This window comes from Lithobates pipiens, unplaced genomic scaffold (assembly GCF_037356315.1).
Source record: "Lithobates pipiens isolate NorthernLeopardFrog02 unplaced genomic scaffold, aLitPip1_a1.2 Scaffold_1, whole genome shotgun sequence".
Lineage (NCBI taxonomy): Eukaryota > Metazoa > Chordata > Amphibia > Anura > Ranidae > Lithobates > Lithobates pipiens.
This window is the reverse complement of record NW_027507685.1, coordinates 202,886,160-203,030,338: the sequence shown is the minus strand read 5'-3', so window position 1 is coordinate 203,030,338 and position 144,179 is coordinate 202,886,160. Positions and strand designations below refer to the sequence as shown.

General features: G+C 43.0%; 4 protein-coding genes and 1 non-coding gene across 9 annotated transcripts in view; 4 read left to right on the top strand and 1 right to left on the bottom strand.

Annotated features, from left to right (window-relative positions):
• The window catches only part of TSPAN15 (tetraspanin 15), a 62,444-nt gene extending 52,090 nt beyond the window's left edge, over positions 1-10,354 (top strand). Inside the window, exon 8 of the mRNA XM_077480625.1 lies at positions 3,707-10,354. Within this exon, the coding sequence (XP_077336751.1) occupies positions 3,707-3,865 (159 nt within the window). The 3' untranslated portion in view covers positions 3,866-10,354. The remainder of the gene's footprint in view (positions 1-3,706) is intronic.
• A 6,195-nt stretch (positions 10,355-16,549) lies between these two features.
• EIF3K (eukaryotic translation initiation factor 3 subunit K) lies at positions 16,550-32,666 on the top strand. The gene is made up of 8 exons (XM_077480468.1): positions 16,550-16,687; positions 19,307-19,405; positions 21,651-21,771; positions 23,518-23,592; positions 26,701-26,767; positions 28,101-28,178; positions 28,848-28,973; positions 32,236-32,666. The coding sequence occupies exons 1-8, from the start codon at positions 16,629-16,631 to the stop codon at positions 32,265-32,267; spliced, it is 657 nt and encodes a 218-aa protein (XP_077336594.1). The 5' UTR covers positions 16,550-16,628; the 3' UTR covers positions 32,268-32,666.
• A 17,080-nt stretch (positions 32,667-49,746) lies between these two features.
• On the top strand, positions 49,747-118,563 carry CLIP3 (CAP-Gly domain containing linker protein 3). Of its 3 annotated transcripts, none has more exons than XR_013274403.1 (14): positions 49,747-50,000; positions 74,079-74,227; positions 75,047-75,186; positions 80,163-80,256; positions 90,651-90,812; positions 94,997-95,115; positions 97,340-97,576; positions 98,408-98,543; positions 107,378-107,506; positions 107,631-107,765; positions 107,868-107,991; positions 109,217-109,285; positions 111,255-111,327; positions 114,231-118,563. XR_013274403.1 is itself a non-coding variant. In XM_077480451.1 (14 exons), the coding sequence occupies exons 2-14, from the start codon at positions 74,092-74,094 to the stop codon at positions 114,283-114,285; spliced, it is 1,605 nt and encodes a 534-aa protein (XP_077336577.1). In that variant the 5' UTR covers positions 49,747-49,954; positions 74,079-74,091; the 3' UTR covers positions 114,286-118,563. The 3 variants fall into 3 exon arrangements, 2 of the variants coding, with proteins under 2 accessions (XP_077336577.1, XP_077336568.1); XM_077480451.1 differs by having other exon boundaries at positions 49,747-49,954; positions 109,217-109,281; XM_077480442.1 differs by having other exon boundaries at positions 49,748-50,000; positions 109,217-109,281.
• On the bottom strand, positions 61,810-61,911 carry LOC143989635 (U6 spliceosomal RNA). Its single transcript, XR_013277053.1, has one exon. It is a non-coding gene; the product is annotated as a U6 spliceosomal RNA (small nuclear RNA).
• A 3,871-nt stretch (positions 118,564-122,434) lies between the features above and the next one.
• The window catches only part of ALKBH6 (alkB homolog 6), a 39,658-nt gene continuing 17,913 nt past the window's right edge, over positions 122,435-144,179 (top strand). Inside the window, exons 1-2 of one of the 3 annotated variants that reach the window (XM_077480421.1) lie at positions 122,435-122,538; positions 133,010-133,066. In XM_077480421.1, coding sequence (XP_077336547.1) covers positions 122,527-122,538; positions 133,010-133,066 — 69 coding nt within the window. In that variant the 5' untranslated portion in view covers positions 122,435-122,526. Of the gene's footprint in view, positions 122,539-122,578; positions 122,921-124,543; positions 124,662-133,009; positions 133,067-144,179 lie in introns of those variants that run through there. The other 2 variants (XM_077480412.1, XM_077480430.1) reach the window with 2 other exon arrangements.

Sequence of the window (144,179 nt, the reverse complement as noted above, 5' to 3'; positions counted from 1 at the left end):
GTGTCGGGGAAATAGTGGGGCCTGTCTGGCAGAAAAGCCTATCTGGTTCACATAAGGTCATTACCAATGTGCCTCGTCTTGTCATTGCATTCTTAACCTTATTTTTTTCTCCTTAATACAGCAAGTGTTTACTTTCACGTGAGAATGGTGCCCCGGTCCTGGTGCTTGGGGCGCAGGATCTCTGTGCATACGCTACCTGTTGGTGCATGTCATGCACGTGGAGTCCTTTCGCCCCGGGGATCCCTTCCGGTGCATCAACACTGTGCAGCTACAGAAGCTAAACCTCATTATTTGCTGCATAAGCACCAGTTGTTAATAAGAGCTGTTCATATATGGCCGTTAAGTTGGTCCTAATGTTATCTTTTACATGGTTCTCACTGCCCTTATCTCCTAACATAATGATTCTTGTGTTTCCATTAACCTGTTATACCGTTGCTTGGTTTATAGCAACCTTTACCCCAATTAGAGCGCCCCCCGCTAGGGCACCACCAGTGCTAATCAGGGGTCCATAGAGTAATTGCATTTGAAGACTAATCCCCCTTCCCCCTTTTATATATTTTGTTTTTAATTTTCTCTCCTTCTCCTATTCTTCTATCCCTCCCATTGTCCCTTTCTCTTTCCAGTGGTGTTGCCACCTCAACAGGGTGAGGTTCCTGGCCAGAGACCACTACTTTCTTAATTTTAATAACAGTGGTCGCCACCACGCTAAATGGCATTATGGGTCTCCTGAAGGTCACCTTCCTCAATGTACGTGGCTCCAATATACCAGAAAAGCGCTTGCAGTTCCTAGCTGACTTGCGCGAAGGCAGAACTCAAATGGCCTTTTTACAGGAAATGCACTTCCATGGTGAGCGTATTCCTAAATTGACCAATGGGGCATTCCCGGTGGCATACCACAGCACATCGCCCAACTCCAAGTTCAAGGGGGTCAGCATCCTTCTGGCAAAGTTGGTAATGTGGACATTTGATGCTCAGCGGGTGGATCCACAGGGACGCTTCCTTCTCCTGAGGGTGTTTGCCGTTCAGGTCACCTTTGCTAATGTATACTTCCCCAGCGTGGATCACCTGCAATTCTTGCGGAAGCTGCTACCTCAGCTGCTGGAGTTCTCAGAGGGGATGCTCATTTTCGGGGGGGGGGGGGGCCTCAATTTTAGGATGGATCCATCATTGAACGCCTCACGCGGCTCCTCCCATCTCTCATCTGTGCATCTTAAGTGGATGAAAGCAGATCTCCACACTCTGCGTCTGATAGACCCTTGGCGACTGCTACATTCCCAGGATCGGGACTATTAATTTTTCTCCCAAGTCCATCACTCCTATACGAGATTTGACTATTTGTTGCTGTCACATAAAGACTTCTAGGGTGGTGTCCACCTCCATCGACGCCATCTCTTTCCCGGACCATGCACCGATGCACCTGACACTTCAGTTGGGCCTGGTGACCCAGACTCCTCCTTCGTGGAAACTAAATGAGGCTCTGCTGCAATCAGAAGAGACCCGCTCAGAGGTACTAGCCATGTTGCAGGAGTATTTCTCCATCAACAAAGCCTCAGTTGCCAACCCCCTGACTGTATGGGAGGTCCACAAGATGGTTGTAAGAGGCACCCAAATTAAAATAGGTGTCCAAGGCACACAGCGGTCACAGCCCCCCCCCCCCCTCCTCAGATGCACGCACGTGGGAGGATGTTACTCTTTGGCATTTGGGTGAAAACTGATGATGCATGCGCATGGGTGTTGCATTGTATTTGGTACCCCGCTCTATAATTTATTTGCAAAAAAAAAAATTTGAAAAGTGTGGAGTGCATTTGTATTCAGCCCCCCTGAGTAAATACTTTTCTAGAACCACCTTTCACTGAAATTACAGCTACAAGTCTTTCAAGTCTTGCCACAGATCCTCAATCGGCTTTAGGTCTGGACTTTGACTGGACCATTCTAACACATGAATATGCTTTAATCTAAACCATTCCACTGTAGCTCTGACTGTATGTTTAGGGTCGTTGTCCTCCTGGAAGGTGAACCTCCACTCCAATCTCGAGTCTTTTGCAGACTCTAATGCCCCATACACATGGTCAGACATTCCGACCACAAAATCCGTCAGATTTTTTTCGACGGATTTTGGTCAAAACTTGTGTTGCATACACACGGTCGCACAAAGTTGTCGGAAAATCCGATCATTCAGAACGAGGTGATGTACAAAACGTACAATGGGACAACGTAGAGGCCAGTAGCCAATAGCTTTCATCTCCAAATTTTTTCTGAGCATGCGTGCCACTTTGTGCACCGGAATTCTCTACACACAATTGGGGAAAAAAGTCAGATCGGATTTTGTTGTCGGAAAATTTTAGATCCAGCTCTCAAACTTTTTCGGTTGGAAATTCCGACGGAAAAAGTTAGATTGGAGCCCACACACGATCGGATTTTCCGACAACATAATCCGATCTGGCTTTTTTAGTTGGAATGTCCGGCCGTGTGTATGGGGCATTATAGGTTTTCTTCTAAGTTTGCCCTTTATTTGACTCCATCCATCCATCCCCATCAACTCTGAACAGCTTCCCTGGCCACCACCATGTTTCACAGTGGGGATAGTGTTTTTCAGGGTGATGTGCAGTGTTCGTTTTCTGCTTAGCGCTTTTGCCAAAAAGTAAAATTTTGGTCTTCTCTGACCAGAGTGCCTTCTTCCACATGTTTGCTGTGTCCCCCACATAACTTCTCGCAAACTGCAAATGGGACTTCTTATGGCTTTCTTTCAACAATGGATTCCTTTCTTCCATAAAGGACAGATTTGTGGAGAGCATGACTAATAGTTGTCCTGTGGACAGATTCTACCACCTGAGCTGTGGATCTCTGCAGCTCCTCCAGAGTAACCATGGGCCTCTTGGCTGCTTCTCTGATTAATGCTCTCCTTTCCCAGCGTGTCAGTTTAGGTGGCTGGCCATGTCTTGGTAGGTTTGCAGCTCTGCCATACTCTTTCCTGTTTCGGATGATGGATTGAACAGTGCTCTGTGAGATGTTCAAAGCTTGGGATATATTTTTATAACCTAACCCTGCTTTAACTTCGCCACAACTTTTATCCCTGACCTGTCTGGTGTGTTCCTTGGCCTTCACGGTGCTGTTTGTCCACTAAGGTTCTCTAACAAATCTCTGAGGGCTTTGCAGAACAGCTGTATTTATGCTGCAATTAAATTACACACAGGTGAACTCTATTTACTAATTGGGTGACTTCTGAAGACAATTGGTTCAACTAGATTTTAGTTGGGGGTTATCAGAGTAAATTTGAACGCCATTTATTTTCCATTTTTGTGTCGGTCTATCACCTAAAAGTCCAGTAAAATACATTTACATTTTTGGTTGTAACATGACAAAATGTGGAAAACTTGAAAGGGTATGAATACTTTTTCAAGGCACTGTATAACTGGGTAATGTGGATGCTAATTGTGCCTGCGTTAACCTAACCAGAGTTTGCTCCCCATAAAGCATTTTTATATATGAATAGGATGATTTTCTTTTTAATTGAATACATAGTTGGGTTTTTAAGAGTGTCTTGTAGCGCTGCTCTGGAGAACGCTATTGTCTTCCCTAAAAGATGCCCCAGTGTTGGCCAATAACCTCAACTGCTGGTGCGATCCACTCGGACATCTGTAAATAACAGTGCACGCTTTGTGCTCTTATCCACACTCATTGCGTTGTTCTCTTCCTTTTTTGGCAGTTCCTTGGAGTCCTTCTCTCCCTCCTCTACATCAGCCGTGTAGAAGACGTTATCAGTGAATGGAACAGTTCAGCTGATGTTCTTCTGGACAGACCCGAGATTGCGTTTGCCTCTAAAGGCTGTTGCAGGTGTTATCCAGGAATAGAGTCTGATGTCTGAGTCTGCCTGTATGCATCCACCCACTAACAACCACTAAATATTAACTCTTAACTTTGTCAACCAGAAGAAGATGAAGTTGAATTTGATTGGTTCATGAACTGTAAAAATATACATTTCTGTCGGTCTTCAGGAGGTCCGAGGTGACAACCAGAGAACTGTTTGGTGCCTGATGACTGCTATAGTGGATCGTCACTGTATTGGTTCTCGGACCGTAAATATCTGTAGCTGAAATGATAGACTTATTTTTGTATTCTGTAAATGCACTCCAAAGAGATTTCTACTCATTTCTACAGGGAATAGATATATAAAAGGTCTTGGCAACGTCTAGGCAACAGTACAAAATAATCCGGTGGTAATGTCAACATCTACTCCAGTGAAATCCTCTTTTAGAAGATCTCTGAATAAAACCGGACATGTTGCAGACTTAAAGCAAAGTTCAAAGGGCACTGACAAAACAGAGGTTTACTTTATTACTGTATAATAAAACCAAGCAGTTAGGACTTGGAATAAGAAGTCATGCATACCCCCTAGAGGTAGAAGAAAATTAATATCAGACAAATGTAATTCTAATACTAGGCTGGTTAATTTTAGGTTTGTGTATTACAGGGGTCAATAATCAAAGTTGTACTATGGTAATGCAGAAGTCTTGGTGGTGTTTCTACACTATATTACCAAAATATTTCAGTTGACCACCACATCTATATGAGCGTAATTCTATATTCGTGGGCATAAATATGAAGTTTCCCCCCTTTGGACTATAACAGCCTCCACTCTTGGATGACCTCAAGTGTTGTGGATTTGTGCCCGTTCGGCCAAAACTGCATTTGTGAGGTCAAGTACTGATGTTAAACCTAAAAAATCTGTCTTTTACTTGGTCAACGTTCCAATTCATCCCAAGTAGAGATGAGCTCAAGTCTCTGTGTAAACCCACTTGGATTTCTCCACACTGAACCATAGATTCCAGTCTTTATGGAGTTGGTTTGTGCACAGAAGCATGGTCATGCTGGGCCTACTCCAAGCTGTTGCCACAAGATTGGAAAATCATAATTGTCCAAAATGTCTGTGTATGCTCTAGCATTTACAGTACCCTTCACTGGAAATAATTTTAGCTGGGGGTCCACATATAGCTAGGTGTTCTGGTCTGCGGTCCACAAGTTTTTGGCTACATGGTGTGTGTTCTATAGGGGAAATGTAATATTACTGTCGTAGACTGAGGAGGTGCATATTTTTAGATGACCAGTCCACCTAAAACTCATGTTTTTTTTTTTTTTTTTTTCTAGAAGCTGGTATATTGCATTATTGCATCTCTTGGTGTTGGACGTAGTTTCCAGCTCTGAACATCGACACCAGCCATTACAAGGAGTTTTTGTCCTCATTTATGAGCTTTAATTTTAACTTTCTAGAACTCCAAAAAAGAGGTTGGTACTGCTAGCATTCCAAGATGTGCAAGAACAGATCTGGGGAACATGGAGGGGGAGATATGAGACCAGAGGGTGACTGATTATATCAGGCATCACTCAAAAGTCTTAAGCAGGCTATAGATCAGTGTTTCTCAACTCCAGTCCTCAAGGTGCCCCAACAGGTCGTGTTTTCAGGATTTCCCTCAGATGAAACTGCTGTGGTAATTACTATGCAGTGAAACCTGTGCAAAATAATGGAGAGCCTGAAAACATGACCTGTTGGGGCGCCTTGAGGACTTGAGTTAGGAAACACTGCTATAGATGATACAATGTTCTTTCCTTCCACAACGGGGAGGAAAGGAAAAAAATTAGTTGATTGTATTTTGCCAGTGGGGGTCATAGAGGGCCTTTCTAGCCAGCAGGATACAATGATTACTAGTACTAGCTATAGCTGCTAGCAGTAATCGTATGTAAAAAAAAAAAGAAAAACCCAACAGGCTGGTTATATCAGTTGATCGATTTAATCAATTTTGGTACAACCAGCCTGCCCATACGTGGATCGAAATTTAGCAGATTCAGCAGCATTTCGATCCATTTATAGCTGGCTTTACTGCATTATAGCACACACTGACCCTTTTTAAGGCTTCATATACACTACAGCGCCTAAACCTGAGTTTAGGGGCTTTTTAGTGTGTTTTTTTTTTTTTTTTTTTTTTTCAAAGCCCCTAAACTTGACTCCATAAAAGCCTATGTGTCCATGTACACATAGGCTTTTAGGATTGTTTAGGAGCTGCTGCGGTTAGGGGAGGTTCAACAGAAGAATCGTGTACAGGATAGGAACGTTTTGACTGTCGGCCGCAAAATAGATTTTTCCGAGCTTTGCGTTTTCCTGTGGCCAGCAGTCATAATAGGCTATGTGTACATGAAGCCTTACATTCACTCAGCATTCACTGCATTTTAAATGAGCCTCATGCATGTTGCCAAAAAAATTATTTAGATGTTTCCCTCATCAGCCAATTGGCTCCTTTCTTGAAAGGGAAATTTAAAATTGGGATCCTATTGACTGCAGATGAAGTTCATCCAGAAATGGTCTTACCTGAAGCTTCATAAAGAAATATAAAAATAAATGTACAATGGTCTTCTTTATATTTACAGGCATGATTATTGTATGAGAATTCTGACATGATCCTTGAACTATAGAAGCATGAATTTTAATATAAAGAAACTTTTATATTTTTCCCCTCCCAAGGAGTGATCTAAACAAACCTACCACTAAGCATTCAAGTACCTCAGATTTATATTTATATGTAAATGTCTTGTTGCTAGAATAACTAATCTATACTCAGGTGTATTGTGCCAATAAGTCTTTAAAAATTGTCTGTCATCGCTCAGTAAAGACAGCCATTTTGTGTCAGGATGATGTCATTGGTTTGGAGACCACCAATAGGCTGCTTTCTCATGAGTGTTTGATTATCCAAATAAATGGCTGAGAAAGGGAGTAACTGATTCCCAGTAAAAGAATTGATGGTTATGAAGATGATGGGTTTTCTTAAAGGGGTTGTAAAGGTTCGTTTTTTATTTTCTAAATAGGTTCCTTTAAACTTGGTGCATTGTTGGTTCATGTACCTTTTTTTTTTTTTTTTTTTTCCTTCGATTTCCCTTCTAAATGTCTTTTTTTTTCCTTTGTCTTAATTTATCACTTCCTGTTCCTCCTCAGTAAGCTGTTCTGGCTGACTAAACACCGCTCAGATGATGGTGTGAAGTTTACTGAGGAGAAACAAGAAGAGAGAAGTTAGGACAAAGATATAAAATATATTTAGAAGGGAAATCAAAGGAAAAGGTAAGTGAACCAACAATACACTAGCTTAAAAGGAACCTATTTAGAAAATAAAAAAGAAGCTTTACAACTCCTGTAATAACCTGAAGAGGGGGTGCAATTTTCTGTTAGTTTTACCTACATGGAACAAAAATAGTCACCTGAAATATACTTTAATATATGTTAAATGTGTTCCCATTCACACAGCATATTTAATGATAATTAACCAAATGTTACCTTTTTTTGTTGACTCTTTGGAGAAGGTTCATACATAGGACCCTATAGGCAGTGTCAATTGTTTTAAATAGTCTGCAGTGTTGGGGGGGGAGCATCAATCTACATACACATTGTACCTCCCAAGCCTTGAGATCTTTAACCCTTTTTTATGTGAACGATAGGGCTGGGAAGTTAACAATGTTTTCAGCAAGTAAAAATGTAAAAAAATGTTAGCAGCATATATTAATATAAAATATTTATTATATAAATATTTTCAACCCTAAACAAAAAATGCAATAAATTGCAGCTTATTAATCCTTACATGTGGCTGCATTCCTTTTTCTTCCTTTTTTTTTTTTTTAAACCTGGTGATCTGGCCAGTAACTCACCTCCTGTATTAGTGCCTCCACTCTAGATGAAGGCACACAGGGGCACCTCTAGGCAGCAGCATTGTAAGTTTGAGGAGAGGGAGTGTTAGATGTACCAGCAGATTTAGATATATCAACAAATTATAGCCTCCAGCTTACACTTTATAAACAGTTACAGCAAATGGTTTTATCCTTTTCAGATGAAAGTTTTACAGAAATAAAAGCTGGTCATTGTAAACACCCCTGTCAGTGTTAAATGGTTTGTCTTATCTATGTAACTGATGTATCTGGATGAGAGCTTATTTTTAAAAACGGACTTACTGGCCAGATCGCCCGATATTAAAAAGTAAAAAAAAAAAAAACCTATTGCAGCCATAACATCGAAGCATTGGTAAGCTAAAATGTTTGATTTTGGGTTTAATATAACTTTAGGTTATGATAGCTAGATGGGAACATGTAGCTAAAATAAATTGGGTGTTATCACAACTTGGCTACAAAAGTTGAAATAACGCTTTAATCTGTGAATAAGCATGAAGGGGAGATATTTAGTGCCTTGTATGTTTGCATAATCATTTTTTATTTTTTTTCACTTTCTCCAAAAAAAGAATAACTTTTATCATATTGCCTTTTTAGCTCTTGAAAATATTTACCATTTAAAAGAATAAAAGGTAAAACTTGACTGGTTATAACAGGCAAACACAAGATTTACCCCCATTCCTACCACTAATATACAAATCCCACAAGTTTCTGTGAACTGGTTCAGCTGCCTCTAGTCCAAACTGCGGGTTTTCAACTGTTTCCAAGCTGCAAGTTCCATGAGGCATTGCAAGACTGACAGGTACAAGCATGACTCCCAAAGGCATGGTGGGCTTGTAGTTCTGCAACAGCTGGAGGACCACAGTTTGACACCCCTGCTCTAGACCAACCGTTCTCAACTAGAGTTCCTTCAGAAGTTGCTAGAAGGTCCCTCAAGCTGTGGCTGATTGACCTTCCATCTGATGGTGCCTGCATCATTCTCTGTCCTATGCCAATTGGCAGAGCCAGCAGCATGATGCCATTGTTTGTTTTTGTTTTTTTTGTTTTTTTTATGTCTGTAAGGGTAGCATTCTGAACATTTCTGCAATGGGGGCATACGTCCCACTGGCCACCAAGGTAAGGGGGTATTCTCTCCTGAAATGTATTTATTTTTTTCAAGGGTTCCTCTGGGGTAAAATGATTGAGAGGGAGGTTGTTCTGGTCCAATATAAGCAGAACACAGAAGTGTTCATTCTGTAAATTTGTATCTAAATCCACATACAAAAACTTGATATGTAGGGCCTAAGGCAGTGATTCATTAAGTGCTTGCCTTAAAGTCCTGTAGTTGGCCCAGGCCAACTAAAAATTTCACTTGTGTGACTAGGCCTAAAGGACTGGACTTCATAAATTGCAGATTAAAGCAAGAAACACTTGGTGTCTTCTATCGTAATTCATAAATAATACTAATTCATTAATTTCAACATTTATACAACATTGGCCTACAGTGCTTCTGCAAAAGAAGACTCATTGTGCTTACCTCTCTATGGGGCAGTGGGTCCTTGCTTTGGTCTGTTGATTAGCTACAGCCACTGGCAGAATCTTCCACATACAACACTCCTAGGTGTTTTGGATGCCTACGTCTTCCGCTGTGCCCTGTGGTATCTCCTAACAACCCCTACTTCATTACAGGACAGGATGGAGACCTAGTGGTCAGCGAGAGGATTGATAGTGCATGGCAGAGGACCAAGGCAGCGGACACATCTGGAAGTGTGTCTGACATGAAAATTTTGTCAGAGGCTGTAGTTGGGTCACCTAACAAAGTACTTAAATGATTTCCTTCAAGCAATGGAATTGCACAGGCTTTTAACGCAGAAGCATCTGCGTTACTCTAGGTAACATTCTGCATAGCCGAAAATGCTCTTGTGTTTTGGGGGACCCATTGGTGGAAGTTAATTGACTGACCTGGTCTTTCGTGGATGCAGCGTTTGGGTCTGTGGCAATGAAAAGCCAAGCATACTGGCTTTTTCCATATACCTTTTTATATCCTGTGTAGGGTGAGCAGTTGGGAACCTGTGCTGAGAGTTCCCATTCAAGTTTTTTCTGAACCAGGACTCAACGAAAGAAACAAACCATTCTTTTAACTTGCTGTCCCCAAAGCAACTTACAATCTAATGTCCCTTCACACACAATAGGGTTCATTTTCAGTGGACACCAATTAACCTATCACTGCAGGATTGACACAGACTAGAAGTATTAAGTATCTTCTATATGACGGTGTTATTTTGCACCAATAAGAAATACTGGCATTTTACTTATGTTTTCTGTAGTCACGTTTACACACCGGAAAAGCAATAGACGAATGCACAGCATAACTATTATCTGTGTGAAAACCTTACGTTACCTCTAAAGGATTATAACCGGGAGTGTACTGTACGCTCCTTGAGAATATTTATTGTAGTACGGGGAGGAGGATGCTGTACATTGCTGTACATCTGAGCTCACCTCCATCTGTACTTGCACTAAAATAGGCCAATTTGCCTTTAACTGGAAGTTTTTTTATTTTACTTTTTTTTGTAATCTTGTTTGGTTTAATGAGCTTTAACAGAGTTGTATGTGTTTTGTAAGCAGAATTGTTTGAATTGTGATTCGTATTAATAAAAAAATATATATCTGATTGTTTTGAAGCCTTTTTTTTATTTTTGTTTTTATAGTTTTGTGAGTAAGTAAGAGATAAAAAAAAAAACTGGAGCGGTGCTAAATAAAACAATGACCAAATAAAACGATAAAAAAAACTATAGCATATAGTAAAGTGAAAAGATAGAGGCATAAAGTAATATTTCAAGGAAAATATGCACAATAAATGCTCTTGCAAGAGTCCCGTACAAACAAGTGAAAAAAAAACAATATTTAAAGTTCATTGGTGAAATGTATAATAATGCTTCCCAAAAACGATAAAGGTGAACATTCCAGTGCTCAATCCAAGACAAACGCCACCACCATGTGCACTGGCCGCTCATTTCAATCAAGAGTTACTGTTAATACTACACCATGAGGATTATTATTCTTATTACATGTGTAAGCCGATTTATTGATTGTTACCAACTATTGAGTCACATCTACTATATGGAGATCGAGTTTGCAGTTTTTGCGTGTTACCTTTTGATTAAAGGTGAGCGGCCATGGTGGAGTTTGTCTTGCATTGAGCACTGGAATATGTGATTGCTCATATTTCACCTGGATGGTTATTGGGAAGCACTATTATACATTTCACCAGTGAACTCAAAGTATTGTGTTTATTCACTTGTTTGCACAGCACTCTTGCAACATCCGTTATTGTGGATATTTTCCTTAACATGTTACTTTATGTTGGTATGTTTTCACTTTACTATATGATATGTTTTTTGCTGTTTAATTTGGTTATTGTTTTATTTAGCACCACTCCATTCCATATATTATTATACTTTTAAAGTGGTTGTAAACCCTTACAGACCACTTTGACCATGAAATATCTCCTACACGGTTTAGGAGAAATTTGCAAAAAAGACAATCACCGCGGTCTACAGCGCAGGCGCACTGAGCATGCCGCTGCTGACGGCGATATGCCATTAGTGGCGGCTCCCCTGCACATGTGCGGAAGTGACGTCATCGCTGCTCTGGCCACTCACATCGCTGGAGCAGCGATACCCGGAAGAAGATGGACGCTTTGTGCTACAGGTGACAGCGGTGACATCGCTTGCTCCTGTGTCAGGTAAGTGACACATAATGGGCTCATTATGCTTTACCTTTGCAGGGATTACTTCCTCTTTAATATCTGGTAACACTACAGGAGTTGGCAGCTTTATACATTTTCACTGCACACATTTTGGTCATATTTTTGTATATCATTCACATTATTAATCATACACTGCATAGCGCATAAGTTCACCCCCCCCCCCCCCTTTTCTTAAATAAAATTTATGTTAATCAAAATATATGATAAGCAGTTGCCTGTGTCCATCTAGGGAAGTATTTCCCTCCCTTCCTGTTCAAATAATAGTTGTCTTCAAGGCAGGAAATTTCTTCAACAGGAACACAAGCACATCAATAAAAACATAATTTTATGTCTGTCTGGGCTTTTCCGGCAAGGATACAGATGGCAATAAAACGTGTTTAAAAGCGAAGTCCAACGTTCTGACCACATTTTATTATAGACCAATATTTAGGCCTCACTCGTGCAGGCGTACAACAGTGTATGCCTGCGTGAGGGCCATGTTTGCTTGCACAGAGATGCAAAGGTGTCCCGTACATTCCCATGCAGGCAGTCCTATTCATGTCAATTGGGATGCAGTGGCTGTGCTGGCATGGATACAGCTGCTGCTCCCAATTTGAAATCTGTGCACTGAGTTCTGAGTGCAGACCACGGCAGCTGTGTCCATGCAGCTGCTGTGGCCCAATTGATGTGAATGGGACAGCCTGCAGCCAGGATGCACTGAACACCTGTGCATCCCTAAGTGCTCAGTTCACAACTGTCCCTGATTTGGAGCAATGTCCCTCTGTCTACATAATTTTAGTCTGATCTATATAGTTGTGTATAAAATACACTTTTTATCTTTCAAAAAGTGTTTCCAGTGCTAACTCTTTCATCTAAATTGCTGCATTTATAAACTGTAAAAGCCAATATAAAGGAAAAGCAGTGTTAAAGCACTTGTGGATTTAGTTTACCTTTTTTCTTGGTTAATTTTGCCTTTAAGGGGGTGTGGCAGGGGCCGTGTCCTATGCCTACCTACATTTGCTAGCAAGTGTCCCCCATCTCAAAATATTGGGAGGTATGCCTGAGTGGGCAAACGCAGTGCTTACATGAGTGGTGTACACTGTAGCGAGCCTGTGTGCATGAGACTTTAGAGTGCTACATGAAACATGGTCCTCAGTCCCCACTCTCACTTACTGAGTTTGGGGGTTAATCTTGCAAGCTCCTATTGTGTTTGAATTTGGTGCGGCTGTGCAGGGCTCCATCTTCACAACTGTGTCATCCATTCACAAGGATCTGTCGATTTAAAAAAAAAAAAAAAATGACACTATGGCAGAGGCTGATAGTTTGGTGGCACAAGTGGGATGATGTCCTTGCACTTGTAGCCCTGTAAAAATAAATTGAGAACTAGATATGGACTTAAAAGGTACCCAAGGATGATAACACATTTAAAATAGAATAATTTATCGATTTGAAAATTGTAGACAAATTTTAAAATAGATGTTCTGTCATTAATTTGGAAGGGAGGGCTGCCTGTATAGATTGTGTACATAGTTGACCTTATAACACGGATACCAATATTATACTAGATTAGGGAGCTCCACCATCCTTCCTTTTGCCTCTGCGTGTTTTGTTATCATGTCAGGAGGGACATGAGGGTTATCCACAGGGCCATTTTTAATATTGACTGGACCTGGGGCAAACCTTTTCTTGGACCCCCCCACTTCCATGCAATTTTGCTCTCCGCATGCTTTGAGACATACAATAAATAGCAGCTAGACTCAAAATCAGGTTACTGAATCAGATCAGTGCAATGATATCGATTGGTTGTCAGAGGTTAGTGTATCATTACTGCTCACTGACTGGCTGCTAGAGATTACGGCACACATTATGGCTCACTGTTATTTTCTAGAGGTTACAGCACATGACTTCTGCTTGTTGATTGGTTGCTAGAGATTACTGTACATCTATACCACTCACTAATTGGTTGTTAGAGGTTGCTGCACATCATTACTGCTCACTAATTGGTTGCAAGAGGTTAGAGCATAGCATTACTGCTCGCTGATTGGTTGCTAAAGGTTACAGCACATCATCTCCTCACTGCCTGCATATTAACATGCACCAAAATTCAGGGTGCTGTGGCACCATGTTATTTTGAAGAATCCATCTCCAATTTGCTTACTTTTGCAAAACATGATGTTAAGCTTAATGACCACAATTGTAGGCAGGACTTTCAAGCATGCTCCTTTACCTCCCCAGTGGTCAGCATTCAACAGAAGTGATGGTGGATGTGACCTCAAGGGGACATGACAGGCATATGAATGCTGCCTCTATTTAAATATCAATGACACAGTACATTTACATATAAATGCCACCACTATTTACATATCAATGCAGGTTATTTACATTTAAACACAGGGTCTGCAGGTGAATCATCTGTATGTGGCAATAGGGCAGAGCTGGGCATCATCAGAAGTTTACACTGAGATATCGGGACACAGCACGGGACTAAAACTTCAAGGGATAAGGGAATTTAAACTGGGATAGTTAGCAAGTATTAGGCAGCTGCTTTGGGCCCCACTCCAGAGCAACTCTGTGCTGAACTTCCTGCTGGAATTGAAAAACCTGGCCAGTTCTCTGAGCTTCCCTTTCCCGGGCAGGACACAAGCTTCAGGGGACCTCTTAACCCATTACCTGTATCTAGCTGCTCTGGTCTGGGTGGTGGACGGTCTGTTATATAAGAGTTGTCAACTGCTGGCGAGGGTTCATGCAGCTTCTTTGGCTACCATAGCTGAACCTGGCACATCTCCTCCCTCGGACTGACCCTCCAGGACCTGGGAACCTCCTGTCTCCGGATCCTCCTCCGAGCTGCTGTTGTGGGATGACCACTCCACTAACTCCTCTGGGGACCCAAACTCAGCTTGCAGTCTGGGGGAACACCAATCCATGGCTCTGCCCTTGCAGCCCCCTCCTGGCTCACCTGAAGGCACAATCCTCCAGCACTGGCTCCTTCCAGATACGGATAGCAATGGACATTCATTTGATTGGGTCTCCCCTATGATAACCCAAAAGCAATTGTATGACATCACTTTCGGTTTCCCCTGATATCAACTGTGCCAATTTAAAAAAAATCAAAAGTATTCAAAAATGCTGATCTTGGTGTTTTGAATGCTTTAAAGTGCAGGAGCGGGATTTGGGATCACTCCATAAAGAGTCCCTGGCTATAACAAGGATGTTTACATTCCTTATGATAGCAATAAAAGTGATAAAAAAAAGCAACAGTATAAAAATAAAATAAATTAATAATAATAAAAAAAAAGTTAAGTGCCCCTCCCCCCATGCTAGCGCACAAAGGCAAACGCACATGACGGTCCCGCACGCAAACCGTGATTGTGCCACACATGTGAAGTATCGCTGCAAACGTCAGATCATGGGCACTTGGGCAGTAATTCTAGCACCAGACCTCTTCTGTAAATCTAAAGTGGTAACCTGTGTAAAGGCTTTAAAAGAGTCGCCTATGGATGGTAAAATTTACATAGTTTGTTCACATCGCGGAATTTAAAAGCATGACATGTTTGGTATTTATTTGTTCATGGTAACATCATCTTTTATATTTAATAAAAAAAATTGGGTTAGGTATCGTGTATTTTTGCATTAAAATTTAAAAAGAAAGGGTATTTTTTCCTGAAAATTGAGTTTGAAAGAACGCTGAGCAAATACCATGTGACATAAAAAAAAATAGCAAAACCCACCATTTTATTCCCTCTAGGGCCTCTGATTTAAAAATGTATATATAATATTAGGGGGATCAAAGTAATTCTCTATCCAAAAAATAAAAATAACTTATTTTTACATATAAACAAAAAGTGCCAGAAAAGGCCTGGTCTTCAAGTGGTTATTGTGGTTGCTATGGGCAACATCAATTGTTACTCTTATTTTTTTTACACATTAATAGTTGAAACACAAAATATGGTTTGCAGTAGAAGCTTAGCCAGGTGTTTCGTCAAATTTGGCAACCCGTCAGATTTTGTATCTGGAGTGATGTTCTGTCGCCGCCATCTTGCTACACCCCGCACTCGTCCACAGTAAAGATACACTGAGAAGGGGGCAAGCGGACATCTTGTTACACCCACTGGAGTTTTGCATTTCACACTTATTTTTAACAATAAACGGAGAATATATGGGGAAATGCAGTATTTAGAAATCCATCAGGCTGTTCACATGTAGAATTTTAAAAGCAGCGGTGTTCTGTCAGATTAGCCAACCTGTGAGATCTAAACAGTCCGTCGGATTTCAAAATACTGTATTTTACGTTATAAGCTCTGTTTATTGTTAGAAATAACCGTGAAACTCCGGTAGGTGTAACATGATGTCCGCTTGCCCCCTTCTCAGTGTATCCTTACTGTGGAGGAGTGTGGGGTGTAGCAATATGGCGGCAACAGAACGTCACTTCCGTTACAAATTCTGACGGACCGCCTAATCTGACGCAACACAAGTGTTGTAAAAAATTCTGCGACCTATGCAGAACCTTGACCCGCGTCACTTCCTGTGCGGCTACGTCACAACACAGCTGATCGCGGGCTCCACTGTGACAGTGGCGGCTGGTGCTCAAAAAATTTGGGGGGTGCAAACTGAAACATAATGAAACCACCACCCCCCCCCCCCCCCAAATCATTTGTACCCTCACTGTACCTGTCAAATGCAGACGCAGTGCCCATCATATGCAGCCATTTGTACCCATTATATGCAGCCACTGTGTCCACCATTTGCAGTCACTGTGCCCATCACATGCAGCCACTATGCCCACCATATCCAGCCACTTGACAGGCACCCTCACTGTGCCCACCATATTCAGCCACTTGTGCCTGTTGTACGCAGCCACTTGTGCCCATCATATGCAGCCACTGTACCCACCATATGCAGCCATTTGTGCCCATCAAATGCAGCCACTAAGCCCATCATATGCAGGCTTCCCACTGGCTCTCTGATGAAAATTAAGTCTCTAAAGCCAGGAAGAACTGCCATCTTTGCACTGTGTAAAAAGCGAATCCCGTCGCCATCTTTGTACTCTCATTCCTGCCCTCAGGGCGTGTTATGGCGTCAGGCGCAGCACGTAAACCAAGTATGGGCGGAAGAGGCGCCAGCTACTGGCGCTGCGTGCGGAGACAGGAAGTGTGCCCCCGGTTCCGCTTCCGGTCTCTTTCTCCCATCTTCAGGCAACATGGCTTCGTTTGAACAGATGAGAGCGAATGTGGGGAAACTAATGCGGGGTATAGACAGGTAAGTGTAGGGCCCGTGGGCGGCCATTCTCTATAGCAGCACGGTGTGTACATGGCTTCCCTTATATTACATAAAGAGACTGAGGACAGCCAGTGTTCTCAAAGACACAATGTGATCAATGAGCTGTACATTGAATTGCACTCTTCCCAAGGAAGAAATCTAGTTGTTGATATAAATATTGGTCACCCCACCCCCCCTCCTGTGAGATCTGGTGGCATCAGATTATGAAACAAAGGCTGGTATTGGATGACAGTTAGGTTGCTATCATAAATAATTGCCTGTATAAGTGTTTCCCCCTTTTTCCTGTCTTTTGCTGCTTCTCTGCTGGTTTCCTGCAGTCTGTTTTAAGCCACTTCCGGTCTGCATGCACCCCCAGGCCATGGCTCCATGGAATTTTTCCCTGTGGGTTTCCCCAAAGCTGACGGCAGCAGATTATGTTCAAACAATCACTTGTAGTCTCCATCAGAAGTCCCTCTGGAGTGACAACACAGGAGCTCAGTTGGGAGACAAGGACAGAGTGTTGTCACCCCTTAAAGGATAAGTTCACCTTTTAAAAACTAATAGTTGCAGATAACAAAAAAAGTGCATTTATTATTTATATTTGAGGCCGCAAAGAATTGCACACATGATCAGCTGATCGCAGGTGCGAGCTTCTGAAGAATCTAAGGATGGGTGTCTGCTCATACCTCCCGTACGGGAAAACAGTTACTAGTGGACAGTAGGGCTGCAACTAACGATTATTTTCATAAATGATTAGTTGGCCGATTATTGTTTTGATTAATCGGTTAACCTTAAAAAAAAGAAAAAAGTTGGTCAAATTGACGTTCGTTTTCAACCACAGTGACGGGAAAATTTGGAAATAGAAAACTTCTCGGTCAAAGGAATTTTCAGACAGTGTATGTGGTTTTTGTTCAGAAATGAAGTGAAAATTTCAAACAAAATTCTTTCAGCGAATGTCCAAAGATTTTTCATCTGAATATTCTCACCAGACAATTGATCCGTGAGGCCAGCATAAGTCTCGGTACACACCTATGCAGTTTTCTTTTGATCTGTTTCTGCAGTGCTTTTTGCTGTGTGTTTTGCGCACGTGATTTTACTGCAATTTGCGTTTTTTGTATTTTTTTTTTTTTTTGAGGCAGATTAAAAAACACAAATTGCTGCAAAAACGCATTACATTTTTTTTCTGCAGCTTCTGCATTGAAGTATACAGAACCAAAAAGCACCGTTTTGCGTTTAAAAAAGTCCCCAACCGTTTCCAAATATGCAGCGGCTGAAAAAAAAGCACAGATGTGAACGTGTCCCATAGGAAACTATGTAAATGAACTGTAGTGCGTTTCTGCAATAAGCACCAATAAACATATAGATGTGAACCAGGTCTAAGATTAATAGTACATAATGGGGTTAAAAAGACTAAAATGAGCCCTTTATAGTACAAAAAAAGCAGATAATCACTACTGGAAGGGGTTAATTTTTTTACTGTAGAACAGTGAAAGTAATATTTACAGTAGTGATTATATTTTTGTACTATAAAGGGCTCATTTTAGTGTGTTTTTTTTGGGGTTTTTTTTTTCCCCATTATGTTATTGGCCGATTAATCGATTATGAAAATAGTAATCGATTAATTTCATAATCTATTAGTTGTCGATTCGTTTCACCGCTAGTGGACAGGAAGACAGGAACTATGACAGCGCTCCCAGAGCCCTTGCAGTTCACTGAGCACCACAAACCATCTGCTGCAGTGGAAGACTGTAGTTGTAGTTCATTCACGGATCGCTGTGAGTGAATGACGTGGCCGGGTGGAGTTCGGCCACGTCATTCACAGCTTTAATACCCTCGAATTAAAGCTGAAAGTCTGTAGTTAAAGCACATCTTGTTTGTTTCACTTCAAATCCATTGTGGTGGTATATAGAGCCAAAAAGATTAGAATTATCGCTGTCCCATTATTTATGGACCTGACTGTACAACCCACATCAATCTGCATGAACGTGCTGCAATTTGCATGCGGTGCGGAAGCTGCAGTGCACAAGTGTGAACCGGGGAAGATTGAACAAGCTGGAGTTAGAAGCTGATTGGTTACAATGCGGAGCTGCACCAGTTTTAGTAAATCCCCTCTTTATGTAGTTACAATATGAATACAGACCAGCCATATTAAAATATTCATTGCCTGCTGTGCAAATGGGAACTTTGCAACCCAAGGTTAAGTGTGAGACCCACAGAGACGCACGCCTTTCTCAGATTGTCTGAAAGGTTAAGTATTGAATTCCCAATGTTGTGTCAATTCCAAAATATGCTATTCCGATAGCTACTCCTTCACCAAGTTGTATCAAGAAAGTTAGACCTGTTATTGTCAGGGCTATAAATCCTATTGGGTTGTTGGGAGTTTTGAGGGATTATTGCAGAAATGTGATGTTTGATTTCTCCTGTGTTGCAGCTCATTCAAACTTATTAAGATATATTGTGATGTGTGTGTTACAAAACACAGGCTGATGTGAATGGGCTCTAAGACCGTTGGCATATATGTATGTAAACATGCATTTCGCTTTTTGCCTGACATTCTACTGATATTAAATAGCCGGTGGGCCTCCTTAATACATTTTATTGGTTGTGTTTGTTCTACAGGTACAATCCAGAAAATCTGGCTACACTAGAACGCTATGTGGAGACCCAGGCTAAGGAGAATGCGTATGACCTGGAAGCCAACCTAGCTGTGCTAAAACTGTATGTATTCTCAAAATGCTAAAAACTCCATTAATTGCATGTTTGTGTTTTTGTTGCAAGTGCTCTCTTTTGACTTGTGTTGCTACATTCAGGAAGCGGTAAAGACAAGAATAAATTGCTAGTCAATCTTTAGCAGGTCTTTCAGGGTTGAGCTAGATGGGTTGTATTATTTAAAGTATATGTTCACTTTTACAAAAAATAAATAAATGCACAATTTTTTTTTTGCAGGTAAAAAAAATGCACAAAAATGGGTGTAATGCCACAATCCTGCAGACTGTTTGTGTAGCTGTCTGCCTGTACCTTCAATATGGGCAGGCAGGAACTCTGACAAGAAGCTCCATGAGAGCTCCACCCCAGATGATTTGGAACTACATTTCCCATGATGCTCATGCATTCTGCAGTGTAGTTGAGCATCATGGGAAATGTAGTTCCAAGGTTCACCATCACTGACCTAGAGCGATCAACAGCACCCTGTGATTCGTTGAGAACTACAATCTGACAGCCGCAAACATTGTTGGGACTGTAGTTTTTACAGACCACTGTAAATGACGCGGACAGAGACATTTTTTTTTTTTCTTTGTGACAGCGAGCGGGGGAAGACGATTCCCCGCTCACTGTCAAAACAGTGGCTTGGGGGCCAGTGCATTTTTTACATGTTACACTCTGAACATGGGTGTAACAAAACACAAACTTATGTTTAAATCTCTTGCAACAGAATGATTTAGACAGGCTTCACACCAGTGTATCCCCATAATGTGCAACATTTTGAGCAATGCTTTGCAGTGTAGTTCCTTTAAAAAAAAAATAAAAGTGCTAGGACCAGTTTTTCACTGCAATGAATCAGAAAGGTATGAAGGTGCCCCTAATGTTTTGACAACCTCAGCTGTAGCATGCTGAAATAAATGTGGTATAAATTGGGTAACTAATGGTGCAGGCTGATTACCCAGCTGCCTGGCTTAATTTAATTCTTAAAAGTTTTTTTGTGTGTTTTGGGACCAGCGTCGGATCCTACTGGCGTCCGGACGTTGTGTATGTTTTATGTAAACACAAGTTTGTCTGTGTGTTTGTCCCCCCTAGGTCAGTGCCTGCCAGGATCGGAAATTGCTCCTGAATCCTGGCAGTTAAACTTTATAAAGGTTTTTTTCAAAGGTGGTTCTTCCACATATTATGTCCCATGTGTTTTAGTGATATATTTATGAATTTTCATAATCAATGTTGGATAGTAAAGTATTTCTTATGAATTACATTTTTGGAAATAGTTATGTACTAGTGGTTATTGTCCCTCAGTGATCCTCACTTTTTTTCTTGGGTTACCCATCTGTGGGGACCCACACAATCTTTTTATTTATCTTGCGTACACTGGCATGTTGTCCCTGGCCTCTTCTGTGTTCCAGCCTTTCATTAATAGCCTGCACAGGATGACATAAATCCAGGACTGTGTCAGTGATGTAACCTGAGCTGTGCATGCACAGCTCAGTATTCATGCCGCAGAAGTGACATATCCTGGCTTTGTAATGTTCCCTTTAGTTATGCTGTAAATGTAAATTTGCCCTGTAAGTGGATTTTACAGGATTTTTGGATAAAATGCACTTTGTTCCTTATGCATATACAAACCACACACACCTACACCTTACAGCTGTAAGGTAAGAGGTCACCTTACATCATAGTTTGTCGCACAGAAGAGGACAAGTCACTTTGCACTTTTTATTTATTTGCATAACTTCCTTGCACAGAAGACAAAAAGTCACTTAGCACATTGAGTTTATTTGCACAGAAGAGGATAAGTCACCGTATATATTATACTGCGGAGAGATTCCAGCATTTGGTTTCACTATCCCTCCATATAAACTTTCTAGACTATTGTTTGTGAATTGCATCTTGTGCACATTGTCACTTTTAGCACTCAGCACTTTATGAATTATTTAGCTTTATGAATTATGTAGCAGATAGTCACTTTTGTATTTACTCATTTATCACTTATTGATTATATAATAGTGTAGCCATTATTATTATTATTAGGTATATAATATTATCTATCAATTATTTACTAGTTAGCCAATATATATAACAGCGCAGCACTCCTTATTGTATATCTATTCCCTTTTGTGGTTATGGAGTGCCCCTCCCTGTGCTTTGCAGCAGTTAGAAAGTCATTCTGTCGAGTAGCGCGGGAATACGTATTGTTTTTTTTGTTTTGTTTTGTTTTTTTCTTTGGATAAGAGCTCTGAGTTTTTCTCTCTTGCAGCTATCAGTTCAATCCAGCTTTCTTCCAGACGACAGTCACCGCACAGATCCTCCTCAAAGCTCTGACCAACCTTCCACACACAGACTTCACGCTCTGCAAGTGTATGATCGACCAGGCTCATGTATCCTTCTAGTCTGACCGCATGAGAAATGCAAAACGAAAATCATGAATTCATAAATGTCTCTTGAGTTTTGAGTTAGTAACTATGGGGCCTTGAGGGTGTAGAAGAAGAAACTCCTCTAAGATTCTGATTCCTCTAGCAAAACATGAGATTCTACAATGCTGCGTTGGAAGGATAACTGTTGCTCTCATTGGTCACTGTATGAAAACAGGCACACCAAAACTTTATTTTTATTTGTTATAGGTTTTGCATAGAATGGGAAAAAGTTGACAACCTTTATCGGTTTATTGTGTTATCCTTTTTCTCCTTGTACAGACTTCCCTTATTTTCATATCCTATTTCTAACTGTCCCTGGACAGGGAGTGAGATTAAACCTACCCAGAATCCTGACAGTTTCTAACCTTTCCCACGCTACTAAATATATCATGTAAAGTTCTACCAATCAAATCAGTGCAGGGAAATGAAGTACAATCTGCACATGGTGAAATATGAAGCTATTTTTCAGCTTTTCAATCTGTGCAGTCATGTGTTAAACCTAAAACTGAAAAGAAAAATGGCATTCAGGAATGCTTTGTATTGCCCAAGGGACATGGCTTGTCTTTTCTGCAATAAATGTTTTACCCTTCTGCTTACAAACTTCTTTAGTGTGCACTCTTGGCCTGGTATATGCCAGGATGAATTGACTTTGATGTGCAGGAGTTACGGCATTCTGGGTTAGCCAGTCAAGATGACCTAATATGGCGAACCCGGAAGAAGAGCAGGAGAAGATGCTGGCACCAGCAAGGGAGCTCACAGACATCACATTGCTGAAGCGTGTCCATTGCCAATCCTTAAAGCAAGACTTCAGCCTTTTGCATACTTTCCCTAATATTAATTTTCCTCACCTTTTCACACAGTCACAAGGGAGCACCCCTCCCTTCCAGGTTCTTTATAGCTAGGTGAGGATGATGTACTCCAGCAGACTCCTGGGATACTTGCGTATCCTGGGCGCATGCGCCATGGCACGTCATCGGCACCATCTGTCTTTCTGGTTCTAGAAGCCAACCCCACAATGACGTGCCTGCAAGAACCAGGAAGAGACTGCCGAATACTGATCAAGTCAGAGATAAAGATGGTGGTTTGGGACCTGGTGGGCTGTAGCAGGGCAGCGGATTACTACAGAATGCTGCTGGATTTGCCGAGTGTGTTAATTGAGCACTACACTGAAAACCAGGTGAAAGGGAGTGAAGTTCCACTTTATGGTATTCTTTAACAGACCCCCCTCAGTACAGGCACTCCCCACCTCAGTGCAGAAACCCCCCTTACATACCTCATAACAGTGCTGACAGTCTCCACCTACACACAGCGTGTGTCCCTCAAGGCTCGATCGCAGGCTGCTCCTCCTGTGGATGTAAACGGAGAGGAGGGGAGGCGGCTTCGGTCCACGCCGCTGTGTCCCTCAGCCTGCGCTCGAGCACAAAAGAAGGCACAGCGAGTGGTGTTAGTGGTGCGGCTGCCGCTACCCAAGGTTGTCACCCCAGAGCGGCCCGCACCCACCTAGCCACGCCACTCACCGGCCCTAGATCGGCTGTGTGCCCCATAGCGCCGCGTGGGTCACTATGGCGGAAGTTCCGCCACTGGCCACCTCCCTGCACAGGTACTGTTAAATGAGATTGCAATTATAATGGCAAAAGTCACTTTAAATTGTGAGAATCATTAGAACTGGGTGGATATTTTTTTTTTAAACCTTAACTTGTCAACATCCAGCAAGAAGAACGTCCAATCAGACAGATCCTGTATTTGGGAGACCTCCTGGAAACTTGTCACTTTCAGTCTTTTTGGGTAAGTGTTCTTTCCATATAAAATTCTGGATTGCCAGATTTGGTTTAGATTGTAAGCTCCACAAGCAGAGATTCTATATTGAAGTGGGTTGTAATTGTACTGTTTCCCTTTGTATGGTAAAGCACTGAGCAAACTGTTGGCACTATAGAACTCCTGTATAATAATAATTTGGTTTACAAAGCAATTTGTATGGAAGTTAGTACAAACAACTGGAAGGACGTGTCATGTTTCCTTGTAAGGTTACCTTTTCCAAGCATCACAAGTGTGTAGAACTTTATGGCATATCACCGAAAACATTCTAATTGGTAGCTATGGAGTAACAGACAATGGGTTTTTTTTTTTTTGGTTTTTTTTTTTTATCTCGCACATCTTACAAATGAGGATGCAGTTTTGACATCCAGTAAAAGAAAATAGATGTGTGTTGTTTTTTTTTTTTATTTATTTATTTATTTTTTCTGGTCATGGCAATGTGGGCTGATATTTACAGACATATTCAGTAAAGTATTACAATATATCAATAAGTGCAATAATCTCCCGTACTGCAGCAAACCTATTCCCTATTATGTTATCAGCCCACTCACACTGTTAAATTTTAAGACCTGGCTTACAGTGATGCGGTGCTAGAAAAGCAGTGATTCCTGTGTGTTTTCCTCACCAAATAGCAATCGCACTGTGTTCATGTGATTTGCTGTGGGTGTCAAAAGTTAATACCGCTAAAGCAGTGCGTTTGCCTAAACCAGATCGCTTAGGTGTAACCACCCATGCTATCCGATTCCAATACAAACAAAAAAAGCTGCCTGCACATTTTTCACGTGGTAGTTTTGCGATTTCAGCCATTTAAAATGAATGGCTGAAATCCTACCACACAGAATCACATGTAATTTGCACAGACGTGGTGTGATTCCTGTGTGAATTGCATGTGGTGTGCAGTGTGAACGAGGGCTAAATAAAGTGTAATGCTGTTGGATGAATATAATGACTTACCAGTCTGCCAATTTTTTTTATATAATAACCATATACATTTGCCATCATCTACACTACATTGTCAAAAGTATTGGGGCGCCAGTCTTATTCCGTAGGGTTCAATACTGAGTTGGCCTGCCCTTTGCAGCTATAACAGCTTCAACTCTTCTGGGAAGGCTATCCACAAGGTTTAGGAGTGTGTTTGAACATTCTTCTAGAAGCCCATTTGTGAGGTCAGGCATTGATGTTGGACAAGAAATCCTGGCTTGCCGTTTTAGCTCTAATTCATCCCAAAGGTGTTCTATCGGGTTGGGGTCAGGACTCTGTGCAGGCCAGTCAAATTGCTCCACCCCATACTCTCTCATCCATGTCTTTATGGTAAGGGTGGGCCAACTCAATATTGGATCCTACGGAAACTAATCAGATTTTAGTTTCTTTTAATGAAGCCAGTGAAATGCTGGGTGCAGTTTAGAGGCTTTAGTGCTATGTCTCACTGTAAATAGGTGTTTTTAAACTTTCCTAGCATAAATTCTTGTCATGATAGTGTAAGGTTCAGTTTTAGGTATCAAATTCATGCTAAGGGCTGTGTGTATGGGGTATGAGATGAGCTTAGGGCAGGGCTCAAAATTTCAAGTCCTGAGCTACTAGCCAGGCCTCAAGGGTTACTTGCCACCAGTTGCCCCGCCCCTAGTTCAGCCCCTAACCACACCCTCATAAATTATCTTATGAAATGACACTTAAATGTTTTATGCAGAATTAAGCTACAAAATAAATATTAACAACTTTATCAGTTCCCCTGAGCACAGCCTCACTTATGCCCATCATTGCAGCGTGACCTGTGCCCATCATTGCAGCCTCACCATGCCCAACATTGCAGCCTCGCCGGGGCAGAGAAAGAGGGGGTGGCCAGATCATGACTGGAGGAAGAGGAAAGCCACGGGGGTCATCGAGCGATATAGCACGCTGTTATCGCTTATATTGAAATTGCCTCGGCTCTGCTCTCCATCACACACAGCCTCCTCTTAACCCCACGCCTGTGATGGACAGAAAACATCTCAGTATTGGACCCACATTCAGGAGGCGGTACTGTGTGTGAAGGCGAGCAGAGCGGAGGCAATTTCAATGTAAGCTGTAACAGTGGGCTATACTGCTCAGTGACTCTGTGGCTCTCCTGTTCCTACATGCTCTCTTCCACCGGGGCGATCACTGGAAGAACGGCTCCCGATCAATCTCACCCATGGACGGTGCTCGTCCCCCTACTCTAGGCAGCCCAGCTCGCAAGCCACTATTTTACACTCACAAAATGCGAGTGGAAAATTTGAGGGCTGGCTTAGGGGATACATTAAAGTTAAATGAAGCCTGTGCTCTAAGATGCATACAAGCTGTTATTGCTGGCAGGAAAATTATAGTTGGGTTGCAAAATTAGTTATGTGGCTGTCTCTTGCTTTAATCACTGACATGGAAAAAGCATGCTGAAAGTGATTTTGAAAGAAGCATTACCACAATTTACCCCCCCCCCCCCCCCCCAATTGAACCAGGTTTTGTCCTGTTCAGATCCGTAGCTGCATTTTGCATAATAGTACTTTTTTTTTTTTTTTTTTTTTTCTGTTTGTTCTGTGCTATAGCTCCACCCCAGGCTGAAGCCCAATTTATCCCCTCCCTGTGTGGTGTGAAAAGCCTCCAAGTAAATAATGCAGCATTGTTCTTCTGTCTCACAGAATGGCCACATTAAACAGAGGTTCCCTAATGCTAGCTTGTGACATGCATGTGTTTGCAAATGTATGCAGACAGACCGCTGATACCTAAAATTTAGGAAATGAACCCCTAAAGGAGGTTACCAATGTATTTGAATGTAGGAATGGGCTCAGGCGTGTTCGGATCGTAGTCCCATCCCACCTGAGCAATCCCGTCCAGAAGCCCTCACTGCACAGCACCAATCATAGGCAGTGAGGCATTTCTCGGCTCGCAGCTGCCGGCAAAACACACACTGCCTATGATTGACGGTGTGCAGTGATGGCTTCCTGGTGGGATTGCTCAGTTGTGTTGGGACTACAAACAACCAAACACGCCTGAGCCCATCCCTATTTGAATGCTCTGTGCACATTTTATTTAATTCTAACTAAATTGTGCATTTTGTCTCCCCAGCAAGCATTGGATGAGAATCTTGATCTCCTTGATGGTATCGCTGGCTTTGAGGACTCTGTGAGAAAATGTAAGTAAACCATATGGAGTAATATGGTATATGCATTGGTATTCGCTTTAGCACATCTGCGGTGCTCAGATGCTACAGTTCCAAAACTCTAGAAAATCTTTGTTTTTGTTTTTTTAACCTTGCACTACTTTGGACTGGTTGACAAATATCCCAGCAATGCCATGGATCTGCCACCTCTTAATTTTTCTGAGAAATCTGGCTATCTGTTACTGCTAGGAGTCGGTCTCATACTATGTAGCCTAATGTACACCTGATAACACTTTAACTCTTGTATTTTCTAATGAAACTGTGGGATAGAAAGACAGGAGAATTGTGAAAAAAGACAAGAGCTGCCACTTTTTACAGGTGGTGGCTTCAGGGTTGTCATCTTGACCACTATCTGGTGAGTCGCTGTCCTTAGAGCGGTTGTAAGCCACAGAGTGCCTTTTTTTTTTATTTATTTATTTATTTTTTTGACCTGCAACGTAAACTCATAATTTGCTAGTATGCATCACATACTAGCACATTATGTGAAACTTACCTGAAACTAAGCCTTCCAGGGATGCACTGTCATCGCTAGAGGCCACTTCCGTCTTCACTCGTCTTCCTTCTGGGTCCGCGGACACCGGCTGGGTGACTGGCCGGAGCTGTGATAACATCTTCTCCCACGTATGCGTGGGGGAGCTGCCTTTTACGGCACAGGATTCTGAAGGAACGGCCTATTGTACATTCATATCAGTCTCTTCCTTCAAGGAGCTTAAAATGTAAGGTCTCTAACTCGCATTCATACATACACATTCTTGGTCCAATTTAGGCAGGAGTCATTTAACCTATCAGCATATCTTTGGAGTGTGAGAGAAAATCAGCGTACCGGAGGAAACCCGCGCAGGTGCCCGGTAGTGCTGTGGTTGGGATTCAATCCAACAACCCTAGTGCTGCTAGGCTGAATTGCTAACTACTTAGCCACTGTGCTCCCAGTTCAAACTTTTCACAATTTACTAGCTGCATGATTTGTCCAGGTCACCAACTCACTAGATAGTACAGCCAGAGTTATAACAAAGGCCTCAGGGCCTTTATCTTTAAAAACTGCTCAGTTGCAGAAGCATATATATATATATATATATATATATATATATATATATATATATATATATATATATATATATATATATATATATATATATATATATATATTAATAATAATAATTTTTTTTATCCTAACATTTTCCTTTTATGAATGGAACCCTAAGTTGAAGGAGTTTGTTCAGGAAGAATGACTGAGCATGCTGGGCAGTGAATCTGCCATTATAGGTTGTCCTATTATCCTAATTATTTTCTTCTGTATTTATTGTAGTCATCTGCCATGTTGTGGGGATCACATACCAGCATATAGACCGGTGGCTTTTGGCTGAGATGCTTGGAGATCTGTCAGGTATGTTATTCAAATCTTGTATCAAATATATATATATATGTATTTGTAAACCTGAGTTGTCAGAGTAAAGCAGAAATAATGCATGAATGTTCCAAGTCTGAAGCTTCTTGCGTGTCCTCCAGCCTTCTTGGAGGACTAAAGCCAACCATAGATGGTGCAATTTTCTTTCCTGCAACCATGGGTTGCAAGAAAGTGAAAATCGTTTGATTTTACCCCATCAACGCAGTCATTGTTGATGGGGGGTGGGGGGGGGGGGGGTATCCATACCCTGGAGCTATTGTGTTCTGGTGGGGTGGGGGAGGGGGGTTACAGGGAGCCATCCCTGCTGGGAAAACAGTGATTATTGCTAGCGGCTATAGCCACTGGCAATAATCGCATGAAAAACTTTGACAGGCTAGTTGTACTCAAGTTGTTCGATTGAATCGGCCAAGATTCGTAACATCTATGGCCAGCTTTAGGATAAGTATTATAACAGTGATGAGGCATCCTGTATGCAGCCTAATCAAATTCTATCCCAAGTGCCTGCAGAATGTTAAGTTGACGACACTGTACATTGTAATAATCTGATTAGTTTACTGGCATTAGATTTACCCCTCCAGACCACATAGTGGACAAAAGGTGTTTTCCCTGTGGCAATCTGCTTTAATTCCTGTGCCTTCTTTTTGTCAGAGCCCCAGCTTAGAGTATGGATGAGCAAATACGGCTGGACAGAAGCAGAAAATGGCAAGATCTTCATCTGTAACCAGGAGGAGAACATCAAACCCAAAAACATTGTGGAAAAGATTGACTTTGATAGTAGGTTTGCTTGATGTTATACTGCACCTTACCCAACACTCTTTAGAGTGAGAACATACAGAGGCTTCAGCATGTAAGGAAGGCATGTACAAAGGTTTTCCTTTGTACCTGTTTGGAGAAGTACTATATAAAGGAAAAGGTAGGGCCAAAGCCAGCAGCAGCCTGCCCATATGGGGCACAGGGATGCTGCCCCCATATTCCATGCGCCTGGCCCCTAATTTATATGCAGGGCACCGGATGCATGGCTTCCAATGGGGTGTGTGTTTTTTTTTTTTTTTTTTTTTGGCGGTTTTCGTTAAGCTCGGGATTTATTTTTAGAGCCTGAGGCTCTAATTTGCTTCACTAAAGCAAGTGAGTAAAAACCTTGTGAGCTGCCAAACTACTCCCCTAAATTTAAAATCTAAAATAAAAGTAAAAATAAATCAAACTGAACTGCTGCCAACACTTCCCACACTTCCCCACATGTGACAATGCAAACTTGTATATCAAATGTGCAGCACTTAAAGAGCTATACAACTAATATACATGTGTAATACAAGAAATAACCAGAAAATATATCCTGAGATGCAAGGGTAATTAATGTCCAAAAAATAATATAATAAAGTGCTCGTGCTCCGTGTATTGCACAAAAATCCCTACTAATGTAGTATCCTGTGATACAAAGGTAAAGTGTCCAAAAATAAATAAAATGCACATGCTCCGTGTATTGCACAAGAAAATCCTTAATGATGATATTTCAAAAATCCATTGTGAAAACATAACGTGATGATGTTGATATCTTCATGCAGTGTGCACACACCCTCTACCAGAAGTACCCTCACCTTAAAGGCTTTATATAAAAGCCTGTGATAAATATTATCGGCTTGAAAACATCCTCCTGTGTTTCCTCTTTCCTCTGGTAGATAATTCTGGCTTAAAGCGGTCCTCCACCCTGAAGTGGAAGTTCCGCTCATCTGATCCCTCCCCCCCCCCCCCCTCCGGTGCCACAATCGGCACCTTTCAGGGGGGAGGGGGTGCAGTTACCTGGATAATCCAGGTATCTGCACCCACTTCTTGGACAGACCGCCGCAGATGCTTCCCGCCGCCCCCCCCCCCCCCCCGTTGTGTTCTGGGAAACGCACAGTTCCCAGGACACATCGGGGACCAGCAGAGACGTGCAGCGTGACTCGCGCATGCGCAGTAGGGAACTGGGCAGTGAAGCCGCATCTCTTCACTTCCCGATTCCCTGACCGAGGATGGCGGCGGGGGCAGCAGAGAGATGAGCGATTGCTCGTCATCTGCCGCCGACATCGTTGGACCCTGGGACAGGTAAGTGTCAATTTATTAAAAGTCAGCAGCTGCAATATTTGTAGCTGCCGGCTTTTAATATATTTTTTTTTTTTTAAAGGTGCAGAACCACTTTAAATGCTGGTACAAGGATCACTCCTGATTAAACTGCAGATCAAAAGCTGCTGCTGCTGCTCCTCCTGGCTATCAGCAGTCTCCTCATAAATAACATGTGGAAAATAGAAGCTTGCAATTGTGTGATAATGTTTAAAACTGGTTTATTGGAACTTAAAATCCACATAAATTTAACTCGCATTTTGCATAATAAAAACACGCCTTGGTATGCTTATAGGCAAAGGGGCCATAACATCACCTGGAGACTGAATCTGCAGCCCCAGATCCTGGTGTTCACCCCATCCTAAACCTGTGCTGCAAGAGACTCCTTGCTTACTCCCTCGTCAGCTGACCAAGCTCCTCCTACCGGTTTTGTCACAATCTTGTGACTTCCTCTGGGAAGTTGTGTGTCAATAGCGAATTAATATCCGATATTGTCCTCTCGGCCAACTCTGGCTCAGGAAGTAGGTACTGAGACCCAGTTGGGCAAGAGGAGAAGCGATCCTATTGGCCGCCGAGGAGGGAGCAGACGCAGGGGGAAGTCCACCACCCGGAGGAAGCCTGCGACCTAGATTGGTCAAGTGCGTACCAGCCACCACTTTGGTGGTTAGTTCTCCTCTAGATTACAGGAGTGCGCTCCTGTGACCTATTTTCAGATGACAGCAGGCTAAAGTCTGCTGTCAGCGATGTCAATCAGCTGGACCAGGCTCTGGATCGATCCTGACTTTGTTGGAATCCACCCAGATGTCTGGCAGCTGGCTCAGCCACTACACCCCCTTCACAGTCCAGCGCTCCAGTGAGCGCTGGAGACTGACAGACTCACTGAAGACTTAGAACTGATCAGCAGTCTTTGATTGCACAGTTCTCAGGCTAAGAGGTTGACGGGACAGATGCAACATCAGGCCAATGATGCATCCCACCTAGGTGAATATAATTGTTTTATTAAATTCTCGCAGTTTTCTTTTAAGGTAATGGAGATTATGGCCAGGGTTGTTCAAAATGCATCAGTGTGGATTATGATCGTTTTCTACCTGTTGTGATAATAAAGGAAGAACTAATTCTCTACTATACAAGCAGAGATTATGCTTAATCTCAAATTGGGCAGAAGTAGAGATCTCATTTACAACTTTGTCCTATGGTCCAAGGATCTTAACAGGGATAAATGCTTTAAATCAAATCAACTTTAGTATTAAAGCGTTTCTAAAGGCAAAACATTATAATATGTTATACTCTCCTGCTCTGTGCAATGTTATTGCACAGAGCAGCCCTGAACCTCTTCTTCTCGGGTCCCCCACCAGCAAACTTGGCTGCTCCTCTTCTGTGTTTGCCCCTATAGTAAGCGGCTTGCTATGGTGACAGACATGGGGGGGGGGCTCGCTCCTGAGCCAAGCTGTGTGTTTCCATAGATTGCCAGGAGCCAATTGCTCTCTCTGATCTGAAAGTAGTGTAGTGAGAGCAGGGAGACGGGAAAGATAACTGTCAGCCAAGCACAGCACTGGATTGATTTAGGAGGTAAGTGTTTGGTGTGTGGGGGGAGAAGGTAGGTCACAGCAAGTGGCAAATAGTTTTTTACCTTTAATACAGGGAATTAATATAAAAAAAGATTTAGAACCACTTTAACCTAAAGAACTGACTAAAGACTCGTTCATGTTTACTTCTTGCTGATGACCACAAGAGATAAAAGGGAAACGACTAGAGGAATAAGAATGGAAAGGATTAATGTTGTATTTTACTGTATGGCCTCAGGATATGTTAATGCACATGTAAATACAGAAATAAAAGGCCAAGTTACATTAAGTGCTTTGCCAGCTTGTTCAAAATCTTCATTTACTAAAGTCATGTTTCTTTCTTTTTCTTTTTTAATTTTTTTTGCTCCTTGCAGGTGTGTCTGGAATTATGGCATCCTCTCAATGATGATCTTTCCTAAGAAAATACAACTTATTTTATGTACAGACAGAGCATTTGCCACATCAAATAATAAAATGTTGAATTGGTCCTTTCTTGTCTAATGCTTTCCCAACTTTATTGATATCCTAGAACATTGACGCTCAACCTGTGGCCCTCCCAGCTGTTGCGGAACTACAAGTCCCATGAAGCATTGCAAGGCTGACAGTTCCAAGCATGATTTCCAAAGGACAGGGTCATGTTTCGCAACAGCTGGAGGGCCCCAGGTGGCACCAATGTCCTAAACTTTACTTTGATGGTAAGCTGTCCATTTAAACAATTATAATTTTGTACGTTGGAACTATATCCAACACAAGTCAAGGGTGAATGATGCGCATGGTTTATAATAAAGTACCAAATGCAAATTTACACATCTGCCTACGTTCCACCTTAGTACTTGTGACGTATTTATTTCAGAGTAAACAAAGATCGAATTCTTTTATGCAAGGAAGGATTATGCTAAAAAGTGGAACTTTACCAATAGCCACGTGATAAAAAATGTTCTTTAGCAAAGAACATTCCACATTAATAATTTATCCTACCAAAATTAATATGTCCAGCATTGCTCCTGTTTCTTGCTGGAGGCTGCCATTTTTCTGAAGCCCAGAAAATAGTAAAACAGAACTAAACTGATTTTAACAGTTTAAAAAAAAAAGTTACATTCCTGGAATGCCAACTGTCACATTTGCTTGTTTCCTAAACCAAACTGTCCAGCCATCAAATGGCTGTTGTCATAACTGATCACAGGTGCCGCACCATGGCCATTGCAGATCAAACAGAAGCAGCTTCCTTCGCTGTAAAGGGATAAGGAGGGTTTAACTTCACTTTTAAAGTGGTTGTTGCCTTACAAAACCCTTTCACTGGCAGCCCCTCTACTTTATCTGGCGATTAACTCACAGTATAAGTGTGTGTTTAAATCTATGCCTCAAAATACCGTTTTTTTCAGGTATCTTCAGGCTGGTCAGGTGACTCCTGGCTGCTCCCCTACTGCGATCCAGGGCTACAGCGGGAGGGGACCAGATCTCTGTCTAACATCAGTGGGAAGTCATGTGACCATTGAGCTGGCTGCTCAGCCCCTCCCTCTGTAGCCCTGGGTTATAGTAGGAGAGTGGATGGTAGTCATGTGACCGGCCTGAAAATACCTGGGGAAAAAAGGTATTTAGAGGCAAAGATTTAAACAAACACTTATACTGTGAGTTATCGCCAGATAAAGAAGAGGGGCTGCCGATTGCATTTCGTCAATTTTTATGTACTAAGAATAGCGGGAGGGAGGGGGGCCGAGGGTTAACAGACACAGGAGCTGACAGGTGGGGCGATGAAAGGTGTCAGGGCTCAGCAGCCATGATAAACCGTGGTCAGGGGGAGGGCAGGTTTAGGATTAGCCAGGTTTTTTATTTAACGTTTAGAGAGGGGCAGATTAGACCACAAGTGCTGTGCTGTTTAATCTGCTATAAGAGAACAGGAGATCCATTTTTTTTATTTTATTTTTTTGGGTTACAAACTAGGGCTGTGAAAATTAAAGATTAATTCCTCGATTAATCGTTAATTTTTTTGATCGATCAAATTTTTTTTGACCGGTACTCACCTCTCCGCCGACTTCCCGGTCTTCAGGGAGTTCCGCCGGAGATCCGGTGACGTTGAAGTTTCTGATTGAACGTACTGTGTACGGGGGAGGAGCTACGCATGCCACCCGCTGCTGCCCTACGGAACTAACACGATTGTCGGCTTTACATGCTGTGTTTTTATCATCTTTATGTGAGTAGTTTGTGTTTGAACACAAAAATTAAATCGTATACTTAAGCAGTGAGCACTTTGATCTTTTCTTTCTACCCATGACCTGAGATTGTGAGAGAAGTTTATGGTGCGTGTTAACCCTTTTGATACCCACATGCATGACCACCTGTTTGCACAGGGGTCCATGCCATAAGGTGAGAGTGATTAGTTACCCTGGAGGTGGAGGGATTGTCACGCTACTGTGGAAAAAAAAATTACTTACGTCAGTGCTACAGTTTCAATTTAAAACGTTTGTGTGAACTGTGAAGTTAAGTCATGGATTGTGGAAACTAGTGTCAGGTTACTGTATATAGTGTATACCACATTTACCACTTACTAATGCAGAGTTGCAATGCAAGGAGAGCAGATAAAAGTAGTTGGATCTGTATGTGCGATATCATTGAAATTAGTCGATTAATCGATTAAACATACAATCGATTAATCAAACCCAAAATTTTTAATCAGTAACAGCCCTATTACAAACACTTATAAGCTGTTAGCGGATCAGCCTCTACAAACGCAACAAAAAATGGAGAGCAACTGAGCATGTGCAGAGCAGGGTAAGACAGCATATTACTGGATTTTAAGCAGTATAGATTTATTTCTAATGTTTTACATAGCTATACCTGCAAAGGGGGCCAGCCTGAAGTGATCTAGCAGGACATAATTTTCTGACTAAAGTTCCACTTTAAGTAAACAAGTTACAGACAGAGCATTTGATGAAATATGCCTATGCAAAGGTTTCTCTAAAAATCTGCTTGTCTAGTGGCTAAGTGTCTGGCACTTCTACCTAGCAGGGTTGTTGGTTCGAATCCCAACCTTGGCACATCCTACCCGAAGTTGGAATGTGTCCCCTGTGCCTGCGTGGGTTTCCTCCCACACTCCAAGGACATTAAATTGGCCCTAGTATGTTTATGTATGAATGTGAGATGGGCATCTTAGATTAACCACTTAAGGACCGCCGCATGTAAATATACGTTGGCAGAATGGCAGGTACGGGCACAAGCACGTACCCGTACGTGCTTGCCTTCCAGCGGGTGGGGGGTCCGATCGAACCCCCCTCCCGCTGGCTGCGGCGGTCCGTTTCGCTTCAGGAGCGATCCGGGATGAGGGGATGGCCGTTGGTTTCTGGCCACCCCCTCTCGATCGCTCCTGGCGAATGAGAAGCTTCCCCCGCCTGTGTAGTGTAAACACAGGCAGGGAGGAAGTGATGTCGCTCTCCTTGGGGTGGTCTTTTTGACTAGACGGCGAGGAGAGAAGACATAGTAAGTGCACCAACACTACACTGACATGTAAGTACACATAGGCACACAAATCGCCCCCCTCCCAGTCAGTGTGACTGATTGCAGTGATCATTTATTTACTGATCACTGCATTTAGTGTCAGTTGTGACCCCCCCCAATAAAAGTTTAACCCCCTGATTGCCCCTAGAGTTAACCCTTTCACCCCCTTTTGCCAGTGTCACTAAGCAATCGTTTTTCTGATCGCTGCATTAGTGTCACTAGTGTCGTTAGGTAGCTAGTTATTTTTTTAGGTTCACTGCCAGGTTTTTATAGTGTTAGGTACCCCCATCTACTACCCAATAAAGGTTTTAACCCCCTGATTGCCCCTAGAGTTAACCCTTTCACCAGCGATCACCGTATAAGTGTCACTGGTGACGCTGGTTAGCCAGTTAGTTATTTAGGTTCCCCGTCAGGTTTTTATATAGCGTCAGGGACCCCCATATACTACCTAATAAAGGTTTTAACCCCCTGATTGCCCCTAGTTAACCCTTTCACCAGTGATCACAGTATAAGTGTTACGGGTGACTCTGGTTAGTTTGCTTTTTATAGCATCAGGGCACCCACCATTTATTACCCAATAAAGGTTTAACCCCCGATCACCCGGCGGGTGATATCAATTAGGTTTTAGGGTCTGCGTCGCCCCAGGCAGCGCTAGGTTAGTGCCAGTACCGCTGACACCCACGCGCAAAGCATACACCTCCCGTAGTGGTATGGTATCTGAACAGATCAATATCTGATCAGATCTATACTAGTGTTCCCAGCAGTTTAGGGTTCCAAAAAAACGCATTGTTAGCGGGATCAGCCCAGATACCTGCTAGCACCTACGTTTTGCCCCTCCGCCCAGCCCACCCAAGTGCAGTATCGATCGATCACTGTCACTTACAAAACACATAACTGCAGCGTTCAGAGTCAGGCCTGATCCCTGCGATCGCTAACAGTTTTTTTTGGTAGCGTTTTATATTTAAATCCTGAAGACGGTGATTGGTTTTCGGTGTCCCGTACGCGGCTAGGCTCCCAAAAAGTCCCACACATGTGGTATCCCCGTACTCAGGAGAAGCAGCAGAATTTATTTTGGGGTGTAATTTCACTTATGCCCATAGCATGTGTGAGCAATATATCATTTGGTGACAACTTTGTGCATAAAAAAAAAAAGTTTGTAATATTCCTGCAACTTGTGGCAAAATATAAAATAAAATATTCCATGGACTCAACGAGCGAGGAGTGAAATCAAAAATTTTCACCCTTTGAAAACCAATCACTGCCTTCTAAGGATTTCTGGGTGCCGTACGCGGCTAGACTCCCAAAACGTCCCACACATGTGGTATCCCCGTACTCGGGAGAAGCAGCAGAATTTACTTTGGGGTGTAATTCCACTTATGCCCATAGCATGTGTGAGCAATATATCATTTAGTGACAACTTTTAGTAAACTTTTTATTTTTTTGGTCATCATTCAATCACTTGGGACAAAAAAAAATATTCAATGGGCTCAACATGCCCCTCAGCAATTTGCTTGGGGTGTCTACTTTCCAAAATTGGGTCATTTGGGGGGGGGGGGGGGGGGGTTTGTACTGCCCTGCCATTTTAGCACCTCAAGAAATGAGATAGGCAGTCATAAATTAAAAGCTGTGTAAATTCTAGAAAATGTACTCTAGTTTGTAGACGCTATAACTTTTGCGCAAACCAATAAATATACGCTTATTGACTTTTTTTTTTTACTAAAGACATGTGGCTGAATACATTTCGGCCTAAATGTATGACTAAAATTGAGTTTATTCAATTTTTCTTATAACAAAAAGTAGAAAATATCTTTTATTTATTTATTTTTTTCAAAATTTTCAGTCTTTTTCTTTTTTTATCGTAAAAAATAAAAATCACAGAGGCAATCAAATACCATCAAAAGAAAGCTCTATTTGTGGGAAGAAAAGGACGCAAATTTTGTTTGGGTACAACATTGCATGACCGCGCAATTACCAGTTAAAGCAATGCAGTGCGAAATTGTAAAAAGACCTCTGGTCCTTAGGCTGACAATTGGTCCAGGGCTTAAGTGGTTAAGCTCCTTGAGGGCAGGGACTGATGTGAATGTACAATATATATGTAAAGAGCTGTATAAATTGACAGCACTTCAGAAGTACTTAATAGGCAGCTGAATCTGTTTTTAAATCTTGTCCTTTTTCCAGGAATTTTTTTTTAGCTGAGTTCCAAAACAACCTATCATATTAAAGCACCAGTGGAAGGAGGCAGGATGTGAAGGGGCCAAGTTGTTGCTTTTTTACAATAAAAGTAGAAATTAGCATTTGTATATTCTACCTATATCTGTGGAATAATCCTTTCGTAACCCAAGGTCATTATTGCTTTGTTGTCTAAACCATAAAGCAAAGCATTGCAACTGCAATCGGTGAATCGTGGGTGCAATGCCAGGTTCCTGCAGACTTTTCATGTAGTAGTGTTTTACAGCAAGCTTAGTCGTTTAGTTTTTAACCACTTGCTTACCGCGCACTTAAACCCCCCTCCTGCCCAGACCAATTTCCAAGTCTCCAATTAGCCAAGTCTTGTAGACTTGCTGATCAAAGAGCACGCCGCACATGCACTGCAGGGGGACGCAAAGGCTGCTCGGGCACGGGAGGACGTCAAGACGTACTCTCTGCAAAGTAGGTCCATGCTGTAGCCATCATTTGGCTATAGCCCGAATCTGAAGCAGTTAAAGAAACTTCAGTTCCACTATAGGGCATTTTAAACCCTCTCATCTTAAAGTGATTGTGCAGTTTAACAAATGTCCCCCAGAAAGTAAATGACAAAATGTGCTAATATGAACTGTATGCTAGCACATTGACACATGGGTGTAAAAGTATCCCTCCAGCGGTGCTCTGTCATCCCTGACAGGGCTTCCATCTTCACCTGGTCTTCCTTCCAAGTTCTTTGGCTCCAGCAGGTTGAATGGCTGAGCTGCGATGATGTCACAAATCGCAGCACAGCTCTCACTTCAGAGTGCAGTACACAAGCTCTGGTGACCTGATCATCTGAAGAAATTGTAAATGTCTCCTAAACTGTTTATATTTAGGAGATATTCATTATACCTACAGCTTTATAAGCTTACCTATAGGTACAAGTGACCAAGCCATATAATATGAGGTCAAACCTTAAGGGGAGGGCCACCCTGAAAAACAAAAAAATGTTAAAAATTACAAAAAATCTAAAAAAAAAAAATGAAAAAAATTTTTTTTTTTTACTTACCAGAAATGGCTGTTGCTAGGCACTTTATCCTAATCTTCCTCTTCCTCCTCCGCGGAGATCTTCTGTCTTCTCTCTTCGTCGCGGCGTCTTCTGGGTAATGAGTCGCGCTGTGTTCTGGGAACTGTGTGTTCCAGAACACAGCGCGTGCCATTCAGAAAGCGATGCGGGACTCGCGCATGCGCAGTAGGAAACGGGCAGTGAAGCCGTAAGGCTCCGCTGCCTGTTTCCCTTACAAGGGATGGCGGCGCCGAGGGACGGGTCGGCCTCGGGCGGCCGACATCGCGGGCGCCCTGGACAGGTGAGTGTGTTTATTAAGTCAGCAGCTGCAGTGTTTGCAGCTGCTGACTTTTTTTTTTTTTATAACCGGCCCTCCGCTTTAGGAGTTTCAATTTGTATGCAGTCAGGCAGGCCCTTGCACTACATGGTTTTGGTAAATCTGAAGACAAAAATCAGCAGAAACTGATGGTGTATATGGGGCTTAAAGCATACTGACTGCTTGTTTAAATTGACAGCATGTCCAGATGTTTAACCTCCCTATACTTGGGCCTTTTATACAAAGTATGTGGACAAGATCTGGTTAGGCCTTCTGATGTGAGTCAATCACAGCATGCCTTTAGGGAACAATGGCTTGCATTTTAGATTGGTTTACCATCTGTGCGTGTTTAAATCTTGATAAATTGTGTAGACTAATGCAGGCAATGCACAGCAAAACCTATAATAAATGCCATTAACTGCACCTGCGCTGAGGGTAAAAACTTGTCAATTTTTAATGATGGGTTCAATTTGTGTTGCTAACATACTGTACCCCTACAGGCACACATGTTGACCATTGAACAATGGTAAAAAAAAAAAAAAAGATTCTATTGCCTTTGGAAATGTGCAAAACCATGCAGCATTCTTAGGCCTCATGCACACGAGACGCAGTTAAACGCGCGTTCAGATGCAGTTGGACAGTTTTTTTCAACTGCCCCTGAACTCATTCAATGTTATCCTATGTGTCCATGCACACAGTCTCGTTTTTTTCCGTTTTTATGCAGTTGCGTTTAATCTCGTTTTTCCAGAAGCAAAAAAATGCGTTCAGAAGCAAAAATTTCCACGTTTCAGACGCAAAACGCGGCACCCGCGTTTAGCCGCGTTTGCGTTTATATGCGTTTTTAAAGGTGACCTTTTTTTTTTACATTAAAAATCTCAAAAATGATTGCAAATGATGAAAAACCATTAGAAAAATATTTTAAACAATTGCAATTGCAAGTGGACAATCCACAACTTGTGGCAAGTGACATGGCACGTGGCAAGTGGACAATCCACAACTTGTGGGAAGTGACATGGCAGGTGGCAAGTGATGTGGCAAGTGGACAATCCACAACTTGTGACAGGTGACGTGGCAGGTGATGTGGCAAGTCACGTGGCAAGTGGAAATCCACAACTTGTGGCAGGTGATGTGGCAAGTGGACAATCCACAAATTGTGGCAGGTGGCATAGCAAGTGATGTGACAAGTGGACAATCCACATCTTGTGGCAAGTGACGTGGCAAGTGGACAATCCAAAACGTGTGGCAGGTGACGGGGCAAGTGGACAATCCACAACTTGTGACAGGTGACGTGGCAAGTGATGTGGCAGGTGATGTGGCAAGTCACGTGGCAAGTGGAAATCCACAACTTGTGGCAGGTGATGTGGCTGGTGACGTGGCAAGTGGACAATCCACAACTTGTGGCAAGTGGACAATACAAAACTTGTGGCAGGTGACGTGGCAGGTGATGTGGCAAGTGGACAATCCACAACTTGTGGCAGGTGCCGTGGCAAGTGACACGCTAAATACAAGTACACTGCAGCTCTCACAGCTGCTGCTACTCACTCTGGTCTCACAAAATTGCTGAAATAGTTAATAATACTGTTTTTTTGAGCTGGGGAGGGTCTATGATGTTAGCTTAACTAAACGCTTCTAGACGCAAACGCGGTAAAACGCCGCTAAATCGCGGTAAAAATCGCGGCAAAACGCGCGTTTCTAAACGCCGGTTTCAACATGTGTCCAGCAGCGTTTGCATCTGCGTCTCGTGTGCATGAAGCCTTAAGTTTACAATTTTGTTTGTTTAAAATGTAGTGGTTGAAAACATGGCGTAGATTTATTTTTATTTTTTTATTTTTTTACACCAAGTCTTTGCATAAAAGCAGGGCTTTTCTTCAGTGCGGGGAACGCACCTTCAGGACTGTATATGTAATGGCAAGAGGTGAACTTCAGGTTCTATTGAAGCTCACTGCTGGGGGATCTATCCTTGCTGGAGATCTATTTTTGCAGGGGGTGTCTATTGATGCTGGGAGAGATCTACTGTTGAGGGAAGGGTCTATTGTTGCTGGCTGTGTGGAGATCTGTTGCTGCCAGGGGTCTGTTGGTGCTGGGGATCCACTGCTGTTAGGGGATCTATTGTTACTGGCTGCAGGGGGCAGAGAAAAGAGGGGGTTCCTGCACCTATTCTCTGAGGGGGGAAAAAGCCCTGGATAAAAGCCATCTTCTACACAATTGTTTTAAATGACCCTCAAATATAAAATACAAGAGCAAGACATCTGTTATTTTCACGGTTTAAAACAGCAGCGTACCTGTTTATATGTATTGATGTGTGGTAAACACATGGGAGTGGATGGGCTCTAACACAACCTCCAAGGCGATTTTAATTCCTTCATCCACTTACTGAAATTAGCCAAGATCTACAGAAGAGGCTTTTAGTAGCTCAATTGTGCTACCAGTTTTGGAAATGTATTGCTAGTAATAATTGCACCCTATCGTGCAGTAAATCTTTTATAGTAGCCAATTGTACATTTTGGGGCATTCATATAGTATATCTATGACACTGCTATTTTGTTGCATTTCCAGATGATAAATGGTGTTTCCCCAAAATTCAACTACCTGTTGGAAACAAGTATATGAATTCGGGGCAAGAACTGCCATTTGTCTTCCTGTATGGACACAGAGGTTGCACAGTCCATACAGACATTCCAAACCAGCCTTTCTCAACCTTTTCAACATAGAGGAACCCTTGAAATAGTTCTTTGGTCTCAGGGAACCCCTTCTAAAAATTCGAAATCTACAACTCATGATACATTAATGTGATGGTCAGTGGGAATAATGGTCCTTACACTTGTGGTCATTGTGAAGAATTTCCGCCTTACAATTAGATAAAAAGATCAGTGGCGTGAGTGGCAACTTATCTGAGAGGCAGAAATTGCCCAATGCTGAAGGAACCCCTAGAAACCTCTGGAGGAACCCTAGGGTTCAACGGAACCCTGGTTGAGAATCACTGCTCCAAACTCTGTGCAGCTGAGCTCCTTTCCTGTTGCTGCAGCCATCCTGAATATAGCGCAGTGGTCCAGAAGTTTTGTAGCTGGGTGAGTGGTGCCTGATGGGCATTTAGAGACACTAGTTCCCCATCAGGTCCACTCCTTATGGATTTCATAGCTAATAAATGGGCTGATGTTGGTTATGGAATCGGCACACTGTTGTCAATCAGAAGGAAAGATTAAATGTGATGGGGGCGCCAGTCCCTCAACTTCCCTCCAGGCTCCGCCCACTGTCTGCACCTGTGAAGCGGACAGCATTCACGACAGCCAGTGATGGGAATGGTGGAGCTAGCATTGTCAGTGTGAGGAGAGAAAAAAAAATTACAGAGCTGACCACCTGGTAAGGGGCAGGGATCAACCCCTTACTCTGATCTGTGATCATAGCGCGTGCCAAGTCAGGCCAAAGCTCTTTTGTGTACTTAGTTCTGCACTCCTGTGACCCGTATATCAAAAAAAAATTGATCACACCTGATGTACAGGTGGCCTTTCTCATTTCTTGCGACCCGAACAAGCCAGGAAAGTACAAATACCCCCCAAATGACCCATTTTTTTGAAAGTAGACTTTTCAAGGTATTTAGTAAGAGGAATGGTGAGCTTTGTAATGTAATTTTTTCCCACAATTCTTTGCAAAATGAAGGTATTTTATTTTTATTTTTTCCACAAAATTGTCATTGTAATAGGTTATTTCTCTCACATGGCATGTGTATACCACAAAAAATGCCCCAAAATTAATTCTGCTACTCCTCCTGAGTATTACAATACCACATGTGTGGGACTTTTCCACAGCCTGGCCACTTAGAGAGGCCCAACATGCAGGGAGCGCCATCACGTGTTCTAGGAGCATAAATTACACATCTAACTTGTTGACTATCTATTACACTTTTGATGGCCCTGGAGCACCAGGACAATGACACGTGACACCGACGTAGCACTGATGACACGTGGCACTGATGACAGATGGCACTAATATGTGGCACTAATGTGTGGCATTGATGACACGTGACACTGACAGGTGGCACTGATATGTGCCACTGATGACAGATGTCACTAATATGTGGCACTGATGACACGTGGCACTGATATGGCACTGATGACATATGGCACCATGTGGCACTGATGACAGATGGCACTATGTGGCACTAGGGACAGATGGCACTGATGACAGGTGGCACTGGGGGCAGATGGGCACTTTATTTTCATTTTTTAAATTTATTTATTTATTTATTTATTTCACTAACCGCTGCATCTCTCAGTGCCCATTCACACAGGGGCGACGCGACTTGCAGCGCGACTCACAGACGCGACCTGCACACGACTTCAGCGGCGACTTGCAAAATGACTTCTGTATAGAAGTCAATGCAAGTCGCCTGAAGTCGCCCCGAAAATACTACAGGAACCTTTTTCTAAGTCGGAGCGACTTGAGTCGCTCCTATTAGAACGGTTCCATAGTACAGAACGGAGCGCGACTTGTCAGGTGGCTAAGTCGCCTGACAAGTCGCGGTAGTGTGAACGGGCACTCAGTGGTTCATCTCTCCCTCCTCACAAGCTGTCTCTGTGTGAGGAGGAAGAGCCGGCGATGATAGATAATCTTATATGTTTACATATGACAGGGATATGCAATTAGCGGACCTCCAGCTGTTGCAAAACTACAAGTCCCATCATGCCTCTGCCTCTGGGAGTCATGTTTGTGGCTGTCAGAGTCTTGCTATGCCTCATGGAACTTGTAGTTCTGCAACAGCTGGAGGTCCACTAATTGCATATCCCTGACATATGAGATCATCTCTCATTGGACACGCCGATCGCGCTGTAAACGGCTGCTGTGATTGGCCATTTAAAGCGATCTGTGACTGGCTGTGTCCAAGGCCGCGTACACACGATCAAACAATCGGGTGGAAAAGTCCGGCAAACTGAAGTCCGCTGGACAATCCCCCCGTGTGTAGCCTCCGGCATACTTTTTTGACCCGAAAGTACGGCGGACTTAGAAAGTAGTTTTGCACTCCAATCTTCCCGCAGGACTCGCATTTCGGCCGACAATCCGGCCGTGTGTGTGCCAGTCCGCCGTACTTTTGAAATGAACAGACTTTTCCTGCCCGGAAAAAAGTCCGCTCATTCGAGCCGGTCTCCAGGTAGACGTCGCTGGCCCCGCCACCTGGTATGGACTTAAAGGGGAAACCCAACGCCGAAAAAAAAACGCTTGGGGGTCCCCCAGGTCCACATCAGACCCTTGTCCGAGCACGCTACCCGGCTACCCAGGAAAGGGGGGGTGCGTGAGCGAGCGCCCCCCCCTCCTGAGCCGTACCAGGCCGCGTGCCCTCAACATGGGGGGTGCCTTGGGGAAGGGGGGGCCGCGTGGCCCCCCCACCCCAAAGCACCTTGTCCCCATGTTGATGAGGACAAGGGCCTCTTCCCGACAACCCTGGCCGTTGGTTGTCGGGGTCTGCGGGCGGGGGGCTTATCGGAATCCGGGAGCCCCCTTTAATAAGGGGCCCCCGGATACCGGCCCCCCACCCTATGTGAATGAGTATGGGGTACAATGTACCCCTACCCATTCACCTGTAAAATAAAGTACAAAAAAAAACACAACACACAAGATAAAATAGTTTATTGCACAGCTCCGGGGGTCTTCCGTCTTCGGGGGTCTTCTCACCGGACTCCTCCGCTATCTTCTTCTAGCTCTTTTACCAGCGGAGGAGCCCGGCTTTCTTCCTCATCGCGGCCTCTTCTTCCGACTTCGGGGGTCTTGTCCCCCTCTTCGGTTCTTCTGCCGGGCCACCGCGCCGCCTTCTAGCTCTTTTACAGGCGGTGGCCCGGTCTTCTGTCGCCGCCGTCTTCCGTTCTTCTTCTTCTTCTCCTGGAGATGTTGACTCAACGCTCTCTCCGGCCGCAATGCCAGGAACGCGCTGCGCGGCGACTTATATAGGGACAAGGGGCGGGGTCATCGGTTGATGTCACATGGCGACAGTCCCAGCATCCTCCGGGACTGTGACATCGTAAGGGGTGGGGTCACCATGTGACATCAACCCATGTGACATCAACCGATGACCCCGCCCCTTGTCCCTATATAAGTCGCCGCGCAGCGAGTCCCTGGCATTGCGGACGGAGACAGCGTCGAGTCAACATCTCCAGGAGAAGAAGAAGAAGAACGGAAGGCGGCGGCGGCGGCGACAGAAGACCGGCTGTAAAAGAGCTAGAAGAAGGCGCGGTGGCCCGGCAGAAGTGTGTGTTGTTTTTTTTTGTACTTTATTTTACAGGTGAATGGGTAGGGGTACATTGTACCCCATACTCATTCACATAGGGTGGGGGGGATTCTGATAAGCCCCTCGCCCGCAGACCCCGACAACCAACGGCCAGGGTTGTCGGGAAGAGGCCCTTGTCCTCATCAACATGGGGACAAGGTGCTTTGGGGTGGGGGGGCCGCGCGGCCCCCCCTTCCCCAAGGCACCCCCCATGTTGAGGGCACGCGGCCTGGTACGGCTCAGGAGGGGGGGCACTCGCTCGCCGCCCCCCTTTCCTGGCCGGCCGGGTAGCGTGCTCAGACAAGGGTCTGATGTGGACCTGGGGGGACCACGCCGTTTTTTTTCGGCGTTGGGGTTCCCCTTTAAGTCCATACCAGGTGGCGGGGCCAGCGACGTCTCCTTCGTGGGCCCCGCCTACCTGGAGACGCGCTCGAAATGAGCGGACTCTCCTCTGCGTGTGTGGGCGAGTCCGTTCATTTCAAAAGTAGGGCGGATAGTACGGCGGACTTAGTACGCCGTATTAGTCCGCTGAAAAAGTGCCGTGTGTGGGCAAGTAGCCCGTTCGGAAAGTCCGACGGACAGTCTGGCGGGAAGTCCGCCAGACTAAGTCCGTCGGATAGTCCGCTACGTGTGTACGCCGCACAAGGGACACGGGCAGCACAGAACTTTCCCGATGCGTGACCGCAGAGGGGAAGTAAACAGTAGGACATCCAGGGACGCCCTCCTGGCAGTTAGCGCCCGCACTGTAGCCGTCTTTTGGCTATAGCACGGGCGCAAAATGGTTAATATTAATGGTTCAAAGAATGTCAGGCAAAATGGTCAGCCCTCAGGCATGTTTACTTCATCAAATCTGGCCCTCTTTGAAAAAAAATTTGGACATCCCTGATGTAAAACATCCCATTCTGAATAAAATAGAAACAAAAGGCAAAATATTTGTGTGCATATATAAAAATATATATACTTTTTTTTTTTTCTAAGTGATCACATAATCCCTGTTCTGAGCTGCATAAGGGGCAACACTTTGGGGTGGAGATTACAGCTGAGTATGTCAACAGAAGGCTAATAAACGGCAGTACAATGATCTTCTCAGTGATTGTTGGGTGGGGTGCTCGGGGACTGTCAGCACAAGTCTTGGCCATTGGAGGACAGGCAGGCTGTGCTCCCAGCGCAGCCTGAAAACTGACCATGCTAGGATGCATGTGCTCTTATGCCTAGCGTAGTCAGTTTGATAAAGCAAAGCAGGGTTACTGGCAGGATCACCAGGTATTTCACACAAAGGAAAAAATACAAAGAAAACAGGATACTCTAAACACCAGTACATGGTACAACATACACAAATCAGGAATATAAAATGTTGGGGTACCATACACTTTAAGGTGACCACATAAAAAAAAAATCCACATGCCAAACAGTCTTCTCAACTAGCAAGTGCCATACAAGCATGCATGTTGGACTACTGAGTTTGGTAATGCCAAGTGGACTATAATAGTGCTCACTGCTCAGTAGGCATCCCTGGCGCTGGGTTTTGCAAGGGAAGATAATAGCAATCGGCCCAAGAAAATCCATCATTACTAATCAGTTGTGTCCTCAAGAAAGCTTGGTCAGCATTACAGACATATAACTGTTCCCCTTTATGCCATTAATGCTTACTTTGGTTTGTAGGAATCAAAGTATGCGTATTTTCCTTGTTTATGCTCTTTTCATGCAGGTCTCCTGTGTTAACCTTATCCTTATGTCGGCACATTGCCATTTCTTTCCTCATTGTATTGCTTATTGTCTCTCTCGCTCCAGCTTATTAAAGAAGACAGCGCTTAGTGCAATGATGGTAAGAAAAGCACTTTAGCTTATGGCAGCCATACTTCACCTTCAGTGAGGACAATGCAAAACCAGTGCTAATTGACTGCTATGTGTTACTGCATTTTACACATTGCTCTTTACCTTCTTAAAGTAACACTAAACTCTGTTTTAAAATAAGATCTATTCAAATACTGTATGTAGTCTTTAAAAAAAAAAAAACATCTATTGCTCTTATTCTTCTCCAAATCTCTAAACTCTTTTAATGGTATCCCAGTCTTAGTCCGTAGGGTTCAGTATTGAGTTGGCCCACCAGTGGCGGCTGGTGCTCAATTTTTTTGGGTGGGTGTCTGTGAGGGGGCCAGGTTTGTTTACCACCCCACCCTTCCACACCCCCAAAAATTGAGCACCAGCTGCCACTGGTGGGCAAACTCAACCCGCCCCCCCCCCCCCCCCGTGGCTCAATCAATCGATAGCCCGCCAGCCCCGCACTTACCCCATCCAGTTCAAAGCTTCAGTGGCTTCCCTTCCCCCTGCCTCTCCTCCCGAGTCTCAGCTGTTGCTTCTCCTCCAAGCCAATCGGGTCTTAGAACTCCCGGCCAATCGGTTCTCAGGAAGACATTAGCGAATGTTATTATCACCCCTATTGAAATCCATGTGCCTGACGCTCTGCATGGAAATGAGTGGCCTGGGTGCATGGATTAGTAGGGTGATGTCCCTGCACCCCTTATGGGTGGCTGCCACTGTGGTCCACCCTTTGCAGCTATAACAGCTTCAACTCTTCTGGGAAGGCTGTCTACAAGGTTTGGGAGTGTGTCTATGGGAATGTTTGGCTATTCTTCCAGAAGCGCATTTGTGAGGTCAGGCACTGATGATGGTTGAGAAGGCCTGTCCACATCAAACTCGCTCATCCATGTCTTTATGGACCTTGCTTTGTGCACTGGTCCAAATTGTTTGGTGGAGGGGGGATTATGGTGTGGGGTTATTTTTCAGGGGTTGGGCTTGGCCCTTTAGTTCCAGTAAAGGGAACTCTTAAGGCATGAGCCTACCAAGACATTTTGGACAATTTCATGCTCCCAACTTTGTGGGAACACTTTGGGGATGGCCTCTTCCTGTTCCAACACTGCACACCAGTGCACAAAGCAAGGTCCATAAAGACATGGATGAGTGAGTTTGGGGTGAAGGAACTTGACTGGCCTGCACAGAGTCCTGACCTCAACCCGACAGAACACTTTTGGGATGAATTAGAGTGGAGACTGTGAGCCAGGCCTTCTTATCCAACATCAGTGCCTGACCTCACGAATGCGCTTCTGGAAGAATGGTCAAACATTCCCATAGACACACTCCTAAACCTTGTGGACAGCCTTCCCAGAAGAGTTGAAGCTGTTATAGCTGCAAAGGGTGGGCCAACCCAATATTCAACCCTACAGACTAAGGCTGGGTTCACACTGCTGCGGTGTATGAGATCGGATGTGCAGTGCAAATCACATGCGATCTCTGTGCGATGCGATTTCAGCCATACAGATAGTATGGCTGAATTCGCATCGCATCCGGCCCAAACTCGTACAGGACCCTTTTTTTGGTCCACAGCAGAATTGGATCGCATAGGTGTTCACACCATGCGATCCGATTCCTGTCCGAGTTTGCAGATCTCACTGCGATATGTGAACTGATCTGGGGGTGTCATTAACTTTTCACTGACACTCCCAGCAGTTCGCATAGGGCAGTGTGAACTGCCGCCGGGAGGCATGCGATGCGGGAGATTCGCAGCGTTCCCACATCGCAGCAGTGTGAACCCAGCCTAAGACTGGGATGCCATTAAAGTTGATGTGTGTGTAAAGGCAGGCGTCCCAATACTTTAACCCTGGGTTCACACTAGCGCGATGCGGGAACCAGCACAATTTCAGCACCGGTTCCCGCAGCGCTTCTCTCCCGCAGGCAGTTCACACTGCCTTGTGTGAACTGCTGTGGGTGTCATTAACAAAGTTAATAACACCCCCAGTTTAGTTCACAGATCGCAGTGCGAACTGTGAACTCGCACAGGAATCACATAGATGAGAACACGTATGCGATTCGATTCAAGTGCGCGAAAAAACAAGTCCCTGCACTATTTTCTGTGCGAATCCAATGCAAGTTCAGCCATACAACTGTGGCTGAACTCGCATTGCTCAGAGATCTCATGCTATTGGCAGCAGCAGTGTATATGTGGTGCGAATTTGATCTGGTTCAAAAAAAGGGTCCTGCGCGAGTTTAGCGAGGTGCGGATTCCAGCTCCATAGACTTCTATGGGACTGGGTTGAAATCGCAATCAGTGTCATCATTGCATATTTTTTTTTTTTTGCCTACATTTTATAGAAAATAAAATTGTAGATGTGACCATCCGTCCCGTCACAAATTCACATTGAAATCACATATGGCAAACAGAAATCGCAATGCAAGATTGAACTGTGTACCGCTTTAAATTCGCAGCGCATAAGTGTGAACCGAGGATAAGAAAAAATGTAATGAAGAATAGATTCCGGGGCCATTGAGTAGTGGATGTGAAAGGTTTCATTTTTGGAGAATAAGGATATTGCTTATTGTCACTTCAGTTAACATGGTTTCTCTACAAATGTCACATTGCCGTCCTTATGTATGTCTTTGTTTTTGCAATAGTCTCTTGCTGTCTGGTTATACTTCCACGTAGGTCTCTTGCTGTCTCGTGACACCCTCACAATGTATTTTTGTCTCTCTAGAACCTCCACCCCTCCTCTGGCGTCTGCTCTCCCTGCCTCCTCTGCTGTGGCTCTCCCCTCCTCCCATCTCTCCTCCCTCTCATTATCCGCACAGTTCCCCAGCAATCCCAGTGACGCAGGAATGAAAGAAGCAGCACCAGGATAACAGGACCAGCATCAGGACCAGCACCAGGACCATCATCAGGACCATCATCTGGCTGATAGCAGGATACAGCATCAGGACCGCCATCCACCTGATCAGGAGGAGAGGAGGACCAGGGCTCAGCATCAGGTGAATCAGGACCAAGGACAGCAGCCTGTGATAGAGCAAGGCCTGGGTGAGTCTGCCTCCATACCTCCCGGAGGAGAGGATGGCATCCAGAAGATGTATAGGGAATAGAACCAATATATTCATTTCATCTTGACCAACATATACATAACAGAACGTAGCCAATATGTATCACAGTATATAAAATATGTAACATGCCATAAAAAAAAAAAAAATACAAATAGCTGCATATGCTGTTAGATGAAGAAGAAAAGGCCTAGTAGTGAAATTTATAGAGAAGAAGGTAAAATGAATGGGAAACTGATAGGTAGGTGTACAGTGCAAAGAGAACAGCACAGTGATAAGTGGGTAGGTGCACAAAGGTAGATATACAGTCTCAGTATACCAAGAGATACACAGGTGTGTAAATATTGTAAAAAACATTTTTAAAAAAAGTGAGGAGGCATACACAAAGAGGGTGAGGCATAGGTAGGTAGGTAGGCATGGAGAGAGGCATTGTATCAATAGGATAAAGAAGGTATGCAGATTGCAGAGCGATCGATGTGTAAGTATATAGAGAACTAGGTATACAGAGAGGCAGATACAGATTTGTATGTAGATAGAAATAAAAAGAAAGATATGTGAATATGTATGTAGGGAGATAAGTGCTCACATGCATCTAGCAAGGTAGGTATTTAAAAGAATACATGGATAAGTATGTAATGAGGTAGGTACATGGAGGTATATCTAAAAAGGTATACAGTAAGGTAGGTAAACGGACAGATATACAAATAGATACAAAGAGAGTTAGGTATATAGAAGGGTACAAGACAAAGTATATAGAGTGGTAGGTATCCAGGGTGATAGGCAAACACGGGTACCTAGATAGGTAAGTGCACAAAAGCATTGATAGACAGGAGGAGCAAAAAAGGTATAGGGAAGGATACACAGATAAGTATATAGAGAGGTAAGTATACAGAGACATATACAAATAGTTATGTAGGGTAGTGGGTAAAAAGAGGAAATTAAGGGAAGCTATGTAGAAAGCTAGGTACCTGAAGGGATGTACAGATAGATATAGAGGGATCAATCGACAGGTATAGTAAGGCAGGAATACAGAGGGATATAGAGAGAGGTAGGTAGATGGGTATATACAGATAGATATGTAGAGATGGAGGTATAGAGGGACAGGGAACAATGGATAGGTATGGTAAGGTGGGTATATGCAGATAGATATGTAGAGAAAAAGGAATGCAGGGTATATACAGATAGATAAGTAGAAGGGATACAGGGTATATATACAGATAGGTATGTAGAGAGGTAGGTATACAGGGTATGTGCAGATAGATATGAAGAGTAGTAGGTGTAGAGAGGTAGATATAGAGGGATCAATGGATAGATATAGTAAGGTAGACATACAGAGGGGTATACAGAGAGGTAAGTATTGAGGGTATATACAGACAGATATGTATAGAGGTAGGTATACAGGGAATATACAGATATATATGTAGAAAGTTAGGTATAAAGGGTCTATACAGATAGGTATACAGCAATACAGGTTATATACAGATAGAAAGCTAGGTATGCATGGTATGTGCAGATAGATATGAAGAGTAGTAGTAGATGTAGAGGAATCAATGGAAGGTAGACATACTGATGGATATAGAGAGAAGGGTATGGAGAGTATATACAGACAGATATGCACAGAGGTAGGCATATAATGCATGTCCATATACAGACAGATATGTAAAGAGGTAGGTATACAGGATATGCACAGAAAGATAAATAGAGAGATTGATATGGAGGGTATACATAGGAATAAAGTGAGGTAGGTATAGAAAGTCATAAAATGTGTATATAGAGAGGTGAATATACAGGCTTTGAATGTAGATAGGTTAGGTATGCAGACGCTTAAACAGAGAGCTGTGTAGGGAGGAAAGTATACAAAAGCATATACGCATATGAATGTTTAAAAGTAAGTACAGAGAATAATATAGAGAGAGGAATGGTATATAAAAGGATACAAAAGGTGGTTATATAGAAGGTAGCATAGCTATAAATAAAACACTTCTAGATATAGAAAGGTGGACTGCAGTGAGTTAATATACAGAAGCCGGTATGAATATATAAATGTGAATATTTCAGTGTCATGTAGGAGAGATGAAGATACAGAGGGAATATAGGAGAGAATAGAGCCATCTGTATACAGTATGTATGTAAATGAACACCAGTCAGTGAAGGTGTAATATACTCCAGTGATTAACTGACTCCTCAAGACTCCATGATTAACATTATTACCATCCGATATAATGACTTCCATCTTCCAGGCCTCTTCCAGAATCCTCCCATACCCCTCCTCCCTCTCCTCTAATTCTCACATCTTTAGCTCTGTTCTTCTATCTTCTTGTGCTTTTTTTGCCTTAATCTTTGTGTTTTTTTATCTCTGTCCTGTACACCAGTTTTCTTTCTGTCAATCTGTCTCTTGTGTCCTGTGCATGACTCTTCATTCCCTCCCTGTCCTCCCCCCCTGTCTCTCCTCCTTTCTCCCTATCATTCTCTCTACCTCTCCCACTATCCTCCTGTGCCTCCACTACCTCTCTCTCCCTCTCTGTCCTTTTTCTCTCTTTCTTTCTTTCTCTTCTTACTATACCGTGTCTCTTTGCCTCCTGTCTTTCTATCTCCCTCTCTCCTTTCTTCTTATTATAATATCTCTCTATGCCTTGTCTCCCCCTTTTCCCCGTTCCTTTTTCTTATACTGTACTGTCTCATTGCCCAATCTCCTTTTTCTTTTCTCTTCTTACTATACTGTGTCTCTGCCTTCTCTCCTCTTTTTACTACACTATCTCTGTGACTTCTTCTCTTTTCTCCCTTTCTCTTTCTTCTTTATATATTGTTTATGTATGTCACCTCTCTTTCTTTCTTTCTTTCTTTCTTTCTTTCTTTCTTTCTTTCTCTTCTTTTACTACACTTTGTCCCTGTGCCTTCCTTCCTCCTCCCCCCCCTCTTACTATGCTGTGTCTGTACTATCTCTCCTTATCTCTCCCTTTTATATTTTTACTATACATCCTTTCTGCCCCTTCTCCTTCTTTCTTTTACTCTCTCTCTCTCTTCTTTCTATATTGTGCCTCTGCCTGTTCTCCTCCTTTCTCATTATCCCCCTTCCCTCTATAATCTATATTGTCTCCTGGGCCCTTCTTTTAATTCTATACGGTATCTCTGTGTCTCCTCTCCACCTTTTTCCTTCTCTCACTTCTTTGACTATATTGTGTCCCTGTGCCTTCTCTCCTCCTTTCTCTTGTTCTCTTTCTTTCTTCCATGCTGTGCAATCCCCCCCCCATACACACACTTTGTTTTATAGTGTGTCTGCCCGCTCTCATTCTTTCTTCTTCTCTCTCTTCCCCCAATACTTTTTCTCTGCACCCCCCCCCCCCTTTTTTTAATTTATTTTTATGTTTCTATACCGTGTCTCTCCTCCTTTCCTTCTCTCACATTTTTTCTTTATATACTGTCTGTGCCTTCTTTCTTTCTTTCTTTTCCCTATAATTTTGTTACTATTCTGTGTCTCCTCTCATCTCTTCGTCCTCTTTTATTATACTGTGTCTGTACAATCTCTTCTCCTTTCCTCCTCTCTCTCTGTTTTCTGTACAGTGTCTCTGCTGGCTCTCCTTCTTTCTCCCTCTTTCTCTCCCCTCTCCCACTCATTGTCCTGCTTTCACCCTTACTTATCTCTGTCATTATTTCCTCTGTCCCTTTCCTTTCCTCTTCCCTTTCCTTCCTTTCTCCCTTCCTTTCCTCCCCCCCCCCCTCTTTTCTTCCCTCTCTCTGTTTTCTGTACAGTGTCTCTGCTGTCTCTCCCCCTTCTATCCCTCTTTTCCTCCCCTTACTATCATGTGCCCTCTCCCCTGTCCCTCTGGTTGTCCTGCTTTCACCCTTTATTATCTCTGTCCCTTTACTTCCCTCTGTACCTTTCCTTCCCTCTGTCCCTTTCCTTCCCTCTGTCCCTTTCCTTCCTTCCTTCCTTCCTTCCTTCCTTCCTTCCTTCCTTCCTTCCTTCCTTCCCTTCCTTCCTTTCCTTCCTTCCTTTCCTTCCTTCCCTTCCCTTCCTTCCCTTCCCTTCCCTTCCCTTCCCTTCCTTTCCTTCCTTCCTTTCCTTCCTTTCCTTCCTTCCCTTCCCTTCCCTTCCCTTCCCTTCCCTTCCTTCCTTTCTTTTTTCCTTCCTTCCCAATTTCTATCCCTATCCTCTCTCTGTTCTCTACCCCGTCACCCTAATGTATAATTTGGTCTGTTCCAAAATACATGTTACTCTATTCTCAGATACCAGTGTCAGATTCCCTTCAGTAATGTGATTGTATATAGATCATGTCACTCAGATATTTTCATTTCTCCCTTTTTCTATTCCATTGCTCATCTTGTTTTTAACCCCTTATCTTCACCCTTAGGTATCCTCTCTTATCTTACTTTTTTTATTTTTTCCACGTTATTTAATGCCCTGGCTCTACGTTTTTCTTTTTCCAACAAGAGAAAAGAGTCCCCATTTCTCGTCCACCCCACACACATCTCCTTGCATCTAAATCTCCTCTTTTCTCTGCCCCGCTAGCCCTGGCTCTATGCCTGGGGACATTTCCAGACACCGCCATCCATGGAATAATCTAGCAGCCTGAGAAGAGTCGGTGACGGGCCCTGGCTGGCTCTGTCCCACCTCTCTGACTGTGGAGAGAAGCTTTGTCTGTCTCCTACAATCACCATCTTGTGTTCACATTGATTGCATTGCAAGCTGCAGAGTTCTGTGTGCTGGCTGCAGACTGAATGTGGGTGAATGGCCATCACATCGGGATTATTCCATGGAGGGGAATGTCAGTGAAAGACAAGGGGCTTTGTATTGTGGGAAATAATCTTCACAGTATTGTCACTATGAGAAACACAAGTCCCTACTCTTTTATGTTCATAGAATACTGGTAACGCAACAATATAACGCCTCTGAAGGGTCTTATAGTACTGATTCTGGACTGGGATGTAAATACTTATCCTCAATGTGTCCAATTCTAATCATACTGGTCTGTATAGAGAGGTCCTATTCTAATCATACTGGTCTGTATAGAAAGGTCATATTCTAATCATACTGGTCTGTATAGAAAGGTCCTATTCTAATCATACTGGTCTGTATAGAAAGGTCATATTCTAATCATACTGGTCTGTATAGAAAGGTCATATTCTAATCATATTGGTCTATACAGAGAGGTCTTATTCTAATTCTACTGGTCCATAAAGACAGGTTCTATTCTAATCATACTGGTCTGTATAGAGAGGTCCTATTCTGATCATACTGGTCTATATAGAGAGGTCCTATTCTAATTCTACTGGTCCATACAGAGATTTCCTACTCGAATCATACTGGTCCATACAGAGAGGTCCTATTCTAATCATACTGGTCTGTATAGAGATATCCTATTCTAATTATACTGGTCTGCACAGAGAGGTCCTATTCTAATTTGTACAGAGATATCCTATTCTAATTTTACTGGTCTGTACAGGGAGCTCCCATTCTAATCATACTGGTCTGTACAGAGATATCCTATTCTAATTATACTGGTCTATACAGAGAGGTCCTATTCTAATCATACCGGCCTGTACAAAGAGGTCCTATTCTAATCATACTGGTCTGTACAGAGATATCCTATTCTAATAATACTGGTCTGTACAGAGAGGTCCTATTCTAAACATACTGGTCTGTACAGAGATATCCTATTCTAATAATACTGGTCTGTACAGAGAGGTCCTATTCTAATCATATCGGTCTGTACAAAGAGGTCCTATTCTAATCATACTGATTTCTACAGAAAGGTCCTATTCCAATCATACTGGTCTGCACAGAGAGGTCCAATTCTAATTATTCTGGTCCATACAGAGATGCTACAAATGGCGTCAGTAAACTGGCCTTTTGTTTGGAGACCCCTGGTCTATGGGCTGCCTTAGATTAGTTAGAAATAGACTTGTCTGGGAGGGTACTTTATTCTACCCCGTCTAGTGGTGACTGTTGCTAAAAAAAAATTGGTCATTGCTCGGTTGATCGGTGAACAAACCTCCCCCACCCATCGCTCCCCCATCCTCTTGCCCATCAGCCCTGCACTTACCCCATCCAGGCAGGCAGCTTTGTCGGCTTCCCCTGCATCTCGTCCTCGGTGCCTCCCCCTGCTCCCAGACAATACGGTGGCTTCTCCTCTCGGCCAATTGGGTTTTAAGACAAGCTTCCTTATTGGCCAGTGTGGGCTAAGGGCACAGTGCCAATTAGAGCCCCAGACTCTAATCACGTAAAAAACAAACAAAAAAAAAACAATTTAGACACGCACAAAGCAGCTGAATAACACTTGTGTGTGTATATACTGAACAATGTAAAAGGGGAGAATGGTAACCATCAATTTAAAACTATCATGGGAAATGCAAATTTGGTGGTGTGGTTAGGGGTAGTATACCAAGTGCCAAATACAAATCCCCCCACTGAACCCTACTAGGCAGATAAGGGGACCTGTCAAATTTGGTTTTAATTTTAAACAAAAGCAGTGCTGTCATTGAATACATTTGCAATTATTTATGTTGGGTCAAGGTCCCACTGGGAAAGATATATAATTAAATAAATAAAAAAACAACTTTAAAATACAGATCAGCAGGGTTTTCAAAGAATAGGTGCAGGAACTCCCCCTTTCTGAGTCACCCCATTTCTCTGCCCCTACCCAACTTTGAGGACCATTCCTTGGTTCCACCCCCTGCCCCCCTCCCCCCCTCCCATTACTCTATAAAGAATACAGAACCAAGTATCATTTTATGGTGCCAATTTATATTGAACTTGTTAAAGGTAACAAGGAAAACAGTAAAAAAGATCCCCTGCAGCCAGTAACAATATAACCTTCAGCAACAATATAACCCCCCAACGACAATGGACCACCTGCAGCAAAATATCCCCCAGCAACATTAGACCTCTGGCAGGAACAACAGATCTCCCTACAGCTGGTAACAATAGACCATTACCTTAACCATAGATCTCTCCCAGGAACAACTGACCCCCTAGCAACATAAGACCCAACCTCAGCGACAATAGGTGCCCCACCAGTAACAATTGACTTTTACAGCAACAATAGACACCCTGTGCAAAAATAGATCCCCTCTAGTTACAATAGATTCCCAAGCAAGTGGCACCAGTAGACCCCTGAGCACACCCCAGCACCCCTTGCATACATTCAGTGCTGGAGGTGCTGGAACTGCGGTCTCCCCACGTTACTGCTAAAAAAAAAAAAAAGCCCTGCAGGTCAGAATAAAGCTACTGAAATATGGAACTGGTAGCCATACACCTCTGATCAATGAGCCACAGAAAGCCTAATATTGTAATAGTGTTTGTTTGTACTGGGATTGTGTGACTGGTCTGCAGCTTGCTTTATTTTCATTATACTGGTCTGTACTGGGATTGTGTGACTGGTCTGCAGCTTGCTTTATTTTCATTATACTGGTCTGTACTGGGATTGTGTGACTGATCCACAGAGTGCCTTATTGTAATGATACTACTCTGTTCTGGGATTGTGTAACTGATCCATAGAGTTCCTTATATTTTGATGTGTTTGCGAACAGAATTTTTATCAATCTTGGATGCCCAGACCAAGGTTAGCAGCATCACCATGCGTCAGTAAACTTCACAATAACTCCATGACTCATTTTTCTGTTTGACGTGAAATTCTCAGGCTGACAACTAGGAACACACACAGTTCTACTTTCCAAATTCTCTGCTGCAAGGTTACGTAAAGTTCTCATGGCAAGGGGAAGTTTTTTTTATGGAAGCATATTGCATTCACAAAGGGGTTAATAATACCAGCAGTCTCTACTGAAATGGTGCTTCTGATTCATAAGTGCCTTATGGTAATAATACTGGTATGCACTGGGATGGTTTTACTAATTCATAGAGTGCCTTATGGTAATAATACTGGTCTGTACTGGGATGGTTTTACTGATTCATAGAGTGCCTTATTATAATAATACTTATCTGTACTGGGATGGTGCTTCTGATCCGCAGAGTGCATTATTGTGTAATAATACCGGTCTCTGCTGAAATGGTGCTTCTGATCCACAGAGTGCATTATTGTGTAATAATACCGGTCTCTGCTGAAATGGTGCTTCTGATCCACAGTGTGCCTTATTATAATAATACTGGCCTGTACTGGGAAGGTGTGACTGAACCATAGAGTGCCTTATTGTGTAATAATACTAGTCTGTACTGGGATGTTTTAACTGATGTTTTAACTGATTCATAGAGTGCCTTATTGAAATGATACTGATCCCTATTGGGATGGTGTGACTGATCCACAGAGTGCCTTGTTGCAATGATACTGGTCATTGGTGTGCGCAGCCTATTGCATTATTGTGTACAATAATAATGTATTGTGAACCCCAGAGCACAAACACGCATGTATATGAGCAGAGCAGTGGACGGTGTCAGTAGGTGTCAGTAGGTGTCAGTAGGGCAGTGGACAGTGTCAGTAGTTTTATTATTTTTTACAATATTATTTTGTATTATTTTCATTTTAGGAGGCCTGTTATGGGGCTTTGGTGAAATTTCAAGGGTCTAAACAGACCCCTAGTGTCTCACTTTTGAGACAGAGAAGTTTACTATGCTTCAGTTAAGAATGAAGACCAGAGCGATCGGTACAGATTACTCACTGTGTTCATTCAGAAAATGAAGGCTGGCTAATTACATTTTTACCAGTCCCTTCCCTGCTCCTGAGAGGAGAGGACGGAAGCTGGCAACACTGCATGGGGGGGGGGGGGGGGTGCAGGGGGAATCAGCACAACCACAATTCAGGCACAACTGGCACATTCTGTGCGCACGCCTATGATACTTGTCGTTATTGGGGTGGTGTGACTGATTATAATAATACTGGTCTCTACTTGGATGATGTGCCTGATCCATAGAGTCCTTTATTGTAATAAAATGGGTCTATACTGGTATTATGTGACTGATCCACAAATCGTCTTAATTGTAATAATACTGGTTTGTAATAATTCTGGTCTTTACAGGGATGGTTTAACTGATCCACAAAGGGCCATACTGTAGTAATACTAGGGTTGCCACTTTTTCTTCACGTCAAACCCGAACACTTTAGCGGTACACAGCTATTTAAAAAATTTTTATAGTATAAACTTTACATATATTTTGCTGTAAGTGAGAACTCTGGGGACTCTAACATAAGGGATGCTCTGGGAACCCTGAGAACTCTGATGTATGGAGAGGATTCTGATGTAAGGGGAAATACTGTGGCCTCTGGTCTAAAGGGGAACTCTGATGTAAGGGGTACTCTGAGAACCCTGAATTACCTTAGTGTACTCACTCAGAGGCAGGAGAGAGAAGGAGGGAGACTTCAGTCACAGACAGGGATGGATGGTGAGCTCACTCACCCCTTGGCGGTCAGCACCTCTCATCCAGATGCATCTGGAAGCCATAGTCCGGTCTGGTCTGAATAATGTGTCCGGGTTTCTGTCAGTCTGAGACCTGGACGCATGATTCCAAACCCGAACTGTCCGGGTGAATCCTGGACAGGTGGCAACCCTAAGTAATACTGGTCTGTACTGTGATTTTGTGCCTAATCCACAGAGTGCCTTTTGGTAATAATACTGGTCTGTACTGGGTTTGTGTGAGTGATCCACAGAGTGCCTTATTGTGATAACTGGTCTGTATTGGGATTATGACTGATCGACAGAGTGCCTTTTTGCAATGATACTGGTTTGTACTGGGTTGGTGTGTCTGATCCATAGAGGGCCTTACTGTAATAATACTGGTATGTACTGGGATAGTGTGACTGATTCATGGAGCACCTTATTGTAATGATAATGGTATATACTGGGATGGTGTGACAGAGCCATAGAATACCTTATTGTGATGATACTGATCTGTACTGGGATGGTGTGTCTGATCGATAGAATGCCTTATTGTAATAATAATGGACTGTACTGGGATGGTGTGACTGATTCATAGAGTGCCTTATTGTAATGATAATGGTATGTACTGGGATGGTGTGTCTGATCCATAGAGTGCCTTATTATAATACTGGTCTGTACTGGGATGGTGTGACTGATCCATAGAGTGCCTTATTATAATACTGGTCTGTACTGGGATGGTGTGACTGATCCATAGAGTGCCTTATGGTAATAATACTGGACTGTACTGGGATGGTGTAACTGATCCATGGGATCCCTTACTGTAGTAACACTTACGTGTACTGGGGTTGTGTTAATGAACTAGATAACTGGTCTGTATTGGGATTGTGACTAATACACAGAGTGCCTTACTGTAACAAAACTGGTCTGTATTGGGATAGTGTGACTGATCCACAGAGTGCCTTATAGTAATAATTCTGGTCTGTACTGGGATATGGTGTAACTAATTTACAGAAGACCTTACTGTAGATATACTGGTCTGTACTGGGATTGTGTGAATTATTGTAATAATAATCGTCTGTATTGGAATTGTGTGAATGATCCATTGAGTGCCTTATGGTAATAATACTGGTCTGTACTGGGATTGTGTCATTGGAATATTTTGTGTTGCATAAAAAGCAATGTATCCATATGCAGACTAATTTAATATGAAAGTACCAAGCTCAGTAATCTATAGCAGCCAATCACATATGAGGTTATTGTTGTCAAATGACAAAAAAAGACAGATGTTGATTGGTTCCTACACTTTACACATTTTCATTTCAATTTGAGCCATTATACATAATAAATCTGAAAGTGTCCTACCATTTTCAGAAAGGAATTGGCAGCACAAGGAGACAATTATTATAATCCTCTGGGATAACTTAACCTTCAGACAGTGACGGGACCTTCATCAAGGCCTTATGTACTCAGCAAGAACTTAGACCCAGGGCCGTCTTTAAGGCAGGGCAAAAGGGGCAGCTGCCCTGGGCCCTGTCATTGTTGTGGAGCCCAAAGCAGCTGCCTCATACTTGCCAACTATCCCAGTTTACATTCCCTTGTCCCTTGAGGTTGTAGTCCTGTGCTGTGTCCTGTTAGCTGCTGCCCAGCTCTGACCTATTGTTGTGTACAGATGACTCACCCACGGGCCCTGTGTTTACATGAAAATAACCGACATTCATATGTAAATAGCAGTGACATGCATATGTAATTAGCTAAGGCCAATGGCATTGATATGTAAATACGGCAGCATTCATATGTATATCATGCCCCCCTGCAGTGAGGAGATGATGTGCTGTGACCTATAGCAACCAGTGAACAGTATTACTGTACAGTAATCTCTAGCAGCCAATCAACAAGCAGAAATAATGTGCTGTAACCTCTAGCAACTAATCAGTGAGCCTTAAGGAGTGCTGTAACCTCTAGCAACCAGTCAGTAAGCAGTAATGATATGTTGTAACCTCTGGCAACTAATCGCAATCGCTGACTGATCTGATACAGTTAAATGATTTTAAGTCTAGCTGCTATTTATTGTATGTCTCAGAGAAGGTGGAGAGTGAAATTGCATGGGGGGAGAGGGGCCCTAAGAAAATTTTTGCTCAGGGCCCAATCAATATTAAAGACGGCCCTGCTTAGACCCCATACACACTATTAGATTTTCTGCAGATTTTTCATCTTCAGATTTACCAAACCATATAATAAACCTTAAGAGTTTAAATTTGTATGCAATCAGGCAGGCCCTTGCACTACATGGTTTTGGTAAATCTGAAGACAAAAATCTGCAGAAAATCTAATAGAGTGTATGGGGCTTAGGACTGTGCGTTGGTGTTACACATTATTGATGACACTGCCAGGAACATTCACAGCCATGACCACTCTGCTGAAGATATTGGTGCTGTCCTATTTTGCAACCATATTTTTTTTTTTTAAATATGGATCGCTACACAAATTTTCGTATCATCCTTGAGCAGGGGTCCTGCTAATCTATATTGTTACAATTTTAGTATATGTGCTGCCGAAGCAAACACTTTTTGCAACCGCAGTAACCTGACAACTGAATTATTTACAACCCAAAGAGTGGCTTACTTCAGAAGAACTGGTCCGTACTGAGATTGTGTTATTAATCCTAATTATATTATATAACTGGTGCTTACTGGATGAATATTAACCATTATATTTTATATCAGGACTGTATGAATAAACTGTAGTGCTGTTATGATGTTGGCCTTTACTAAGGTTCTATGATTGAAGCACAGATTCCATTCTTGCAAAGGGTCTGTGTCATTTGGGCTTTGGGCTGGTGTCAATGGCACCACTTTGAGAAGCTTCAGAGATCATTCAGCATTCATTGACAGTTGTATTTAACCTGCACTTAACCTTGTTCTAACCCACAGTTGACATGCTTCAAGTGGGTTTTGTAATCCTATAGCCCTTGTATGGAAATGCAAATCTAGCTGAAGCAAACAAAAGCCCAAGTCAACACAGGCAGTAAAAATACTGCTCTTCAATGAGATTGTATGACCTAACCACCGGGCGTCCTATCATAACCACACTGGTCTGTAATGGGATTGTAGAAATAGCCAGCAAAGGGATTTTATATCACTGATTTGTACATAAGTTGTATGATTTTATGTTTTTAAAATGTGCTAAAGAAATGACATTCCAAAGATGAATGAGGTAGGTACAATCTGTAAAAAATCCATAGTAGAAAAGATAAGCCTGACACTCTTGGTTTAGCCATTGTAACGTCATCAAAATGAGTCTCTTACCGAAGTTTTATGTATCTCTTTCTGACATTACCCATCTCCATTCCCTCTTGGCATTGCCTTCTGACACTGCCTAAATGTTATGGCAGAGTAGCTGTCCCAGATGCATTTAAATACTACCAAGCTGCCCACTTTGGCAGACTAATCAACTAGTGTAGACATGGAGATCTTAATCTTTGGACGGCCATTGAGCAACAGTTCAGCCCCGTATCCTGAGCTTTCTTCCACTCAGTCACCGCTGTTCCCCATTTTGGGAAACCCTAGCTTCCCTCCAGGCACTGCTCTGGCCCATTGCGTTGCCTTCTCGAGAAGGGCTTTCAGGCTTCTCATTTTCTGACCTCTGATACCTGGCCCACGGTGTCCACATTGACACAGCCAGGTAGTCGGTATGGGTTAAATTTCTGGCAGACGTTACAGCTAGGTCACTACTTTAGAACCCTAGGACCACGGCAAACTATGAAATGTCAACGGACAAAGTTTGAATCATATTGCGAGGTCAAGGACCCTCTTCCCCATACCCTCACTAAGATATATGCCTTGATAATCTCCCCCCCCCCCCCCCCAGATGATTTTATTTTGCCGGACCTCAGCAAATGGGAAAGGGATCTTAATAAAAACTTCACATCTGTCCATCATCAGGACATTATCCACCTTTCCCTGAAATCATCCATATGCACGCATACTCAGGAATCCAATTACAAATCATTGAAGCGTTGGTACCTCACCCCATCGGCTCTATGTAAATTCTTTCCAGAGGCATCAGATCGTTGCTGGAGATGCTGTGAGGAACAGGAAACCTTACTTCACATTTTCTGGTCTTGTCCAAAACTTTAATAGTATTGGTCTGAGGTGCAGAGGATTTCTCAACAATTCACAGACTTCTCAATACCGGAGGATCCTGTCTTCTTAGTGCTCTACTGCTCCCAAATTCTGTTTCAAACATACGAGAAAAAAGTACTCCGTCACTTGATTAATGCCACCAAAGCTTGTATTACCCTGCGTTGGGAAGACCCTAACCCTCCTTCCATTGCTATGTGGCTTATTAAGGTCAGAAGCATTAATGTCATGGAAGACCTAATGCTTAACGCCCAAAACATGAGAGAACAATATGCTAAAACATGGTCATATTGGGACATGTTTGTATATTCAGAGGAGGGGAAGTCTCCTGGAGAGCTGCTCTGGGGATTGAGGTCCTTCTGCTCTTCTTACCATTGCACACATGCATCCCATCACCCTAGTACCCCCCTCGCCCAACACCCCCACCTCCTTTAGCTTCTCTATTCTTGTTCCTTTTCCTCTAAAAAACTGAAGTGTCCGTCCAAGCAAACTTTGGCATATTGTTTACAGTTACCTTCTCGTTTTTGGAAGTAAGAACTTATCGTGGAAAGCATAAACCAGAAACCTAATACCTTCTTCTTTCAAATAATTTTATTTAGCACAACAGCAATGAAGATCCAGCATAATGCTGGGCTGTTCATTGCTGTTGTGCTAAAGAAAATCCTTTGAAAGAAGAAGCTATTGGGTTGCCGGCTAATATTTTCTACTATGGACTTTCAGTGAACGACACGGCCAGTGCACCAACTCTACTCACACAACCTCTAATATAGTGGTAGAGCTCGGTTGAGTCTTTTTGCGTTTCCACAATCTGAAAAAGATTCAAAATATTTGCTAGATTGCATGATTAAACCACAGCATGCCTTACTGCAATGATACTGACTTCTATATGGTTGAACTGAAGAGTTCCTCGTATGCAAAACCATCTACAGTACATTGAGGTTGTGTGACTAATGCACAGAGTGCTTTATTATAATTATACTAATATTCACTGGGGTTGTGCCCCATAGGGTGTCTTAATGTATTTATAATACTGGTCTGTATTACAATTGTGCAACTGATCCACAGAGCACCTTATCGTATGAATACTGGTCTGTACTGAGATTGTTAGATTGATCTGAAAAATGCCTTTTTGTAATAATCGCAGTCTGCACTGGGATGGTGTGACTGATTTAATAATACTAGTCTGTACTGAGATTGTATGACTGATACAGAGAGTGCTATATGGTAATTACACTGGCCTGGGCTAGGATTGTTTGACTGATCCACAGAGTGCCTTCCGGTGATTATACTGGTCTGTACTGGGATTTTATGACTAATCCAGAAGGGAGCCTTATAGTAATGATACTGGTCTAAGCTGGGATTGTATGACTGATCCAAACAGTGTCTTATGATAATAATACTGGTCTGGGTTGGTATTGAGTGACTGATCCACAGAGTGCCTTTTGATAATAATACTGGTTAGTGATGGACGAACTTCCGATGGGACATTTCGCGAACGTGGACAAAAGTTTGCGAACCGCAAAGTTCGTGGTGGACCCCATTGACTTTAATGGCAGGCAAAACTTAAAAACCTACAGGTCATATTTTCAGCCACAAAATACTTACTAGCTGTGCACACATAGTCCCACCACATGGACACTGACATAACAAAAGTATTAAGTGAATATGGGATAGACAACGACAAGCATTCTTTTTTTTATCTGTGAAATTTTGACAATTCAGGAGCGCATGAAGGCCATGGAGGAGAGGCAAGGTCAGGGCAGGCTATGAAGGGGGTGCAGGAGATGATCAGTGCCACAGTCAGGGCAGCGCAGTCCTGTGCCAGTGTCCCAGTGTACCAACCTGTGCTTGAGCCCCTGACCCCTCCCCCGGCCCTTACCCCTACCTATGCAGGGCTCCACTGCGGTGGTCCGGAGGTGCCAGTCCAGTGCTGATCCTCAGCCATGGTGCTGGCACTGCCTGCTGATTGGCTTCTCTGCTGCTATCTCCCTCACTATCTGAAACCAGCACTGTGATAGAGACTGAGCACTGACACCAGCACCGTGATAGAGACTGAGCACTGACACCAGCACCGTGATAGAGAGCACTGACACCAACACCGTGATAGAGAGCACTGACACCACACCAGCACAGAGATAGAGAGCACTGACACCAGCACCGTGATAGAGAGAACTGACACCAGCACCGTGATAGAGCGCACTGACACCAGCACTGTGATAGAGAACACTGACACCAGCACCATGATAGAGAGCACTGACACCAGCACCATGATAGAGAGTACTGACACCAGCACCGAGATAGAGAACACTGACACCACACCAGCACCGTGATAGAGAGCACTTACACCCACACCGTGATAGAGAGCACTGACACCAGCACCGTGATAGAGAGCACTGACACCATCACCGAGATAGAGAGCACTGACACCACACCAGCACCGAGATAGAGAGAGAGCACTGACACCAGCACCGTGATAGAGAGCACCGACACCAGCACCGAGATAGAGAGAGAGCACTGACACCACACCAGCACCGAAATAGAGAGAGAGCACTGACACCAGCACCGTGATAGAGCGCACTGACACCAGCACTGTGATAGAGAGCACTGACACCACACCAGCTCCTAGATAGAGAGCACTGAAACCAGCACCATGATAGAGAGCACTGACACCAGCACTGAGATAGAGAGCACTGACACCAGCACCAAGATAGAGAGCACTGACACCAGCACCGAGATAGAGAGCACTGACACCAGCACCGAGATAGAGAGCACTGACACCAGCACCGTGATAGAGAGCACTGACACCAGCACCGTGATAGAGAGCACTGACACCAGCACCGTGATAGAGCACTGACACCAGCACCGTGATAGAGAGCACTGACACCAGCACTGAGATAGAGAGCACTGACACCACACCAGCACCGAGATAGAGAGCGAGCACTGACACCAGCACCGTGATAGAGAGAACTGACACCAGCACCGTGATAGAGCGCACTGACACCAGCACTGTGATAGAGAACACTGACACCAGCACCATGATAGAGAGCACTGACACCAGCACCATGATAGAGAGTACTGACATCAGCACCGAGATAGAGAGCACTGACACCACACCAGCACCGTGATAGAGAGCACTGACACCCACACCGTGATAGAGAGCACTGACACCAGCACCGTGATAGAGAGCACTGACACCATCACCGAGATAGAGAGCACTGACACCACACCAGCACCGAGATAGAGAGAGAGCACTGACACCAGCACCGTGATAGAGAGCACCGACACCAGCACCGAGATAGAGAGAGAGCACTGACACCACACCAGCACCGAAATAGAGAGAGAGCACTGACACCAGCACCGTGATAGAGCGCACTGACACCAGCACTGTGATAGAGAGCACTGACACCACACCAGCTCCTAGATAGAGAGCACTGAAACCAGCACCATGATAGAGAGCACTGACACCAGCACTGAGATAGAGAGCACTGACACCAGCACCAAGATAGAGAGCACTGACACCAGCACCGAGATAGAGAGCACTGACACCAGCACCGAGATAGAGAGCACTGACACCAGCACCGTGATAGAGAGCACTGACACCAGCACCGTGATAGAGCACTGACACCAGCACCGTGATAGAGAGCACTGACATCAGCACTGAGATAGAGAGCACTGACACCAGCACTGAGAGAGCACTGACACCACACCAGCACCGAGATAGAGAGCGAGCACTGACACCAGCACCGTGATAGAGAGCACTGACACCAGCACCGTGATAGAGAGCACTGACACCAGCACCGTGATAGACAGCACTGACACCAGCACTGTGATAGAGAGCACTGACACCAGCACTGTGATAGAGAGCACTGACACCAGCACCGAGATAGAGAGCACTGACACCACACCAGCACCGAGATAGAGAGCACTGACACCAGCACCATGATACGTCCTCTGATGTAATCGCACGCACCTTCTGCAATTTGGCACTTTGGCTCAAGCCTGTTGCTCCTGCCCTTCTCCTACCACCCCTGCGGAAGGGCCTGCCTCTTCCTCTTCCTGTCATTTTTTAAATGACCCTGTGACAAAAGTCTCTAGAGAAGTGCAGTATGTATGTGGAAGAAGGTATATAACACCCCGCTTCAATCTGTCGTTTTTGGGGGCCACTAGTTTTTCACACCAGTTATAATACTTTTTTTTAAAATTGCGTTTGTCACTCTGCAGAACCACTCAGCAGTCACAATGCTTCACAGTGGAAGTGCACTATACTATGCTTTCTATATGTGCAAGTATTTTATACGTGTATTACACCACTATATACTGCACACCAAATAGTACACCTATACCAGTCCTTAAAAGGACCTTTGTGGACCTAATAGTAGCTAGCTAGTAGCTAGTGAGTTGCAGACTGTCCCTGCTCCAAAAACCGAACTGTCCCTCCCTACAGTGAGAAACGACAGCTGCAGAATCAATCAGCAGCACAGCAGTGCAGTGCACTATATATGCTTTCTATATTTGAAAGAAAGTATATTATACGTGTACAACCCTATATACTATACACCTATAAAAGGACCTTTGTGGACCTAGTAGCTAGTGATTTGCAGACTGCCCCTTAGTCCCTACACTGATAAAAGACAGCTGCAGAATCGGTCAACACTCAGCTCAGCAGTCTATAGGCTTTCTATATTTGAAAGAAAGTATATTATACGTGTACAACCCTATATACTGTACACCTATACCAGTCCTTAAAAGGATCTTTGTGGACCTAATAGTAATAGCTAGTGATTAAACTGACTGTCCCTGCTCCACACAGCGTCCTGTCCCTACACTGACAAAAGTCAGCTGCAGAATCGGTCAGCAGTGCACTCAGCAATCAGCAGCACAGCAGTCAGCAGCAGTGCACCAGAACCCTATATACTGTACACCTATACCAGTCCTTAAAAGGACTTTTGTGGACCTAATAGCTAGCGATTTGTGTCACTACAGTCTGTCCCTGCTCCACACAGCAACCTCTCCCTACACTGACAAAAGACAGAATGTAAAATGGCCGCCAGATCAGGTCTATTTATAAGGTAGGGGGAATGTCCAATTGTCCATGTGCTGAAATGTCTCAATTGGCTGTCCTGTACCCCATGATGGATGTGTTATCATGGGTCAAAGTTCTTTCACAATGTAAACGCATATGTCCGCCTCGCGAACAGCGCCAGAAGTCCGCCAGTTTGGTGAATCGCGAACACGCAAAATTTGCCGCGAACCGCAAGGCCATCCCTGATACTGGTATGTACTGGGATTGTTTGACTGGTCCACAGAGTGCCTTACAGTGAATATACTGGTCTGTACTGGGATTGTGTGACTGATCCATAGAGTGCCTTAAAATAATGATACTGGTTTATATGGGGACTGTATGACTAATCCAAACAGTGCCTTATGATAATAATAATGGACAGGTATTGTGTGGCTGATCCACAGAGTGCCCTTTGATAATAATACTGGTCTGTACTGGGATTGTGTGACTGATCCATAGCGTGCCTTATAGTGATTATACTGGTCTGTACTGGGATTGTATGACTAATCCATAGAGTGCCTTATAGTAATGATACTGGTCTATACTGAGATTGTATGACTGATCCAAACAGTGCCTTATAAAAATGATACAGGCTTAGGCTGGTATTGTGTGACTGATCCAGATTGCCTTACTGCAATAAGGCTGGGCTATGCTGGGATTGTTTGACTGATTGAGAGCGTGCCTAATATTGTAATATTAACTGGTTTGTACTGGGATTGTGTGACTTAACTACAGAGTGCCTTGTGGTACTAAAACTGGTCCATATAGGGATGGTGAGACTGAGGCACAGAGTGCCTTATGTTAATGATACTGGTCTGTGCTGGGATTGTATGACTGATCCACAGAGTGCCTTATGGTAATAATACTGGCATAGGCCTGTGCACAGGGTGTTCCGGGCATACCCTAATCACCCTGTGCGGCGCCAATTCCCCCTACTTCCCATCTCCCCCCTGCACTGCTGCCAGCTTCCCTCCTCTCCTCTAAGGAGCAGGGAAGGGGCTAGTAAATATTTAATTAACCGGCCTTCCTTTTCTGAATTAATACTATGAGTGATCTGTAACTGATCGCTCTTGTCCTCATTCTTAACGCAAGCATAGTAAACTATGTTTACTGCAGGCAGCAGAGAAAGGGACTGGGGAATTTCCTCAGTTTCTTTCTCTGTCTCAAAAGTGAGACATCAGGGGTCTGTTTAGACCCTTGATATTTCAACAAAAGCCATACGGGGCTCCTAAAAAAAATTGTAACAAATTAATAAAAGATAATATTGTAAAAAATGATTTCAAAATAAAAAACTACTGACACTCATCCACTGCCCTATTGACACCAATCTTTGCTCTACTGACACCGTCTACTTCTCTGCTGATATACATGCATGTGTGTTTCTGCTCTGGGGTGCACACCCTAATGCACACCAATGAAAACTGATCTGTACTGGGATTGTGTGACTGAACCACAGAATACCTTTATAGTAATGATACTGGTCTGTACTGGGATTGTATGACTCACCCAAAGAATGCCTTATAGTATTGATACTGGTCTATACTGGGATTGTATGACTGATCCAGACAGTGCCTAATGATCATTATATTGGTTTGTATTGGAATTGTGTGACTGAGTGGCTTACCTATATTTTTATTTATATAGCACCAACAATTTTCACAGCACTTTTTTTGCAGAAAAATGTTTTTTGCCAGAATACAAAAAAATAAAAAAATAAGAATACATTCATCATTTGTCATACATCAAGGACAAACTATATATTCACCCACCAGTGTTAAAGACAGCAGCATGAATGCATTCAGTACAGTTCTGAGAATCATATCCAATGTCCAAACAATAAAGCTTATCCAACAAAATGCATCATCTGGCAATACTTTTTTTGTGGGTTTTAACCGCTTGCTGACCAGTGCACGATGATGTACGCCGGCACAATGGCACAGCTGCGCAAATGGGTGTACCTGTACATCCCCTTTAAAATGCGACATTGTGGGCTTGTGTACTCCGTGACCATGCCTGCGGGTCCTGTGAAACCGTTGTCCGCCAGTGTCCCGCAATCGCTTCACAGAGCCGCAGAATGGGGAGATGCCTATGTAAACAAGGCATTTCCCTGTTCTGCCTAGCAACATGACAGAGATCTACTGCTCCCTGTCATTGGGAGCAGCGTTCTCTGTCATGTTGTAGTGAGCACATCCTCCCAACAGTTGGAATCACTCCCTAGGAAACACTTAACCCCTTGATCGCGTGTTTAACCCCTTCCCTGCCAGTGACATTTACACAGTAATCAGTGCATTTTTATAGCACTGATTGCTGTATAAATGACAGTTGTCCCAAAATAGTGTCAAAAGTGTCCGATCTGTCCGCCATAATGTCACAGTCACGATAAAAATCGCAGATCGTTGCCATTTCTAATAAAAAATAATAATAAAAATGCCATAACGCAATCCCCTATTTTGTAGACGCTATAACTTTTGCACAAATCAATCAATATACACTTATTGCGCTTTGTTTTATCATAAATATGTAGAAGCAATTCTGCTCTGCCCTGTCTGGTGTACTCAATAAAAATCTTTAAATTAAAAAAATATGTAGAAGAATACATATTGGCCCAAACTGAGAAAGAAATTTGTTTTTTTTTTATATATTTTGGGGGATATTTTTTCTAGAAAAAAGTAAAAAATATACATTTTTTTCAAAATTGTAGCTCTTTTTTTGTTTATAGTGCAAAAAATAAAATATGCAGAGGTGATCAAATACAAACAAAAGAGAGCTCTATTTGTGGGAAAAAAAGGACATCAATTTTGTTTGGGTGCAATGTTGCACGACCGTGCAATTGTCAGCTAAAGCGACACCGTGCCTTATCTCAAAAAGTGCTCTGGTCAGGAAGTGGCTAAATTCTTCCGGGGCGGAAGTGGTTAACATACACAAGCGAACACTCCACCAAGTAACAATGAGTGTTGATTACTGAATCAGGTCCAGATACCGAAAAGATAAAGAAGTATCCCTTCCCTCCCCTTTTGCACTACTCCTAGGAACTGTCCACCCAACTAAGTTTCAGTATAAGTCAGGGTGTCTACCCCACCAGCCTTCAGCCCTAACCAAGCATAGAAGCACCATCCTCTTCCAGAATACCATCCAGAGTTGCAGGAAAGTCTTCCCAACTAAACCAAACACCCCCGAGCCTCATGTGTCATCCTATAAAGGGGGAGGGGGGATATCTGCATTGATCATCACTTTCCATGCCTAGATAGTAAGAGGATGTGTATATATCCATCTCCTAGAAATCAATTTGCTCACATAAATTTAGAGTCCTAATAAATTTCTTTGTGGCATTATTCATCTCCAGCGGCGACCGCACCATTAGGGGCACAGGTGTGCCGCCCCCCTAATCTTGCCCGGCCCCTAATCTACATGCAGGGCACCGGACTCATGGATTTCAATTTTTTTTTTTTAAGCACATGATAAGAGCTTGAGGCTCTAATTGGCTTAAAAAAAGGGTGGGCTCGGGGCGTAGAGCACTGCACCCTTAGCCCACCCAGTTGTGTGACATAGCAAATTAATATTTGCTAATGTCTTCTCCTCCCAGCCAATCGGGTCTCAGGACCCACTTCCTGTTTGGCTGGGAGGAGAAGCAATGTCTGTTCAGCCGGTAGGAGAAGCAACGGCCCCGGCTCTTACCTTGGCAAGCTGGAGCGAGGAGCAGCAGGTGGAGGGGCAGAGGGGCAACAGCAGCCTCTGTAAGCTTCCAGGAGCCCTACCCCGGGTCTAGGACCACCGTCATCGGCCTCCTAAGGTAAGGCCACTGATCGCTGCCTTCCCGTCCATCTCCCGGGGGGGAGGGGGCATTAGTGTGAGTGGGGGGGCCAGGTTTGTTTGATACCCCCCACCCTCAAACCATCAAAATGTTGAGCACCAGCCACCACTTTTCATAACCATACACTCAGTCACCTGTGACCAGAGTGGCCTCACTTTGGAAGAGTCCTACTCCATATGCAACAAGGTCCCTTCAGACAGCAAACACTTGTGACATATAGTGTTCTCTCTTTTCAGCATTTTAAACAGCCACTGAGGAGTATAATAAGTTTGGTGCAAATATCATAGTTGATGTCAGTGGATGCAATAACTGTACATAGGTAAATAGGTACATAACATTTCCAGCCACATCTCCTCTGACAACTCTGGTACAAACCCCAGCCTGTCACGAGCACACAGCACGTTTCATATTGTACATTCACATCAGGTCCTGCCCTTAAGTATCTTACAATCTCAGGTCCTGGTCTGACAAGCTTGCATTCACGCACACACATACTAGGGACAGTTTAGGCAGGAGCCAATTAACCCATCTGCATGTCTTCGGAGAGTATGAGGAAACCAAAGTAACCACCCCCCCCCCCCAAAAAAGCAGATGTAAACTCCATGCAGAGGAATAGGGACCCCAATGCTGCAATAATACTAATCTGTCCTGTGATTGTGATATTGGAAATCACACTGGTCTGTACTGGCAATGTGTTATTGGAATGATACTGGGTCTTTACTAGGTTTTATGTAACTTATACACAAAGTACCCAGATAGCAAGAATAACTTGCTACAAATTTGTGGAAGTGTTGAATTGTAAGTATGTTAACTTGCTGCACATTTTCACTGGCAAGTTGTACACTTGCAGAGCACTTGAAGCACGAGTTCTGTTCTAGTTGAAACTTTCCCAATTTGTAGCAAATTTGCGTGGCAAGTCTCTAGCAAGAGCAAAGTTGCAGTGGCGAGTTTACAGCAAGAGCTCTGCAAGTCTACAACATGAAAATTCAGCCACAGTGACCCTTGTGGTGGGATGACTGTTGCACAACATAACTGAACCAGAACTTGCAGCAGACTTGCTGATTGTTTGCAAAGAAAGTTGATCTGGAGTCATGCAATGCGGACTTGCTGCAATTGTGCAACAAACTTGTGAAGTCTGACAAGCTTAACAATAGCTTAGCAAGTCATTTTCAAACTTGCCGCACAATTACTTGCTATCTGGGTACATAGGTATGTTTAAGACCTTGTACACACGGTCGGAGATTCCAACAGATTGTGTCCTATTGGACCATTTTGTCCGACTGTTTCCATCGGTGTATCCGACGGACCAAGTTTTCCGACTTGTCCGTAAAATTTTCAGACAAAATGCTCCGATCGGACATACTCCGATCATGTGTAGCCTACTAGGACGGACAAAGTGGCACGCATGCTCAGATAAAATTCCTAGACCAAAGCTATTGGCTACTAGCCTGAACGTAGTCCCGTCGTAACGAAATAACGTCATCACGTTATGTACAATCGGATTTTCCGACAACTTTGTCCGACCGTGTGTATGCAACAGTTTCGGACAAAATCCGTCTGACAAAATCCAACGGATTTGGTTGTCAGAATGTCCGAACATGTGTACAAGGGCTAAGAATGCTGGCCTGTACTAGAAATGTGCTGCTGTGATAATACTGGTCTGGGTAACAGTAAATTGCAGATCTAATGTTGGTATTTATCATTTAATTTCTACATCAGTGAACAGAGAACCATGACTAGAGAAGATCCTCTAGACTGCGCCCCGGAGGAGAACCAACATCCCCTGGATTTCCAGAGCCCCATCGTAGAGAAGAGGAAACGACCCGTGGTTCACCCTTCTGCACCGGCCCCTCTTCCAAAGGATTATGGTAATCAGCAACTGAGTTTTTTTTGTATCTATCTCTCCAAGTGCAGCGTTTCTCAACCTTTTCTGATTTGTGACACCCTTTACAATTATGCAAAATCTCAAGGGATCCATTCTAAAATGTAAAAAACATAAATATTACTTATAAGTAGGACACCTGAGCCTGGGATGATGCACACAACTACCTTGATAAAGTTCACAGAGGTCCCCCTATCACATCAAGGGAGGTCCCTCCTTCATGTCAGAATCCCCCCCATCACATCAAAATCCCCCCTATACACCAGAGGTCCCCCATCATCCTAGAGCCCCTCCATCACATCAGAGTGCCTCCTAAACATGAGAGCCATTCATCACATCAGAGTACCCTCATGACAGAGAGCTCCATCACCACAGAGTCCCCCTAATCATGAGCCCTCTCATCCATTTCAGATCCAGGGCAAATTTGGTCTTGTGCTTGCACCACCCCAGGGGAACTGAGATGGCACCCAGGGTGCAGGAGCACCCTGATTGAGGAAAAACTGTCCTAGTGTATGCCAGCTCTTTAATTACATACAAAAGCCTATAATGTACAAGAATGTAAAGATCCAAAATGTCTGCAGATGGAATAGTTCTTGTGCACAATAACCCGATTTCCCCTTCATGTTCCTGGTGCAATATGTGAGAATGAAAGGCAAAATTGAATTGGTTGCTGTGACCAATCTTTTCTATTTCAGACACATTAGATAATGGAGGCAACAGCAATGACTGCATCTGTCAAAAAGTCATTTTTCTTTCTTGTAGAACCAAATTCAATGAATTACCATTTCTTTTACTTACATTACAGCATTCACGTTCTTTGACCCTAACGACCCTGCATGCCAGGAAATCTTGTTTGACCCTCAAACGACCATCCCTGAACTGTTTGCTATCATCCGGCAATGGGTTCCACAAGTCCAGCACAAGATCGATGTGATCGGCAGCGAGGTAACTTCCTTTGTTAAGAACTGGGGTTCTAGCCCCAATGTTATTAAAGATATTGGAGGACTCAGATAGATATGAAATATATACAGCATATCACAGCAGTTAATTGTCACATCAATGGAATAGTTTGCTCAGGGTTACTTTGTTGTTTATTTAGTATACTCTTCCTCTTTACTATTCCCTTGCTTCTGGGGAATACTTGTTGTAAGGGTTAAATTATGATAGACCGGTGGATCTACACAATATGTACACAGGCAGGCAGCCAATCACTGAAGAGGAGCAGGCTGGGGGTGAGGGAGGAACATCAGATATGTCAGGACACAGAACAACCGGCTGACTCAGAAAAAGTCAGTGGCGGCCACAGCGAACACTGCAACACCTTCTTGACAATTCCGGGGGACGTCCTGCGGACGCCCATGCACCTGAGCTGTGGATCTCTGCAGATCCTCCAGAGTTGCCTACCATGGGCCTCTTGGCTGCTTCTTTGATCAATGCTCCCCTTACCCGGCCTGTCAGTTTAGGTGGATGGCCATGTCTTGGTAGGTTTGCAGTTGTGCCGTACTCTTTCCATTTTCGATGATGGATTGATCAGTGCTCTGTGAGATGTTCAAAGCTTGGGATTTTTTTTATAACCTAATCCTGCTTTAAACTTCTCCGCAACTTTATCCCTGACCTGTCTGGTGTGTTCCTTGGCTATCATGATGCTGTTTGTTCACTAAGGTTCTCCAATAAACGTCCTGAGGGCTCCACAGAACAGCTGTATTTATAGTGAGATTAAATTATACACAAGTGGCCTCTATTTACTAATTAGGGGACTTCTGAAGGCAATTGGTTCCACTAGATTTTAATAAGGGGTATCGGAGTAAAGGGGGCTGAATACAAATGCACACCACACTTTTCAGATATAAACATTTACATTTTTTCGTTGTAACATGACAAAATGTGGAAAATTTCAAGGGGTGTGAATACTTTTTCAAGGCACTGTAAGTATTGGGATGCCTGCCTTTACACTCACACGAACTTTAATGGCATCCCAGTCTTAGTCCGTAGGGTTCAATATTGAGTTGGCCCACCCTTTGCAGCTATAACAGCTTCAACTCTTCTGGGAAGGCTGTCCACAAGGTTTAGGAATGTGTCTATGGGAATGTTTGACCATTCTTCCAGAAGCGCATTTGTGAGGTCATGTACTGATGTTGGATAAGGCCTGGCTCACAGTCGCCACGCTAATTCATCCCAAAGGTGTTCTATTGGGTTGAGGTCAGGACTCTAAAGGCCAGTCCAAGTTCCTCCACCCCAAACTCACTCAACCCTGAACGGGGTTAAGGGTCACAGTCAGCATATTTTGGGTAGAATAAAAAAAAAAAAAAGTTTAAATTAGTATTGGTGTCAGTGTGTTTCAGATAGGATAAAAAAATATGCAAAATGCACACCATTGCGCCCTACTATGGGTAGAAACAACATACATGTGGTATTGCTGTGCTTGTCAGAAGCAGGAGAATTTATTTTGGATTGTTTTTTGGTGGTAAATTATGGTAATACAAAGAAATATACAGCTAAATTAAAAAAATACGTTTTTTGTTTTTTTTTACTATTTTGCGCCAGTTTTTCTTTGATAATAAAAAACAAAAAAAAATCAGAAGGTATCTATTACCATTTACCACCAAAAGAAAGCCCAATTTGTCCTGAAAAAACAAGGTATAATTCAGCTGGATACACAAAGTAGTTGTGACGATATATACAGTTTTACTAACACATGTCAAAGTTGCAAAATTGTGCTTAGGCATTTAGATTTGTTTTACCCTTAGGTGGGAAGGGGTAAATTGTATCTAAACCCAAAACAGAAATTTGATATTTTTTACTTTTTGCTATAATAAATATCCCCAAAAAATATATAAAAAAAAATTTTTCCCTCAGTTTAGTCCGATATGTATTCTTCTACATATATTTGGTTAAAAAAAATAACAATAAGCGTTTATTGATTGGTTTGTGCAAAAGTTATAGCGTCTACAAAATAGGGGATAGTTTAATGGCATTTTTATTAATTTTTTACTAGTAATGGCGGCAATCAGTGATTTTTATTGTGACTACGACATTATGGTGGACAAATCGGACACTTTTGGCGCTATTTTGGGACCATTCACATTTATACAGGGATCAATGTGATTAAAAATGCATTGATTACTGTGTAAATGTGACTGGCAGTGAAGGGGTTAACACTAGGTGGCGCTGTAGGGGTTAAGTGTGTCCTAGGGAGTGATTCTAACTGTGGGGGGAGGGGCTGTGTGTGACACATCTCTGATCTCTGCTCCCAATCACAGGGAGCAGAGATCAGTGTCACTGTCACTAGGCAGAACGGGAGAATGGGGAAATGCTTATTTACATTAGCATCTCCCTGTTCTTCCTCTCCGTGAGACGATCATGGAGGTCCTGGCCCGGTGGCAAATTTAAAGGGACATACAGGTACGCCCATTTCCCAGCCGTGCCATTAACGTACATCGACGTGTGCCGGTCGGGAACCGGTTATAGTTTAATGTAATGCTTTTACCGCAAATATTTCTCTTCAATAATCCCAAAATATAGTATTTGTCCTTGTATATAACATTCTATTAATGAAAGATAAACAGTATATATACAGTGCTGTGAAAAAGTGTTTGCCCCCTTCCTTATTTTTTTTTTTTTTACATATTTGTCACACTTAAATGATTCAGATCATCAAACAAGTTTTAATATTACACAAAGATAGCCTGAGTAAATATAAAATGCAGTTTTTAAATGACGATTTAATTTATTAAAGGAAAATAGCTGGCGGCAACAACTGCAATCAAGCGTTTGTGATAACTGGCAGTGAGTCTTTCGTATTGATGTGGAGGAATTTTGGCCCACTCTTCTTTGAATTACTTTAATTCAGCCACATTGGAGGGTTTTCCAGCATGTACGGCCTGGTTAAAGCCATGTCACATCATCTCAATTGGATTTAAGTCCGGACTTTGACTGGACCACTCCAAAATCTTAAAGAGGATCTCCAGGTTTCTTAAAAAAAACAAATACTGTAGCTTCTGACTTTTAATATAGAGACACTTACCTGCCAGGGGATGTAGTGATACCCTCTCCCGAACCGATTCTTCAATTGGCTTTTGGTGCAGGCGCTGGCATCTCTAGTAAGAGAAACAGGAATTGACTGATTTTCCTATTGCATGAGTCGCGCTGAGCCTGGTGAATGGTCCCATGGTCTTCTGGGACCTGTGATGCGTCCCAGAAGACTCTGAGGGAGGGGGGGCTGAACTTTCCCTCAGATTGACACGGCAAAAAAACAGGTACCCACTCCCCCCTCCCCTCTAAAAAGTGCCAAATGTGGCAGTTGAGGTTGCAAACAAGTGGAGCTTCCCCTTTTGGGTGAGACTCAGTTTTAATCCTGTTTTTTTAGTCATTCAGAGGTGAACTTTTCGCTGGTGTGTTTTGGATCATTGTCCTGTTGCATAACTCAAGTGTGCTTGAGCTTGAGGTCAGGAACTGATGGCCAGACATTCTCCTTCAGGATTTTCTGGTATTCATGGTTCCATCAATTATGGCAAGTCCTCCAGATCCTGAAGCTGCAAAGCAGCTCCAGATCATCACATTACCACTACCATGTCATACTGTTGGTACGATGTTCTTTTTATGAAATGCTGTGTTCGTTTTAAACCAGATGTAATGGGACACACGCATTCCAAAAAGTTTTGTCTCATCAGTCCACCGAATATTTTATCAAAAGTCTTGGGGATAATCAAGATGTTTTTTGGCAAATGTGAGACGAGCCTTTGTGTTCTTTCTGGTCAGCAGTGGCTTTGGCCTTGGAACTCTTCCATGGATACCAATTTTGCCCAGTCTCTTACCTATTGTTGAATCACAAACTCTGACCTTAACTGAGGCAAGTGAGGCCTGGAGTTCTTTAGATGTTGTTCTGGTTCGTTTATGACCTCTTGGATGACTTGTTGTTGTGCTCTTGGAGTCATTTTTGTAGGCTGGCCAATCCTGGGAAGTTTCACCACTGTTACAAGTTTTCTACATTTGTGGTTAATGGCTCTCACCACGGTTCGCTGGAGTCCCAACACCTTAGAAATAGATTTGTAACACTTTCCAGACATAAACATATCAATTACTTTGTTTCTCATCTGTTCTTGAATTTCTTTAGATCGCGACATGATGTGTTGCTCTTTGAGATCTTTTAGTATGCTTCGCTTTTTAGAACAGCTTCTATTTAAGTGATTTCTTGATTCAACAGATCTGGGTGTGGCAAGCAAAATTTAACTAATTTTTCCCAAAAATTTGGTTATTCACAGTTCAATCATGAATTAACAATTAACGAGGGGGGTGCAATTACTTTTTCACATAGGACCAGGCAGGTTTGGACATCTTTTTTCCCTTCATAAATTAAATCATTATTTAAAAACTGGATTTTGTATTTACTTGGGTTATCTTTGTGCAATATACAAATTTGTTTGATGATCTGAATCATTTACTGTTACAAATATGCAAAAAAATAAAAAATCAGGAAGGGGGCAAATACATTTTTACAACGCTGTGTGTGTCTGTGTGTATATATATATATATATATATATACACACACACACACACACACACACACACACACACACACACACACACACACACACACATATATACAACCCCCCCCCCCCCCAATCAGCACACAAGATAGAATAAGTCACATGCTTAGAAATACTGCGCCAGGAGTATCAACTCAATGCACAATCTCCTGGCGCAACATGTATTGTTGGGTGGCCATTGGTTAGCAAAGGCTGTATACTGGAATCAGATGGATGAATATTTATACTGAAAAAATATGACCATAATATCATTTGTTATTCTGAAATTCTATTGCTTTTGACATCAAATGTAAATTAAGATTCCGTTAGAGTAAGAATTGCTTGTTGTGCAATGTTTATGAATTGGATGAATATTCACAGCCATTATCCTGACAGATTTTGAAGAGGGGATGTCATGTAAATGACAGGGATGGACTAACAGACATGACACTTTTACACTACGCATGTAAAGCTGGAGCCCATGGAGTGGGTAATGTATCAATTCTTTTATGTATAGTATTATGTTTTCCACTTATAGCACCATTATGAAAACGTTACAAAATGAAATATATAAAATAAATATTTTTTATACCGCATATAACTTTTCAGGAATACAGCTTCATCTAAATAAAAGGTATACACTTGCTGGGCCCTTGATGGCAGCTTTTAACCACTTCAATACAGGGCACTTAAACACCTTCCTGCCCAGACCAATTTTGAGCTTTCAGCGCTGTCGCATTTTGAATGACAATTGCGCGGTCATGCTACACTGTACCCAAATGAAATTTTTATAATTTTTTTCCCACAAATAGAGCTTTCTTTTGGTGGTATTTGATCACCTCTATGGTTTTTATTTTTTGCACTACAAATAAAAAAATACGGAAAATTTAAAAAAAAAAAATGTTTTTTTTTTTGTTTCAGTTTCAAAACTTTGTAAATAAGTACGTTTTCTCCTTCACTGATGGGCACTGATGGGGCTACACTGATGGGCACTGATAAGGCGGCACTGATGGGCACCAATGAAGTGGCACTGATGAGGTGGCATTGATGGACACTGATAGGCGGCACTGATGGGCGACACGGATGGGCGACACGGATGGGCACTGATAGGTGGCACAAATTGGCACTGATAGCTGGCACGGATTGGCATGTATGGGCGGCAGAGATGGGCATGGATAGGCGGCACAGATGGGCATGGATAGGCGGCACAGATGGGCATGGATAGGCGGCACAGATGGGCATGGGTGGGCACTGATAGGCGGCACAGGTGGGCACTCATAGGCGGCACAGGTGGGCACTCATAACAGGTGGGCACTCATAGGCGGCACAGGTGGGCACTCATAGGCGGCATTGGTGTTATACTGTACTAATGGATGCCAATCAGTGCCAAACAATAATGCATGCCAAACCAGTGATGCCCCTTGTGGGCACTGATTGGCATCCATTATGGGCACTGATTGGCATCCATTGTGCTGACCATTGGCATGCCTGGTGGTCTAGGGAGGATTACCTTTTCCCTGGTGGTCTGGTGGCGTCCCTAGTGGTCCAGTGTGGGCATCCTCGAGGGGGGGGGTGTGCTGATAATCGATCAGCACAGACACCCCCTGTCAGAGGAGCAGCCGATCGGCTCTCCTCTACTCGCGTCTGACAGACGCGAGTGAGGAAAAGCCGATCACCGGCTCTTCCCATTTACACTGTGATCAGCCGTGATTGGACACGGCTGATCACGTGGTAAAGAGTCTCCGTCGGACTGACACCCCGCAAAAACGATCGCCGCGATGCGCGCCCCTGGGGGCGCGCAGTGGCTCATAATCCTGAGGACGTCATATGACGTCCGGTCAGGATTATGAAACCACTTTGCCACCGTCAATTTGTAATAGGGTGGGCGGCAAGTGGTTAAAGAAGGATAAAAAGGGTAACAATTATATTTACAAACCTGCTCCAGCTTGGTAGACATCTGAGTTATATAATACATGGCCATTTTAGGAATAAATAGTATTTAAAGGACAATTAACCCAAAACTAATGCAGTTTGAATAACTGAGCTCTGTTTTATATATAATAAGGAGAGTATGGGGGCCTGAATTTATGGGAGGAGTCCAGGGGATAGTTAAGCAGCTCACCCACCAGTGGTCCTTGTCGGTTCTGGTGAGCAATAATACATGTCACTAGGCAGATTCTCCCCAGCTCATTCTTTGTTCGTGTGTCCATGCGTTAGATTCCAGTTGCGGCTTTCCGTTCGTGGTCTTCGTCGGCGGTTGTCACCCGCGGTTCCAGGTAGGATTTAAACCATCAACATATCATACGCAATGTTGCGATTGGTTAGGTTTCTTATCCCATATCCCTTTCACAGTTAGTTGCCTCCAGTCGTTGTTGGTCGTGTCCCGACATCATTCGGCACAGGCACAGTAGATTCATAGGTTCCCTCTGCCTTGTTTACCATCCCTTTTCAAACATACGATTTGTTCGTAGATCCAAGTCTCCGAGCCGCTGTTGGTTGTTGTCCAACATCACTCAGCACAGGCTTCGCTGGTTGTAGGATTCACAGTCCATGGGGTTGCAGCCTCATCCCTTGGAGCTGAGCATGTATGGTTCTGTGGCTGATTTAGATGGTAATTAGACCCACCTGGTGCCTTGTTTGCACTTCGATTAAGCCTTGGGGGTTGGGTGGTTGGTACAGGTTCAGTTGTGAAGGGGGGTGGCACGCTAACAATCTACGACAGCCTGATTTGAATCCCAATTGCATCAGCGTACCACGTACGAAGTCGCTCATAGTTTAGTTAAAATCCTCCAAGTCATTATCTGACATCTCTCAGTTCAGGCATCACTGATTTGTAAACTGTCACTTTTATTTGTTACGTTTGTTACCACCACAGCTGCACACACTCTTCTGGCTTAGTCATAAGTCTCAAGGTATCCAACAGGTCGCCTCATACACTCTACAACAGCCAATTCAAATCCAGTCGTGCCGATGGCACAGCGATTCGTATCCTCTGCACCACACATCACCTTTCATCTATCACGTAGCTTACTGCAGTTCGGTCTCTATCGTGAGACCTCTGCCATAAGCTACCAGTCTTTACTCAGACCAAGTCCATCCATACGCTCGTACATGCTCATAACTCAGCCGATACTCTTCTTCATATACTCTGACAGGTCATTTATACACTCCATACCCTTCATACAGCCTGATTCAAATCTACTAGTGTTGGCAGTACAATGATTTATATCTGATCCATTCAATTAATTTCACAGTCCGATTAGAATCTAGCCACGTCGGCGGCACAACAATTCATATCGGATCCATTTAATTAATTTCACAGTCCGATTCAAATCTAGTCGCGTTGGCGGCACAACGATTCATATCGGATCCATTTCTCTCATTTCCCATTCCAATTCGAATCTAGTCGCATTGGCGGCACAATGATTCGTATTGGATACATTTCACTCATTTCACAGTTTGATTCTAATCTAGTCACGTCGGCGGCACAACGAGTCGTATCTGATCCATTTCATACACTCTTAGTCACGGTTTACAATCGTTCATGGTTTTAGTTCATTCCTACAAACTCAGTTTTTTGCTATTCTATTATTTGCCCTCCTATTAAGGCTGCTTTCTTACAATCATTGCAAGCATGTCTCCAGTGGCATATTGGCCACGCATCATTTCTAGTGGTATGTGGCCACTCATCATCTATAGTGGCATAAATCAAGCCACTCACCGTTTTCTGTCTGTCATTTCTTTAGATCAGTAGAGTTCAGGTTCCATCCTGCACCAGGATGGATGTTATATTCTGAGAAAAAAAACACACACACACACACACACACACACACACACACACACACACGGATCGCATCTTCACCAGGGGGCCAGTCACATAACTAGGGGTGTGGACAGGTCACTAAAAAGATAAAAAATAAAAACAAACTGGACTTCTATGTCACCCTTACTACAGGTCCCCGGTTGATTGAGTTCTTGACCTCAACTAGGACTTCGCATCTAGGGCGTCCGTCAGGTGTGTAGTACACAGGCTCCACTCTCACATAACCCTGCAGCACCCTTTCACTAAACGTTCACTTCACATACACGATTTGAGCTGCTCATTAGACATTAGTTACATGTTTCTTTGCATTACACTTTGTTTTCGAAGGGCGGCCCTTCACCTACGCAGTCAAGGTCACCAAACTTTGAGTTTGCTGACGGTGCAAGTGTTGGCAGGCAGAGCCCACGTCACCAACTACAGAACGCAACATTCCTACTTAGATTGTACCAGACTTCAGCTTCTTGCCCCAGTACGACCCGGTGCTCTGGTTTCACAGGTTTGTGCTCAGTACAGATGGGCACCTGACCTATCGGTGGCCTGGCCAGTCACCGCCTGGCTCACCTCAGTTGCCATGCACTCTTTAGAGTTTTCTAAATTTCCACTCAACAGCATTCAACGCTTCAGAGCGCAAATTGGCTTATATCTGCGCCTGTCATTCCTTTTCCTGTCTTTCTCCTTTTTCTTCTTGTCTATTTTTCTGTATACAACTCCGCTCACTATCCTACCACTATGACTCCTCTTAACACACGCACCCCCCTCTCCTTGTCATATAGCTGGAACCATGCCACAAGCCGGCAGCGAAGACCTCACCTCCGCAGGTTTAGAGCATGGCAGCAATCAGTTTCTCAGGGGATAGGCAATCCTAAAAATCTCACAGCGCAGCGGCAGCAAAGGGGGCATTCCCTACCCCTCGTATGTACTCATAAGTCAGCCAATACTCTGCTTCACATACTCTGACAGCTCATTTCACACACCCTACTGTCTGGTTCAGATCTAGTCACACCGGCAACACAACAATCCGAATTGGGTCCATTTATACACTCTAAAACTCAATTTGAGTCCAGTTGTGTCAGCGGCACTTTGATCCGAATCTGACATGACACGATTCCATTTGTCATACAGCTTCCTGCAGCCCGGTCTCCATCGTGAGGCACCTGCCACAAGCTACCAGTCGGTACTCAGTCTGTCCATTCGTACGTTCGTACATACTCACAATCATAGATGATACGCAATTCAATTTTAACTATGGAATTTCCAACTTGGCAAATACCGGCTACTTAGTGAAAGGAAACAGCCGCACTCCAATATAACACCTTTTATTGTAAAGAATCCTCAAAGTTCATGTAAAACAACAGGAGTACAGGCAAAGGACAACTGACGCATTTCACACCCTCATCAGTGCTTAGTCATAGCTATAAGGCCATACATATTGGCCGCATATATATGCTGGTACATGATCAATTTTGTTGCCTTTAATTGCAAACAAATGTGGTCGAAAAGAAGCACACATAGCCAAGGAAAAACATGGAGATGGACCACATAAATGTGGTGGTGGAAGAAGTACTAAGGAACTTGAATGTGTATTATGACAAAGTAAATTGACTTTAAAACAGTCGAATAAACATTATATCAAAATAAACTGACTCCTAAAAACATATTCATGTATATTATATGGAAAATTTATGTGTACATGAAACAGCAAAAAACTTTTTTCTAAAAACGTATAAATGTGAACATTACAGAGTAACCTTTAATAATGAAAAATATCTAAAATGACTGAAACATGTAAAAAACACACAATATCTGTGTGAATCCATCCATTCATATATCGCCAACGGGAAAAATACTAGATCCAATAAAATAAATTTGAAGAAATTATTAATAACTAATAAACTTTGGTCTCAGCTGATGATGGGTTAAAGCCACACCTTCACAACGCTACCCAGCTCATTGATCAGTCGTTGTGCCGCAACACATTGAAGGCCTATCATACTGCTTGGAATGCCTACTGCAGGTTTCTAGCCTCATGCCTTAGAGCAATACCAGGAGTCATTAAAGTGCAGTTCCACCCAAAAGTGGAACTTCCGCTTTAAGTACTCCTCGCCCCCTGACATGCCACAATTGGCATGTAATTTTTTTTGTGGGGGGGGCTGGGTACCTGGTTTGGAGTGGGACTTCCTGTCCCACTTCCTCCTTTCAATTTCTCGCCACCTAGACGACTCCTCCTCTCCCCCTAGGCAGCCCCTCCCTCCCGGCAATCTTCTGGGACATATGTCAGAGGTCCCAGAAGGTTACCTGGCCCTTGACAGAGAACACCATGTCTCGTGCATGCGCAGTGCGCCTGGCTGTGAAGCCGCGAACTGTCACAGATGAGCGCCCACACTTACAATGTCGGTGCTGCGAAGAGGAGGGGGAGAGAATGGAGGCTTCGGGTGGCCGTATCACTGGACCGTGGGACAGGTAAGTGACTGTTTATTAAAAGTCAGCAGCTATACTTTTAATAAACTCAACAAACAGTGGAACTCCGCTTCAAGCACATCCTAGCCTTCACATCGTATTGCCACATGCAGCTGACTCTACCTTATAACACCATCAGGCTATACTTAGCCGGCGTCCAGCATTTCTACAGGACCCCTAGGAAAACCATCCTTATTCGCAGCCCATACAGTCAAATCCATTCTACGCGGAATCCACAAGCATCAGCTCGTAGCCAACTGAAAACGCTTACCCATCACAAGTGCCATCTTCAGGGGCATGTCAACCATGGACCATAGACCATAGGTGGATTAAGAACACTTACAGGAGAAAAAATTTGAATAAGCTCATCTGTCAGCCTGGAGGGGCTATGATGTCACAAGCAGGGACAGAAGATAGCTGGCAAATGGGAGTGCCAGAAATCTCCTGTCCCCGCTTGTGACGTCATAGCTGCGGGACATTCCACGTAGCCAGAGTGCGACTTCCTTTTCCCTCGAGGCTGCAGACATTGCCACCCTGCTTCCTACACAGAGCGATCGGACAATATCAACTACATTGATGACAAGCTCCATGACAGCCACCTGGAGTACAGCCCTGGAGATCCACTGACAGATGAGCTTATTTTTTTTATTTCTACTGTAAGTATTCTTAATCCACCTATGTATTAAAAACTTTTGGGATACTGCACTTAGGTTGGTGCGTCCTTCTCTCTCTCTCTTACTCTCTTTGATCATACAGAGCCATCACAACTCTGAGGACAGCAGCCACAGGTGATCCCTCTACACCATCCCAGTATACATTTAATTTATCACAGCACTGTGCAACCCAAGGACTGCCTCCCATCCCATTGTGTCTTTCAAAGAGACATTGGGTTTCTTTTAAGCTGGCTGGACTGTTTATTGAATATTACACCTATGCGCCAGTTTCTTCTTCCTCATTAAGAAGTTGAGCAGGTGGAAATCCGCCTGATTCGCTTGATACATTCCGAACCCTCAGGTAGAAATGTCGCAAGCCTTCACCAAGCTTGCTCAATAAATGTCACACGACCAATAAAGAGTTACTTCCCTATTCAAATATTTTTGCTCCCCTTTTTGGCATACCGGCCAGCAGACCAGGGCACACCTCAGGTTTATGTTATGTTGTAAGTATTGTGGCGTATTTATTTGGTTCATATCTGTCTTGGTTGAAGGACTTAAACCATAAATAAGAAGGCCAGTATGGTGACCTGGATTTATTGGAGGAGCCCGGGGGGGGGGTACATAAGCAGACCACTCACCTGTGGTCTTTGTCGGTTCTGGTGAGCGATACCTTCCCATTCCCCTTTTTCAGGGCACTTCTCAGCACATTTCTCTCCACAATCATCCATTACTTATCTTGGGTATGCCCCCTTTTTTGGCATACCGGCCAGCAGACCAGGGCATACCTCAAGTCTATGTGATGTTGTAAGTCTTGTGGAGTGTTTATGTCTCAGTTGAAGAGCTTCAACCATAAATACATATATATATATATATATATATATATATATATATATATATGTATATATTGGGGTCCCCAGCACTGACCACCAGCTGCAGACATTATATTATAGAAATGTCTCTTTCATTTATTTAATTATCGGAAGCATCTTGTGACGGCACATTTTGCTGCAGTAGTCCAAAGTTAAACCACTCATAGAATCTTATTGGACTTTACTTACACAAAAAGGAACATGCATTATGTAGATAAAATACATTTTATTGCAAAATAAATTTCTACAATCACATATAGACTTATTATAGGTCATAAAAAGAAGGGATTTATTTACTAAAGGCAACTGTACTGTGCACTTTCCTCCTAAGCTTAGTAAATTAGGTAAAGCTTCAACCATGCAAAGAATACCCAATCATATGCAAGGCAAAGAAAAAAAAAACAGCATTTTTGCTTCCACATGATTGGATGATGGAAGTCAGTGGATCATCCCCTAATTTACTAAGCTCTGGAGCAACTGCTCTTGCACAGTCAATTTGCCTTTAGTAAGTCAACCCTAATGCCTATATATGTCACAGACAAAAATAATGCATACAGAGAAACACATTGACCCATGAGGACCTGCCTCCACAAACCTATCTATGGTGTTATGAGCAAAAGCAAATTTATATGAGAAAAAAAAATGTATTTGCAGGGGTTACACTGCAGCTGGTATTAATACATTTTTCTCAGTGGCATGTATATGCATTATTTTTATGAGCTATAATGGGTCTACTGTATATGTGATTCTAGCAATTATTTTGTAATAAAATTCCTTTTTTTATCTAAATAATGCATGTTCCCTTTTGTTTCAGTAAAGTCTGATAAGCCTCTATGAATGGCGTGGTATATATTTATTAATGTAAGCACTTTAGTGGCTCCATTGGTTTATGTAGGAGTCTCATGTTGGAGAAAGACGTTGATTAAAGTTGTAGTAAACCCACAGATTTCTTTTTTTTTTTAAACCTGTAAGGCAAAAGGCATAATGAGCTAGTATGCACCGCATACTAGCTCATTATGAAATACTTACCTTAGAACGAGGCGTAGGCAGGTGATCTCACTCCACGCCGAGGGATCTGACATTTTCCCTCAGGGTGTCTTCCAGGTATCGCGGCTCTGGCGCATGCGTGTGGGAGACTATTTTACGGCAAGGTCCGGCGTCTGCTGGACCTTTCAGCTGGAAAATTAAGAGTGCATGCGCCGCTGAAGTCAACGGCTACATGCAAGGGCAATATCTCCTAAACCGTACAGGTTCTTTTTACCTACAGGTAAGCCTTATTATAGGCTTGCCTGTAGGTCAAAGTAAAAAAAATGGGTATATAACCGGTTTAAAATCTGCCTTTAACTGTAATGTCAGTTCTGTGGGGATAAGTAGTGTGCCCTAAATTGTAACTCCACTAGGGCAGCACAGTGGTGTAGTGGTTAGCACTTTCACCTAGCAGCAAAAGGGTCGCTGGCTCCGGACCATGACACCATCTGCCTGGAGTTTGCATGTTCTCCCTGTGCCTGCGTGGGTTTCCTTCGGGTACTTCAGTTTCCTCCCACACTCTAAAGACATGCTTCTAAGTTAATTGGCTCCAGTCTGAATTGGCCCTAGTCAAGCGCGTCGGGACCCTTCGGGGGAAGAACGTGCTATATCAAGATACCTCTCAACTCAACTTTTGTAAAGAAAAAGACAATCTCTCTGGGTGATCAATGTACATTGCTGGAATTTTAAGCTGTTTATTTCACCATGTCCTGTGTTCACTAACTCTGAATAGGAGGGACTGTGTTTTTATTCAGCTGGTGCACTCTCGGTGCTCTGATTAGAAAGGTTGCAGGGTCTGCATCCCTATAGAAGCAATCAACCCTTAAGCCCCATACACACTATCAGATTTTCTGCTGATTTTTGGCTTCAAATTTACCAAAATCATGTAGTGCAAGGGCCTGCCTGATTGCTTACACATTGAAACTCCTAAGGTTTGACCTCATATTATGTGGTTTTGGTAAATCTGAAGGAAAAAATCAGCAGAAAATCTGATAGTGTGTATGGGGCTTCAGAGAGTATTTAACCAAAAATCGGATTTCTGTTGCAGAGGATGGCTACAATCTGACTTGTATCATAGTGCAGATGTCTGGTTAAATCAGTGAGCTAATCACACAAGCAGGAATTTCAATTTTTGGAGGCATAATATAACCCATAATACACCAATAATGTACAGAATGCATACAGGTTGCCATATTGCATTGGATTTTACAAAAAATTAGACTGAAAAGGAAAGGTCATTTTTCAAAACATTTAATTATAATACAGGTCATGTAGTAATTGTAAATGCTATATTATTCTTTTGTTTGCTATAATTTTTTTTAAACAGCCTTTTGATTTTTTTCCCTATGTTTTAACTATTCCTGATTTCTGACTAAAGCCGCGTACACACGGGCGGACTGTATGGCCAACTTAGTCCGTCGAAACACATTTCAGCGGACAGTCCGCTCGTGTGTGGGCTTCAGCGGACTTTTTCAGCGTGCAGTCTGGCGTACTAAGTATTTCGGAATTTCCGTAATACTGTCCGTCATACTTTGGTTTCAGCGGACAATCCGCTCGTCGGTAGGCTAGTTCGACGGACTAAGAATGGCGCATGTTCAGAAAGGATTTACACGGCGGAAGGGTGCATTGCTGTGTATTGGACTTCCTATTTCTAGTCCCATCGTACGTGCTGTACACGTCATCGCGTAAGCTTTCGACGGACTGTTTGTGCATCCGTGTGTGGTCAAGTCCATTCATTCGAAAGTATGATGGACTGTCCGTCGGATTGTATGACGGACTAAGTAGGCCATACAATCCGCCCGTGTGTACGCGGCTTAAGGGTTTTCTATTACCATGGGAAAAAAAAATTCTTCTCTGCCCAGGATTCTTTTATATGTAGACAGTTCGTTATGTATTTAGTAAAGGATGGCAATAAAACTATTTAATTAAAAGTAAAACTTGAAACTATAAACTTTTAAGATCATTTGATCACTGATATAAAAATGTATAAAGGTTTAAGGGTCATATCACGTGTTTATCTCTACTGATTTCACCGTAACTTTGACTTTTAAAGGAGACCCAGCAGCTGCTGTTCGACTAACCAATCAGCTTCTTCAGCTGGGGGCTGACGTAACTCTGCGTAGCCGATGGACTAACATGAATGCCCTACACTATGCTGCCTACTTCGATGTCCCAGAACTTCTACGCATCCTCCTGAAAGCATCAAAACCTAAAGGTGAGGGAATAGAGTTAGGTGGGGTGTCTGATTAGTGGTACAGAGGTGGGAATACGACTCTCCAAGAAAATGTGTTAAAGTATAGGTAGGAGCATTGCACTAAAGCAGAACTCCACCCTCTCAATCAACACTTGACTATTGTAATCCTTATGCTGTCAGCATTAGTAAATAGATAGGAAAGTATATCATATTTACTTGCTTTAAACTTTTTATTTTTTATTTTTTTTATACTTCAACGTTTATTAAATTTTCAAAAGGTACAGAAAGTAACATAACGAGTACAGTGACGCATTCTCACAGACAGTGTACATCATGGAGCATATCTATGATATTCAGGTATATCTTTTGCAAGATTGCGAATAGCCAGGCTATAATCTGTATGTGCATTGACTTGCATAGGTGGTAGCAAGTTCTTTATAAGCTTTAAATTTAACTTTAAAATTTAACCTTAATGTCTACGGGGATTAGAACCGGTAGGCTATAACACATGTTGTTTAATCTACTACTTGTTGCTACTATGTCCACGATGCGGAGGTGTGCATGATGCCTACTTGTTCTTGAGGGGTGAGATGGGGACTTACAGGATATTGTGAGTCCTTTATGAATGGAGAGTCAGTCCAGCTGTATACATCTGGAGTCATTGACCCATAGTTCCCAATTTCTGTAAAACTTTTCAGTGGTTAGTTGGGTTTTGGCGAAGCCATGTTCCAGTTTGAAGTTACTGTTTAATATTGTGATTACTTCTTGAGTGTTAGGAGGGAGAATTTTTTTCCATTTTCTTGCTAGTGTAAGTCTTGTGGCAATAAGGATGTGGGTAGCCATGGGTTTGGAATTCTCTGGGCCACGTGGGGATCATCAGACCCAGAAGGAGATCCACAGCAGATAGGTTGTTTGCTGCGGGGACGCTTGATTGAAGTAATTTTAGTGTTTGGTTCCAAAATTCTTTGAGAGCTGGGCATTCCCACCAAATGTGGAGAAGAGTTCCTGGCAAGCCACAATTTCTCCAGCAAAGATGAGACGTATTGGGGTCGATTATGGCAATTCTGCTGGTGGTGTAGTACCAGCATTGGAACAGCTTTCGTAGGGATTCCCAGTGCGAAGTGCAGTGGGAGAGTTTTGAAGGCAATGATAGCGCTCTGTACCATTGCAGTGGTGGTGGGGCAGCTGGGATGTGCGTAGCCCATTGTGAAATTTGTATCTGAGTGGATTTCTCTGCCGTTTGAGAGAGTAGATCGTAAAAATATGAGATACCCTTGGGGGAATCTTTATTTGAGTTGAGATATTTTAGTGCCGGAGAGTCTTTTCTTGTTTAATCCAGGATACCTTGTTGAGTAGAGACCTGATCCTGAGATAAATGTAGAAAGTTCTTGGTGAAAGACCAAATTTGGTTTGAAGTTGTTCAAATGATATCAAGTAGGACCCCTTGAAGAGGTTTCCAATGGTTTGAATGCCTGCATCAATCCATGAGTTTAATTGGAGGTCTGGGAGTATGAGTGAGATGGCTTGGTATATATCGTAATACATGTTGTGGGGTACACCTTTTGACACTTGAGGGATAGACAACCAAACTCTTAGGGAAGCCGTTATTGAGAAACTTTTTTTTTTAACATTTCTTAAGTTAATTCCTGGTTTTCAGGCCCAGGCAAACAATGCCATACATCTCGCAAGTCTTCAGGAGGGGAGGAGGGGTTTTCTCAGCTAAGCACACCCTCCTGCCTGCATGCCCTAACTGAGGGCAGATGGATTTTAGCAAGTAAATGCTACATGAATCATCTGCCCTTACTCAAGATGGCAGCAGCCAGAAATGCTAGGGGATGTTTTTCAAAGTGATTTCTCAGCAAAATAAAGCATAGAGACATGTATGGATGGGTGAGTTTGCTTTAAATATTAAAAACTAATGAAATAGTGTTTTTGGTTTGTGGTGCTCAGATGCAGTTTATCTGCTTTAAATAATATTAATGTAAAAACTCCAGTGCTACTGAGTTTTCAGCTTGGCACAGGTTTTGAATATTGTATATAATAATAATAATAATAATAATAATAATAATAATAATAATAATAATAGTTTGATTTAAAAAATGTGTATTTTTGTATTTCTTGTGGTTTATCATAAAATAATCTACATATAAATATAAAAAGAAAAACAATAATCATGTTGGGTAATTTTTATTATAGTTCTTCTTTCAGTTAAACCATTTTATTTTTGTTTTTTATATATGTATATATATATATATATGTATTTTTATTTAAGAATACAAAAACAAAAATATACAGTACCTGACAAAGGTGAGTACACCCTCACATTTTTGTATATATTTAATTATATCTTTTCATATGACAAGACTGAAGAAATTACACTTTGCTATAATGTAATGTAGTGAGTGCACAGCTTGTAGAACAATGTAAATTTGCTGTCCCCTCAAAATAACTCAACACACAGCCATTAATGTCTAAACTGCAGGCAACAAAAGTGAGTACACCCCTAAGTGAAAATGTTAAAATTGGACCCAATTAGCCATTTCTCTCCCCAGTGTCATGTGACACATTAGTATTACCAGGTCTCAGGTGTGAATTGGGAGCAGGTGTGTTAAAATTGGTGTTATCGCTCTCACTCTCTCATACTGGTCACTGGAAGTTCAACATCACACCTCATGGCAAAGAACTCTCTGAGGATCTGAAAAAATAAATTGTTGCTTTACATAAAGATGACCTAGCTATAAGAAGATTGACAAGACCCTGAAAGTGAGCTGCAGCATGGTCGCCAAGACCATACAGCAGTTTAACAGGACAGGTTGCACTCAGAACAGGCCTCGCCATGGTCGACCAAAGAAGTTGAGTGCACGTGCTCAGCGTCATATCCAAAGGTTGTCTTTGGAAAATAGACATATGAGTGCTGCCAGCATTGCTGCAGATGTTGAAGGGGTGTCAGTGCTCTGACCATACGCCGTACATTGCATCAAACTAGTCTGCATGCTTGTCATCCCAGAAGGAAGCCTCTTCTAAAGATGATGCACAAGAGAGCCCACAAACAATTCACTGAAGACAAGCAGACTAAGGACATGGATTACGGCAACCATGTGAGGAGTAAAAATACAAGTGTGTCTTGCCTACAGTCAAGCATGGTGGTGGGAGTGTCATGGTCTGGGGCTGCCAGCACTGGGGAGCTACAGTCCATTGAGGGAACCTTGAATGGCAACATGTGCTGTGGCAGAGCATGATCCCCTCCTTTCAGAGACCGTGCCCCAGGCAGTATTCCAACATGATAACGACCCCAAACACACCTCCAAGATTACCACTGCCTTGCTAAAGAAGCTGAGGGTAAAGGTGATGGACTGGCCAAGAATGTCTTCAGACCTAAACCCTATTGAGCGTCTGTGGGGCATGCGCAAATGGATGATGCAGGAGCGCAAGTTCTCTAACATCCAATAACTCAGTGATGTTGTTATGGAGGAGTGGAAAAAGACTCCAGTGGCAACCTGTGAAGCTTTGGTGAACTCCATGCCCGATGAGGGTTAAGGCAGTGCTGGATAATAATGGTGGCCACACAAAATATTGACACTTTGGGCCCAATTTGGACATTTTCACTTAGGGGTGTACTCACTTTTGTTGCCAGCAGTTTAGACATTAATAGCTATGTGTTGAGCTATTTTGAGGGGACAGCTAATTTACACTGTTATGCAAGCTGTACACTCACTACTTTACATTGTAGCAAAGTGTAATTTATACAGACATAATAAAATATTTACAAAAATGTCAGGGGTGTACTCACTTTTGTGAGATACTGTGTATATATATATATATATATATATATATATATATATATATATATACACACATATACACACAGTAGCTTCTATTAGCATAGCTGAAAGCTGAAATAGCTCAATATTTGAAATACAGACTACAGTGCCATCTGCTGGCTGTGTGTAAGACTGCAGAATTTTACCATGCAATATTTTTTATTTGCCTGGCTAAAAAAATAATATATATTTTCTTTAGTCCTGACCATAATAAATAGGAAAAGAAAGTATGCACAAAACCCCTATATATTTTCTTGAAAACGCTAGGACTGTGTACTTTTGTCATGTCATGAAAATGATACCTTTGTATTTAAAGAACAGGTGTTTATATTTAAATATCGAATCTAACTTAAATGTATTTAATTTTTTCTATCTATCTCTTAGTGCTAAATTCCACCTGCAGTGATTTTAACCATGGTACCGCTTTGCACATTGCCGCCTCTAATCTTTGCCTGGGAGCTGTCAAGTGTCTGCTGGAACATGGCGGCAACCCATCTGTCAGGGTGAGAAACATCCTCTAATATATATCTTCCATATATCGGTCACATGGCATTGTAGTCCAAAGAAACCTCCTTAAATAACATTGAAAGCCACAACGTTCAAGATAATACTAAAACTTTCAATATTCAGTATTCATTATTTTTGTGTCATCAAAGCAATAAAGTGTTATTTCAATTTTTTTGCTTTGGGTTGCTGCCCTCTGTACATTGCTTGAGCCTTACCAAGGCTATTAAATCTTATTCTGCTGTTATATGCATTATATTAATTTTGCTATTTGGAAAATTGGCTTGTTTGTAAAGTGTATCTAAACCTCAAAATATAAATGTAATATATTGCAACTTACCAGTCCTTAGACGAGGTGCCTGCATTCATTTGCTTTTTCCAAGCCTTTTCTATTCATTTCACTTTCTAATCTTATGACTAATACACTTCCCGTTCATTCATGTCTATGCTCACTTTTCCAATGTATCCATGGAGGCAGCCATGGTTGTTACAGGGGCTGGACTTCAAACATGTCTGTCTTTGTTCGTCTACATTAGATGGTGGATTGATGGGACTAGTAGTTTACAAAAGAGAGGTAACATTGTTTTAGCTGTCCTTTTAACTCCCAGAAAGTGACAAGGACACTACATTTCTGGCAAGATCAACAGTTGTGTCTTGTACTTGCATAAATGTTCTTGGCCTGAAAAAAGGAAATGAATGCAGCCATTTACATCTAAGGACTGAAAACCTGAAATATATTGCATTTTAGTTTCTGGGTTTATAATACCAAAAAAAGCAGCGCTAATATTATAAGTGAAAATGTGCCAAAAGGCAGTTTAAAATAAATAACCACATATAAAGTGCAGATAGTGCATATAATGTATATTGGGCCTATACACACTCAGAAATTCACAAAAGGCAAAGTTCATTAACTTAAAAGTGCAAAAACAGTCCATTTAGGTGTAGATACCATAAATCCCTTCATAATATGTCCAAAAACCACATTCCCTCGAAAGGTGCAGTAAGTGCTTATGAAAAAAGTGGAATCCACCACCAGATAGTAGCAGTTGACAGGCACCTCTTACCAGAAAGGTTGGACCACAAATTATAATGGTCAAACTCGTGTATGGTAAATTTCAAGGACTGGCATCCAGTGGAGAGACGATTGCCACTTAGCAGCATGTTGCAATATAACACCGAAGGGTAAAGATACAGTATAAACTTCCATAGAGAAGCACATTTTATATACTCTCACCATTTATTCCAAAATTCACGGTACTCCAGGACAGTACCAATCTGATACAACAGGGATAAAACAGCAGGCTGATAGCTCACATAGGAAAAACGCTGTTAGCAATCGGCAGATCGTCCATGATGATGTCGTAAACAGGCCACGCCCTACGTTTTTCGTCAGCAATGACATCTTCGGTGGACAGGCTGTACCCTGAAGACATCATTGCTTATATATACTTATCATACTTATCACACACAAAATGTGTATTTATCTCAACACACTCCATTAACTTATTGCTTAAAATATACCTAAAAGCAAAACGTAGCTTGGATTAGATAAAGTAGTGATGGGTTAGAACCTCTGTCAAGTTATCTTGTCTGTCTTTAGGGAGATTCTCTCTCTCTCTAACTGTCCTAATCACCAGTGTTGCTGGAAATTAAAGTAGGGATAAGCCCAAAATTGCGAGTGCCACAGGACTAGAGGGGACGTCTTCCAATGTCTTCCAACGTCTTCCAGATACCCTCACACTGGAAAGATATTGTCTCACTTCCTGTTAAGGGAAACAGGAAGAGAAATCTCCCTAATTACTGACAGTGGTTTTAATCCTCCCCTACTCTATCCAAAATTAAAAAAATAGGCTTTAAATATACTTTAAGGGAAACCTGAGGAAGGAAATTCAAATAAAAAAAACTAAAATTGCTTACTTTCAATAAAAACAAAATGGCCCAACGGTATCAGCAGCTGAAATTATATGTAAAGCCTGTTAAGTCAAGCTTGGCTCCACCCTCTCCCAAGGCTTCCAATGAATCAGTGAGGCTACCAGTCATGTTTACAACCCGTCATGGAGGCTCAGGAGGTAGGAGAGGGTAAAACCAAGCACAACATTTACAGGAAAATCCAAGATATTTACACTATAGGGAATTAGCTTGAACAATATGGCATGAAAAAAAATTCTATCAGTATTTGATATTCTATAGAAATATGACATTTCTCTCCCTTACCCTATACAGAACAGCAAGGGCCAAGTCCCAGGAGATGTGGTTCCTGACCCCATGGATATGGGCTTAGATAAAGCCGAATCTGCCATGATTGCCAAGGAACTGAGGCAGCTGCTTTTGGATGCGGTGCCCTTAACTTGTAATCTTCCCAAGGTTACGCTACCCAACTATGACAACATCCCCGGGAACCTGATGCTGGCATCTATAGGACTGAAGCTGGGGGACAGAGTACTGATTGATGCAGAGAAGGTAACAGCTAAACTTTTTATTCAATAATAAGTTTGTGCAGTTTGCTCTCAGTGCAAATGGTTGGCTGTAATGGGATAGTTTCATGAGTTGTTAAGATAGTAGAGTATATTAGATACATAGTATTTGTATTGGTAAGTAGATTTTAAGTGTCATTACAAGAAACTGCTGGTTGGTTGAACTCATAGGCGTCGTTGAGGGGTGGCTATTGAGGATGGAGCTTCCAAGGTGGAGATTAACTCCAAAACAGAATTTAGAATTCTAGACAATACATGTATATTTTTAGTGTAATAGAATACAAATATATATTTGGGACAGAAGCATTACAAAAGCCAGTTTGGCTTGGGAAGGGTGCCATATGTACCTTTGAAACCTTGGTAGTCAAGTGCAATGATGCCACTGCTATGATTGTTCTTGATAGAGAAAGTATCTGCCATTACACCTCTCACTCCTGAAACTCTTGTGGAAGTCTGAGCATAATGGTCTACAGAGGGACACTGTGTTTGATATGGAAACAAGCTCCATTTCCCTGATAAGAAAGTTCATTTTAAGTATAGTACGGTAAGAGCTGGATTTATTTTTATCAGTTATGTGTTATTGCTGTGGAAAAGCTCAGTTATCAAATGCTGGAACTTTTTTTGAAGCTGGAAAAGGCTGGTTGTGGCCATTTAAAAACCTACTTGCTAAGCAGACTCTCCCTACCTGTATAAAACAAACCCACATGAGGATGTCTACCCCAAGAGACAACAAAAACAAGGAGATTACACTGTTAATAATAGGCATGATAATAAGAATATTTTTTATACTGTCTTTCTTCATGCCACTTTTTTGCAGGCTGCCACATTGCGCTTTTGTGGCACCACCGAGTTTGCCAGTGGTCAGTGGGTGGGAGTCGAGCTGGATGAACCAGAGGGAAAGAATGATGGCAGTGTGGGAGGCATTCGCTATTTTATTTGTCCCCCCAAACATGGTGAGTGATCATTCATTTTTTTTACAGTATTACATATTCCTTTGTCTCTTTGCATTAATATATCAAGATGTCTTTGCATTTAAAAAAAAAACTAACTCCAGACAAAAAAACTTCTTAGTTTTGGTTGGCATCTTATGAAATAATCTTTTATAATATTATCACTGTTTTTACTGAAAGCTACTAAAAAATATTCATTATTTTTTAGTATAAAACCCCCCCAAAAAAACAGAAAAAAAACAATATCACAGGTAAAAAGTAAATTATACTTTTCTCTAAACTTACATTTTCTTAATACACTTGCCTACTCACGCTTGTTTGCTGTCAGTGTTCATCCTGTAGGTGTCACTGTTCTCAAGGTAGATTACTTCAACCGGTAAAACAGATCTACTGTGTAAGCATTCTTTCTAATCACAAAACACTTTGTCCATATGGTCAGCCCAATTGTTCTGTAAATTACTTTATATAGAGTTATAATATCAGAGCCTTATAGAGTGATTCTCACCCAAAATTGTACTGTACATGTAACATGCAATTGGGGTACTGTGTAAAATCTACATAAAAAGAGAATTCAATGATTTGCAAATCTCATAAACCCGTATTTTATTCCCATTACAAAATAGTAAACATATCAAATTTTTAAATAAAAAAAATGGGTAATTATGAAATTGATTTCAGCAACACATCTCAAAAAAGTTGAGATAGGGCAACAAAAAGATGGCAAAGTAAGTGCTACTAACAAGGAAGAGCTGGGAGAACAGTTTGCAATAATTAGGTTAAAGTGGTTCTAAAAGCTGAAGGTTTTTTTTACTTAACCACTTCCCGACCAGCGCACGACGATGTACGTCGACAGAATGGCACGGGCAGGCATATTGGCATACATGTACGTCCAATATTCGTTGCCGCCGTGCCATCGGGAGCGCGCCGCCGGCGGCGCGCTCCCGCGCTGGTCGGGACCCCCGTGAGTCCGGTCGCGGGACCCGCGGACTCGATCGCAGCGGGCATCCCCGCGATCGTCTCACGGAGCGGCCGAATGGAGGAAATGCTGTATAAACAACATTTTTCCATTCTGCCTAGCAACTAGTGACGCTGATCTCTGCTCCATGTGATTGGAGCAGAGATCAGTGTACACTAAATGAAAGCCCAACCCCCCCACAGTTAGTAACACACCCCTAGGAACACTTAACCCCTACACTGCCACCCACTGGTTAACCCTTTCACTGCCAGTGTCATTTACACAGGAATCACTGCATTTATATAGCAGTGATTACTGTATAAATGACAATGGTCCCAAAAATGTGTCAAAAATGTGTCAAAAATGTCCGATGGGTCCCCCACAATGTCGCAGTCACAATAAAAATCGCAGATCGCCGCCATTACTAGTAAAAAAAAAATGATAAAAAATTATTAATAAAAATGCTATAAAACTATCCCTATTTTGTAAACGCTATAACTTTTGCGCAAACCAATCAATAATCGCTTATTGCGATTTTTTTTACCAAAAATATGTAGAAGAATACGTATCGGCCTAAACTGAGGGAAAAAAATGTTTTTTTATATATTTTTGGGGATATTTATTATTACAAAAAGTAAAAAATAATGCGTTTTTTTCAAAATTATCGCTCTATTTTTGTTTATAGCGCAAAAAATAAAAACCGCAGGGGTGATCAAATACCACCAAAAGAAAGCTCTATTTGTGGGAAAAAAAGGACACTAATTTTGTTTGGGAGCCACGTCGCACGACCGCGCAATTGTCAGTTAAAGCGACGCAGTGCCGAATCGCAAAAAGTGGTCTGGTCTTTGACCAGCAAATTGGTCCGGTCTGAAAGTGGTTAATGCATTCTAAGGAACACAGCTGGTGCTGTAAATGTGGTCTGAGCTGCGCATGCCCTTCTGTTATAAAAACCCCATCTGTCAGCAGTTTTCCAAAATTTAAGTTCAATGCCTTTTTAAAGCTGAACTTCAGAGAAAGTAACCCCCCCCCCATTCTGCAAGGGTTGAATACTCGTTAAGGTGTAGGAGATGGGAAGACTTAATTGATCCTTCACTCCTGCAGGCCCTTCCGCCATATACTCCGGTGGTCAGATGCTCCTGACATCATCAAGACCAATGCAAGCCCCTGGCTCTGCACTGGACAAGGGGAGATTGGGGAAACAGTCCTCTGCCAGATCATAGAAGAGGGTAATCTATTCATCTGTTGGGGAAATGGGGGATTGGGTTAGTAAAACTGCTTTTCCTGGCCCCTAGACCTAAATGGCTATTGTTAGCGTTATCAGGTATCGCTGTTGTGGGAGGCCTCACTGAAGGAGCAAGATAAACAGAGATAATATAGAAGGAAAGGCTTCCCTATGTGGTTTTGTATTGCAGTCAAAAAATTAGAATAAAGGTAGAAAAAAATATTTTTTATTGAATAAATATCATACAATATAGATTGTGTTAAAACATGAGCTCAGTGACTGAAGCCATTGTATATACATTACAGTAATACAGACATAAGTGTACCTAAAACATATATAATCATACTAAAAACCCAGTCACCTTTCAAACATTAGTAGTAGAGGTCTTCTTCTGGGGGGAAAAGGAGTACAAGAACTCCACAAAAGAATATAATAGGAGAGAACATACATTTGAACAACAATATATATCTAAAATCAACAAATGTATTGCCAGAATACAACCATATTTACCAAAAAACTGCTGTAAAGATGGCCTCCAAAGTGCTGTGCTTTAGGGTTGCTAAGAAATCCAGGCGGCGTGGCAAGGGATTCCACTGTACCGAGGAAGGGGCGAAGACCAGTCAAATAGGCCCACGAGAGATCACGTTTGAAGCCCATGCCCTGGAGAGAGGGCAAAGAGGGGTCCAGGAACCAAGAGTGAGACCAAAAGCACCCCCTGAGCCACTATGGGATTACATAATAATGGTAATAAAAATAGACAATTATTGATCTTGAGCTATATATAAGTGTAGTAACGGTGTGAAAGGTGAGAGTGAAGGTGAAAGGATGATCGCAAATGTGTGGGTCGGAGGAAGGTGAATAAACGGAAAGTGTGGAGAAAGAGAAGTGAAAAGAAAGAAACAACAATCGGAAACAATCGGCAGTCTCCACGTGGTCTTTCCGGTGTCCTGGAAGTGGAAGTCCTGCCGATCGCTGCCGTCACTTCTGCCGCAATACGCGTGACATCATGAAGCACCGCGCAGGGCAAGGGAGAATCGCACATGTGTGGCACGCCAATGGACGCGCGGAGTAATCTCAGGACACCGCCAGCAGGGATGTGCTCCCTCTGGTGGACAGAATGGAGAAGGACCACCTGTGGGAACACAAAAAATGCGGGGGACAAGACAGCAACTGGTGCCGTTATCCCTCCTGCCTGCCGCGAGGCCCATGAGAGGCCAGGACAGAGATAACCCGCAACCACCCAGGGGCCGGGAATAAGAGCCACACAGCTGGGACCTGCAAAATACCTTTAGTCCAATTTTTGGGCTGCAATACAAAACCCCACGGGGAAACTTTTCCATCTATAGTTTTCTAAAACTGTTAGATTCCATCCTCAAGCATTATACAATTCTGTGGAAGGAACCTATCCAGCTCCAGATGATTGCGTCTTTAATAGGTTAAAGGTGAATTCTGGGAAGTAAAAACCTTTACCCTTGTAGTGGGTCCCCCTCCACACTGAAAGGGTTATCTGTTTTGCCTAAGCCCTTGTACACACGGTCGGACATTCCGATGGACAATGTCCCATAGGACCATGTTGTCGGATAATCCGACAGTGTGTGGGCTCCATCGGACTGTTTCCTTCGGAGTATCCGACGGACCAAGTTTTCCAGCTGGGCTATAAAATTTTCCGACAACATGATCCGATCGGACTTTGTCCGATTGTGTGTAGAGAATTCCGATCGGACAAAGTGCCACGCATGCTCAGATCAAATTCCTAGACCAAAGCTATTGGCTACTAGCCTGAACGTAGTCCCGTCCTAACGAAATAACATCATCACGTTAAGTACGATTGTATTTTCTGACAACTTTGTCCGACCGTGTGCATGCAACAGTTTCGGACAAAATCCGTCGGACAAAATCCGACGGATTTGGTTGTCGGAATGTCCGAACATGTGTACAAGAGCTAAGAATGCTGGCCTGTACTAGAAATGTCCTGCTGTGATAATACTGGTCTGGGTGGGTATGAGTGGACCGTGGACTTATCTAAATACTATAGAGCCTATACAGTGTTTACAAGGGCTAAGGGTTGATGAATATGGTGATATATCTACGTTATATCTCACTCCCCTGAAAGCAGGCACTCTCTGCCTTCCAGAGGTACGTGCTAGCCCTTGGTGACATCCCATACAATGCAGGGCTGCTGGTGCCACACTGTACAGGGTGATGTCAGGGAGCTGTGACTGGTTGGGCAGTGAAGGGGGTGGTTTTTACAGAAAGGAGGAAGCTGGCTGGATTGAGTAATATTGTATTATTTATTCCAGGTATTGGTATAGTGCTGACAATTGATACAGCACTTTCCATATTGTATATTCACATCCGTCCCCGCCCTCAAGAAGTTTACAATCTAATGTCCGTAACTCACATTCATACATACACATACTAGGGACAATTTAGACAGGAGCCAATTAACCTACCAGCATGTCTTTGGCTTGTGGGAGGAAACCAGAGTACCTGAAGGAAACCCACAAAAGCACAGAGAGAACATGCAAACTCCATGTAGATAAACTGAGGACTGCAAGGCAGGAGTGCTACCCACTAATCTACAGTAAGGGTGAAAATTGGTCATCCCCCTAGGCAAATCAATCTATTAACCCTTGAACTGTAATGGGCAACCCACTGCAAGGATAACGTTTTATTTATTTTTTTACCCCCAGAATTCAGCTTTACGTTTGCCCAAAAAAATTATATTAAAACGAAATTAAAAATTAAACTCCAAACTTGATGACTAACCTGTTACAAAACTCCACTATTACTTTTGGAAAACAAAGCTACAGTCTGAATCTTCTTTACCTTATTGGGGTAGGGAGTGTTTAGTGCTATTTTGGGGGAATATTTGTTTTTAATGGGGTCAAATCATGATATGGTATTCATTAGTTGTATATTTATAAGGGTTTTGTCATTTTGTAATAAATTAACCCCGTGTTTCTAAATTGGATATGGTATTCTAGTAGTCTTTTGTGTTTAATTTTAGTCTAATGTAATGCAGTCTTCCTGCTGCTGTGACTTTTTAGCATGCATTTTCCTTTTTTATCTTTGATTATTGTTTGACATTCATGACATGTAGTTTGCCTAGAGGGTGGTGATGCTGTATTATATCGTTATGAAGGTTTTGAATATGTTAGAATCAACAATAAAGCCATTGTCCTAGTTTATGTTTCTACGAGTATTGATGATGCAAAAGCTGCTTTGAAGGATTTATGATCACATTTCACAGGAACATATAAATCTCATACAAAACTCTGTGCTGGAATGATTACAGTTTAGAACAGTCCATTAAACCATATATAAAGCCATACCTCCCAACATTTTGAGATGAGAATGAGGGACACCTACCTGCAAACATATGTAGGCATAGGACACACCCACTGCCACACCCCTTTAAAGGAGGATTAACCAAAACAAAAGGTTAATTAAATCAACAAGGGTTTTTTTTTTACCACTACGATTCCTTCATATTGGCTTTTAAAATTTACAAATGCAGCAATTTAGAATTTGGATGAAAGGTTTAGCACTGGGAAACACTTTTTTGAAAGACAAAAAGTGCATTTTATATACAACTATATAGATCAGAATAAAATGAGGGACAAATGAGGAGGAAAGAGGGACATTGCTCCAAATCAGGGACAGTCCCTCGAAATCAGGGACAGTTGGGAACTATGTCTAAAGCAATAACTTTTTTTTTTTTTTGCATGGAATAGGATAGGATAAGGACTTATATTAGTTTTGTTAATGCTGTCTCTGTCCCCAATGGGGAGAGGCATACACTTACCAGCCACTTAATTAGGTACACCTTGCTAGTACCGGGTTGGACCCCCTTTTGCCTTTAGAACTGCCTTCATTCTTCGTGGCACAGATTGAACAAGGTGTTGGAAACATTCCTCAGAGATTTTGGTCCATAGTGACATGATATCATCACGCAGTTACTGCAGATTTGTCGGCTGCACATCCATGATGCGAATCTGCCGTTCCACCACATCCCAAAGGTGATCTATTGGATTGAGATCTGGTGAGTGTTTTGCCCATTGGAGTACAGTGACCTAATTTTCATGTTCAAGAAACCAGTGGTGAGATGATTTGAGCTTTGTGACATGGTACATTATCCTGCTGGAAGGAGCCATCAGAAGATGGGTACACTCTAGTCATAAAGGGATGGACATGGTCAGCCACAATACTCGGGCCTTGGCGTTTAAATGATGCTCAATTGGTACTAAGGGGCCCAAAGTGTGCCAAGAAAATATCCCCCACACCATCACACCACCAGCCTGAACCATTTATATAAGCAGGATGGATCCAAATTTCATGTTGTTTACACCAAATTCTGACCCGACCATCTCAATGTCGCAGCTGAAATCATGCAGCTGAAATCAAGACTCATCAAAGCAAGCAATGTTTTTACAATCTTCTAATGTCCAATTTTGGTGAGCCTGTGTGAATTGTAGCCTCTGTATCCTCTTCTTAGCTGACAGATGTGGCATACCTTGGTTGTAATGAGTGGTTATTGGAGTTACTGTTGTCTTTCTATCATCTCAAACCAGTCTGCCCATTCTTCTCTGACATCAACAAGGCATTTCCCTCCACACAACTGCTGCTAACTGGATATTTTCTCTTTTTCGGACCACTCTTTGTAAACTCTAGAGGTGATTGTGTGTAAAAATCCGAGTGGATCAGCAGTTTTTTAAATACTCAGACCAGCCCCTCTGGCATCAAAAACCATGCCATGTTCAAAGTCACTTAAATCCCCTTCTTTGCCATTCTGATGCTCGGTTTGAACTTCAGCAAGTCGTCTTAACCGCATCTAGATGCCTAAATGCATTGAGTTATTGGCTGATTAGCAATTTGTCTTACCAAGAAATTGAACAGGTGTAACTAATAAAGTGGCCAGTGAGTGTATACTACATAGTTACCTCTAAACTTTTAGAAAGCTTAGGAAGGCCATACATGCTTCGAATCTCGGCGGGTTCACCAGGAACCCGCCGAGATTCAAACCATGTATGGGCAGGCTAATTGTACCAAGTTGATCGATCAATCCAACTGGGGTGCAACCAGCTTGCTGGATTTCACTTGCGATTAACCACTGTCTTCTCCTGGTGGGGGTGGCTTACACCCCCTGCCGGTAGAATACAATGGCTCGGCAGGAGGAATTCCCGCATCAGCACTGTCTGTGTTGATGGGGGAATCAAGTGAATTTTCGGGAAAGAGATTTGCACTGTAGTCTACAACCGTCTGGGCTCCTACTTCACTGAAGACAACTTTCTTGACCACTTAGTCTGGCTGTTGCTGTTTTGATTGGTTCATTAATAACCAGCACAAAATTCAATCGGTGTAAAGCCAGCTTAAGCCCCCGTACACACGGGCAGAATATTGGGAGACATTTGCCAGTACAAAAAATACTGGCCGACATTCTGCCCGTGTGTACATCGGTCTGTCGGACATGCATGCTGGAAAACCAGCAGTGGACCAAATCCCAATCAGCACTCCAAGCCAATGGCAGAGATCTCTGATCGGAGTGTTCTTGCCGGGGGGCCGTCCCCCTGTCAGAACACAACAGCTTAGAAGAGGAGATCGCTGAACTAACCTTGCATGGTTAGTACAGTGGCTTCTGAAAAAAAACTGTAGTGTGTACCAGGCTTTAAAGTGGTATAAAACACTGGGCTATAGAGGATAAGAAGGAGTGGCTTGCCACCCTAGGCAATGTTAGGAAATGGACACACCGGGAGTGCATCACAAACAAAAGATTTCTCAGAACACTTATAAGCCAGCCTGCAAAACAACCAAACTGACCCTGTCTAACAGTTTACGTTAAAAACAAAGAGATTTGTTTGCACACATTTGTAAATACAGTATATGCACAAGCTGCAGTGCCCACGCCAAGGGACCTCTGTATATACTGCGGTCCTAACTCTAAATTTCCAGTTCTGCAGTATATACAGAGGTCCCTTGGTGTGGGCACTGCAGATTGTGCATATATTTTCAAATGCGTGCAAACAAACCCCTCTGTTTTTAACATAAACTGTTAGACAGGGTATATTCGGTTGTTTTGCAGGCTAGCTGGTAAGTGTACCAGGAAATGTTTTGTTTGTTTGTAATGTGCATTGCCCTTCCATGTGCACCTTGCTGCAAAGGCCAGTTATAGGTTGGGGTGGTTGACACTTTTTGTACACACCGGGAGTGCACACGCAAGAGTAATAACTGTTGAAGAAGGAGGCACTAAGCAACGGGTGCAGGCGCTAGTGTTGAGGGAACAATATAAATCAGGTCACAGGAGGAAGCAAACGGCATTACATAAGGTGATTGTTTTCACCAGCATTAGGGTAAAAAAAAAAAAAAAAGCAAGCTTGTTTCGCTGGTGAATTTAGTCACGAGCAAGAAAATTTATATTGTATTGTCCCTTCTGTATTGAACTGTACTGTAATTGTGCTGTCCCCCCTCTACATTGTAAAGCGCTGCATAAACTGTTGGTGCTATATAAATTGTGTATAATAATAATAATAATATTTAATGTAATTGCAGATTTAGATGGACTTTCATAACCCATGTTTCTTTATTGGTTGGCAAAAGACAATTTTTTGTTTTCGGTTCCTTTTTCCATATCTACTTATAAAAACACATTTTTCTTTCTAGGGATATTTTCTTCTGTGTCTAAGATCAGTAAAGCCCCTGAACAACCTCCATCCTCTGTCACTTCCACACCAAAGACCCCTCGTATGGACTTTTCCAGGGTCACAGGCAAGGGAAGGAAGGAGAAAAAATGTATGTACACTTTTCATGGAAGCCTGAACAGCACAAGTCTAGTTTAGATACAATAATATTGTATTGGTTATAGTAAACTAGAGTTTAACGGTTCCCTGGTTGTGTTTCCTGGGGTCTCTCGCAGCAACGCAGAAGAAGTCCATCAGTGTGGGCAGTCTAGACAAAGAGGGACTGAACATCGACTTGGGGGACCAAGTTCTTGTGGCTGGACAGAAACAGGGAGTGGTGCGCTTCTATGGAAAGACAGATTTTGCTCCAGGTAACATGATGGGAAGAATAAATGGGCTACAGCTATAAAATTTGGTATATACTGTATATTACTGAGAAAAAAAACACAATAATATTCTTATATCTACCTCAGGATACTGGTTTGGAGTCGAGCTGGAAAAGTCTACCGGGAAACATGATGGCTCTGTATTTGGTGTTCGGTATTTTACCTGTTCCCCAAAACACGGAGTCTTTGCTCCACCCTCTAGAGTTCAGAGGTAAGATTTGGATGCAGACATAGTGATAATTTATTGTGTAGTGTAACAGCAAACATTTTGTCTAGCAACTAAACGTGAAAGAGCTCTAGGCTCCTTTTCATCCATTACACCAAGCTAGCCTTAGCGTCCTTCTTGAAAATAACTTGTAGATTACAGAACTATATAGCAGCTAGCTCAAGCTTTAATTTACACAAACAACTTAAAGTGGTTGTAAAGGCACAAGGTTTTTTACCTTCATGCATTCTAAAAAAAAACTTCTGTTTGCAGCAGCCCACCCTAATCTTTACCTGTGCCCCCTCTCGATCCAGCGATGTCTGATTGGCTTTTGGCAGCAGCGGGAGCCACTGGCTCTTGCTGCTGTCAATCAGTTGTAGAGAGACAGTCTGAAACAAACAGCTTCTGCTGTCTTATTTAAACAGTAACAACACTTTTGTTGAGAAAAAAAAATCCCCTCCTAGGTGATCTATGTACATTGCAGGGATTTTAACACATTTTGTTGCAGATTCCTACCCTTTGTTATTCTGAAGAAATAGCTGATGGTTTGTCTGTCTCCATGTGTAGAGTGAATCTGTATGGGCATGGTTTTATAATTATCAGTCAGCTGCTGCACCTGCAAGGCTCTAATAAGGAAATTGGCAAGGTCTGCATCTCTTTAGACGTAATTTCCTTTTGGGAGTATTTTACCAAAAATTATATTTTTGTTGCAGGGGATGCTGAAAATCTGATTTGTATCTTAGTGCAGACTTCTGGAAAAATAAGTAAGCCAAACACACAAGCAGGAAATTGTGGGGGGGAGTTCTGTACACCATCTGTATACAGAACACCTCCAGGTAGCCATATTGCATTGAATTTTACAGAAAATTACAGTGGTGCAGATTGAAAGGGAAGGTCATTTTTAAAACATTCAATTACAATATGACTTGTGTCGCAATTGTATACACTATATAATTTTTTGCTATTTTTTCCCCACAAAAGTGGCGCTACCCTTTAATAAACATAAAAGCTTCATACATACACTACCCAAATGAGGACCCATAAAGTACTGTTCATTCTGGATGTCTGCATTCAGAATGGTTGCTCAAAATACTTTTACATTGTCTCTGCTGTTAAGCAAATGCAATTTTCTATGAAACTGTTGTTGCACTTTAATTAAGAGCTGCAATCAGTGTAGATTAATAGTTTGGTGAGAACATCACTCATTTTGTACATCCCTATTCCATTCTAGAATCGGTGGCCCAAAAGATCCCCAAGCAGACAACAACGGAGTGAAAAAAGTGCATCAAGTAACTAGTAGGTATACAGTTTTTGAGTCATTAGCAGCCCTGTTTGTTGAAATGTGAAAAAATATGAAAGGAGTCAGCAGAGGGCCCTTTCTGAAAACCTCCACGCAATGCATTGAAATGGCTGAATGCAAATAAACAAAACTGTAGTTTAAAAGGCCTACGTTGACAAACAGCTATCAAATGAGGGCATGCTGAGCAAAGCAACAGGCTCTACTGCTGTCCTTGATGGTGTACACAGGGAACAGGCAGTGCTGGGTGTCTAAACAGCCAGTCACTAATGCTGTTGAGGAAGAAGGATAGGGAGTCACATGCTTCCCATACCCAGAAATACAGGTATTTTGCGCCATTCCTGGTGGTAAAATGAGGCAATGGGGAGGGAAGGTAAGTGTGTGCTGCAGGTGAGGGAGGCAGTCAAGTAAGGTGCAGATGGCAAGACAGAGAGGGGAGGGCATTAAATCAAGTAGGTAAAAAAGTAAGCCATCTTTTATAAAAAAGCAGCACTACATGTTAATGTACTGAGGATTCGATAATGCATAGGGAGGTTTGTGGCAAAAATCAGTAATGATGAACTAACCCTTTAAAGTGAACCTGTGCCCAGATTATGCACACTAAATTATTTACACATTCTGATCCAGCAGTAAAAGGACTTACAAACAAGTCCTCATTCACCTCTGTAGCTGTAGGCATTGTGAAGAAATTCATTTTAAAATTTCACATCAAAGGCACGGAAATCTTAGCTCTTTTTTAGGGCAGCAGAATCATAACAGCCTGTCAGCCTTCTAATGTATGTCACAGTTCCGTGCACATTGATCCGGCGCCGGGTTTTACCCCCTGTCTGCGCTGCTCGGGTTCGATAAAAACCACCCTGAACCTGGATATTATTAAGCATTTGCACCTGTGGGTTACTGTTCAAGCAACGTGTCTCCACGCTGAAGCTGGACCTCCCTGTTCCTCTGGGGTTTACTGTTCCTTCAGTACACTTGTGTTCTGTGTCTTTGTTCGTTTTGTATAACACTGCTCCTTCACTGCTCCTGCCCATTGAAATCAATGGGGCAGCGCGGCTATACCGGCATAGCGATGCTGTAGCAGCACTTTGCGGTGGTTTTTAACCCTTTCTTGGCCGCTAGCGGGGGTTAAAACAGAACAAAAATAGCGCCGCATTACCGCTGACACCCGGGGCGCCGGCAGTGTGAAAGAGGTCTAAAAGAGGAACTCCAGCTGACCTCCTCATTTTTTTTTTTTGGCTCCGCTTACCTGATGGTGGTATCTGCACATTTCAGATACTCCCCTATCCAGTGGGTCCAACATTGACCCGCTGACATCCTCTCATGCCTGGCCACTGTGACATACACATCCCGGGAGGCACAGCTGGCAATGTGCGTGTCATTCGCCTAAGACAAGTGACATACATGGGGAGGTGGGTGGACTTTAAATAAAAAAAAGAAGTAAACAAAAGAGAAAAAAAAGCAATGCCCTATTCCTGCAGCGGAAGGGAGGAGGGGTGGAGAGGCGGGATATGGAGGGTGAAGGTCCGCTTTAAAGAATAGGAGTTCAGTTTGGCTAATCCCACCCTTCAAACATCGCGTGGCCAAAAGCCTATAGTTTTGGTTATGTGATTAACACTTGATGGAGCATGCAGCAGGTTTTCTCCAGAAAAGGTAACTATTTTAGCTTGTTTATAACTTTTAATTGGTCATCACAACAATTCTGCTGATATACAGTAGTTATACAATTCATATCTTAGCATAGGCCAACTCTAAAGCAGGTAAAAAAAATATTATTTAATATTAATTGATAGGGACACCCACGATTTTGCACATTGTTGTCTGCTTTACTAATACATTTGTGTGTTAAGGCAAGTAATATATTAATATAATACATGTAAATCAATTTTATTGTATGAACGTATGTACACAATTATCTGTGTTTTTGCATAGTATGTTCTGTATTACAACAAGAAATATTTGTGGTTACGTGCAGTGTCACAGCCAAAGCGTAACTTCAACACAGTGCGGACACCGAAAGAGATTGCATCAGAAAACTCTCTCTCCAGGTATTACTGCTGAATGTGGGCTTAATATGGGCTCAAATACTATATGGATAGATGTGCAATCCATAAAAAGAACTGTGTATAAATCCACTGTGACTGAGATAATCTAATAGACTCCAATATAGGTGCTGTCCTAATTTAACCTGGGTACAAATGATAATAACAACAGATATCTGCATATTAACCACTTCAATACCGCACTTAATTAAGCACTTAAACACCTTCCTGCCCAGACCAATTTTGAGCTTTCTGCGCTGTCGCACTTTGAGTGACAATTGCGCAGTCATGCTACACTGTACCCAAATGAAATTTATATCATATTTTTCTTACAAATAGAGCTTTCATTTGGTGGTATTTGATCACCTCTGTGGTTTTTATTTTTTGCTAAACAAATAAAAAAATACCGAAAATTTTGAAAAAATAAATTCTTTTTTTGTTTCAGTTTCAAAACTTTGTAAATAAGTACGTTTTCTCCTTCACTGATGGGGTTACACTGATGGGCAATGATAAGGCGGCACTGATGGTCACCGATGAGGTGGCACCAATGAATTGGCACTGATGAGGTGGAATTGATGGACACTGATATGTGGCACTGATAGGCGGCACTGATGAGTGGCACTGATGGGCGACACGGATGGGCACTGATAGGTGGCACAAATTGGCACTGATAGCTGGCACGGATTGGCATGGATGGGCGGCACGGATGGGCATGGGTAGATGGCACAGATGGCCATGGGTAGGCGGCACAGATGGGCATGGGTAGGCGGCACAGATGGGAACTGATAGGCGGCATTGTATTATAATATACTGTACTAATGGATGCCAATCAGTGCCAAACAATAATGCATGCCAATCAGTGATGCCCATTGTGGGCACTGATTGGCATCCATTGTGGCACTGAATGGAATCCCTGGTGGTCTAGGGTGGCATACCTTGTCCTGGGCATCCCTGGTGGTCTGGTGGCGTCCCTGGTGGTCCAGTTTGGGCATCCTCGGGGGGGCTGCGCTGATAATCGATCAGCACAGACCCCCCCTGTCAGAGGAGCAGCCGATCGGCTCTCCTCTACTCGCGTCTGACAGACGCGAGTGAGGAAAAGCCGATCACCGGCTCTTCCTATTTACACTGTGATCAGCCGTGATTGGACACAGCTGATCATGTGGTAAAGAGTCTCCGTCGGGGGCGCGCAGCGGCTCAAAATCCTGATCACGTCATATGACGTCCGGTCAGGATTTTGAAACCACTTTGCCACCGTCATTTTGTTATAGGGCAGACGGCAAGTGGTTAAATTGTTACTAAACCCAGGACCCTGCATTCACTAAATCTGGTCTCCCACAGTACACAGAACATGGAGATGCAATTATTTTAGTAAATATAAATTGCTAAATACCTTTTCTCATCAGCAGTATATAGCAGCCTTGTGACTTCTATAATTCTCTGGCCGAGCACTGGTAAAGCTTGTAGGAGGAGTTTTCATTCTCCTCCGACTGCCCTAAGAGGCTGGATGACCCCTGACCCCCTAGGTGTTTGAAAAATAAGTCGGCAGCTACATATACTGTAGATGCAACCTTTTAGAAAACATATACTTACCAGCCCAAGAAGTCCAGCACCATCTTTTCTGTAGCCAATGCGTCCCAAAGATCTTCAGAATGCCCATGTTGCCATCTTTTATTTGGGAGCCAGATGCAACTTCTTGATGACTTACAGCCAGCCTACTACTGAGCATGTTCAAGATGGCAGCATGCAGTAAGATTGGTCCTGCAACCTCCTAGGATGTGTGACATTTATCGCATGAGAACATTTTTGAATCTACGTATAGGAGGTTTTATTACAAGCTCCACCTCCCCATAATGAGAATAGAAGACTGGAAAGCAAAAATGGGAGTTTCAAGGTGCAAAAAATAATTACTTAGGAACCAATTATAATTTCATAATTTTATTTAACAAACATGGTTAAAAAACAAATAAAACCAACACATGAGATCATGCAGTCACGGTACAAAAGTTTGTTGCCTCTCTACATGTTGCGCCATAATCATGGCTTCTTCCAGAGTTTTTGTAAGACCCTATGTGCAATATCGCCCAAACAAACAAAGACAGAAACTCTAAAGGACCACCAAGGCCTTCCGGGTAACCCAGCAGAGTATCAGTTTGCCATTTGGATAAACCCCTTAAACTAAACCCCGTTTCTCTAGGGGATCAGGGAAAGTGGAGGTCAATAGTCGCTTCACTTCAAATATACACTTCAAATTGTGATATAAAGCTTGATATGGACTATGCCATCCAGATAACTGAATCCTTCATCTGAAATGAACAGATCCCTCTCCTTTGTATCAAAATGATAACCTCAAATCAGGAGGATTCGGGAGAATAAACATCACCACAGGAGTACTTTAAACCTTAGAATCATGTTCTGCAGGTATATGGCAGGCAAGTGGTCCTGCCATATACCTGCAGGATGTGATTCTAAGGTTGAAAGGGCTTCTCCTGTGGTGATGTTTATTCACCCGAATCCTCCTGATTTGAGGTTGTACCTCCAAAGTTTCCCTATTGGTCCTTCAGTAGAATCGGTGGTCTCACTGACCAACCAGGAGCTTAGGGAGGGAGGGGGAAAAAGTTTAAGTATATTGTTTGGCAGACGTACAAGTATACTGAAGGAAGAACTGACAATATCTGTTGTGTTTATCTGTACAGAAATGTATCAGATTCTTTCATTCACTCTCCTATACTGCAGTGGGAAGAGGAAAGGAAAAATGTGGCTGTTATAGGCAAGGATATATGCTAGGACAATTCTCTCCATATATACATAGATAAATAATGCTCACTATGTCCTATCTCCTCTTTTGACCTCTCCTGTTAGTCCATTCTCTCTTTGTCCTGTGTTAACTGTCCTTTTCTTTTCTCTGCCAGGTTGCTGTTCTGCTGCTGGTTTCCATGGCTGCTGCGTGCCGAGATGCAATCCTAACCTTGTTTCCTGCTAGCCCAGCATCCTGTCACCTGGAGCCACAGACTGCCGCCTCCCTCTGTCTGTGTCTGCATCCCCTGACTCCCCAGTGCCTTGTCTAATGTTCCTCTGACTAAGGGGCCCCTCTGTGTGTCACTGTCCCATTCAGTGCAGAATAAATCGAGGAGTGGGGGCCAGGTCATTCTGCTAAAGGTTCACTTGCTTCCGTCTTCTACAGAACCTTCTACCGAAAGGCCAATCGGCAGGAACCTCCAGCACGGCCTGAGCTTGTCCCAGGTTGCCCTTTATTCTCTGTTTCTAGGGATGACAAAACAGACACACTGGGTTACTGCTGACTTAAAGACCTTTAGCTATCAAGGCAAAAAGCAAAGTGCAATAATCCATAACAACCAATCACCAATGTCCTGAGTACTCTAAAGTGCAGAATGCCAAAATCTGATTGGTTGCTGCAGGGTGCTGCACATCATTGCTCTTTGTGGTGTTATTATTTTTAAAATTACCCAAAATACTCTACAATAACATATGCATCCCTAACCCCAATCCCAATCACCACATTCACCAGCCAACTCATAATCAGTCACTAAACTAGAGCCCGATCAATAACATAAGTGCATGATATCCTAAACCAACCTTGCTTTATATATATATATATATATATATATATATATATATATATATATATACACACACACACACACACACACACACACACACACACACACACACACACTATATATATATACATACATATACACACACAGTATATATATATATATATATATATATATATATATCAATATATATATCCTGCTGCATAAAGTATAAGTTCATGGCCCTAGTCTTCAACACAGATGGCAAATAATACATAAAAGATAATTTAAGAGCATGTTGGGCAAAAGACATCCGTATGTCTTTTTTTTTTGCTTTTGTTCCAAAAGGCGTAGATATGTCTGTACTAGTTTATGAAATTTAATATGCAGCTTTGCAAATCCGACTACCGTCATGGAAAGAATCAACCACATGAATGGTGCACTTGGTAGGACTATTATGTAAGAACAAGCTAGAAATTATTGACCTTGCTCGTATTTGTGGATATCCTTGTGTAGAAAGCAACACAGCCTATCACTGGACTGTGATGTGTCTAATATCTGTATATGGCCCACTGTCTCTATTATCCCAGCAGGTCATGTCTCTCATGTCAGGTCTTTCTCATCCCATCCCTAATCTGTGATGTCTCTATCATCAACCATCTTATCCTTGACCTATGGTTTCTCTCTCAGCCTGCATTAAGACAGTGCTGTCTATGTTATCCTCTCTTGAGCTCAATCATTCTATACCTGGTCTTGTTTGTATTATTTTGTTCCTTGGCCTGTGTTGTCTCTAGCATTCTAATGCACTATTTTCCACACACACATTCCTGTAGAGATGGCTATGTATGTAAGTGAGTGCTGCAGCGACCATCGGCTGGAACCGTAAATAATCAGAGCAAGAAAACATCATCAGCATTCCATGGATTTCCAGAATGGGTCCAAAACTTAATTGAGCAATCACATTGTTACAGCAGAAGCAACATTTTGGAGCCTCGCAGGACCTCATCATCAGGCATGTGACTAATGCCCAATGAAGTGGTCCCGCGAGAAACATTGTTTCTACAGTAACAATGGATCCATTGTGAGCTGGTGACGTCTCTAACATTCTCTCCCTGGTCCTTGACATCTCTTACACTGGTCTGATGTCCCCATCAACTGAACTTTGGTCCTGTTCCTCTTTCCTCCTGTCATCCTTCATCTTAGCCTTGGTATCAGATGTCTTTATCACCTTCTCTTTGGTTGGTCTTGTCTTTCATTCTCTTTCTAGTCTGTGATTTCTCTATAATCCTACTTTTGATCTGTTACGTCCATTACCTATCCTTGGTCCGTATTGTCTTTTGCATCTTGTCTGTGGTCTATGATGTCTCTATCATTGCTTTGGGTCTATTGTCTCCATTGCATTTAATCTTTTGCATCCATCATCTTGTCCTTGGTCTGTTGTCTTTTTCATTCTGTCCCTAGTCCGTGGTGCATCTTTCGTTTACTCCCTTATATCTGTAACAAAAAGAAGAACCCGCTACAGGTGTCTACTTCCTAATGATCTCTCCCGTCTCCAGGCGTGGGTGCGGCTCAATATGCAACCATATGCAAAAATTGAACAAAAAGGTCTGGGTGGCCGCACTCCAATGAAAAGGATTTCTTTATTGTTATAATAAATCCATGCAGCAAGGATAAAACCGCTAACGCATTTCATACCATTATAGCAGGTGCTTAATCATAGCTATGAATAAGCCGGACCTTTTTGTTCAATTTTCCCCTTATATCTGTAGTGTCAGTTATTTTGGTTTATCAGATATCTCTATAACACTGGTCTATGACATCTCCATTATCTTATCCCTGGTCTATGATATATCATCATCTTTTCTTTGGACTCTGATATCTTCATCACCCTGTCTTTTTGGTTGGTTTGTTCTCTCCAGGATCGTGTACATAGTCTGTGATATCACTATAACCTTGTCTTTGGTCTGTTGTCTCTGTCATCCTGTTTCTGTTCTTCAATGTCTCTATGATCTTGTCCTATAATGTCTGTATCATTACCGTATTTATCGGCGTATAACACGCACAGGTGTATAACACGCACATTCATTTTAAGAGGGAAGTTTCAGGAAAAAAATAAAATTTTAAATAAGGCAGCTAAAATTGAAGTATTGGCGTATAACATGCACACGCTATTTGCACCCAATTTTCATGCCAATAAATTTTCACGCCAATAAATACAGTACTTGTTGTAGGAATTATCTCCATCTACCTGTCTCTAGTCTATGTTTCTAACACTTTGCCACTGTTTTTTAATATCTGCCACCCTATCTCTAGTCTTGAGCTAGCCATGTACCAGTAGAATTTAATTTCAAATTTTCATTTTCAGAATGTTCGTTCAATTCTATAATGGTTAGTGGGGTCAAATAGACAATCATTTTCAACTATAGTGATGAGTAATTAAGGAGCGGGATGAAACCTTTTTCTCAGACGAAATTCTGTGCATATGTTTTGCATTTGCGAAAGGTCAATTCTATTGTAATGCACATATGTTGGACGCAAATGAAACCTGTTTATTGCATATGGAATTCCATTCAAGTAGCAGGACTGGATGAAATTTTAAGGGCTTTTGAATACAATTACTTGACTTGATTGCAAGATCAAATTCTCTGAGGGACAATCTTTCAGAATTTTAATATGGACGTTTAAGCAAAATTCTACTGGTGCATGGCCAGCTTTTGGGCTTTATGTCAATCTGTTTGATCCGTGGTCTCCATTATTCTCCCTCTGTGATGACCATCATCCTCTCTGCATTTTTTGATATATTAGTTGTCACATACAAAAACAGGTCTAGCTTAAGAACTCTTTACTGTTGCTCAAGCAGCCATATTCCTCCCTTTCATTCTACAAAACTGTACTGGAAACATGAAAAGGGAGAAACTTCTTGACTGTTATGGGCTACAAGAACAGTTAATTCTATTTTATACCTAAGGATCATATATATATATACCCCTGATATCCCGTCTCCTTAACATTTATAAAATACTCATCCTTCCACTCCAGTCCAGCAGCAATAACCCTGCCACCCCGTGTCCTGAATCCTCTGACAAAACTGCTCTGTGGCCACTTAAAGAGAGCCTGTCTATCCTACCATGGATAAACCGATCACTGCATGCAGCCCCCTCCTCTGTACATAGCATGGGGTACTCTGTGTGCTGTGAGTAATGACTGTCTGTACATTGTGCTAAGTATTAGCTAGCACACCCCCATATGGGGGGTTCATTCAGAATGTAGGGAGGACCATACACAGTCTAAAGAGTCTACACAGCATCTATATAGACATACATCATAGTCCCATATGAAATATAAGGACTGACGTGGAATACACAGTATATAGAAAGTAGCAATGATCTGTATATCTATATATATTGATACAGTAACTACCTGTATACAGATAAGCAGTATATCATGTGGAGGTGTATATGACACTTTTATGAGGATGGGATTTATTATATGACCCCCCGGGGGGGAGGGAAAGTCACTAAATATGTCATTTAGCGGACCCCACATATTTCCCTTGGAACGTGTTTTGGGGCCCCTTTCTGTAACCCTGCGTAAAATCTTGTGATCTGCCTGTAACTTGTGGTCTTACTAACCCTGTATACGGGACAAATGGATGTACGTCAGATAATAAAATGATTTATCTACTCAACTCTGTGGCTGATTTTTTCTTTTATCTAATCATCGGAAGTGTAAAACCTTAACAATAAATTTCTCTTATTTGCGCCATTTTAGACCGTTTAATATATCATTGGAAGCATCTGATGTATCTGGGATAAAATACTTGTTCATTTTGTCAGAAGATCAGAGCTGTCCTGTGTTCTTTTCACACTTCCTATGTTATCTCAAACAGCCCTTCTAGTTCATATCATGGACTACAGAATGATCAGCCTTTGTGTTGTAGAGATCTGACAGTTGGAGTGGTTAAGTAGTTTAGCAAAAAAACAAAACACTGGGCAGGGCTGACACCACCCAGTCCACATTATGTTGTGTGTTGTCAGTCCACAACAGGACTTAAAGACTAAGTTCACCTTTTGGGAAAAAAGAATACATTTTTATATTTGTGTGTAGTGGATGACATTTGGGACCAAATGTCACACGCTTGTAAATTTAGTTTTTGGCCTCAGAACAGTAAAGGTTCTGAGGGTTAATTGTGTAGGTAGGCCTTAACACCAGTCTGGCCAGGCTGTGTTTGGAAGTTCTACCTGGTCATGTGGACGGTGAGGTGCACATGACGGGCTAGAGCCAAGTCTGGTTGGGTGTTTGGGTATCGGCCTTCTAAGAGCCAATCAGTGGGAGTGCCGGGGCCCGCTGAGGAGTCTGGGAGGGGGTACTTAAACGGGTGTGGGTCACGTGTTCGGGATTCCAGAGTTGTTCGAGAGACCCGTGTGGTCTGGTCTGGTTCCAGGACCGGGCTAGCCCCGTGAGGGGTCCCGGTCACAGGGTGTTCGACATCCGGCAACATGTTCCTGTCGGTGGCCCCTGATAGACCTGCCTGGTCTGAGGTAGGGTTCCTCTGTTCCCAAGTCTCGGAACCTGCTGGTCCAAGGTGCAGTAACTGAGGGAGGATTCAAGGTGTCCGGGTGTGCTCTCGGCTTGGAGGGATACCGCAGCTCGTGGAAGTGACCGGGGGATGATTCTTCGGAGGAGGGCCAGCAAGTGGCATCCTGAGAAGTGCCTGGTTACGGAGTTGAGAAGGACATTGACAAATTTCCACTTTTCCAGTACCATAAAGGAGACGGGAAATGTTCCAGGTATGGAGGAAAACATTTCCTGGTTGTCCTTAGTTATTTGTTCAAGTTTGAGTCAACATGCTGACTGCCATGATCTCTGGCTAGAGATCTGTTCAGCCTTGAAGTACCCAGCTGCGAGTGGCTACTCTCTGGGTGGAAATAGAGACTTTGCTAGACCTGCAGTTCAAGGTGCCTGAGTTCTTCACCCGTGCCCTCTGTTCCCTAAGAGACTGTGTTGATTGAAAGTTCTACTGCAAAATAAAATCTTTTTGAAAGGACTTTATCGATGTCAGTGAAAAAGTCGTTGGGTATCAACCCTGGGAACCCCTAGAAGTGGAAGAGCAGGCCAAGAGAAGGTAACCGGTACGCCCATTAGGTCAAGGTCGCCCTGCAATGGGTTATGGCCGCTACATGTGCTGGAAAAAAAATACGATTTTTATAACAGATTACCTGTAAAATGCTTTTCTTGGAGTACATCATGGGACACAAAGCCTTAACTAATAACTTTAATGGGTTATAGGTCACCTACCGGTGATGGACACTGGTATACCCAATACAAGAAGTTCACTTGCTATATAATCCCTCCTCCTTCCAGGAGCACATACATTTTGTAGCAAAGCAATATACTTAAACCCCAAAAGAGGGGAGGGACCTCTTTGTCCCATGATGTACTCCAAGAAAAGGATTTTACAGGTAAGCTGTTTTAAAAATCCTATTTTCTTTATCGTACATCATGGGACGTCCCATAGCAATGCTACTTGAGGGGAGGGAGACACAACCCGCAGGGTACCCCCAGACTTAAAGACCTATATTGCTTTCTGCAGTACACTGTGCCCGAAGGTGATATCCTCATACCTCCTTACATCCCCCTGATAAAATTTGTGAATGCATGTACTGAAGACGAAGTTGCGGCCTTACAGATCTGAGCCATGGAGGCCTGGTGACGCACTGCCCAAGAAGCACTAACCACCCTGGTAGAGAGCGCCTTAACTTGAAAAGGGGGAATCTTACCCCTTAAATTATAAGTTTGAATTATAACTTGCCAAATCCACTTAGCGACAGTGAATTTCGACACTGCCTCTCCTTTCCTTTCTTAGGACCCCCTAGCAGGGTTTACCCGCATCCAGTTCACATAGTAGGAGATTGTGACAGGTTCTCTATGGAGCCAATTCACTTATCTCCGCAGCTGCTCTGGTGCAAATTGCACAGCAGCCCTGTGCGTCTTTTGGTCCATTTCAGGTCCGAATTCCAACCAAAATTTGGGCTGAAATCAGACCTGAAACAGTGAATGGAGACACACTGGACTCCTGCTGTGAGCTGCTGAAGGAAAGAAAGAGAAAGAAGGGTGGATGGAGACAGAGGGAGAGAAAGAAAGAAAAAGAGGGAGGGAGAAAGAAAGAGAGATGGATGGATGGAGAAAGAAAGGAGGATGGATGTAGGGAGAAAGAAAAAGAGGGAAGGATGGAGGGAAGGAGGGAGGGAGAGAGAAAGAAAAGGGGATGGAGGGAGGGGAGAAAGAGGGAGGGAGGGAGAAAGAAAGAGGGATGGAGGGAGGGAGAAGAAAGAGGGATGGAGAAAGAAAGGAGGATGGAAGGAGGGAGAAAGGAAGGAGGATGGATAGAGGGAGAAAGAAAGAAGGATGTAGGGAGAAATAAAGAGGGATGGAGGGAGAAAGAAAGAAGGATGGCGGGAGGGAGAAAGAAAGAGGGAGGGAGAAAGAAAGAGGGATGGAGGGAGAAAGAAAGAAGGATGGCGGGAGGGAGAAAGAAGGATGGAGGGAGGGAGAAAGAAAGAAAAAGGGATGTATGGAGGGAGAAAGAAAGAGGGAGGGAGGGAGAAAGAAAAAGAGTGATGGAGGGAGGGAGAAAGAAAAAGAGGGAGGGAGGGAGAAAGAAAGAAAGAAAACGAGGGATGGAGGGAGGGAGAAAGAAGGAAAAGGGATGGAGGGAGAAAGAAAGGAGGATGGAGGGAGGGAGAGAGAAAGAAAAGGGGATGGAGGGAGAAAAAAAAGTAAGAAAGAGGGATGGAGGGGGAGAGAAAGAAAGAGGGACGGAGAAAGAAAGAAGGAAGGGAGGGAGGCAGAGAGAAAGAGACAAAGAAGGAAAGAGAGAGAAAGGAAGGAAGAAAAAGAGAAGGAAAGAAAGAGAGACGGAGGGGGAGCTATTTTATGGGGGATCGGACCTCCTGGCCCTGCCTAGGACACGGTCAGCCCAGGGTTCTATGTCCCAGGTTGGGGTTCCTCCTGTGTTTCTATGGTCAGTCTGGTTTTCTGTAGCGCCAACATTACATTATAACCTACAACAAGACTAGGCAATCTCAGTGCTCTGCGGCTGTGATACTACAAATCTCAGCATGCCTCTGCTTTTGGGAATCATGCTTGTGGCTCTTGTGAGTCTTGTAATGCCTCATGGGACTTGTAGTTCCACAGCAGCTACAGTGCTGAAGCTGCCTACAATGCACCAGGCAGGGCAGCAAAGCAGCCCTCTCCCTATTGTCCATCCCTCAGACATTCCTACAAAGCACCGCTCATTGTATTCTCTAACCTTTCCGCTTTATCTACTGTGTGTTCTCATGTGTGTGACACGGCAATAAAACAATTCATCCAACAAACAGAGCCAGGAGATAACACACAATTGACGGAACTGAAGGCAAATGAGAAGTGTGTGAGATGCAAATCTGTTGCCACGTCTGACCAACAATGCCCCCCTCCCCCCACGGAGGAGTATGGACTGCTCCACGTACAGCACGTGCACCTGACTACACAGTACGCGTCACACTAAGCCCTGCCCCCTGTTGACAGCCCTAGATTCCTCCTCTGCTCTGATTGGTCACTCAGCCAGCCCTCTCAAACCCGGAAGCGGTAGTACATTTGCAGGCTGGGGATGCTGGGAAAGGTAATTGGCTGTATGTGGAGCTGTGTGTGCAGGGATAGGCTGGTGGTGGATGGAGATGGCTCATAGAGGAGATGTTTGTGTGGCAGTGGTGCAGGTTTGGGCTGGATGCACACCTATGCATTTATAGTGCTTTTTGCAGATTTGCACTACAGAATGTGTTCCATAGGAGACCATGTTAAATGTGCTGTAGTGTAAATATGCAAAATGCATAAGTGTGAATCAGGCCTTAGGAAGAAATGTGTGTGTCTGCCATGATTTCCAGGATAGTCCCAGGTTTCATTGCTTGCTCCAGGAAATGTCCTCTTATTTTTTTTTCTTTCCCTCCCCCACTCTTCATTTGACTTTATTTACCAATAGGGGACAAGGCTGTTTGCTTAGCAAAGTGAGTGTTTTAGTTTAGTAAATAAGAGGAAGTTGTGTTCACTTCTATGTGCAAGCAAGAACCCCTTTATATATTTCTCTCCACACATGATTTGGGTATTCAGAGTGAACACAGTCATCTGTGCCAGCTTTAACTTCTTGGTGCCAGCCGCATGCAAATATGTGGCCTCTCGGTGGGTGGGCCTTAGTGCTAAGTGCCCACATATTTGCGTGCGTTAGTACAAATACAGCTTTGCGCGCTCCTGGCACAGTTACCAGTAAGGATGAGCTCCAGCATGTTCACACACTCCATGTGCAGAGCCCGCCAGGAAGTCGGTGCTGCACTAATTACAGGCAGTGAGCCACTGTCCCAATGTGCGGCTGCAGAGATCGGGAAATGTCTCACTGCCTGTGATTAGCGCAGCACTGACTTCCTGACGGGCTCTGCACATGGGCTGTGTGAACATGCCAGAGCTCATTCCTAGTTACCAGCAGCTAATGGAAAGTTCCTGATTTCTGCTTTTTGATCATGTGACAGTCAATCGACACAGTCACATGATCATAAACCCTGCCTCCCAGCATCCTAAACCCCTTAAAGGGCCGGGAGGTGCAGGCTCCAAGGGGTTAAAGTAGAACTATAGACAGAACTTTTTCCATTTTTAATAGAGTGAGGGAAGATTATATACCCCTGTTGTTTTTTTTATATATATTTTCTTTTTTCCCCTCTGTGTCCTCCCTGGGGAGATCTACCTTTACTTCCTGTCCCATAGCCAAAACAGGAAGTGAGAAGAATTTGCTGAAAATCAAGGGAAACTCATGGGTCCCCCCCAGGTCACCAGAACTAGTGTCCCCATTGGAAGGTTTACCCTCTATTACTTTTCAGGAGACAACCCAAAATTTGGGTTTTACTTTCACTTTTGTGATAAAGATTAAGGATGAGCTCAGGCGTGTTCGCACAGCCCACGTGCAGAGCCTGCCAGGAAGTCGGCACTGCGCTGCGTTAATCACAGGCAGTGAGACATTGTCCTGATGCGTGGGTGTAGAGATCAGGAAATGTCTCACTGCCTGTGATTAGCGCAGCGCTGCGCCGACATCCTGGCGGGCTGTGCGAACACACCGGCACTCATTCCTAGTTACCAGCGGCTAATGGAAAGCTCATGATTGCTGCTTTTTGATCATGTGACAGTCAATCAACACAGTCACATGGACCACTGCCAATGGACCACTGTTCTGTCTATCATAGGAGATTCTCACTGTATGTAATCTGTCAGTGCTCGTCCGGCCCCCCCTCCCTGTCCCCTTGAGGCTGCAGATGAGCATTGATTTGGCTGCACTGATGGTAATGGTGAGGCTGCTGCACTGATGGCAATGGTGAGGCTGCATTGATGGCACTTGTGAGGCTGCAGATGGGCATTGATCAGGCTGTATTGATAGCAATGGTGAGGCTGCAGATGGGCACTGACCCTTATTTTGCTTCAAAGTTAATTATTTAAAATGTAAGTTTTTTTTTCCCTGCAACTTCCCTCTTAAAATGAATGTACGTGTTTTACACCTGTGAGTGTTATACCCCGATAAATACGGTCAATGAGAACTTTCATTAAAAAATTCAAAATGTTATTTAAAGCAAATCTAAACCCTTCTCTCCTTTTCAGCCAAGGAAGCCGCCGTCTTTTCCTCTGATCTGCAACTGCCATGATGCTGCACATGTGATCAGCTATGACACCAGCCAGTGGATGGTTTTGACGGTTTGGTTGAAAGCACAAGTAAATGTGACAGTTACGTTCCGCCATTCCAGGAATGTAACTGTTTTCTGAAACCGTTAAATCCATGGGTTTAGTTCTGCATTAAATCCCCAGGAAGTGATTATAGCGCTTGGTCCTGTTCTGATTGGTGGCCCTGTTTTCTCCTAAACTTACCTCTATGTGCTGGCTGTAGCTTTACTGCCTTTTGAAGCCCAAATTAAGGGTGTTCCTGTGAGTGGAGATACAGCCAGCACCAGTGCTGGGACAAGGCCATTTGGTGCCCAGGGCGAAGATGGCTAACTGCACCGCCCCCCTCCCCCCGCCCCGTTTTGAAGAAAGAATCAATGTTGTTTCAAAACAAGAATATACTTATTATATTAAGGGACACTCTGGGCAAATTGTATGTTAAGGGGCACCCTGATGGGCACATTTCATATTAAGGGGCACTCTGATGGGCACAACAAAACGTGCCCCTTAACGTAAAATCTACCCATCAGAGTGCCCCTTAATACAAAATGTTCCCATGAGTGTTGCTCTTAAAATAAAATATGCCAATCAGCGTGCCCCTTAACATAAAATGTGCCCATCAGCGTGCCCCTTAACATAAAATAAGGGTCACACTGATGGGCTCCTTTTATGTTAATGGGCACTCCGATGGACACAACAAAATGTGTCCATCAGTGTTCCCCTTAAGAAAATATGCCCATCAGCATGCCCCCTAAAATAAAATGTGTCCATCAGAGTTCCCCTTAACATAAAAAAGGTGCCTGTCAGTGTGACCTTTAACAAAATATGCTCATTAGTGATCACTAGTTAACATGTGGCCCACATACCTTGAATGCAGGAGGGCACAACTGAAATACTGAAGGGGCGTAAGCTGCGAGATATGGAGAGCCGGGGACCGCGAATAGCAGGGGGTGGGGCACGCACGTGACGTCATGCCCCTACTCTTGGCCAGTGAGTGCGAGCTGGTCTTCTGTCAACTCCGAGACCTGCGGTGAGGAGCAAGGGGCAGCGCACGCATGCAGCGTCACTGGTTGCTGGGGAAACCCGCGGTCCCAGCAAACTAGTGACGGCTGTTTTAGAAGGAAACTTCACTGCATCCCCCCACCCCCAATAAATTGTACCACCCAGGGAATCCGCCCATCCCCCCTTTGTACCAGCTCTGGCCAGCACAGTGCCTTGTCCCCTCTCCAATCTGACATTTTAGGGCTTGTTTATACATGTGTCACCCTCTGAAGAGCGATCCATGATAGACTGCCACTGAAGAGGTTTTTACCCCCTAAAAAAAAAAAAAAAAAAAAACCTGCACCACTGCATTCAATTCAGTGGGACTGCCAAACGTAACACAAGGGACTAATTTTACCACAATGTGAAGTAGACTGTCTGACCATGCTGCCTAGCAATCCAGGGACAGATCTGAATAGGACTAGATGTTATATGCACTTGGTCATCTGGGGCAATTACAAAAAAATAATAATAAATAAAAATTAAAATGAGATGACTTTGTTAAAGTGGTAGGAAGCTGAAAAACAAAAACCTCATTCTCCATAACCCCGGATAGCTAGTTGCCATAATCACGGTATCCTCTTCTTCAGCGGGCGGTCCAGTTTCTGATAATAGTGGTCTCTGCAGCGGATTCGCAGCAAGATCACTTTGATCGGCGCTCCAGTGCCCTCCGACGCTTACAGGAGCCGTCAGTAGTGGCGGAGGCGATCGGCTGCTTCTCCTCCCTGGGTATGGAGAAGAGTGAGGGTAAGATGGCACCCATCCATCTCCATACCATTGCAAGGCGTAAGCGATATCAAAACGTCACTTCCACCCATAGCTCTTAAAGGTCTCTTAACCACTTGCCGACCGCCGCACGCCTATGTACGTCCCTACTTTGGGGGCGGATATCGTTATGGCAGCAGCTAGCTGCCATAACCCCGGTATACCCATGTTCGGCTGGCAGGTGGGTACAAGATAAAAGTGGTCTCTGTGGTGGATTTGCCGCAAGATCACTTTTATCGATGGCGGAAGAGGGCCCCCATCTCCCGCCGTGATCCGGTGCCCCCCCCCTCTTACCGGAGCCATCGGCAGCGGCGGAGGTGATCGCGTCTGTCTCCTGGGCTGATATAGAGGCAAGTCAGGGGAAAATGGCCCTCACCTGTCTCCATGACACTGCAGGGCGAAAGCGACGTCAAAACGTTACACGGACAATTTCTTTTGTTTATTGCAATTTAGTGTAAATATGAGATCTGAGGTCTTTTTGACCCCTTGACCCCAGATCTCATATTTAAGAGGACCTGCCATGCTTTTTTCTATTACAAGGGATGTTTACATTCTTTGTAATAGGAATAAAAGTTGCACTTTTTTTTTTTAAACTAAGAAAAAAAATATAAAAAATTGTAAGCGTGCCCCGTCCTGCCGAGCTTGCGTGCCGAAGCGAACGCATACGCGAGTAGTGCCCCCGCATATGAAAACAGTGTTCAAACCACACATGTGAGGTATCGCCGCTATTGGTAGACCAATAATTCTAGCCCTAGACCTCCTCTGTAACGCAAAACATGCAACCCGTAGAATTTTTTAAATGTCGCCTATGGAGATTTTTAAGGGTAAAAGTTTGTCGCCATTCCACGGGCGGGCGCAATTTTGAAGCGTGACATGTTTGGTATCAATTTACTCGGCGTAACATTATCTTTCACAATATAAAAAAAAAAATTGGACAACTTTACTGTTGTCTTATTTTTTAATTTAAAAAAGTGTCACTTTATTCTCTAGGGTGTTAGAAAAAAAATGTATAATGTTTGGGGGTTCTAAGTAATTTTCTAGCAAAAAAAAATGTTTTTTAACTTGTAAACAACAAATCTCAGAAAGGGGCTCGGTCCTTAAAGCGATTGTATACCCCAAAATTTTTTTTTTTTTTTTATATACACCTGTAAGGCAAAAGGCATAATGAGCTAGTATGTCTCGCATACTAGCTCATTATGAAATATTTACCTTAGAACGAGGCATCTGTAACTCACCTGGTCCACGCGGAAGGAGCTCACATGTTGCCTCGGCGTGTCTTCCGGGTATCACGGCTTGAGCGCTGTGAGTGGCTGGAGCCGCGATGTCGTCACTCCCACGCTGGAGACTTCTTTCCGGCAGGGTCCGGCGTCTGCCGGGCTTTCAGCCGAGAATCCCCTGTGCGCATGCGCCGCTGAAGTCAGCGGCTCATTGCAAGGGGAATATCTTCTAAACCGTACAGGTTTAGGAGATATTCTTTTCACCTACAAGTAAGCCTTATTATAGGCTTACCTGTAGGTAAAAGTAATACAATTCACTATATAACTGCTTTAAGTGGTTAAACAAAGGGCCTGTTTACTGTCCTCCAGGCTTTAGGTGGGCTGAACTGTGGCCAGGAGGAGTAGAAAATGACCCAGTGGGAAGAGGAATAGTGTCCCTTTGTTGTCAGGGGGAGTAATGGCGCCCTGTCGTTGGTATCAGTTAAAGTAATAGTGCCCCGTCGTTGGTGTCGGGGAGGAATAGTGCCCTGCTGTTGGTGTTGGTCAAAGGAATAGTGCCCCATCATTGGTGTCAGTCAAATAAATGGTGCCTAGTGTTAGTGGGAGCAATAGTGCCCCATGTTTGTTGTCAGGGGGAGGAATAGTGCCCTATCGTTTATATCAGTAGGAAGAATTATGCCCCATCTTTGGTGTCAGTGGAAGGGATGGCACCTTATTGTTGGCACCAGTGCAAGGGCAGCAGTTTTGAGACCACTTCTTTAGAGGAATAGTCTTGAAGCCCCCTGGGATGTTTGATATTATTTCAGGAGGCTGCATCATCCTCACAGAGGAAAACGTTGCCGATAATAGGGAGGGGGTAGAATCAGAATGATGGTATGTGTTAATCATGAGTGAAGGTCTGCTTTATTGGGTGGATGTTATGCTGGACATATGCCCAGCAATCATAACAATAGAACATAAATATAAATGTTTCCAATATGCTTTGCTCAAAAACAATTATTTATCACGGGAAAGATTGGATTTGCCAGGAACAATCAATCTCTCCTATTCAGGACACGTGATAATTTATTGATTGAAAAAACATTTATTGTGATTTATGGACAATCCAATTCTTTCATCCAAGAGAGTGCAATATCGAGTGATGAGATTATTTAATGTGTGTATGGTCAGCTTTGGATTCAATCACTTTCAAGCAAATATTTCTTGATAACCAGTGATTATAAATGTAAAGTAGTATAGCTTTTAAAGCGAGTAGTCAGGATCTGGTATAATGGGAATGTCCTGCGCTCCGTGGTGGAGAGACACCGCTGTGATTCAAAGGGGAGCACCCCGACTCATTGCCAGTGCTTCCTTGCTCTGAACATGCTGGTCGCCTGGCTGTGAACACTGTCTACCTTTTATACTTTCCCGTGTGCTGACCAAGAATAAGTGTGCAGGTTAGGAAAGTCAGAGCATACTTGTCAAGCGTCAGAGATGCAAAGTACTGAACCGGGAGAGTCAGCGTGACAGACAGGCATCTAGCATTATAGGATGGAGAGGTCGGCCTCCATGTTATACACTTGACAGGTTTCTTTAAGGCTGCATTCACACCTGAGTGTTTTCAACTTGTAAATTGCCGGAAATACACCCAACTAGCAAAATCCCATTAATTTCAATGGCACCTGTTCACATCTGAGCGTTTTGCCACCTGAAGCAAAACGCCCTGAGCTCAAAAAAGAACATGAGCTTCTTTGGGGCAGGTTACAGAGTGTTTCTGCCTTTTAAATTAGTGACCTGAACAAAAACGTGCGACTTTGAAACACTCAGGTGTGAATGCAGCCTTAACATAAATCATTGATGAAGGCTGCAGATGATGATGTCTCCTTCCAAGAAGGTTGCTGTCATGCTCCCCCTCTTGCTTCAGCACAGTACTTTAATCTTTAGGCTGGGTTCACACTGAAGCGATGCGGGAACGCCGCGAATCCACGGCGGGTTCCCGCATTGCATGCCTCCCGCCGGCAGTTCACACTGCCCTATGCGGACTGCTGGGAGTGTCAGTGAAACCTTAATGACACCCCCAGATCAGTTCGCATATCGCAGTGCGATCTGCAAACTCGGACAGGAATCGGATCGCATGGTGTGAACACCAAAAAAAGTGCTATTTAATACTATAATACTTTAATACTATTTGTATGGCTGAACTCGCATCGCACAGAGATCGGATGTGATTTGCACTGCAGTGCGGTGCGAATCACATCCGGGTCTCCCAGCCGCAGCAGTGTGAACCCAGCCTTACCCTGAAATATAATTACAGTTCAACATCATTTTTGTTTTTTACTGGTGACGTTCATTTGCACTTCCTCATTTCTTACCTAGAGAAGTACATAGTTTGATATTTTAATCAATGAAGACCTGTACCTAAGTCGGTCACATTTTACTACATCTATGGCTCCCGTAAGGCATTTGTACAGTCTATGGCTCCCATAAAGCAATTGTACAGTCTATGGCTCCCATAAGGCGATTGTACAGTCTATGGCTCCCATAAGGCGATTGTACAGTCTATGGCTCCCATAAGGCGATTGTACAGTCTATGGCTCCCATAAGGCGATTGTACAGTCTATGGCTCCCATTAGGCCATTGTACAGTCTATGGCTCCCATTAGGCCATTGTACAGTCTATGGCTCCCATTAGGCGATTGTACAGTCTATGGCTCCCATTAGGCGATTGTACAGTCTATGGCTCCCAATAGGCGATTGTACAGTCTATGGCTCCCAATAGGCGATTGTACAGTCTATGGCTCCCAATAGGCGATTGTACAGTCTATGGCTCCCATTAGGCGATTGTTCAGTCTGTGGCTGCCTTAAAGGCGATTGTTCAGTCTGTGGCTCTCCTAAAGAGATTGTACAGTCTGTGGCTCTCCTAAAGAGATTGTACAGGCTATGGCCACCTTTAAAGTGATTGTAAACGTAAATTAAAAAAACAAACAAAAGTGCCTACACTTACCTGCTCTGTGCAATGGATTTGCACAGAGTAGCCGCTAACCTCCTCTTTTGGAGTCCCCACCAGCGCTCCTGGCCCCTCCCCTCTGTCCTGTGCCCCCATAGTGGCACTCATGTGTACTTGCACCCGAGCCCCACTGCTACGTCCATTGACACAGACAGCGGACTCGGCCCCACTCCCTCCCTTCTGGATTTGAGTGACAGCATGGAGAGCCAATGGCTCTCTGTGCCCCAGCAAAGCCAGCAAGACCTGGAAGTGAGGGGAAAGAAGAGCTGCATATGTGCGTGGTGCTGGGTCGAATGAGGGCTCAGGTAAGTGAGGGGGGGATGCTGACACCCAAACATTTTTTTACCTTAATGTAAGGAATGCAATAAAGTAAAAAATGTTTAGATTTTTAAACCACTTTACATAACAAACAAACATATCATACTTGCCTCCTCTGTGCAGTTGGTTTTGCACAGAGTGGCCCCGATCCTCCTCTCCTTCGGGACACCCGTGCGGGTGTGCTCCTGAGTCCTTCTTCTGCGTCTATTGTCACAGAAAGCAAGACTCGGCCCCATCCCATGGAGCCTGCACCATTGGATTTGATTGACAGCAGTGGGAGCCAATGGCTGCGCTGCTATCAGTCTATCCAATCAGGACACAAGACACCAGCTGGTGTTGTGTCGAATACTGTCCCCCGTCGGATAGTGTCCGCCCTGAACTGCGCTTGCACAGTACGGAGGACAAGTAGACGCTGAAAGTCTCCGAAGATGAATCCAGGTTCAAGACCCATCATCCAAGTGGACATAGAGTTAGAATAAAAAATTGCTGAGCGAAGTGAGGCCGTGCCCAAAGCGTGGCGAGGGAAGCGAGCCTGCAGGGGGCCCTGTTACTATGTGCTACCGTATGTCCACTCGGACTCAGTGCCCAGGCACCGTTCTTCAGAGACTTTCGGAGTCTCCTTCTCCTCCGTACTGCGCAAGCTCTGTGCCTGCTCAGTACGGGGCGGACACTATGCGATGGCCGGACAGTTTTTGACAGAACACCAGAGCTGGTGTGCTCGTTCCCGGGGAGAAAAAGTCCGGGTTCAGGTGAGTAAAATGGGGGCACTGGGGGGGGGGGGGGGGGAACTGCAGCATGACACAAGGTTTTTTACCTTAATGCATAGAATGCATTAAGGTAAAAAACCATGAGGGTTTACAACCCCTTTTAAGGCTCGGTTCACACTACTGCGACCTGAAAGTTGCAACTTTGCCAGGCGACTTCCTGGCCGATTTGCTGGTGACTTGAGTACTACTTTGATGCGACTTTAAAAGTGACTATTGGGAATGCCTGGGTAATCTGCCTGCAACTTCCATTAAAGTCTATGGGCACAAGTTGGATAGACGTCGCCTTGAACTAGTACAGAAACCTTTTCTAAAGAAACTTCAGTAGTGCTAATTATGACAGCTCTCATTGATTAACATGGGATTTCACATGTCATGCCACTTGTGGTCTCACACGTTGGATCACAAGTCACGTCAGTGTGAACTGAGCCTTAAGGAGATTGTACGGTCTATGCCCACCTTAAAAACGTGGCCTTTACCACACGATTAGCTGTGTCCAATCACAGCTGATCATGATGTAAACACAAGCAGGTTATCGGCATTCCTTTGCTCATGCTGACCGCATGAGGAGAGACGATAACCAGTTTGTGCGAAAGGAACATCTACACTGATAATCAGGGCACTTATTATCCATGCAGTCCCATCTGTGCCACCTCATTAGTGTCACCCATCAGTGCTGCCTCCTCATCAGTGGAAAAAATGACCTGTTTGCAAAATTTTATAAAAAACGATGAAAAACTTTTTTTTTTTGGTCTTTTTTTGTTTATTTTTCAAAACCATGAAAAACCCAGCAATAATTGAATACCAGCAAAAGAACGCTCTATTTGTGTGAAAAAGATGATAACAATTTCTTATGGGTACAGTGTTGAATGACCGCACAATTGTCATTCAAAGTGTAACATCGCTGAAAATTGGTCTGGGCAGGAAAAGGGGGTAAAAGTGGCCAGTTGACAAGTGGTTAAAGGAGACTGCACAGTCTATGGCCACCTTGGAGGTTGTACAGTCAGATTGTAACATTTGTGGTGAGCTCAATTGTCACAATGCTTGTTACAATCCAACCATACAATTTTTGAGCAATAAGTTTTAGATTTTCCAAAACTATATAATATGGGCACCTACCTTATCTATCCAATCAAACTGTATGTAATCTGGCAGCTTCTTGCATTGCATAGCGTCTGGTAGATCAGAAGGAGATTGTAAGGTGAGATTGTAACATGTGTGGTGAGCTTTTGACAGATTGTAAACTGTTTATTTTGAGTTTTAGCTTGGAAATCTCAATTCTATTCTTTTTCCATGATTTGAACTCTTTTAGGAGAAGATGCAGTCCACTCTCACAGCAGCCGATCTGGAGACGCACCTCATAAACCAGGTAGACCTAAATTTAGTGTGTGCCAGTAGTTTTGAAGTTTGTTACATTGTGGGTGTCTCAGGTGTGATATACTGGTAAGTATTTATTGTTTTAATGGGCAGCGGCAAAAGAAAAATTTATAAAGTACAGGATTTGGCGTATCCAAACTCAAAAACAAAAATGGAATCTATCGCAGCTTACCACTTAGATGTGATAGAGGCATTAGTTAATTTTCGAGATTTTCCCTTTATTTTGACCAAGTAATCCTGCCAATAGCACACCTTCTGTTCTAGAGCAGTGTTTCTCAACTCCAGTCCTCAAGGCACCCCAACAGGTCATGTTTTCAGGCTTTCCATTATTTTACGTGATTTTGATTAGTTTCACTGCCTAAGGCTGGCTATACTTGGTCGAATTTAAAAAAAAAAATCTTTTGAAAATCAGAAAATTTTGAAATTCGGCCAACCAAGCATTTCACCTCCTGTTGCTACATAAAATATTTTTCATGGCTGGGAATCTTCTTTTCTTTCCGGAAATTTTCTTTTCTTGCACATGCACATTTCTTTTTCGATTACATTTCTCGCACGAGTCTCCCATCATTGATTAGAAAATTGTTTGTTTTTCCAAAAATTTCCAACATGTCCGATTTCTCAAATTCGATGGCCACACGAAAATTGGCTGTTGCTGCAGCCCCACTAATGGTGCGAAATCCAACTGAAAATTCTTAGATAAGATTTTGGAAAGAAAATTCTTTAGAAATTTGACCTGTGTATGGCCGGACTTAGTAATTACCACAGCCGTTTCATCTGAAGGAAATCCTGAAAACATGACCTGTTGGGGTGTCTTGAGGACTGGAGTCGAGAAACATTGTTCTAGGTTGACAGCGCTCACTCACTGTACAGTTTCTAGGGGAGGAACAGCATTGTCATCCTGGGACAGGAAGGTTGTGAGGACTATAGAAGACCTCTTCTCCATTACATTGGGGGAAGTGTTCTCCAGTCCACATCAGAGAACTGGGAAGGCTAAAAGCATTTTGTCTGAGATTTCAGTTTGGTGCACAGGAAGTTACAAGGACCCTGAATTTCTGTATTGAACCCGTATTTTTCTGTATATGCAGAATATGTAATTAGCTTTAAAAAAGAAAACTTGCACGTTCAGACCACCTCTTAAATCCTGGTTAGAGAATCCTTCTTCAACTAATTTCACTCAGTAAAAAAAAAAACCCATACTTTAAAGCGGTGTTCCGCTTAAAAAAAAAAATTTAGTTAAATAAAAATCAGCAGCTACAAATACTGCAGCTGCTGACTTTTAATAATCGGACACTTACCTGTCCCAGGGTCCAGCTATGCGGGGGATCGAAGCCCTGCTCGTCTCCCTCTCCACTTAGCGGTGCCAGCATTTTAACTGTGGGCACCCGGCTGTGGCGTCACAGCCCGGCATGCACTGCGCATGCGTGAGCCGTGCCGCGACTGGCCACGCAATCATCTGGGACCTGTCTTATGTCCCAGATGATTAACAAGAGGGAGGGGGGAGAGCGATCTCCCATCCTGCGCCGAGGGAAGTGATATCAGGAGCCCAGGCGCCGAAGGAGGCAGACTACGAGGGACCCCCTAGCAACAGGCATTTAGATGCCAATTAAATCAAATTTTTTCTCCAAATGTTATTTATTTTTATTTTATTTTTTAAGCACATTAATAATTATTTATTTATTTTTTGGGGGTGGAACTCCACTTTAAATTACTACCTGATTATTTGTTTACCACTTGTATTAAATATAAGAAATAATTATTCATGTATGATATTATTTTGTCATAATCCCTAAATTCAATGACTTTTATATACTGTACTTCACTGGACTTTGTTATAATGTTTTGTACCTAATAAAAAGTTTGTAAACAAAATAAATAAATAAAACTTGCAGCCACCACATCTAAGGATTAGAAAGCTGCAATATATTACATTTCTGTTTTTGAGTTTAGATACACTTTAATTTTATCTACCGTAATTAATTTTATTTAACTCTTATGAAGATGCAAAGCATTTTGGTGTTCTAAAGGGCCCCTATCATCAGGGCTTGGTACTGTTGAGGAAAGCGTGTAGTGGCTCCAAAATGCGTTGTATTTTTCTGCTATAAGAATCTGAATAAAGTTACATTTGGACTTTATACATTTTGCTTTTGACATCTTCCTTTTTGCAGACCTATTCTCTACTTAAGCAACGAGGGGATCTTAAGCCACTGCTCCTAGGAGTGCTACTCAAAGAGATTCATTCCCTCTACACCAGAGATATGCAATTAGCGGACCTTCAGCTGTTGCAGAACTACATGTCCCATGAGACATAGCCAGACTCTGACAGCCACAAGTATGACACCCAGAGGCAGAGGCATGATGGGACTTGTAGTTTTGGAGGTCCACTAGTTGCATATCTCTGCTCTACACCATTTAAGACCTGACTAAAGCCCCATACACACGGGCCGAGCCGGGTGACAATAAAGACCGTCCGAAATTCAGCCCGTGTGTATGTCGGTCTGTCCGACAGAAGCCTGCCGTTTGGCAGCTTTCTTTTTGGTGGTATTTGATCACCTCTGCAGTTTAAAAAAAATAAAAATAAAAGCTTTTTACTTTCTGCTATAAAACATTTCCAAAAAAAAAAAAAATATTTTAATCAGTTTAGGCTCATATGTATTCTCCTACATATTTTTGGTAAAAAAAATCACAATAAGCGTGCTTGGTTTGCGCAAAAGTTATTGCGTCTACAAAATAGGGGATAGACTTTTATGGCTTTTTTTTTTTTTTTTTACTAGTAATGGCGGCAAACAGTGATTTTTAACGGGATTGCAGCAGACAATCTAACTGACCTTTACGACACTTTTTTTGGGATCCAGTGACATTATTACAGTGATCAGTGCTAAAGATATGCACTGTTATTGTACTAATGACACTGGCAGAGAAAGGGTTAACATCAGAGGCGATCAAGGGGTTAAATGTGTTCCCTCACTTTGTGTTCTAACTGTAGGGGGGAAGGGCTCATTGGGACAACACACAAATCCGTCTTCCTGCATAGCAGAAAGACAGGATCTGTGTGATTTCCCCTGTCAGAACGAGATTTGCCTTGTTTACACAGGCAGATCCCCATTCTGTCACTGCGGGGAATGTTCGCATGTGGCTGGCGAACATAGAGTCCGCTGAACCTGCTGATTGGCTCCCCCGCTAGCCAATGGGAGTGCGCATGCACCCACAAAAGCGAACTCCCGAGCCAATGTACAGCTACGGCGATTCACAGGATTCTTCCACCTTGCCACAGTATAATAATGGTGGGTGGTCGGCAAGCGGTTAAAGTGGTTGTTAACACACTTTGCCAACTTTACACAATCCTCCCCCTTCCCTAATGACAGCTGCCCCTGTCTGTGTTTTATTTTAAAAAATGCCTTATTTGCCGTATTTCATAGCAGTTTCCCGCAATCACATGACCCGCCGACTCTCTCCTCTGCCAGGCTGACAGATGCAGTGGGCGGGGCCAAAATTCCTAGCTGATGTCAGCCAGGACTGGAGGAGGAGAGAGCCAACGGGTCACATGAATGCAGGGAGCCACTCTGAAATTCGGTAAAGGAGGCATTTTTTTTAAATAAAATGCACAGACGGGAGCAGCTGTCATTAGGGAAGGAGGAGGATTGTGTAAGATTTTAAGTGTTATGAGAACAGAATGAGTTGCGGGGACGTGCCCTGTTACAGGATCCGACAGGCAGGCAAGGAGGGAGTGGGTAGAGAGCACAGAGGAGAGAGCTGATGACAAAGGCACATAAACTGACCATGGTGTCAGAGCTCAGCAACCATGATGCACGGTGGTCAGTTTACCAAGGGAAGGGCATAAACTGGCAGGATCGGCCTGGTATTTCAGGTGATACAGGGGGACAAATGACACAGCACAAGCACTGTGCTGTATAAAATGCTTTAAAGGAACAGGATTCTTTGTTAGCCCAAAAAAACGCTTTTAGTTTACTCAGTTATAAAGCCAACAGAGCTGTGATGGGCACTTGTCAAGAGCTCTCATCTATGCCTGCCCTTTCCACTCAGCTTCTCTATTCATAAAAGCTGTACTACAGCGTCTCGAAATCAATACGGATCTATGAATGGAGGATTGGCAGATAAATGAACGGTTTGCCCCCTCTATTCATAGACCCTGTTTCATTCAGCATGGGGACGTGGCCGGGATGTGAGACCAAACGGATGTGGGACCTCAGAGCTCCATGCCAATTCGTCCTGAACTGCCTGCATGCCCAAAAAGCACACGGCAGCTCCCGCAGGCATCGAGGATCCTCGTACAGCGGCGATCATGTTGGCTAAAGGCAGAGGTAACCTGCAAAAGGACTCAAAACCACAGCGCGTTGTGAGGGGGTGGGGTGCAAGTTAGCCAGGCGCCATGATAGCCTCAACTTCCAGTGTATGGAGTGGGCTGGGGACAGTGCAGAGACCAGGAATATCTGCATCTTCTCCGGTATGTCAGTACCCTCCTCGGCTGCACATTAGGCTGCTCTCCCTGCTGCAGAGCTGGAGACAGCACCATAGTCCATCACTAAACTGATTCTGGCTGCTATTGAGGGCTTTAAATCCATGATGATGGTCCGCATCGATCACCTGGCATCAGAGTGCACCCTGATATGCCATGATCTGGATAAAATGAGGGGGATTGGCACGGTAGAGGATCAGCAGGGCTCGCACACCACACAAATCGTAGAGCTGCAGTTGCTGGTGAGTTCCCTAGTGCATAAAATGGACGATGCCGAGAACAGACAGAGGCGAAATAATATCTGCGTGGTAGGCCTGCCGAAAGGTGCAGAAGGCCAGAAAACTGCATTTTTTGCTGAAAACCTGTTCAAACAATTGTTGAATCTAATAGATATGCTGCCCACGTATGTGGTTTAGAGGGCGCACAGAGTACCAACAGGAAGACGCCCAGAGGGCGCACCACCCAGACCATTTCTGGTGCGATTTTTGAACTTCTGGTATAGGAACATGATCCCAATGGAGGCAAGGAAGCATCCTGAACTACCAAATTGATGCTGTTCCCGGATTTCTCTGCTGAGGTCCAGAAACGTTGTCGATTTTTCAACAAGGTGAGATGCCGCCTCCGGGAAAAGAATATCAAATACGGTATGCTCTATCCCAGCTGACTGAGGATCCCTCACAAAGGCACGGTCCGACTCTTTGATACACCTAAGGAGGCCAATGAGTGGATCGACACGCTGTAAAACAGTAAATAAGATTCTACTTTTCTTGTCCAGTTTTGGGGACTTTGTTTTTTACCGGGGGGGGGGGGGGGTGGATGGCCTGCATCAAGGGGCCACGTATACACCCTAATGTTCAGATGTGTTGATTCATATTGACTCCGCTGGCAGGGTTAGGACTCCCTAGAGGATGCCTGTTTTTTCCTTTTCATACCCCTGCTGGTGAGGCTCCTACATCGAGTGTATACAGACATTGACACTCCTGATAATATGTGGGCTGTGGGTTGACCTTTACCCCCTTTAGGGGCACGGACAGGAGTCAACGCTTGAACAGATTTTTTTCTTCCTATTTTTGTGCTATTTTGTTAGGTTCTTGCTACGAACAATGTTTTGGACCTAAATTCCCTTTTTCTTTTTCTTGGTCACGTTTTTTGTGAGTTAAACTAGTTTTGGGACTACACTGCGTGTATTGGTTAAATGTTTTACTCCGCAGCAGGGAGTTTTGTGGGATTGGGGTTTTTTTTTTGCATGTGCAATGTGCCATAAGCCACCCTTTGCTATCTGAGATCTATACAATGGATGAGACTCTCAGGGGTCACTGATCGCTAGCATTAAGGAAAATATTTGTCCTTTTATATATATATATATATATATATATATATATATATATATATATATAAAATTTTTTTTTTTTTTAAGGTATCTCCGTGGCTGGAACTGTAATTGCTTTGTTGTCTTGGAACGTTAGAGGCCTTAACGATAAATTCAGTTGTGCCCTAATGTTCCAATACTTAAAACCTCTTAAACAGCACTTTGTCTTCTTACAGGAGACGTATTTAAATGGTAATAGGGGTTTGACAATGCGTCACGCCTGTATCCAACGTGCAGTACATACTCTACGTATGCCGTGATGTACGTATGATCAGTAAAACAGTCCCTTGTACTGTTCAAAAAGTTATCATGGATCTAGGGGGCAGGTACGCAATTGTGGTTGCTGACTTCTACATGCATGAGATGGTGTTAGTAAATGTATATGTTCCACCGCCATTTCAGGTTCAGGTGCTGTATGAAAAATAAAGTAAAAAATCAACCAGCGCTAAGAAACACAACAAATACAGTGAAAAGAAATATAAAAATGCAGCTAGAATACTGTAGGTCAAATTACCAAATCCCACATTTCAAAATTCAAAAAATATATCAGTACAGCGCAAATACAAAATAATACAGTAAATATCATAAAGTGAAAAAAATATATAAGTAAAAAGTCCATATAGTGAAAGAGATATTCAGAAAGAGTCCACTTGTGTAATGTATCTTCAATCAATAAATCAAGTGACAATGTGATTCCTTCACCATTGAGCAAGTTGAACTCTCACCTCAACAAGTGGACCTCTGATAAATCAGATAGGTCAAAAACGCATGTTCCCATCAAGGGTAGATCATAAGATTACAGCAGACCAAGCGGAAGCATTTCCAGGTAAGGTTCTCCTCCGTGTCATCAGATCAATGTGATATCATATAAAAAAGAACAGGCAAATCTAGTGCTCTCCGTTGATGTAGATTTATTAAACAAATAAATAAAAACAAATACCACTCACATTTAAAGGCACTGATCTCCAGTGCTGAGTGCTCAGATCAAAAGTACCATGCATGGATCAGTGTGTCAGCTGGCGGATGACGTCACGACGCAGGTCACGTGGTCCGTACGCGTTGCGTCCCAGAAAGTAGGCGGGACTTCATCAGCGGAACAGCAGGTGCTGTATGACCTGTAAGTTCTCTCCTTTTCTACATCTGCTTCTCATTGTGGCTGGTGAATTTGATGATATTTTTAACGCTACTCTAGATTCATCCAACTCCAAGAGGGCCGCGTTGGTAGATATGTCAGTTTGGGCTGAGACGACTGCTCTCAGAGTTATGGAGATGGAAAAATCCCACTACAAAAAGTTTCTCGCACTTATCCAAAACACATAAGTCATCCTCAAGGATTGATTTGGCATTCGCAAACGCTTCAATGCTACAGTTGGTGGGCTAACTATCTGGCTGGGGGTCTGTCAGACCACACACCCTTACGTGTGAATTTCGGCTTGCCTCTACCCATGAGAGGGGGTACGTGGCGGTTAAGACCAGGAAGGTTGGAAGTAGAATCGGTCGTCTCCCAGGTGGCACCAGTTTTTTTCTGGTTACTGGGAGAATAACCTGCAGTCAGCCACCTTGCCTGTAGTTTGGGATGCCTTCACGGCATGTATGAAAGGACAATATATTTCGGCAATCAAACAAGCACGCAAACAATTTAACGCTGAGTCGCAAGAATTGCAGGAAAGAGAGAGGATGTGTGAGATGACACATGCAGCTAATCAGTCAGACATCACCTACACTGAACTGCTTGAGGCTCAGCGTCTCCTGGCATTGCATTTCACCAAGTTAACACACACCTCTTGGGAGAAGAGGGCATAGTCCCTCTTCTTGGAGCAAGGAGATAAAAATGAGAAACTCTTAGCTAAGTTGGTTGCGCAACAAAGAGTCCAGACTAATATCCCTTGTATTACCAATTCCCATGGAACACTACTATCGGACCCAAACAATATTCTAAACACCTTTGTAGACGACTATAGCACACTCTACATACCTACAGGATCTTGAATCCCTGCTCGCCTCCATACGCATTCCAAAATTATCGAGATCACCGAAAAAGAAATTGAAACTGCAATCAGATCATTCCCACCGCAAAAATCACCAGGGCCAGATGGATTTTGCATAGAATGGTATAGGTTACACTCAGAGACTCTTGGACCAAGACTTAAGACCTTGTTCCAATATTGCCTTGAAAACAAGATTTTACCAGACTCTCATGGAGGCTCAGGTGGTTCTGCTGCCCAAACCGAGCAAGGAACCTCTGAGCTGTTCCTCATATAGACCCATAGCTCTCCTTAACCAGGATCTTAAGCTTCTCACAAAAATACTAGCTACTAGATTATCAAAGTTGATCACCACGCTGGTGGATATAGATCAAACAGGCTTTATTCCCCAGAAATCCACCGACACCAATCTCTGCAGGCTATTTGCGCACTTGCAGATCAACCATACTCGCCCTGGGGCCAGAGTGATAGTGTCCTTAGACATGGCCAAAGCCTTTGATTCTGTGGACTGACATTATATGGCCACAGTGGGATTTGGAGATATTTTCCTTATCTGTATTTCTCTGCTTTTATAGCAAACCCAAGGCGACCATTAAGATAGGCACATCAGTTTACACACAGTTTTCGGTGGGTAGGGGAACACGACAGGGGTGTCGTGTTCCCCTACCCAGCTTTATTTGCCATAGAACCCATAGCCATTGCTCTAAGATCATCCACAGAGGTGAAGGCCCTTAAAATAGGAGGCATACGTTAATGCACGGATGACATGCTTCTTTTTTTAGAGGATTCCGGACCCTCACTGGAAGCAGCATTTGAAATCCTAGGCACCTTTGCAAAATGTACAGGCCTATGAGTTAATTGGGAGAAGTCCAATGTCATGGCCATTGACAATGGGTGTTCAGGTGCAGGCATCACCCTTGGTCCCATATAGCTTTGGTTTCCAAATTCAAATATTTGGGTGTTCGTGTAACCTCCAAGGTTAGTGACTACCTATCACTCAATCTACTGCCATTGCTCACAAAGGTTAAGACACAGTTGGACACCTGGAAACATTTACCACTTTCCCTAATCAGTAGGGTGAATCTTCTTAAAATGAAGATACTACCAGTTTTCTTATATTTTTTGCGCAATACTCAAATCTGGGTCCCATGCTCGTTCTTTAAGTGCTCAAATAGCCTGTTCAGCTCTTTCCTGTGGTGCACTGGTCATCCTAGAATAGGTCTCCGTACATTACAGGAACCATATGGTTAGGGAGGTTTAGCTCTCCCTGATCTGTTTAAGTATTTTATTGCAGGGCAAATGGTGTTTGCCCATCACTGGCTGGCAAGGGATGATAGTGATGCAGTGAAAGTACTGGAAGCAGTACTTATGGGATCCTATGAGAGTCTTTACTGTTTGGTACACAGAGGACTGCAGGTGTCGGCGCCTTTGACTGGCTCCATGCACGTTACTGTTCGCGCGTGGGACAGAGCAAGGGTACTTAATCAGAGACCTGGTCACTGGACACTCCTTTTTTTTTGTCATCCACATGGAGCTTCAGCAAAATTACTCTTTAGTCTTTGGATCTATTGCTCTTTTAATAAAGAAATTAAATCTAAAGCCTCGTACACACGATCGGATTTCCATAAGGGAATTGTGTGATGACAAACTGTTTTCCTAAAATCCAACTGTTAGTATGCTCCTTCAAACAATTGTTGTCCAACTTTTCGCCATCAAATGTTGGATGGTAGGCTAGTAAATTTTCAGCGGACAACGATCTGTTGTCAGATTTTCATATCGAGTGTACAAAAGTCCAAAGTATAAAAGACGCACGCTCAGAATTAATGCTCACCAAACACGACATTAGCAGAAGGTGCCCAAAGGGTGGCGCTCGAGCTGAAATTTCACATAGTACGTCACTACGTTTCGTGTTTGTTGGCCGACAATTGTGTACTGTTTGTATGCAAGTTCGGACAAAAATCTGATGTTGTATGAGGCTTAAGTCTGAATAATGTCTGTTCCCAAGAGCGACAATTGATTTTTCAAGTGAATATTGAAGTTGAAGTGTATATTGTGAGTTGCTGAAGCGTATGTTCTGTGCCTCGCTATTTTGTGACTAGGGATAAGCCGAACGCGGAGCAGCAATTTTATTATTGCTTAATGGGAAACATTAAAAAGGCAAAATTCTTTTAAATAGCATGGCTGGGGGGTGGTCTGAATCTGTCTGTGTAGTAGTACATCTGTATGATGTATACAAACTTCTGCAAAACTCATATTTACAAAGGAAAAAAAAGCTGTTTTTTATTGCCAGCTATGGCCACTTTCTTTTGTTTGTAAACAAAGCAATTTGGGATTCCCTTAATCCATACCAAACCTCATCCTAGATGAGGGTCTGGTATAGATATTAATGGATGGGACCCCATACAAAAAAAAACAAAAAAAAACATGGGTCTCCCCCTAAAAAAAAAAAAAAAAAAAAAAAAAAAAAAGTCAGGCCCCATTACATGAGGTGGTTTAAGTATCAATGTCAAGAGGGACAAGAAGATGTGGGTCTATACCAGACCCCCTGATTTTAAGGGGGAACCCCTGGAAAAAATCAAAAGCATACATGCAGTCTGGTTGGTCAGGAAAAGAGAGAGGGGAAGGGGGTGCCCCCCCCCCCCTTCTGAACTGTACCAAACTTCATACCCCCCTGGCAAAGCACCTTCTTCCCATGTTGATTAACACAAGGGCGTCTTCCCCCCACAACCAACCCTTAACTTTTCTAATATTCGGTTAATCTGGATTGAGTTATATTGTTAAATATGTGTTTGATACAAACCAATGTTTAATATTGACAAAGTGAGCTCCCTCTATATAGTGAAAAACAATGGAAAGAAAATAGTTCTTATAACTTCTAAATTACTACATTTAAGGCCTTTATCACATGATTTATCCATTTTCTGTATTGTTTTAAAAAAATTAGAATAAAAATAATTTTTCAAAATAAATAAAAAAAGGATGAGACCGTATCACAAGGGACAGTAAACAACCTGGCAAGATATAAATTTTTAATCCATTCTTGCCCTCTTTCAGAACTAGAGACGAAAAACGTTTTGCTGTCAAACCAGAGCTCTTCCACATCTGTTTCTGACAGTCAACACAATAATTGTATGGCCTGGATCCATAGTGAGGTGACTGTGTGTATATCTTCAAGGCCGTGACCCTGCTGTAGACTTACTCAATGAATGGGTAGATTAAGGAGCTTTTTTCAAATCGACCAATGAGAGCTTATATGCCCGCCCATTTTATTGCATTA

Coding starts and splice junctions, on each gene's coding strand:
- CLIP3 (XM_077480451.1), top strand. CDS start 74,092: ATGACTAGAGAAGATCCTCTAGACTGCGCCCCGGAGGAGAACCAACAT. Junction 80,257..90,650: donor AGCTGGAGCCCATGGAGTGG/GTAATGTATCAA, acceptor TGACTTTTAAAG/GAGACCCAGCAGCTGCTGTT. Junction 107,766..107,867: donor AAAGACAGATTTTGCTCCAG/GTAACATGATGG, acceptor TATCTACCTCAG/GATACTGGTTTGGAGTCGAG.
- EIF3K (XM_077480468.1), top strand. CDS start 16,629: ATGGCTTCGTTTGAACAGATGAGAGCGAATGTGGGGAAACTAATGCGG. Junction 21,772..23,517: donor GTATGATCGACCAGGCTCAT/GTATCCTTCTAG, acceptor GTCAACATCCAG/CAAGAAGAACGTCCAATCAG. Junction 28,974..32,235: donor GGAAAAGATTGACTTTGATA/GTAGGTTTGCTT, acceptor TGCTCCTTGCAG/GTGTGTCTGGAATTATGGCA.